The following is a 127,004-nucleotide window of genomic DNA, read 5'->3' as shown; positions in this document are numbered from 1 at the left end:
TGACATCATATAGTCAAATGCCTTTTTGAAATCAAGATTTTCAAGACTCTGACCGACCCCTGATCTCAGGTTCTCCCAAAGGAGGAGATAGGAGATTAGCCTGACTTCCTTTAAGTAAAGCCTGTGCTGGGTCCTGATGACCACTGCATTTTCTTCTTCATTTTTTAATGACATAAAGCACTCTTTTTCTGCTGTCTCTGTTAGTGTTGTTAAATCTGAAGAATTTTCAGTCCTCAGTGAAAAGTCTCACTTAGAAATGATCAAATTAACCCAGGCTACTTACCTACAACAGTTGACCGTTGGCTGAAAACAGCTCAAAACACTTAAATGAGAACTTCCCTCGACCACGAGAAATTTGCTTTCTGAATGAATGAAGGTTTTCTACAGGAAGGTAAATTTCCGTCCTGCTCTTCTGACTCATTATAAATGTGGAATGGTAAAATTCAAATAATCACCGTCTTCTTGTAATATTGAGTCAAACATTCACTTGTTAAAACTGTAACAGCATTGTGCCTTAATAAAAGCTTAGCTGTATAGTTTAAGTCCTAGAAAAAAAAAGCTGGGCTGACTATGGTTTTCAAAGTTTTGTAAGATTATTGAGAACACAAAAAGCCAGTACAAGAGGGAGCATAATGAAATCCAGCAGGAATAATTTGTAATTAGAAAACCCCACGCAATTCTTCAGCCAAGGATAATGGTGAACCATCTAGAAAACACATGCGTCCCATGCTGGGCACTGAGGAGGCTAATCAGACACACTCCACTGACACTTTTCACAACACCGAGGGGCTCCTAATTGCTGGTGGGTGCAGACAACCTTCTTGCTGCTCCTCTCAGGAGATCATGACGATTAAGAGCAGGCCTGGAGCCAAAGAGCCTGGGGTGGAATCCCAGCCCTTCGCCTACTCACTCTGTGACCTTAGGCAAGTTACTTGCCCTCTCTGTGCCTCAACTCCTCATCTTTAAAATCAGGATTGAGAATCACTACCTTTCAGGGTGGTGATTGCGAAGACTGAACCAGCTGCTATGTGAAGTCAGCCTGACCTAAAATATATCTCTCCTATTCCTCAGTTGCTACTGGGGTGCTCAGAGGCAGTGCCAAAGGAGGATCCCCATCCCCTTCCCCATCCTGCCGCCTCTCTCGGCCCCTGCCAGAAGACGCAGCCTGCACGGAGGGGCGCCATGCCCACAGTGGCCCTGCCCCGAGGCCCAATGTTCCCCCTACCCCCGACTCTGGACCACGGCCTGGCCCTGGCCCAGTTGGCCTGCTGGTGATCTGCCCTGGCTAAGCAGGGGTGGCTTGGCTCCAACAAGGGCTAAACGTTCCTCATTTTGTCTCCTGCTTCAGCTTAACCATCTGGGGTGGGCTGCGGGGTAGGAGGAGTGGCGAAGTGGGGAGAAGAAATGCACTTCTTCCTCCCCGTCTCCCCCTTGGCAGGGTACAAGCTGTGCTCAGTCCAGCACTGTCCTCAGCCCCAGGAAAGCCCCCCACCCCGAGGGTCCCCTGCATGGTATCCCAGGGCACGGAAGCCATCTGCCTCTCTGTCTCTGCAGCGCCTCCGCCATCCCTCCATCTGTCCCTCCCTTTTTATGTCCTTCCCTGGTTCAGCCTGTCCTGCCTGTTGAGTTCAACCGCTCTTCTCAGCACTTGCCACTTGCCTGCCCCTCCCCAGGCTGGGCGCTGGGGGCACAGAGATGACGCAGACCAGGGCTCTGCCCTCTGAGTGCTCATTTTATAGCACCCAGAGCACAGGCTGCAGAGCCCACAGCTTGAGCTGGACTCTCCACTCGGCCCCTTTTAAGTTGTGTGATCTTGGGTCAACTACTTAACCTGAGTGTCCACTTCTTTATTTAACAATTGGGGCCAAAGTACCTTCACTTCAGGGCCACTGTGAGAATTAAATACAACCAAGTATGTAAAGCTCTCAACTTAGTGCACTGGGTACAGCGGGCCCTCAATCAAGTTAGCCTGCCTTCCCTCCCTCCCTCCCTCCCTCCCTCAACCCAGCTGCCTCTTCCAGAGGAGAGGGCCATGATGGAGCCTGTGCGCAGATGTGGAGCCCTTCCCCAGCTGGGGAGCCGAAGACTCCAGGGTCAGATGGGCCCCTGCATGCAGGGCCCAGCCCTGTGCCGGGTGGTGTGGAGCACAGATCAGCCAGAGCTCTGCCTGCCAGGTGCTTTCTTTCAGAAGTAGACTCAGTCCTCTGACCTCTTTTTCTCTCTCCCAGTGGCTAATTAGGGCCGATTGTGGGCTCCTTTTTAGCCTTTCTTTTTCTGAACTTCCAACTGGCTTCTTTTTTCCTTCCCCAGGGCAGGGCTGGAGACACACTGGCAGGGCCAAGCTGAATCCCCGCCACAGCCGGGCCCTGTGCTAAGGAGGGGGGAGAGATGTCTACCGTGGGTGTGCCATGGGGGCTGCCGAGGTACAGAGTGCGGGGTTGCCTCAACAGGGAACAGCTTCTTGACTGCTCGGGCTGCTGTCCATTGTCCCGAGGTTCCTGACCTAAGTCCAGGTACATGTGGGGCAGCCAATTATCAATGTTCTGGCCAGCCTTCAAGGTCTTCCTGCCCACCTGCAGCCTTCCATAAAGTGATGAGCTCATAGAGATCCCCAGGGAAATCAGGCCTTTATTAGGGTTGGGGAAAACGACCGCAACCACACCTGCGGCTGAATGCTTTCTTTACCATTTTGGGATACAGTTGGGGAAGTCTAAGGACATTGAATGTGACCCACTGGGGGACACTAGCACTAAGTCATCCTGGTAAATGGCCAACATGAAGCTGGAAAGGTAGCAGAGGCCCTGGGGCAGCAGGAAACAACTAGGCCTAGGCTGGTGTGGCAACTGATGATCTGTCTGCAAGGAGCGGCGCTCTCTGGGGGCTCCTTCGGGAGCTGGGAGCTCCAGCACTCCAGTGGTGAGAAATGAGTCAGCCATGAGCCCCAGGGCCGAGGATCGGCAGCAAAGGGGGCTGAGAGCCAAGGTGGGACCCAAACATCTTCAGTCACTAAGAAAGAACTGAAACTGCAGTGAAATAAACCTGCTCCAGCTGGTTAGAGAGGAGGAGGGAGGCAGGGGCTGGAGCCAGGAAGGGCTGTCACTTACCAAGAAGCACAGATCAATGGAAAGGGTAGGCAGGTCAGGACAATGTCATATAGGAGCTCTGAGCAGAAGCAGAGAAAGAGACAGGGGTGGGGTGATGGGTAAGGGGGGCAGTGGAGTCATCAGGAAGGTTTCCTAGAAGAAGAAGGTCACTATGAAGGTCAGGAAATCTGATGTCAGAAAAGTTTGGGAGGGGCTTCCCTGGTGGCACAGTGGTTGAGAGTCCGCCTGCTGATGCAGGGGACACGGGTTCGTGCCCCAGTCCGGGAGGATCCAACATGCCGTGGAGCGGCTGGGCCCGTGAGCCATGGCCACTGAGCCTGCGCGTCCGGAGCCTGTGCTCCGCAACGGGAGAGGCCACAGCAGTGAGAGGCCCACGTACCGCAAAAAAAAAAAAAAAAAAAGTTTGGGAGGTAAACTGGAGGTGGGCTCACCAACAATCTTGAGTGTCAGAGCCTGTGCTGTGGTTACCTCTGCATTCCAGGTGGGTGCTGGGGGAGTGATGCTGGAGCCGCTCAGACCAAGGTGTCCTCCCTGCTCCAGCTCCAGCTGGTGGAGGCTGCCACGTGTTCTCATCACGCCTTCTTACCTGGAGCCGGAGCCGGCTGCCTGATGGATCCTCTGCTAATGGCCTCCAGGTGTGTCCTTGGGCCCCTGGGGGGAGACATCATGGAGGACACAACCCCTCTTACCCAGTTCCCACTCCTCTGGTCACCTTCAGCCACAGAACCTGGGCTGGCCTGGGGCAGGCCGTGGTGCACTGGTGCACTCTCACCCCAGGTGGGAGGGGTATCAAAGGTCAGACTGCCTCCTTCTCTGATTGGCTACCGATTTCTGAGCCCCCCTCTTCATTGTCACTTCTGGCTCCTTGGTGCCTTCAGTGCACGGGACCCAGGGGTAACGTGAAAGTGGTCCTATGGAATAAGATGGCTGCATGGGCTGCATCTCTCTGGGGAGAGGGGTTGGCCTGGTGCCTCCTTGTGAGACTAAGTGTGTCTGTGCCTATGGGTCTCCATGACTATGGGCCTGTTTCTGCACATCTGTAACTCTCTTTGCATGTCTGTCTTTGTAACCATTTGTCTCTATGTCTGAGGCTGTGTCTGTGTGTTTCTCTGTGTATTTCACAGCAAAGATTTCCTTGAGTGAAATAAATTCCATCAACGTTTATTGTCTAATAAATGGAAGTCCAATATCGTCCTTCCTGCTTCACCTCCCTAAGGCCTTAAATTTTCATTCCAGAGTTATTTCCAGCCTAAATGGGGTGTGGGGGAAAACCTGATCCATGCTCTTCTGGGGGTTATTTGGACTCAGGAAGGTAAGAGGCTCATGACTGATGAACTGCAAAGCAGCAAGGGTGCCAGAAATCACTCCCCTGTGGCTTGGAGCAGACCCCAAGCTCCAGACACCTTGTAGTCACTGGGTCTGTCTTCTGGTATTCTGCTGGTCCAGGCTGATGCTTGAGCGAGTCTGTGCTCCTGGACCAGAGCTGATATTGACCACCAGCTTTATCATCACCCTCCTCACCATTACCTCCTTCTTCATCATCACCACTACTATCAACACCACCATTACCACTATCACCCCCTCTGCCATCACCACCACCATTACCATTGCTGTCATCATCCACACAAGTAGTATACCACAGTCACTGTCACCATCAACAACACTGTTCCATTACTAATGTCAGAGGTTTCTAGTTACATTTCAATAACTATTTCTCCTTCTTCCTCAGCAGTAAGGACCACAACATTTTGTTGGAAAAATTGTCCCCCAGTTAAAAGACTATAGTTCCCAGGCACCTTGAAGCTAGTTAGATGTGACCATGCAAGTGAACGTGTTGGATGAAATTACGGGAAGTGCCCATAAAGGGAAGGGGCACCCTTATTTATCTTTTGCCTCCATCTGCTACCTGATGTGATGGCTGGTACCCTAGCAGCTATTTTGTACCACAAGAATGAGGACTACACCCTGGGGAAGGCAATGTGGGAGGCTGGAAGGAGTGTTGGTTTTCTATAACTGTGGAGAAACCATTCAGACTCTGGACTGCTATGTCTGGACTTTCTTTTATGAAAGAAAAGAAAATGAACTTCTACTTCTGTATCATTTAAGAGGTTATTGTTTGGGGCATTCTGATACATACAGCTAAACCTAATCCTAATTAGTACACATCACCTCATATCAGTTTGCATTAAATAGTTCAGGCCAATGATCTGTATATGGAGGATGGGGTGGGGGGTGAGGGAGCTAGGCCATGAGGGGTGGGGCAAAGGGAGAGAAGGAGAAAGGAAGAAAGAGGGAGAGAGGAGGAAGAGAGGGAAGGAGGGAGGGAGGGAGGGAGACTGAGTGAATTCCCAGACACGGGACTGATTCCTACCCTTGGGAAGTAGCCATTCTAAGGCAGACAGTAGCAAGGATAGGCATTCAGCACCATGGACAGATCACGGAACTCAGTAATGAGGGGACAGAGCAGGAAAAGATGAGAAGAGTTTTGTGGTGGTGGTAATGGTTGTTTTCCCTCAAGGTATGTTCATTAACACCCACTCTGCACCAGGCACTGTGCCACGAACGGTTCCAGGACAAATTTCCACCAAGGCCACATTTAGCTCCCCAGACCAGAGCAAGTATATCAACACGGGAAGGCTTGCTAAAGAAGGAAGAACTGAGAAACCAGTTGAGGGGTGGAACAAGAAGACTGCATGACAGGATGGACAGATACTGAAGGATCGGGGACCCTCGAGCAGGGGGTTCCAGGTTGGAAAAGAGTGAGTAGGTCAATTGTTCTGTGAATTAATGGAGAATTCAGCATTGGGTTAGAGTTAAAGAAGTGAGTTCTCAGGACCCTTCGATTCCTCGGGTACTGCATCAAAGATTCCAGTTTCTGGTCTGAGAAATCTATGATACTGTGATTGAGGGGTATGTGGAATCTATGATTAAGATGCTACAATTCTAATTCTAAGGCTCTGAGTCAGTTATCTACTGCTGTGTAACAAACCACCCCCCAAAACTTAATGGCTTAAAACAGCAACCACTTTATCTGTTAACAATTCTGTGAGTCAGCAATTTGGGCTCGGGCCAGCTAGTTCTCTTGGTCTTATCTAGGGTCACTCAGGCAGCTGGAATCAGCTGGAAGATCATCTGGGAGCTGGTTGGTCTAGAAGGCTTCAGCAGGATGGCTCATTGCTGGTCTCTTCCTCTAAGAGGCTTACTTTGGTTTCTATACATGGACATCTCAGGGGAGCAGGAAGAGGGGAGCCCCCAGGCACAATCCCTTTTTAACCCTCTGCTTGCATTACATTTGCTGATGTCTCCATAGCCAAAGGAATTCACATGGCCAAACCAAAGTCAGTGTGGGAAGGGACAGCATAAAAGTGTGGACACAGATAGGCAGGTTTCATTGGGGAACATTAATATAACAACCTACCGCAGGCTCTAAGTGCTTCACCACCATTCATATTACCAACACCACGTCTTATGTTCTAATTCAAACAGACCATGGCTCTATGGCTCTCGGAGTCTGTGGTTCTTAGAATTCAACGTTTTGATTCTAAGATTCTGTAATTTTAGAAGTAGAAGGCTTGGTACAGCTCAAGAGGCTCATGAGGACCCAAGAGGATGCTAGGGAAGTCGAGCAAAGTAAGACTAAGCAGGAACCCACATGCCTCTTCCATTCCCGTCCCTCAGCCCCCAATTTCCTGCTACAGCAGGCAGTGGGATGAAATGGGAATCAGAAATCCTAGATTATAGACCTTGTTCCATCATTAGTCTGAGGTGACCCCAAGCACAGCTCTTAACCTCCTAGTGTTCTCATATAACCAATGGAGATATCAATCCCTGTCTTCCAAATGACACAGAACAGTGGTGAAGCCAGGAGAACTGGGCCCACTAACTTCCATTATCAGGAGCCTGACCCTGACACAGCTTAGGAAGAGGGTTTTGCTCCCAACTTCTCAAATTATATCTGCAGCTGCTGAGACCCTGAGTTTTAAGGAAGCCAAGCTTTAAATATGTTATTGCCCTTTGTCTGTCCTAACCTCTACCTGCAAAAGAAAGGAAGGGGGTTGGGGAGGAGGGGAAAAAAGAATCCAGCTCTGCTCCTTTCCCTTTCCCCCACCCACTCCTGTCCCTGACTTACACTGGAATCCTGGGGCCAGACCCTGCCCGGCCTTGAGCCTCAGTCTGCTCTGCCCGTTAGCTTCCCCAAGAGGATGGAGGCAAAAAGCAGCTCCATGAGAGGAGACCTAGACCTAGACCAGGGCAGCAGCTCATGAAATGCAACAGCTAGAGGGACTAGCGGCAACCCAGAGGCTGAACCACCTTGTAGCACAGGTGAGGAAATAGAAGCCCAGAGAGGGATAGGGACCTGATCAAAGTCCCACAGCCAGCCAGCAGCAGATGAAGACCAGAAGCCAGATGGGGTCGTCCTCTTTTCTAAACTTCAGTTTCCAATTCTAAATTGGGGATAACAAACCCAGCCTGGGGCACCACTTAGAAACTGTAAAGCACAGTGCAAAGGTAGTAAGAAATCGGTATTTTTCCCCATGGCCTGGAAGTCTGGGTGGAGGAGGGTGGGTTGAGGCGCAGGCAGGAGCACTTATGACTTTCAGAGGATTCATCCAACCCATTTATTCTAGCCTTTCCCCAGAGGCCCAGGCCACAGAGTGGAGGAGGAGGGTATTAAATATCGGAGAGTTATTTAAAAGCTGGTTGCCCGCCCCTCAGAAGCAGAGTGTGGCCTCTGCTGACTCAATGGAGAAAATGAATCTTGGGTCTATGGATTTTCCTGTGTCTCATGGCAGTGGGGGGAGGGGGGAATGAGAAACGGGAACAGCAAAGCCTGCAGTGGAGTTTTCCCCTCCCCACCAGCGCAGATGCTACGCAAGAGAACCTGGGGCCTCCCCCGCTACCTAATGACTGAGCTTCATCATGTCAGGCCTGCCGGGCTGCTCCTCCACTTGTCTCAGAGAAAGGGGGGGGCAGAGGGAAAGGGAGGCCAGCGTGAGGGCCGCCAGGATAAAGGGAGCCTGGATCGCAGGCTGCTACAGCATCAGACTTAGGAGGACCCCCAGACTATCCTACCACTGCTTTATAATTGGGGGGGGCAAGTTCAAGGTCACATGTTAAAAAGGTGGGGGCACCAACTTGGGCAAGTCACAGCATTACCTTCCCCTCCATGACCCTCATCCCTAAAAGGCCAAGGGGCACAGGATTCAAAAGCCCTCCGAGATCAGCCCGTGCACACACACACCTTTGAAGAGAGGGAAACAGAGCTGTAAAGGCAGACTTGTCTACAGGCTCCAGTAACATTGAGTTGCCCCTAATGGACAGAATGGAGCTGGAGGCAGATGGGGAAGGGCTACCTGCTGGGTGACCTCAGGGAAGTTGAAAACCTCTCCAGGCTCCCTACCAAGGCTTCGTGGAGCTTATAAAGGGTAGGGCCTTTTCAGGGAGAAAAGGGTATAGGAGGTTTAGGGGAGGGAACAGCTCCTTGAAAGGCTGAGAGGGGCTCTGGGACCTAGTGGGGTAATAAACTCAAGAACTGGGGTCCAGCGTGGCTGACACGGGGGATTCTCAACCTGGCACAGGGCAGACAGGATCATTCTGCCTGGGTGGGGCTGGGGTGATTCATTTGCTGAGTCCTAAGGAAATCCTGAGTGCCTGTGCTCTTTGCCCACAGGCTCCCCTGGGATCTGACCCAGTCACACTCCCTAGAGAGATAACCTAGGATGGGGAGGGCTGCGGCAAAGGAGATGAGCAGGAAACCTGAGCTCCTGTCAGGCGGGTCCCAGTTAGCTGTGCAACCTTGAGGAAAGCACTTGACCTTTCTGGGAGGCCGTCTCCTGGTGTAAAATGTAGATGGAGGATCTTCACCTAGCTTGCTTCACAAGGGTGGATCGAGCCAGAGATTTTTAAATCATTATTTCATTTTGTAAATGTTCCCTGGTGCCTTCTCCATGCTGAAACTCTGAGCTGTGGGCTGACAACACAAGAAATCAGACAGTTCTGAGCCCCAATTGCTGACAGTCAGGGGGCTCAGGAGAGCTCTAGCCCTCTGATCACTCAGTGAAGTTCAAAGGAGAGAGAAGGAAGCCATGAAGGCTTCCTGGAGGGGACAGAACTCAAGCTGAGCCCTGAGGGACAGGAGGCTGGACTGGAGAAATAGAATGAAGGGGAGAGAGCACCTCAGGTGGGGCAAACAGCGAGCAATCCACTCGATGCATCAGAGAATAAACACACAGCCTCAGACACAACTGGACATACATTTATTGAACACCTACTGCATACTGAACACTGACAACCCCAAGACGGAGAGGGCTATTCCTCCAGAGAACAGAGAGCCCCAAATGGCTCACAGACTTGGTTCTGGGGGAACCTGGACAGAGAAAAGGAACACCTGCACAAAGAGGAGGGTGGGGAGAAGGCAGGGTAGAGGCATATATGGAGACAGCACGTGGAGACTCACTCCTTTTACTATCTACCAAGAATTTGAGGTATTGGGAGATGAAGGAACATGGAACAGAGCAAAACAACATGGGAACTAATTAGTCCCAGAAAAGGGCAATGCCTCATCTAGAGTCACAAGGATGCTAGGTGGCCAGACCCTAATGATATGGCTTTTCTTGTTTCAAAATCTTTTCCCTTCACGTTATCACAATAACTCTGAAAGGACCAGGAATGACAGGAATTCAAAAGCCCACCTACTTTGCAGAAGTAGAAGCTGACAGCCCAGAGGTGGAGAGAGGTCCAAGGTGACACCAGACCCACCCTGGCATCTGTTCTTGGCCTCAGGTTCCTGGGGTCAGGATGAAATTTCCCTGTGGTGCTGGCCCCTCTCAGTTGCAGCTACTACCTTCGACAAAGCCCTGGGCAAGGACCCTGGGGCCAGGTTTCTAGGCAAAGCCCTGAGGACCACAGGCTTTGTGGCAAGTCCCTGGCCCTCTGGTCTCACCTCCCCATTTATAAAACACAGTCATTGCCTTGTTCTCTGCCACCTGATGGTCCTATGTTCCCTCTGGTCCTCCTTTCCCCAACTGAGGTGTCTAGCACCTGCACACACACCCCAGCCCCCTACCACCAAAGCTGCCTGCTACTCAGCAGGCATCAGCCCATCAGAAACCAGCCGCCATGGGACCTGGGGAGGGAGATCTGGCCTTGGCAGTTGGTCTGTGATTTCTTAGTGGCTGGAGGCAGAAGGGGCTCCATGCAGCAGGACAGAAAAGCAAAGACCTTTTCATTCATTCATTCATTTACGAACATTTACTGCACAGTCTCCTGTGCTAGTCCCTGTACCGGAAACACAGTAGTGAAGAAGAGCCAGTGTCTCCCGCTGGGGGAGATGTCATGGCTGGGGCTTGGAGCTGACGTGGACCTGGACTGGGGTGAGTGGAAGAGCTGAGGGCTCAGCCTCAGTGGCATCTGTTTGAGCTCTTGTGCCCATATGAGAAAAGACACCACACCCTGTTAATTCCACAGACCGAGGGCAGGCGTGGGCTCAGGGTGTGTTGGCCGACCTCTGGATACATGTGCTTGCACGCATGAGTCTGTAAGCTTGCCCCTCTGAGAACACACCCAGGCACTTGCATGGCCCCAGAGGCAGGAAGGTTCAAATATGTATGTGCTTATGAATGTACGGACACATGCCAGGATGCGCTCAAATCTACGTTTTTACGTGCACGCGTACGAATAAGCCTGCATGTACTTGCAAGAGGCACATCTGAGGCTGCCTGGAACTGTGCACAAGCTTATGCAAGCCTTCCTATGCATGTGTATGCACACCCAAGTGAGCATGAGTGTGTGTGTGTGTGCTTACGCGTGAACACACCTAGGTCTGTTTACGTGCTAAGCTTGCACGTAAACTTGCAATGTGGACAATCGCACATGTACATCTGTACAGACATGGCCAACATACCTGTGCAAGTTACTATTCTCATCTGCCAATACTTGGGAGTGACAATGGGGACAGGGGAGAGAAAGGGGAAGGGGAAGGGGAGGCCACCCCCCCACCCCCAGCATCAACAGCCCTGGGCCTTAACAATGGCCCTTGTCTGAGACCCAGGCCACTGCAGGGTCTACATCTTTTCCTACCTCTTCTCCTTAAGTGGTGTTGATCTGTTGGTTGATCAGTTAAATATAACCTCAGGGAAGGAGTCAACCCAACAATCCCTAATTCAGGTGAAAGAGAATGACTCTTAGGTTGGGGGAAGCCTCTATCCCAACCAGCTCTGCTGATACCAGAAGGGCTTTCGGATCAAGTGTCAGCCTCTCCAGGCTGAATAATTCATGCCAAGGCAAGGAGTGCTCCCTTCTCAGGAGTCTGTCCCTTTAAATCAGGTCTGGAGCTTCCCAGTTCTGGGAAAAAAAAAAAAAAAAAAATCCAGAACAAAACAAACCTATAAACAGCTCAGCCCTGGCCCCTTCTGAGACCCCCACTCCCTGCTGCAAAATCTGCTCCCGGTCTCACAAACCCTCCTAACCCATTCAACACTTACAGGTGAGGTACCCTGGAGGGGAGGAGGGGCAGCTGATGGTATCCAACAACCCTAAGGTCCTGAGACCCAGAACAGCCTAGCGGGGGTACCAAGGTGCTGGGGCAGGGAGGGCACAGCAAAGAGCTGAATCACCACACCCACTGGGTCCCCGGGCCTAGGAGAGTGCTTGGGGGAAGAGTCCAGCCTGGTGAAGGAAATCAGATGGAAGAACTCCCGGCAGAGCAGCCAGTGACTTGGGGGGAGGAGGGGTGGAAGGAGGAGGGGATGTCGCTGACTTCCTCGGGGTGGATGGGGTGGGGTGGAGAAGACATTGATCTCCCGGGACTCGCAGGGTTGTTGACCGAGCCAGGCCTGATGTAACTGGGGTGGCAGAGGAGGGGGCTGAGGCTGGGGATTTCCCTCACTCCTAGCACAGCCCTCTCCTTGATCTCAAGGATAAGGTAGAGGCTGAAAAATGAGGAACTTTCCCAGCCCACCCCTCATCCCTGCCTGCGCTGGTAGGAGGAGCCCTAAAGTCCTTCCCCCAAATTCTCGGCCGGCCGGTGATGCTGACCCACCTGCCTGCTCTCCCTAGCCCGGCCCCACCCCACCCCACACATCCCAGAGAGGGAGGGGGAAGGTACCAGCCTAAGCGCGGGGGCTAGGGAGGAGATGAGGGGGAAATAAGTCAGAACCTCGGAGAGCCAAACTTCTCAGCAGTCCGGGAGCCCAGAGAGGGTAAGAGAAAGAGCAGCAGCCGAAAGCCCTGGTTCTCGGGAGCCTCCCACCCCGCCTCTCCCCAAGGAGGGCGCGGAGACACCGCCGGGGGCGGAGGAGGAGGCCGGGAGGCGGGGAGGGGGGAGGCAAACCCTGCCCACTCGGCTCCGAGCCCAGAACGGCCGCAGAAGTCGGAGGCCGGTGCGCAGGGCGAAGAGGGCACCGGGGGCGGGGGGCTCTGCTCCCCGCCTGACCCCTCTCGCCCCAACCAGGAAAGTGAAGGCTTCTCGGACTATAGAGCCAGCGGAAGGACAGACCACAACCGCCGGGCGCTCCCGATCGAAGACTTGCCCCACCCGCCCCCCTCCCCGCCCCCACGGGGCTCCGAACTCACTGGTGAGCGCGGCGGCCCGGGCGCTGGATGCGGGGGCAGCCGTGATGGCCCCGCGCGCGGGACAGCCGGAGCACAGGGGCCCGCTGCTGCCGGGGCTGCTGCTCCTGGCGGCGGCGCTGAGCCGACCCGCCGCACCCTGTCCCTTCCAGTGCTACTGCTTCGGCGGCCCTAAGCTGATGTTGCGCTGCGCGTCGGGCGCCGAGCTCCGGCAGCCGCCGCGGGACGTGCCACCCGACGCGCGCAATCTCACCATCGTGGGCGCCAACCTGACTGTGCTGCGCGCGGCCGCCTTCGCCGGCGGGGACGCGGACGGGGAGGAGGCGGAGGCGGAGGCGGCGGGTGGCGTGCGCCTGCCGCTCCTGACCGCTCTGCGCCTCACGCACAACAACATCGAGATGGTGGAGGACGGCGCCTTCGACGGGCTGCCCAGCCTGGCGGCGCTCGACCTGAGCCACAACCCGCTGCGCGCCCTGGGCGGCGACGCCTTCCGCGGGCTGCCCGCGCTGCGCTCCCTGCAGCTCAACCACGCGCTGGCGCGGGGCGGCCCCGCGCTGCTGGCCGCGCTGGACGCCGCGCTCGCCCCGCTCGACGAGCTGCGCCTCCTGGGCCTGTCGGGCAACGCGCTTAGCCACCTGCCGTCCGCCGCGCTGCGCCGGCCGCGCCTGGAGCAGCTGGACGCGCGCCTCAACGCGCTGGCCGGCCTGAGCCCCGACGAGCTGCGCGCGCTAGAGCGCGATGGCGGCCTCCCCGCGCCGCGCCTGCTGCTCGCCGACAACCCCCTGCGTTGCGGCTGCGCTGCGCGCCCCCTGCTGGCCTGGATGCGCAACGCCACGGAGCGCGTACCCGACGCGCGGCGCCTGCGCTGCGCCTCCCCGCGGGCGCTATACGACCGGCCTTTCCTGGACCTGGACGAGGCGGGGCTGCGCTGCGCCGAAGGCGACGCCGACGGTCGCGGGGAAGAAGTGGAACTTGCCGGCCCGGAGCTGGAAGCCTCCTACGTCTTCTTCGGGCTGGTTCTGGCGCTCATCGGCCTCATCTTCCTAATGGTGCTCTACCTAAACCGCCGTGGCATCCAGCGCTGGATGCGCAACTTGCGCGAGGCGTGCCGGGACCAGATGGAGGGCTACCACTACCGCTACGAGCAGGACGCAGACCCGCGCCGCGCGCCCGCCTCGGCCGCCCCCGCCGGTTCTGGGGCCACTTCCCCCGGTTCGGGCCTCTGAGCTTCGCTTGTTGGGACTTGGGGGCTACCCCTGATGACCTGTCCCGAGGCCGTGGGTATGAGACACCCGCGAACTTGGGGCTTTGAGACCTACGCCTGACCGATCTGAGACCTTTGGATTATGGCATCTCCCCCACCTGGAGGCCCCAAGCTCTACCCCCCTCCCCAGCCTCTGAGAGCTGTCACTATCAAAGATCCAGAGACACTCTCTTCTGATTCAAGAAACCCCATCCACCCATCCCAAGCTCTGACAGCCTTCCTGAACCACCAGAAGCCCCCTCCCCCTTTCAGCACTCACCCAGAGACCCTGTCCTTCAATCCGAAGGCCCTGGGACTACTTCCACTACCCTGTGCTTTGAACCCAGACCTCTCAGCAGGAAACATCCCCCTAGACTACACTCCAGCTTGCAGCCCTCAGCTCCCTTCGAGGGCTCAGGGACCCTCACATCCCATTCTGGTCTCAGAAGCAGAGCAACCCCACCAGAAGGTTTCTGTGGACTTTGAGCCTTTCTTCTCGTTTGGGAGCTCTTAACTCTCCATCCTGCATAGAACCTACATCCCGGGAGTCTGAGGGTTGGGCACCCTCCCCCAATCTGAGGATGTATTTCATACCACCCACCACCCCAGCTCTTGCTCAGGCCCCTCCCTTCCTTGGCCCAGGCTTGGGGTTCAGCTCTTCTCTATCTCTCCCATCCGAGGGACAGGCACACCCCTTTATAGCCTTAGCGTGGAGCTGATCCTCAGCCTTTCCCACTTTTGGCTCTGATACCCTAATACTCAGTCCTTGTCCCCAATCTCAAACTCTCAGCTCTTCACCCCGATCTGAGTTTCTTCCCCCTGCCCAAGTCTTAGGCTCTCAATTCCTCCTACATCCGTCGCTTGCACTCAGTACCCACACTGCCACTCACTGGCTCAGGGTCCAGTGAGGAATCCATCCCTGGGATATGCCCAGCCCCCTTTCCTCTTAAGGATGAGCTCTCTAGCCCTGCAAAACAGGCGCAGATGTGAAGCACCCCGCAGCCATACTAGCAGATCCCCATGGGAGATCCTGGAGGAGAGAGTCCTGGGGGTGCAAAGTAGATGGTCTGGCCTCACAACCAGGGTCACCTGACCATTGTGCCACAGAGAGGGGTGGGGGAGGGACTCTGAAGGGCTGGGAGCTGCTGGCCACATTCTCTTTCCCACCCATGTGACTCTTCTCCCTTGGAGAGTCCTCTCTGCCACCTCCCCACCGCTGTCCCCCCGTATGCCTTCTGGAAGAGGAAGGGAAAAGCCCTCCGGTCCAGGGTCAGAGCCTCAGCGCCCTGCCTTCTTCATGATCCCAAAGCACAACTGGTGAGTGGGAGGGGGCCGCCTCTCCCTGACTCCCACCCCCTGGGTCAGGCAGAATGGCTGGCCTGTGCTGCCTCTGCACACAGGAAGTCACCCTCCTTCAACATATTGCCTGAGGCCTGCCTTCCCACCCCACCCTGGAAATCTGGATCTCCCTTGGGCAGTTTTCTATAAAGTCTGCAATAATCTCAGATACTCTGCTCTTGTAAACGGTGCCATGTCATTCCTGCTGACCTTGGGTCATTAAAGGGGGTGGGAGGGGACACTTAGAGCAGTTTAGACCTTCCTGAGGTGAAGCAGGGACTCTTGATGTCTTCTCCCGGACTGTGGGAGAAGAAAAGGGCTCTGACTGTACCTAGTAAGCTTGAGGCTAGACACATGGAGGGACTTCCCACTGGGATGGCATTGCTCTCCAAACCAGTTCGCTTTTTATGCTGAGACAGTGTTATCCGCAGCCAGGGTAGGGTCTTGCACTTTCTCTACATCCTTTTACCCTTCGGTTCCTCATCACTGTGGTGGGGTGGAGGGTCATGGGGGAGATGTAGTTGGACTGACAGACACTAGCATCAGATGAGGCTATCAGGGAACAAATCCAGCTGCAGACAATCAGAGGCAGTTAATTCAGACAGAAAAGAGGAGGAATCATTATTTGCTGCTTTGACATCATCCCCTCTGTTGAACTACCTGGTACTCCCTTATGTCCTGTGTCACACCACGCTCTCCTGGCTAGAGGGTTAAGACCTGCACCTTGGATATGTGAGAGGCTGAGAAGAGAGGTGGCCTAGCAGTGGGGGACGTGGATAAAATAGCCCCTTGAGATATGTGGACCAAGTTGACAGGTGGGTTCTGGGCCGGTAGGGCCAGGATAAGAGGCTGTCTCCTACCTCAAGGTCCCCAGGCTGGATTATTTTACATTCAGGGTCTCAGAGCCCTAGAACCACATGGCAGAAGCCTAGGATTCTGGCATTTTAGAATCTTAGCGTTGTGTAATTCTAGAATTTTTTTTTTTTTTTTTTTTTTTGGTACGCGGGCCTCTCACTGTTGTAGCCCCTCCTGTTGCGGAGCACAGGCTCCGGACGCGCAGGCTCAGCGGCCATGGCTCACGGGCCCAGCCGCTCCGCGGCATGTGGGATCTTCCCAGACCGGGGCACGAACCCGTGTCCCCTGCATCGGCAGGCAGACTCTCAACCACTGCGCCACCAGGGAAGCCCTAATTCTAGAATTTGTGTCTTCTAAACATTGAAAGGGACCTCAGAGGTAACGTGGGAAGGCTCGTAAACTGTATAAGTGAGGAGCACCCTCTCTCCAGGAGCTTACTCCCTCCCCTCCTGGGAGCATCCCTTCGGTGCCGGTGCCGGAGAAATCTGCCTGGGACTCCCTGACAGTCCCAACTCTGCGCTGAGGCCAGGAGCACACCTCACCCCAGGACAGCTCTTCACAGAGTGGTTGGCAGTGCACGAGCCTCCTCATCTTCTCCCAGCAAATTCCCTACCCCTTCTCCCGGTCATTCGTCGTGAGAAGGGGTTAAATTCTCTTGAAGCATTCCCATCCATCAGTGACCTTCAAAGGGTGCTTTGACAGTCCCGTAGGGGTAAATGGTGATGTTCTCTCTAACACAGGTTAGAGAACTGTGTCTCTAACAGGTCACCCTGCCCACCACCCCACCCCACCCCCTGCCCCCGCCGCCCAATTCCAAAGACGTAATGTAATGTAGCCTAAGACTACATTAAGTCCTGGCAAATAAAACATGCTGCTAGCTGTGGTACACTGTCAGCAAAAATCTTTGAGGGTTTTAGATGAGAGCTGATGCTAAGCTAAATATCAAACCAATAGTTGTCAAAAATCAACTAATTGAGTACCTAATGTATGCCAATTGACATTTAACCTTAGTGCCATTCACTGACTCCCATTAAATGTTGTCTCTGAGCAGCTTCCCTTCTTGTAGCCTGTCAGTGGCCTTTGGCTTTATGGAACTATCAGCAGGGCCCCAGGGCCCCAGCCTCCTCTGCAAATCCAGCCATTTTCTTAGTCTCTACTAAATACAACTTTGTCAGTCCTAGAAAAGCTAATGACCCAGAGGAGAAATTCTATTCAATCAAGTTCTAGAGAAAAGAAGCCCCAGGAAACCATGAGAACTCAGAGTAAGGGCCCCTGTACCCAGCCTAGGGAAATTTCTTAAAGTCACATTTGAGCAGTGTTTTGAGGGATGAGTAGGAGTTGCAGAACAGAGAAAGATCAGAAGTATCAGCTTGTACAAAGGCCTAGATGCAGGAAGATCTGTTAGTCTGATAATTCAAGAAGACCATTAATGGCTGGGGGTAGCTAGGACGATGTGTGTGGGTAAGATGGTTCTGCGTCCCCTTCATTCTCCACTGGGAGGAACTAGAGGGACTTCTACCCTCAGAGAAGTCAGGGAAGTGGGGAGGTGTGCTATGTGGGCCAGGAGAACTGCGTAGTGCTCTTACTTGTTCCTTCCTTCTGCCCATCCTTTTTGTGCCAGGCCTTATGCTGGGCACAGGAGACAGAGAGAGGAGTCAGCTAAGCCGTGCCCATGGGAAGCCAGAGGGGCAGGGGGGTAAGGGAAGGGGCCACAAAGAGGTCTTGCAGGAAAAGGTGAGATGGAGGGGTCTGGCTGGCCCTCCCCTGACACCCTGATGTCACCCACTCACTGCAGACCCTCTTTCGGCAGTGCCAGGGACTCACTGAATGGTTAACCTCCCCCTCTAATCAGATGCTGTGAATGCTGCTGGAAGTTTGAGGTGGGCAGGTGACTGCAGGGGCCAAGTGCCAGGGGGGAAGCTCCATCCAGGATGTGCCCTTAAAGAGCAGGTGGGCTAGAGAGCAGGTAGAGGAGAGAGAAAACGTGTGTGACTGTCAGAAGTGTGATACACATCAAGGCAGCTCTGCACCGAGAAACACGTCAGACTCCCTGGGCTTCTGTGACCCTGTAAAAACTGAAATTGCCTCTCAAACACAAAGGGGAGCCATGATCACCATCTCCTTGAGAAGCCTTTTACTTCTGTGACCCCTTTCCTACCCAGGCCCCTCAGGTCTGGGGTGGGAATAAGTGAGGGCCCAGCTGGAGTCCAGAGGACTAGGTTTCAGTCTGAGCTCAGCATGACTTGCCACGTCGCCTGGACCCCAGTCAGTCAGAAGCATTGGTTAGGCCCTACTGTGTGCTGTGTGCTGGGGATTCAGCAGTGAACACAGCAGGGCCGGCTCGTGCCTTTCTGGTTCAGTCCGACCCCGACTGTGGACACCCCCTGTCCCTCCCTGGCTCCAGATTCCTTCTGTCAGGCCAGGGCTGGACTTGTGACCTCCAGAGGCACACCCTGCTCTCACTGAAGTCCATCTCCTTCTTCATTAAGTCTCTGCCTGGCAGACTCATGGCCCTAATTTACCGGCATGGCCTTTCCCGGACTGGGAGAAGTTACAGGGGCAGTTAATATTCCTGTGGTAATGAACTTGGCTGCCTTCAGAGTCCCCGCCTTTGCCCCCCACCCCTCCCTCTCCACCTCCACCCTCTTCCCTCAGCCCTGCCTCACAGCGATTTGCCCGGGGATGGCCAGTCCCATGGAGACCCCCTCAACTAACCCTTCAGTGTACTAGTGGGGAAGTTGCGGCCCAGCGAGTGCAGGAGCCCATCCAGGTCACACAGGGTGTCAGGAGCAGAGCAGATCCAGAGCTCAGGGTGCCCCCTGGGGCCATCCCTGCCCTGCTCTGGGTCTGAGTATCTGGCAGTGCTGCCCCATCTCCAAACTCTGTATCTCCACCCCTGTGGTCATTGCCTCCTGCGGCCAGGCCTGTGGTGACCTGGAGATGAGCAAGGAAAGGGTGGAGAGCTCTCTTCAGCCTCCATCAGCAGCTTCCAGGAGGCCTCAGAAACCTGCCCCAGCCTCTTGCAGGCAGACACTCTGATGGGGGCTCCTTCTCAAGGGAAGGGGCATCTCTACCCTCTCCGAGAGGAGAAAGGGGCTTGTTCTGGACCCGCAGGCTCTGAGGTCCCCCTGCATGAAACTCATCCTTCCTGAGCCTCTCCTCTCTGCCGAGCACCTGCTGAGGTGGACCATACCTGGCTCCTGTGCTCAGTAAAGATGGGGTCACTGTGATAATGGAGGCATGGGGGCCCCAAACTAAGGTGACCATCCAAACTAGGAAACTTTGGAGAGTGAAAGGGACCTCTATTAATAATTACACTGGGGGGCTTCCCTGGTAGCGCAGTGGTTGAGAGTCTGCCTGCCGATGCAGGGGACGCGGGTTCATGCCCCGGTCCGGGAAGATCCCACATGCCACAGAGCAGCTGGGCCCGTGAGCCGTGGCCGCTGAGTCTGTGCGTCTGGAACCTGTGCTCCGCAACGGGAGAGGCCACAACAGTGAGAGGCCCGCGTACAGCAAAAATAATAATAATAATAATAATTACACTGGGACAAGAATAAACTAGGACTGTACCAGGCTGTTGGGCCCTGGGCTACAATGACTTTTGACAAGACTTGGAGGGGAAAAGAAAAAGTGCCAGACTGCTGGACTAGCTAGTCTGCCAGCTCTAGATAACTGATACACTCCCTGTCCTTGCCCCTGTCCTCCAGCCATGCTAAACAACTTCCTGAATGCTACTCTCTAGCCGCACCAGACTACTCAGATTTTAGTAACAGAGCCCAGCTAGCTATTCCAGGCCCCATACCTTGCTCACACAGTACCCTCTGCCTGGGATGCCTTACCCCCAACAGAGAGCAGCAGGACAGCTCAATGGTCCCCTCTGCTTTCCTGACCTCACCCTCTTCTTCCTGTCTCTGGACACCCCCAGACCTTCATTTGGACTGATTTGTTTTCTGGCCCATTGTCTGCACCAGACCAGACACTCCCTGCAGGGGCTGGGCCCAGTTCCCTTTTGGGTGCCTGACCCTGGCGCACAGAGATTTCTGAGCACCGCACCCCACAGAAGACCAAAGCGCAGAGGAAGAGGCATCACGCAGGGCTCGTGGCCTCCCTCTGCTGTATGTCTGATGCCCACTCCCTTTAAGTCCCACAACCTCTCACCTTGTTGAACTGAGGCTAAATAGAAGATGCCTGCATGGTCAGCTCCTTGTTACTATTCAATAAAGTGAGAGAACAGAAAGAAAATGCAGCTTTAAAATATGTAATCATGTAAAACATAATTTAGCTTTAGCTTTTAGACTTTGACTTTTTAATACAATTATAGCTTTCTGGCCCTGCATTTGGGATTCTTGTCCAGCGTCCTATCTGGGCAACATCTACCACTGACAGCCTGTCTCAGCCTTGGTTCCTTGACCCAGGGAGCTATAGTGACATCTATTGGCCAATTTGTGAGAGTGGCTGCAGTTTTAACTTTTTTTCCATACATGCGCCATCTGCTGGTGAACATGGGAATGTTCCTTCTTTCATTTAGTCAAATCCATTCAGCAAATATTTTATAAAGTGCCTACTATGCGCCAAGCACTATGCTAGCAAGAAGCTGGCAGTTGTTCTAGGCACTTTACATATATTAACCGATTTTAGCCTGATGACAATTCTATGAAGTAGGTGTTATTATTCCTACTTTACAAATGAACAAACTAAGACAAAGATGAATAATTTGCTCACTGCTAATAAAGGGGTCAAGTTGGGGTTAGAACTCAGAGCCCATGTGCTTGCACCAAGAACAATAAACAAGTAAGATACCTCTTATGAGGGAAATGAACAAAGTGTTGTAAGAGTGATGGGAAAGGTTGTCCTTTGAATGGGGTAGTCAGGCAGGCTCCTCTGAGAAGGTGGCTTACCCTGAACAACGGGAAGGAAGGAGCTCTGCAAACGCCTAGGAAAGATCAATCCAGGCAGAAGAAACAGCGAGTGCAAAGGTTCTGAGACTGAATATTCAAATATTGAGTGGGAGGCCAGTTATGACCATTCTACCCCTAAATACCTCTCCAATCGGTCCTTCTTCTGCTTCCCCACCTGGCCCCAACCTCTACATCTCTTAGCTGGATCCCTGTCCCAGCTTCCTTCTTGATCCCTTTGCCACCAGCCTTTCCCTCCGGTCCATCCTCTGCAATGCTGCCAGAATGATCCTAAAAGTGCATGAAGCTGATCCATCTCACTGCCCTGCTTAAAACCTGTCCCACCGTCTTCTGGATAAAAAGCTCTTTGGACAGATTATCTTTAACCTTCCTCCCCATGGCTATGGTCTGCTCCCATCTCCTGTTAGCTCTTCTGGTTCCCTTCATTCTAGCCAAACCGAAGTCCTTACAATTCCTTGAAGGTCCCAGGTTGTCTTACCACCTGGGGCTTCCCGTGGGCCACCCCTTCTATCTGGAATGCCCATAGCCTCTCCTCACCTGCTTAACTGCTTCTCATCCTTCAAAACTCAGTTGAAGCAATTCCCTTTCTAGGAAGCTTGCCTTATTTCCTATCCCACCCGCCCCTCTTTAGTGCTCCCATGGCACACCATGAGTATGTGTCAGCCCCCATCTCCAATATCCCTCAACATCAAGTCCAAATCTTTTTCGTCACGCCTTACATTCCTGTGAATTCGTGAACTCATTGAAGAAAGGGACTGTCTTATTAATCTTTGTGTCTTCAAGGTCCAGCATAAGCCCCAGCAAATGGTACATGCCCAGTAAATAGTTTGCGGTTTGTGAGCTATAGATTGTTTAGTTTTTTTTTTTTTTTTTTTTTTTGCTTTTTAACGAGATACATATTTGCATAGAGTAAAAACCCACTCTTTTTTGGCATACAGTTTATTTTGACAATCAAGATATGGAACAGTTCCATCACCCCCCCAAATACCTCCTGCTGCCCCTCTGTAGCCAACCCTTCCTCAACTCCAGCCACTGGCAACTAGTGGTCTGTTTTCCATCCCCATAGTTTTGCCTTTTCCAGAATGTCCTATAAATAGATGCATACATATTTATCCTTTTAAGTCTAGCTTCTTTCACTTAGCATGATGCGTTTGAGATTCATCCTTGTTGTTGTACCACTAGTTTGTTCATTTTTATTGCTGAGTAGTATCCCATTGTATGGCTGTACAAGAGTTTATCCATTCACACTAGTTGAAGAGCATTTGGGTTGTTTCCAGTTTTTGAGTTATGAATGCATCCATTATTAACGTTCACAGACAGGTTTTTGTGGGGACATAACTTTTCATTTATTTGGGGAGTGGAACTTCTAAGTCTTACAGTAAGTATCTTTAAACTTATAAGAAACTCTGCCAAACTGTTTTCCAAAGTGTCTGTACCATTTGGTATGCCCACCAGCCATGTGTGTGTTCCAGTTCCTCCACACCCTCGCCAGCACTATTTATTGGGAAGAACAATTGGATAGCCTTTGCACCTTTTTGGAAAATCAGTTGATATATACAGGTCTATTTCTGGATTCTGGAGTTCATTCCATTGATATAGGTGTCTATTCTTTCACCACTACCACACTGTCTTCATTACTGTAGCTTCATCGTAAGTCTTGAGATCAGTTAGTAGGCAACTCCAATGTTGTTCTTCCTTTTAAAAATTGCTTGGCTATTCTAGTTCCTTTACCTTTCCATATAATGTTTAGGATCAGCTTGTCTACACATACAAAAGAAAAGAAAAAATCCCGCAGAGATCTTGATTTGGACTGCACTGAATCTATAGTTTGTAGAGAATTGACATCTTCTAATCCATATCGAATCCATATTCAACATTGAATCTTCCAATCCATGAACATAGTACATGTCTCAATTTGTTTAGGTCTTCTTTGATTTCTTTCATCAGAATTTTGTGCTTTAGAGATGTACATAGAGATTATGCACATATTTTCCTATTTATACCTAAGTATATTTCCATTTTGGTGCTATTGTAGGTGGTATTATCTTTTTATTTGGCATTGTCTTTTAAATTTCAAGATCCAGTTGTTTGATGTTACTCTACAGAAGTATAATTGATTTTTGTATACTGATCATGCATCCTCATTGATCATCCTCTTCTTCTGGTTTTTGTATGTTGAGTTGTTTTAGATTGTATCCTGGACACTGTGAATGTTATGTTGTGTAGACTCTAGGTCCTGTTATAATCCTTATTATTATTATTATTATTGGTACGCGGGCCTCTCACTGTTGTGGCCTCTCCCGTTGCGGAGCACAGGCTCCGGACGCGCAGGCTCAGCGGCCATGGCTCACGGGCCCAGCCACTCCGCGGCATGTGGGCTCCTCCCAGACCGGGGCACGAACCCGTGTCCCCTGCATCGGCAGGCAGACTCTCAACCACTGCGCCACCACAGAAGCCCCCTGTTATAATCCTTGATAGAATATTGATTTTGTAGTTGTTGTTGTCTTTGTTTCAAGAGGTTATCAGCTGATTTAGTTTCAGACCCAATTTGTCTGTTGGGCTGTGGGTGGTTCTAATCGCAGCACAAATCCACAAGAGAAAGGAGAAATAAAAGGGAAACCTACCCCATGCAGGTTACTTCTCCAAATTTTTACTCCCAGGACCATTTGCCTGCTTTTGTTTAATTTTCAGAGTCATTAGGTAGTTGTGTTTTGTATTTTTGTCCAGGGTTTTTATGTAATCAGTAGGAGAGATAGGCTGTAGTGGACTTACTCTGTTTTGGCCAGAATTTGAAACTCCTACACAATTTATTTTGATTTGTTGAAAATTTTAAAAGCTAAGATAAATGAAGTCTCAGAACACCATGAAGACAGTGACAGGAGAAAAGCTCAAAGCTAAGAGGTAACTGCAAAGACCTCTTCCATGTTTAGAGCCTTGTTTAGGTGTCAGGGTACTCCTTCTAAATTGTGGTATCCAGGCCAATAGGATTATTTCTGGTTTTTGGATGAGAAGATTAAGGAAGAGCTGGTGACTTGCCTGCTTGGTCTCAGATCTAATCCCCTGACCTTCTCCTGCTCTGTATTGCAGGGCATTGACCATTGCAAACTACGTTCCCCAAGATTCCTTGAAAATTAACTTTTAATTCGAGTCTGCCATTAGGAGGGCAGAAGGAAAGGAGAAATCAGAGTATTTCCCCCACCCTCTTGCTTTGGGCAGCATCCCAGGAACAGAGGCTTTTCTTCTATGGTCTGGATTCTTCAGCTACTCTCTTCCTCAACAGCCCTATTGGGCTTCCCTGGTCCTTAGCTCCGTAACACCACCTCTTCTCCCTTGTCCTTCCACCCTACAGATGGTAGTGACTTCCTATTGTACCTGGGTTGCCTTACACCCCATTTGCCCTTTCAACTCTTGCAACATTTTCATAACCAGTTTCTTTGATTAAATTCCTGCTACTGATATACTGGCATAGGCTCCGTTTATCTGGACTTGGACTGATACAGTCCACGTGGGAGGGCAGAATCAAAGCTCTAGTTCATGTCTCCTGACTCAAATGTCAGTGTCTGCCCATTACCCTTCTCTGGCTGGGAGCATCGGAGGAAAGAGACCACCCTCTGGCCGACCAGGAGGGCAATGCACTGATCTAAGCTGCACATTATTCTACAGGAATGTAAAAAACAAAATGGTTTCACACATATGACCAATTTTCTAGGAAAGCCGTCTTACATTCAGCAGCATCTTCCTTTCGTGTTAATACGATACACTGTCATTTAGGACTCTGAATCTTCCTCACCTATATCCCCACTCCTCCCATGTGTTCTTTTGGAACAGGCAGTGGGTAAGTCATGGAAAACTGAAGTGACTTCGGGGAGACCCAGCAGAGCAGGAGATGAGAACTGAGTAAGAACCAGGGCTGGGACTGGGACAGGACTCCAGCTGAAGTGGTCAGTGGGGAGAAGATGGGATGGCTTCACCCCAGGAGCAAACCAGGGGTCATGGGACCCAGTGGTGTCTGAGAGGGATCAGAGGTTTGGCAACTTCCCCAGGCCCAAAGGCTGGTAAATGGCAGCGAGGGGAGGAGAAGGGGGTGAGCAGCCAGGTTGGAGTTGGGCCACCACCTGACCCAGCTAGTCCAGGGCAGCAGGGACAGCTTCTGCTGGTCTATGTCCTGCCATGGGCTTATGAGACAGAAATAAAAGCACAGCCAGCATCTGTCATAAAAGACCTTTAATGGTCTCCTATTTATGGTTCTTTTTTTCATTAGAACGGTTAGAACTGTCCTGTTAGAGTTGAATAAACTGTAATAACTTATCTGACATAATAAGGAATGCCACAGGTACAACAGATCAACCTGGCAGGTGACCCAGGAATAAGGGTGTCACAAAAGAATCACTTAACAGAAGGGCCACAGACCTGGAGACCAGTCTCCACCACCTGTCACTCCTCACACCCAGGATCCACACACAGTACCAGGTTAAGTGCCGGCTCCCATTGGAAAGGAAGGTGCAGCCCCCTCCCCCGACATCTGTGGCTAGACCCCAACACTGAGCAGAGACGTCCCAGGAAGACGGCCCATCCAACCATCATCCCCCGAGTGCTCTTGGATCTCCAGGGCAGGCCATGACCACACCCCGAATTTGTGAGCCCCTCTCCATACCCACCTCTCCCGTGACCCTTGCTGTAATCCCTTTGAGTTGGGCAGAGCTGGGCACTATCTCCATCTCACACAAGGGGAAACGGAGGTCAGGTTCCCAAGGGCACACTCGGACTGAACACAGAATAGCATTGGGCGCTCTTTCTCCCATGCCACGTGGCTTGTTGTGCCCCGACTCTCACATTTCCACCTGGATGCCCTGGGTGGGGGCCGGGCAGGATGCTGTGCCCAGGGCTGGTCCAAGTCTCCCTGAAGTGCCCACCTCTTAGTCAGCCCCAGTGAGGGACCTGGGCAGAGGGGCAGATCAGCAGGAAGAGAATCTGGGGGACTGGAGGTAGGGAACCAGCCTCTCTTCAGACACCCGCCTGTTGCCCACACATTCAGTTGACCGCAGAGGTGGGCATGGAATCCTATGAGAATTGCTCGAGGGAAATTTGCTGCTTAAAGGGTCTCTGGAGGAATCGTGCCTTCATAGGAGGGAGTTTTGTCATAAAGTCCTCCCTTGGCATTTCTTTTACTAAAGCTGGCTGTACCTAAAGAGGAACCTAACTCTAGTTTCTCTTCCCACCACGCTGTCCCTCTGCCATCTCATGGGCCTGGGCCGGGGGAGTGGGGTGTCACACTGGGGCACAGACACAAGTCCTGGGGTGGGGCTGGGCCTCTTTGCTTCCTCCATGGTCCCCCACAACGCCTGGGCCAATTTCAGGGCCAAGACCCATCCTCACAGCACCAGGCCCCCGCCCAGATGAAACCCAGGCCGGAGCTTCAGTGGGGGTGGGCTACAAAACCAAGTGTGTGCGTGTGCGTGTGAATAAGCAAATGCTTGGGCCTGGGTCTGCGACCCAAGTTCCAATAGGACGATACTTTGTATTGGAAGGCTAGAGTCATTCCAACAGGAAATGCAAGAATAGAAGCTGGGCTTGCTGGTCTAAGATCAAACCTCAGAATGGTGGTTTGAAGAAGTTTTTCTTCAAAAGAAAGTTTAAAGGTGAAACCTCAATAGGCAAGACAGATAAAAGCAGAGTTGTTCTGGTGGAAGTGGGAATGGCGGGGAGGGCTGGAGACCTATCCTTGACCTCCACCCCCATTCTCCCACCTTAGCAGCCCCTGACAAAGCTCTGTGGCACACCAGGGGTTCCACAGCACCTGGTTTGAAAACCAGTGTGTCAGAGTCTACGGGTCCTGGGTCCTGGGGATCTGTGCTTTGACTTCCCTTTCGGGGTGAAGAGTTGGGAGAGAGTGATGGGGGGAGGATGCTCCCCCTTCAACGGGCCTCTCTTTGAAGCCACTGTGCAGTGAGCCTGCAGGGGAGTGGTAGAGGTGGGGATCCTGCCCCATGGGTAGGCCATTCCAGTCCTGGAAGGAGAACAAAAGAGAGGGAGCTGCCTGGACCAGGAAAGCAAAATGCCAGGCCCAAGGCAGGCTTATGCACGAGTCGGGGGAGTCTGTTTTGGTCCTTGTTGACTTTAAAAACCAGAACAGGTATAGGCCTATGTCCATGAGACCCTATAAGAGTCCAAGATCGGGGCCTAATGCCTTCCTCTGGGATGGGTGGAGGATGTCCAGCCCCCAGTCGCTGGCAGGAGGGAAGCTGCCTTTGTGGGCTGCTGAAACCACCGGGGATGCGTCAGCTGGGTCTCAGGTCTCAGCGTAAGAGGCCTGGGTTTTCCCCGGACCCAAATCCCTCCCAAGTTTCACCAAGAAGCGACAACTGGCAGCTCTGGTTGATCCTGGAGGGGGTCTTACACTTTGAAGGGAAGGGGCAGGCAACTTCTATCCCACTTCACCCTTGGGGTTCTCTAGTGGGGTAGTGGGGGGGTCAGCACCCCTGGGCCTGGGGGACGAGGCTCTCCCTAACCTGGGATCAGATCCAATGCTTCCTGGCCTCTGACACCAAGGTGTGCCCCCGCCCCCCCCAATCACTGACACAATCCATGTCCAGTCTCTCTGTCTAGGTTGCTGGGACCACTGCCCGGAGACACAGCATTCCTGAACAGTATCTGAATTTCCCTCTCGGCTGGGTCACCAAAGCCAAACTGGCCTCGTCTCATCCTGGCTGACCTCTGCCTAAGTGACACGGGGGCAAGAGATGAAGATGGCTGGGAGGGCTCAGCCAGTGGCAAACTTCCTGTGTGACCCTGGGCTATCCTCCCGCAGCAGCAGGGCCACAGCCTGGCAGCCATACGCAACTTACAGAGCTGACTTGCATCTCCTCTGGCCTCACAAGTTCCTCGAGCTGGGCGGGAGAGGGATGGCTGTCTCATTTTACAGTTAGGGAAACCAGTCCCAAGAGGCTGAATGAGTTGCTCAAGCTCCTCAGCTGGGTGGTAACAGCCAACACGGAGAGGCATCGTGGACTCGCAGGCCAGGGTGCTCTTCACGGCACCACGTGGGACCAGCTTGTCAGCAACTCCCCCAGCTGAACCAAGACCCCAAGTGAGCCCACTCTCAGTTTGTCTGGGCTCTGAGACTGAGAAGGCCCGTGGAGTCCAGCCAAAGAACTCTGTCCTTATCTTCACGGGGACTGAACTCTTCTCTAGGTTGGAAGGCTGAGGAAGTCCAGCTGGCCATCTGCCTGCAGACTTTCACCCCGAGCCGTGCTCTCCCTTCCTGCCCAGACTGCTATCTACATGCCACCCGCATGGCCCACTGCAAAGTCTCAGTGTGGAGAGGCAGGGTCAGCACAGGCTCCAAATGTGTGGACAGAGAGAGCCAGTACTGTGGGCTGGTGCCTGGAGCCCAGTGGGGCTCCCCCAACCCCAGTTTCACTCCAAGGGTTCCCCTGGACAGGCTGACTCCAGATGGAGAGGGGTCCTGCAGAGAAGAACTCAGTCATGCTTAGGGACTGCAGGAGAAGCGGGGTCTGGAACCAACCAGAAACTTGGCAAGATGATCTGTATGTTCTTTCTCTCAGGAAGAAGCCTGAGCGTCCCACTGGGCTGCAGTGCACGTCTGTGCAGGAGGGCACCCAGCCCAGGTGCAAGTGGGGCTAAACTCCAGCCTGTGACCACTAAAGAAGCTGTGCATTCCAATGTGGGTGGAATCCACCTGGAAGGGACACCATTTCTAATTCACATCAAGGCACTATACAGACTAGCAGTGATCATGGAACCCTGAATGCAATGGCCCCCTCGCTACTTCCCATAAAACTTTCCCTTGACCATGCGCTTCCTGAGGACAGGGGCTGGGACTGACCCAACTCTGTGTCTCCAGTGCTCAGCGCCAAGCGGAGAAGTTGTCAACCAAGGATGGTTAAGCCAAATTCAAATGAACTTGACCATTGCCCTTCTGCAACCCTGGGCCCAAAGAGTAAATAAAAGGCTAAATGGGCCCATGATGCTTCTTGCAGCTGGAGAAATTTCAGTTCAACACTGGGATAAACCCGATATGGTGAGTGTGACTTTGAGGCGGAAGGAGGTCAAGAAATCAGCCTGAAAAAGCTTTTGTGTGACCAGGTTAGGGATGGGGGAAGAGGTCTATTTGTAGGCAAGTGATCACCCCCAAATCCTAAAGGGTCTTATATCAACCCCAAAGGTTCCAGAAGACCACCCTGAAGAGCATATGCTTGCCATGCATTGTTCCAACAGCTCATTAACTCTCCAGCTGCCCAAATGAGGTACAGACTGCCCAGCAGGTTCTGGGAGGGGCTGGGTGCAGCTGGGACCCCAGAACTGGCCATGGGTGTGTGACTGCCCCAAGCTGACTTGGTTCTGACCTGGAGTAGGGGTCCCTAGGGTTGAGTCTTCATGAGATTCAGAAGGGAAGGGCTGGGGTACAGCGCCAGGCACGTGAACTGGGTAATTTCACCATGGAAAGTGGTTGCTCGGTCCACCCCAGGAGGGGCTGGACTGAAAAGGGTTGAGATGCAACTTGTACAATAAAATTTCGCCATCTCCCTTTTCACAAGTATGGGACAGGGATAGAAAGGAGCAAGAGATCCCCTTGCCCTGCGAATCAATATATTTGCTTGGGTATAAGGTAAACTTCAGGACATCCAAAGGGGGTGTGAAGTACTGGAGGGCTTATCACAAGCTCTTCCCCCACCCACCTCAGCAAATACAAGCTCTGTCCTTCTGTAACACTCGGGCCCTAGGGCCAAGCAGCTCATGCTAGCTATGGCCACAGCTTGACATCACAGAACCCCTCAGGAGCCCAAGAAGGGCCTTTCTCAGGCCTGGAGTGGGTGTGGGGTGGTGGTGCTAGGTGCTCTCCATGGCCCTGCCACCTCTGGGGTCCAATGAATCCTCGCTGGTAGCAGACAGATCAGAGTCAGTGGCTCTGGCTCCACCCACCAGACCAGAAGCTCTAATGTTCATGAATTCTTGGAGGCAGAGCTGGGAGGGCCCTTTGTGATCATCTGGTCAAACCCCTTGGTTTTCTAGGTGAAGAACTGAGGCCCAGAGATGGAAAGGAACTTGCCCAAGGTCACACAGTAAATGAGCAGTAAAGGTCAGACAAAAACAGATACCTTTTAACACTTTCTGCCTCATTGTCTGCCTGCCCTGTTGCCCTGGAAATGCCCCATGTCCCAATCACACCAACACTAGCCAATGGGTACTGGGTACCCATGACACTGGGAACTACTGGGGCGGTCATCAACTTCCCAAGGAAACAAAGGAGTCCCCCCCTTCCTTTTAGGTGAGGGCATCCTGATGGACCCTGCCACCTTCTGGGGAAGGATCCTCTTTGACTGTGGGCACAGTGACCTCAGGTGCTCTCTCCTAGCCTGCAGGGGCAGCCCAGCCCGGCCCTGGAGAACTGCAAGGGCAGGAGGACACTGGTAGCCCTCACTTCCCACACCAGTAATCACTTCAGGGGTCACTGATCACTCTTAGGTCTACAAAGGAAGGGAGCTGGGCAGACTCTCATCTTCCCACCCCGCCCCCATCTCTCAGAGTCACCCTTCAGGAAACCTCCTCGGGACCTTGGTGCTTTCTGAAGACCCCTCCCTTCTCTCTCTCTTTCTCTGTGCATATTTGTAGATAGGACACACACACAAGATACAAGGCAGTTAGGATATTACATCCTGACGATACTGAAATAGACTTGGGCTACTTCACACAACTTGCCTTAGACTAGGTAACTGCTGGTAAGAAAGTCAGTCCAGCTACTTTGCTCCATTCCTGGGGTCCACAAATCTTCACCAATGTCACTGTCAGTCACAGAGGGACATGGGGGGGGATGGGGGAGGAAGGGGAGAGGTGTTTGGTGGGTCCAAACTGCGAAAAGAACTGCATGGAGAATCTATCCACCGGTCTGCCCCTCCCAGCCAGAGGTTGGCCTTCGAGTCGCTCATGTTTTAGCTGCCAGAACTGTGTTAATCACCTGGGAAGGTGGACATCCTCTCACGTGTCTTGAGCCCCCATCCCCGCCCCTCCAAGCCCTCATGCCCCATCTTCCCCTTTCTGCTCCCCATCCCAAGTCAAATTCCAAGACCAGAGCCATGTTGGCCTTTCTGGGGGTCAACAGGAAAAGAGCGGGGGATGGAGAGGTGACTGCAGTGAGAGTGGTGAGGGTGGTGCACGTGGCCCTGTTGGCATGGTGACGGGGCCAATCCTGAGGCCAGAGGTTCACCACCGTGACCTGAAAGACCACTGGGGCCCCCGGTAGAAGCTGGAAGAACAAAGGGGAGGGGGAACCAGGGCAGGAAGAAGACAAACAAGCATCCTAGTGTGTGAGAGCGGACCTGGAGCTGCCCGGAGGGAGGGCCGGCCCCAGTCTATCTGTCGTTGGGCTGTGGAGAGCCGGTACCGTCCTCCTCTTCCTCTTTGTCATCCTTCATGCCTTTCAGTCTCTGGCGAGCAAAGTCCTCAAACACAATGTCGTCGTCGCTGGTGGGAAAGACAAGGAAAACGGGTGTGTTTGCAGGGCAGGGAGAGTAGGTTTATCCAGGGGCTGGAGAGCCTGCACAGCCAGGTGGGACCCAGAGGCTGGCCTCTGGGACTGGCCTTGGATAGAAAGGCCTGCCAGGCTGGCACATCTGGATGCCCATCAATGACAGTGGGACCAGCCAGTTGTGGAAATACCAGAGGGAGGCATGAATTTGCCTAAGGGCTGGAAATTGACCTGGTTCTTGAGGAGTTGGGGTCAAGGGACACATAAAATTGGGAGGGGGGATCAGTGTGGCTGGGTTAGGGCCAGAGGAGGAAGTTATTCCCACAAAGAGGCCAGGCCACCAGCAGTTTCACAGCATATTCTATTCTGAATCCCCCAAGAACAGGCCCAAGAAGCCCCATTCAACCACCCGAAGAAAGCACTCCTGTTTTCTGCACAGGAAGCAGTGGGCCTGGCTTGGAAGAGAAAACCCCTTTTCTCCAGGGAAGTGTCGGCTCACATTCTACCCTGAGGGATCTTGGATAAGACAGGGTCTGTGGGGGGCAGGGAGGGGGGGTAGGCCAATCTAAATAGGGGGGCAGAGAAAATGTGGGTGGGGAAAGAGGGTGCCTGAGGGGGTTTCAGGGCTAAGGGCTGCTTCTAAGAACAGTAAGTTCCCTTCTACTATAAGACATGTCCACATAGGCCCACCCAAGGCCCCAGCCCCACAGAATTGAGCCAGCCACATGGGGTGTCTTCATGGGGTGACTTAAAACCCCATATCCCAAATATCTCCTGGGGGACAAAGGAAGTGTAGATTTGGAGCTGGAGCGAGAAAGCTGCTTGGCCCTGGAGGTATTTCCTGATGTTCGCCCAGGTCCTCCCCCTCTGGCCACTGTCCGGTGACACGACAGCCTTCGACCGCAGGGGAATCCACATTGGTCCTCGGGAGTCAGAAGCAACAAGATCCCCAGAAACTTCCCCTCCCTACGGCCTGATTCCACTGGTTGGGTGAAGGCCAGGCAAGAGAGCCCCAGCCCAGGGCCACAAACCAGCCCTGTGACAGCCGAGCAGGTGCTGTGGATGGACGAACGGACTGACGGACTGACGGACGTGCAAGGACGAGGGAGGAAGACAGACCCCACCAAGGCAGGAGGAAGAGGAACAGGCACCGAGGGTCCTTCAAGTCACATGCAGGCAAGCGGGTTGCTGAAGAGGCGAGCAGAGGCAGCTCTCAGCAGACGGGTTAGACCAGCTGCTCCTCAGGGGGTTAATTAGCATAAATGCAAATAACCAGGTAGCCCCGCCCACCTCCCAAGGCCCGCCCCCCCAATATGTCTGCAGGCAGGGTTTGGCTTACGTGGTGTCAAGTTCTATGAGATTGGTATCTACTGGAGCCTCGTTCTCTGGAACTAAACACAGGGCAGACGAGCGCCCATGGGTTATTGGTGAGTGGGCAAGTGGGCAGGTGGGCACAGGTCCCCACCCTGGGACAACTAAGCTAAGATGGGGAGGGAAAGGAGGAAGGGGAGTGGAGAAGGGGGGGCTGGTCCCTGGTCTTGGTAACACCTCGAATAACCTTAAATGCGGGGAGGAGGGTCCAGGGAGGGCCAGGGAGGCCCACAGCAGGCCCAGGAGAACAGAATAATCTCTGGACCCTGCTCCTTTTGGCACTTCTCCAGCACGACTTAGATTCATTTGTCGCATGCAGGACTGTCACTAACTCTAATACAACCATTTATTCACATTTTCACATCTCTGAACTTGGGGTATGTTTACAGTCAATGGCATTTCAAAGTTTAATTGTGGGAACACTTTTCTTTCTTTGTGGTACATACTACAATGTTTGTTTCAACCGAAACAGTCTTAGGTTTAATCCAGTATCACTTGGAAAAATTATGGGGGTGGTGTGTCCAGGGATCATCTTATCCATGCAGCCCCTTCCGCTATGCCTGGATGCCAGACAAGGGCTCCAAGCATGGCCTGTGCAGCTCCCACCACCACCCCCAGCCCAGAGAGAACAGAGCCAGACCTCTCTATCTCCTGAGGAGTCAGATGCAAATAGGAGTGTGGGCCTCACAAAAAATCCCGTGAGCTGGGGAAAAGGCGTGACCCTGGGCTGAAGGCTGACCCAGAGGTAGGTGGGGTGATACGGATACCCCATCCCAGTGACCCACAGATTCTGCTCACCTTCCCGATGTGGGGGTTCCTCTTTGGGCTTGGGGTGCATTAGGGTGAAGGGCAGCTCCACAGCCACGTCACTGAAAGAGACCCAGACCAGTTGAGCCTTGAATCCAGTCCCAGGCTGTGAGTCTCAATGCCCTGTCACTTTGAGGACTGGGGAGGGTTTTACGGTAGCTGTGGGCCAAGAGGCAGGAAATCTGGCCCCAAGACCCAGTTCCACCACTCTCTAAGCATCAGTCTATCTGGGAGTTGAACTGGGAGATTTCTTCTCCTGGCTCCAAAAAACATGGAAACTTCCCCTTTCCTGAGAAGGATCCCTGGATTCCCACGAGCTGGGAGGAGGCACAGGGGTGGGAAAAGGGTTGCCCAGGGCAGTGAGTGTGCATCTTACTCGCTGAGTGGCTCCAGAGGTGCCCTGAGTCCCTGCTGGCCTCAAATGGCCACAGCCAGCCCAGCCTCCCCTGACACTGCCCTTCCCAACTTCCTGGTTGGAACTCCTCCCACCCTCACTCTGTCTTATCTCCCAACATCTCCAGGGGGCTCCTGTGAAAGTGCTCAGGTGGCCCTAGCTCCCTGCAATCTAGATGATGCACTGCTGAGGTCGGCTTAATCAAATTCAAGCTAGATGGGACCCAGGCCCCAGCACCATCTACATTGTGCACAGAGCCTTGAAGCTGTGTGGGGATGGAAGGATGGGAGCGGTGCTGCTACTGGCTAACGTTTCTGACTGGGCCTTCTCTCCCCTTAGCCCTGATGGACAGAATAATAACAAGAGCAGACACTCACATGGTACTGACTCTGTGCCAAGGAGGAGTACTTTTTTTTTTTCCCGCCTTGCTGCTCAGCTTGCAGGATCTTAGTTCCTTGACCAGGGATCAAACCTGTGCTCCCTGCAGTGGAAGCGCAGAGTCCTAACCACTGGACTGCCAGGGCATTCCGCCAAGGAGTAGTCTAGAGTCACTCATTTAACCTTCACAACAACAATGTACAGGCTGGGAAATTGAGACCAAGGAGAAAACGCAGCATATCCAAGGCTGTACAGCTCTTAAAAGAAAGTGACAGGGCTTCCCTGGTGGTACAGTGGTTAAGAATCCACCTGCCAATGCAGGGGACATGGTTCAAGCCTGGTCTGGGAAGGTCCCACATGCTGCGGAACAACTAAGCCCGTGCGCCACAACTACTGAGCCTGTGCTCTAGAGCCCGTGAGCCACAACTACTGAGCCCAAGTGCCACAACTACTGAAGCCTGCATGCCTAGAGCCCGTGCTCTGCAACAAGAGAAGCCAGCCAATGAGAAGCCCGCGCACTGCAACGAAGAGTGGCCCCCGCTCGCCGCAACTAGAGAAAAGCCCGCGCGCAGCAACAAAGACCCAACGCAGCCAAAAATTAAATTAATTAATTAAATAAAGAAATTTAAAAAAAAAAAAGAAAGTTACAGACTGAGGATTCTGACTCCCTAATTCACACCCTTAACCCTGTGTGATAACATCTCAGAATTGAGAAGGTGATTCCACCCACCCTTTTTCTCCACTCCAGACAAAAGCAGCCCTGAAAGCTCCTCCACTCCACTTAGGTGGTATCACCCTACAAGGCCCTGTCAACTGTGAGCGCCTACAGGCACATCATCTTAGTGACTTTGCTGCCACGGGCCGGTTGAGAGGAGGATGGGGCAGGGGACGGAGGGGTCAAGGGTATAAACTACGCAACCAGAAAGGACTGTTCCATCAGCCCCACCACTCACTGAGGAACACTTCACATCTTTTTTTTTTTTTGGTACACGGGCCTCTCACTGTTGTGGCCTCTCCCGTTGCAGAGCACAGGCTCCGGACGCGCAGGCTCAGCGGCCATGGCTCACGGGCCCAGCCGCTCCGCGGTATGTGGGATCTTCCCGGACCGGGGCACGAACCCGTGTCCCCTGCATCGGCAGGCGGACTCTCAACCACTGCGCCACCAGGGAAGCCCCAACACTTCACATCTTTAAGTCTCACTGAGCTTATCTGGAAAACGGGGCTAACTATACCTACCTTCTAGAGCCACTTCCAGGAGGTGACGTAGGTAAAAGGCTTGGTTAAACTGTGAAGCTTGTGCCTGCCAGAATTATTACTTCCCCTCAATAGGAACATGGGGGTTTCATAAGGCTATTGAAACAAGTTGGCTTTTTTGTTTTTGTTTTTTTTGCTTTTTGCTTTTTGCTTCCAAAGGGGATTGCTTCTCCAGGTTCACTTGGAAAAGTGAGCTATCAGAATGGAAGCTGGTGGAAGACTGACGGCCAACCTTCACTAAAGCCATCCAGAATACAGATGGAAGAATCTGGACCTTAACCTTCCACCAGGCTATGAGCAGTCAAGGGCAGGGGGTGTATCTGATTCCTCTCTGGGAGCTCAGTCCCCCTCACAAGGCTGGGCTCAAGTATGGGTTCAGGAAATTCGTACTGAATTACATTGAATTGAATTTCACCTCTCCAAATGGACTCAGTTTTCTTGGATGAGCAATAGTGGCATCTTGTGACAGGAGGAAGCAAAGCACTGAGTTTGGGGCACAGGCATTTTTGGAATGCACGTGGATCCAGCTGGCTCCAGGAAGCCTTGTCTACAAAGGCAGATCTCAGGACCTCTCCCTGACGACACTCAGCCAGCAGGTAGTTCTCATTAGTGCAGAAGTTTGAAAGCCACAAAGCCTGCATTTCTCCAAAACATCCTGTAAAACAGACTGATTGGGGGCCACTCCCCAGATAAATGGAGCCAACTTTGCTGTCCGCAAAGGTCCTTGTCACTTGGGTAGGGTGGAAGAGCAGGGCGAGGTTTGAAAGGAGAAACTGCACCTCCCCAGTCCCTCTGGAGAGGGTCCTAGTCCCGGCACAGGCCTGAGCCTGGCAATCAAAAGTGACTGCTAAGATTCCTTCCAACCCAGCGCCCGTGATTCTGGACAATCAGGACAATGGTCTCTGGGCCCTTCAGGCAGGTGAGTTGATCAGGTTGAAGGAAGGGACTTTACCTGGATGCAAGATCTCCCAACAGGCTGTGGGTGGGTCAGAGGAGGCGGGAGAAGTGGTCAGGAGAGAGTTCAGAGAGGAAGAAAACAGAAAGCACGTTCATTTGCCACCTCTGTTCCCCTTTGGGGTAGATTAGATCCTGGGACACACTCTACCCACCCCAGTTGTAACTGCTCGTTCAGGGACATACGGAGGTGTGAGCCCTGCGTGGGGAACTGGAACCCAGGCCCGGCTAAGCCAAACTCCCTGTGAGGGGAGCCCCGGGGTCATTATCTGTAAAGGAGACATAAAAGTTAACCCCTGTGCTGCCTGCCCTGGGGAGGCTGGGGCTACCCAATGGCAGAAGGAAGCACTTTAGGATTGCCCAAGGGTTCCTCGAGAAGGAGCCTGAGGCAGACTGTGGGTCCTGCAAGAGTCACAGGACACGGGATTTGAGATCTGTGATTCTGAGATGTCCTATAATATATGGTCCGTATTACACACTGTCACCTGCACAAGGCATTATTCTAAGAATAAAGGAGACTCGATGTCTAATGCTATTAGCTTTCCAATCTTTTCATAGAAATTTATGAATTAAAAAAAATCCCTCTGACAAATTAGAAATCCTAATTCTAGGTTTATAACAACATGTAGGCCCAACATATGGAGAAAAGTGGGAGTCCTTTCTGAGCTTCCACCAGACAATGCTCCAGGTAAGGGAATACGTTTGGTCTACCGCCATGACCCCAGCAGCCAGCCCGTGACCTGGGATGAAGGGAGGAGATTTCAGGAAATGTGTGAGGAATTGTCTGGGCCTCTGTTTCCCCATCTGTACAATGGGAGAGTCGGAGCATCCCCAATCCAACTCTGGAATTCTGAGCTCCTTGAGCCATTTCCCCAGCAGATCAGCCTGGGTATGAGTCGGGGTGGGTGCTGTGCCCTGAGATGTGATGACGGACATGGCACCCTTGTAGACCCCACAGCACAGACTCTGAGGAAGCTTCCCCCCACCTCCCACGTGCCCAGACTAGCGATGGGGAAGAGGAGGAGGAAAAAGAGGAAGAAGAGGAGAAGGGGGGAGGAGAGAAAGAGGGGAGGGGCAAGAGAGGGGCCAAAGGCCTCTGAAGTAGAAGAGGGAAAGGGGAAGGAACAGGATTCAGCTAAAAGGTCCAGCAAACAGGCAGAATGGGGCAGTGGGTGTGGCCATCAGGGACCTCCCTGCTGCACTTCGGGGTCTGGGTCTGGGCTGGGCTGTAGCACTTACCCTCCCCGAGACACCACCAGCTTCACCTTCACTTTGTAGGAAACAATGATGCCCAGGATCTCCCGGTTGGCTCCTTCCCTCAACCTGCAAGGCGACACAGGGAAGTCGGTTCACAGGGCTTGCTGGTGGGCAAGACCCGGCAGGACGGGGTGCGGTGTGGGCAGCGGCCATCGGTCCCTTTCCTGGCCACTCAGCCACCAGGTACAGGCAGAGCCCAGTGCGTGAGAAAGGCGAGGTCTGCTCTCAGGGAGCGGGACCTCAGAGCCCTGGCTTCCGAGTCTGGCTTTGAGCCCCTGCTTCCCTCCAGGGGCCTGAGGCCCAGCAGTGCTGTGCGGAGCGGCTCTTCCTGCTCTCACGTGGGTTCCCTTTGTCTCACTCCTGAGCCAGAGAGGAGAGGGCAGTTGGCGGGGGAGAGGAGGGGAGTGGGTACCAGGGAAGACCCTGCAGGAAGTGATGCTTTAATTAGGTCTCGAAAGCAGGTAGGATTTGAGCCAGGGAAGAAGACAGCAAACGCTCCAAGGGGAGATGGTAGCATAGGAAGGGGCGGGTGAGACAGCGTTTGGGCTGGAGCGGCGGGCAGCGGTGCTGCAGAGGTGGGTCAAACTCCCAGGAAGGGCCAGACCTCAGCGGGCAGGGCAAGACGGGTCCCCACACCCCCAGGTCTCCACTAGAGGAGGGTGGTCTCAGGGAGTCAGTGGTGACCGTGGGACAGGAGTGACCCTATGTTATGGCCCTGGGATCTCTGCCCTCCGGGGACACCCCCACATGTGGTTTAGCCCAGATCACCACCCTCAAATCTCCAGACTCCCCAGGCCTGTCCTGATTCACCCTCTCCTGCTAGGACCCTTCCAGAAGCCACTCCCTTCCTTCCTTCCTTCCAGCCTTGCTCTGCCTCAGGGTCACACTCTATCCAACAGAAGACATGACGTCAGAAGCTCCTGCCTCTTGCACGAAGCCTTTCCAGGTTGCCCTCCCCTAGGCAAGCCAGCAGAGCGCAGCACTGACTACGAGAGGCTGGTCGAGTGGTCCATCTTGCTCTCTGGGGCACCCCTGGATAAGGGTGGATTGGGGGACAGCTTCTCTGGCAGTTCAAGCTCATGAGGACAGGCCCTGGACAACGCTTGGGGAGAGGGTAGCCTGAGCCCACGCTGGCACTGGTGGGACCAAGGTGGGTGTGGACCCGTTTTGGGGAAGGGTAGGGGAGCCAGGGGAGGGGGGACATCCAAGAGCCTGGGACTAGGGAGGGTAGGTCCTCACAGGGTGCTGGAGGCCAGGTTCGTGTCCTCATGTTTGAGCTTCCCGTCCAGGGCGAGGCCCCGCTTCTCTCGGTTGTTGGCCAGGAAGGGGGTCAGCGTGTAGACCTTGCAGAACGTCGAGCTGGGCGCCACTGTGTCACTGGGAAGAAGGGGGACCGATGTGGAGATGCCCCCCAGAGCCAACCCCAGCCCAGCCAGGTCACAGAGCCTGGCCCTGCTCCAAGTCCCCCTCCGCCACGAAGGGGCCACATGGGCCAGGCCCAGCTCTGGCAGGGAGACCACTGCCACCCAAAAGGGGCACATCTCTGCTCCACATGCAAACAGCAATGACTCTGGGGTGATCCAACAACTTCATTCTTGGTTCGTAAGCAGGTGCAAGGTTTTAAAGATTCAAGGTACTGCTCGGCCCTGTGCTGTTTGGCTAGGATAATTTTTTAGTGGAGACAGCATGGACTTTTTCTTTCCCTAACACATTATTATGAAAGAATTTCAAACATACAGGAAAACTGAAAGAATTGTGCAGTGAACACCCATATACCCACCCCCTGGGGTCTATAATGAAGACCTTATTTGCCTTATCTCATCTCCACCCATCACGTGTAAGGCGTTTGGATTGTTCAGTCTTGACCTGCTTTTGCTCCATCCGCCATCCCCCTTCTCAACAATGAGCGAGCTGGGGTGTAGCAAGCCTCAGAGTCAGAAGAGCCCCAGCTCTGCCGCCGGCCAGCCCTGTGAGGCTGAGCAGGTCACCTCTCTGGCCGCATTTCCTTCCCTACGTACTGGGGTCAGCAGCAACCCCAACTCAGAGGGCTTTGTGCGATCTAGGTTTCCAGTACAGTGCAATTATTCTCTTCCCTCCATAACCCCGGTCCTCTTAGATTCACTAGCTCTTATTTTGTCATTCTAGTTTTAGTGGGTCTTTTCCCTGACTGTAGCATGCATTTCCTTATAGCTAAACCAAGCGGATGGTTTCTAAAAGGCTGTTCAGGGTCATTTACACTGAGCGGCAAGGAAATCTGAGGCCAGGCCCTCTGCCAGGTGGAGAAGAGCCACCTGGACCTGTGACCAGACCTAGGGCTTCTCTTTTCCCCACCGGATCCCACACGTCCAAAGCTGGCCTTGTGCTCACTTACTCAGCCTCTTCCATGGCCACGGGGCACTTGTACTGCGCTGTGTTGAAAAGGCAGATGTCTGCATACTGGCGCACTGGGGAGGAAGAGGGAGACAATGTGGGGTGAGCCAGGGGTCCCAGGCTCCCCGAGTTGGGGATGTTCAGCCCCAGACAACAGCCAGTCCACCAGAAGCTTCTGCAGGAGATGGACCCATCCTCTACATGGCAGCTCAAACATGCCCACTCCTTCCATAAACAAAAATCTCCCCCTGAAAGACAGCCCTGGCCAGAACCCAGGGAACCTAAGAGAAGAGGGGGCTTCCACAGTAAACTCATTACCCCGCCAATAAGCAGCCTGTGTTGCCAGCCTCAAAAGCCTTGCCCTTTGGCTTAGCAGGCCTTGGGCTTCTCTGTGGGCCGGTAGTTATGTACAAGGCTGTTAGTGAGGGGGGAGCCTTCAGCTGCCCCAACCCCTGGGAGGAGTCCCCTTGCCACCCCCTAGGCCGGCCCTCTGCCCGAGTACCCGAGATCTTAATCTTCTTCACTGTCTTGTTGGTGTTGTTGGTGACGTGGACGTTGACACTGATGGGTTCTCCGTGGTAGTAGATCTGGGAGGTGTAAGAAGGGAGAGGGATGGATGGGAAGCCTCCAAAGCTTTAGATGACGGGGAGGGAGAAGAGGCCCCACACACATCTCCTGGGGTTCCCCAGGCCTTGGCCACTCTGACATTGGCCCCAAGTTCATCAGCCACTTCCCACTGATGCCTCTGGGCATGTTAAACTTAAGTTCATTTGTGGGACCTTGAAAGATAATTAAGTTAGAAGGTGATACTCCTGTGTTCCACTCCGGGGTTGGCCACCAGAAGTAACGATGACAGTAATAATAACGGTAATGAGGGTGAGAGTGGTGTGACCTTGAACAGGTTATCTAAGCCTCAGTTTCCCCCTCTGTACAATGGAGGGACTGGAGTAGGTGATATATCAAGTCCCTGCCGGCTCTGGCTGCCTGGAATTTAGACCCAGGAGGGTCTGGAAGAAGCAGGAGGAAGGTGGGGAAGGGCTGATGCACTCACTGAGGGAACCTGCTCTGAATCCTCATTGAAGAGCCTCAACTTGCATCTTGGCCCAAGCACTTGCCTTCAGCTGCTCCCGCAAAGGGAGAGGAGGTGCTCACACTTCAAAGGGGGACAGGGGTGCAGGGAGATGGCCAGGACCCAGGACCCTTCAGGAGGTACGCTGACTTCTGAAGTCTATCGCACACTTCGAGCTCATGCCCCACCTCTGCCACGCCTTTAGTCCCCAAGAGGCTTCTCCAAATCCTCCAGCGGAGGTCTCAGATTCCCTGAGCCCTGTGATCCTTGGGCTGGAGGCAGAAGCTCCCAGCCGAGGAGGCCCGGAGGGCATGAGAGAGCTGGGATCTGAGGCTCCAGCCCTGGGGGAGCGGCCCCCCCCCCCCCCCCCGCCAAGCCGGAGCTTCCTACCTCCTTATCCAGGGAGGCCTCCAGATGCAAGGGCTTATCCGACATGAGGAACTGCCTGGTGGTCTCGGCTGTGGGCTGCGGGCCGGGCCTCTCCGGGGCGTATTGCACCTTCCGGATGATCAGGCGCACAGAATTCCTAGTGGAGATGGGTAGAGCAAAGGATGACCAGAGTCACCTGCCTCCATCCTCTTTCCTTGCGACCCTCACATCCTTCTCTTGCTGAAGAGACTGGTTCCCATGACCTCGGACTCCAGTCCAAACTGCAGAGTTTGGCATAGGGCCTTGTCACCATCTGGTGCCACTCCAACCTCCTCCATCTTGTCCCCAGCCTCCTCCACTTCTTCACTATCATTCTCGATGGTCTATCTAGTCCTATTTCTGAAGCTCTGCTTATACTGGGTCCCAGCCTATAACACTCTCTTCCAGCTTCTGCCCTCATTTGCTTCCTTCCTCAAGGCCCAGCCAAACACCTGCTCGACCAGGAAACTCCCGAGATCCGCCCACTCTGATCTTCTCCTGGTCTGAACTCCCTCTCACCACATCAGAGGCCGAACCGTCCCATGGCAGCACTTCATCTGGATCTGTGTGCTGGTGGCCAGCGGGACGCTAAGAAAGGGACCGTTGTTTCACTTCCTGCATCTCTTATGTCACCTAATAGTGTGAGTTCTTTAAGGACAGAAGTTTTTGTCTACGTTGTTCACTACTGTATTCTCAGTATTTATGACAGTGCCTGCTGCCATATAATAAATACCTGCTAAGTATCTATTAAATAAAAATATACACAGGGAAAAAGGGGCCCATGAAGAAATGGGGCTCAGAGAGGTAAAGGAGTTCAGTGAGGAGGTGTGGATTCAGGCAGGGGGAGTAAAGAGGATAAAGACTCAGTGAGAGGATGGAGGCCCAGAGATGGGATGGGGCTCAATGAAGGTGATGGGCTCAGGGAGGAAACAAGGACACGAAGATTTGGTGAGGGGATGGGACTCAGCCAGGCAGTCTCCTGTCAGGTGTGCTAGGTATCCCGGCATCCCTCTTTCTCAGCTAAGCCACCTCCATTCCCTGAGCTGGATAGCCGGGGCTAAAGTCCTAGCTCTCCCCATGCTAACTATATGACCTTGAGTAAATTAACCTCCGTGCCTCAGTCTCCTCATCTGTAAAATGGTGACAACAGCAGGACCCACTTCTTAGGGTTGCTGTGAGGACTGAATTAGTTCATACATGTCCATCACTTTGAACTGTGTCTGGTGTCTAATAAGCTCTTGATAAGTGATAGTTGCTATATCATTATTAGTAACTCCAGCGTGGACTTAAAATGTCCCATTGGTGGTAGGTGCTGGCTCTCAATGCTGTCTCCTCTTCCCTGCTCTGGTTAGGCCACCTACCACAACCTACAACCCCCTTCCTTTCTTCTGATCTCAGGGCTTAAGAAGAAAAGGGGGACAGAGAAGCAAGGGAGAAGGATCCCATCTCCACACACACATAAGCTGCCAGGCTGGAGTTAGAGATGTGCAATGCATCCTGCGACCACTAGGTGGCAGACTCAGCCCGCTCCCTAAGAGGCTGCAGCGCCCTCAGGAAGCAGGGTGCATCAGAGCCGGGGGCTGAGGCCAGCCTCGCCGGGAGCCAGAGCAGAGCCCGACCCCAGGAGGGGCAGGTGTGAGCGCGGGGCTGGGCAGCTCACCCCAGAAGTCAGGGCCAGCAATTTCTGGCTGCTAGCTTGGGCTCTCTGTCTGCCCAGGGCTGTGTCTCTCCAGGAAAAGGTTTCCCCTCTCCGACATACGGCTGACCTCCTCCCTCTGCCCTGGGTGGGTTCACGTTCTCCCCCTCCCTGCCTTGTTTGGAAGCCTCCATTGACACCCCCCTAACCCGCCGCCACAACCTCCTGCTGATGGCCTCCCAGGAGAACTGGGAGATGGGGGTCCAAGCTGGCGGGAAACATCTTGTTCACTGTTTAAAACAATCTGATTTTCGTTTTTCGTTTTTTTTCCAAAACAAAATTAAAGGACACGCCGTCTGGAGAGGAAGAGATTAGAGGCAGGGAGATAAGGGAAGCGGGTACAGTGGTGCAAAGGAAAAAGCGCTGAGGCCTGAGCCAAGGCAACTGAGCCACCTCCCCCAGGAAGCCCTCACAACCTGCAAGCCTTCCCGAGTGCCCTTTGCAGAGTTCCCAAGGCTGGAGCGTGAGGCCCCTCCTCGCACACTTCCAGGCATTGTGACTTCTGTCTTCTTCGGACTTTGCCCATCCTGTCTCCCTACCCCTGCCAGCAGGCAGCCCACGCCCAGGCAGGCGGAAGCTGCGCCCTTCTCACCGCTTGTGGATCTTCTCCTCCAGGTTCTCAGCGCAGAAGGCTTTCACTTCATAGTCCACACCGCAGGCCTGTGGGGAGGGGTCACTGACCGCAGAGCCTTGGAGAGGACCGGCTCCCCTGAGCACAGCCTGCCCACCCTCTCATGTAACAAGGCCGCTGGATGGGAGCACCACGTTCCCACGGCCTGACCCCCCTCGTCTGACTCGGAGCCCTGCGCTCAGCCAGCCGCGGGGCTGCCTCCCCCATCCGACCTTCCCGCTGAGCTGCTCCCTGACCGGGCTCCTCTCCAGACTCCTGCCTGTCTGGGGGGCTGTCCTCATCACTCAGCGAGGCAGCCGCCCAGAAACAACAACAGGCACCTCTGAGCCCTGTTTAGAGAGCTCCCCCTGACCTCCGGTGCACAGACCCTGCACTGGGCGTGTCCCTGCAGCGTCTCACTCCACCCTCTAGACCGCACGACGAGGCACATCCTACCACCTCCATTTCGCAGATGAGGAAACGGGCTCAGAGATCTGAGGCCTGGGCCACTCATGGTGTCACTCCTCTCTGAGCCTCAGTTTCCCCACCTGTGAAACAGTGATGACTGCACCTCCACACAAGGTTGTGAGGCCAGCTGGTTTTCCGGAGAACGTTCTGCAGACGACACTGAGGCCAGCGAGACTGACCCTGGGCACATAACTGAGTGATACCGTATCTGCTGCCCTGCCTGAAAAGACTGCTCATCTGAGGTGGGATCAGCCTGGCCTAGAGGCAAGGAGGCTTCTACACGGAGGGTTCCAGCACCCTCCCCAGAGAGAAAGCCAGGGAACTGGAGACGCAGTGTCCTGGACCCAGAGAGATGCTCCCTTGGGGGTGACCCACCTTCCCTGTGTCTTCAGGCCCCGGCTGCAACGTCACAGAACACGGGAGGTTCGGAGCGATCTGTTAAGAGGACGGACAGACCTGTCACATTCACCACTGACCTCTCTGTGTCTCCCATCCCAGGCACCCATACACACATTCATCAGACCAGGGGACCCTGAGGACAGGCCATGTCCCTCCCATCAGACTAGGGAATTCAGGGGACAGACCATGTTTCCCCCATCAGACCATGCCAAGCCACGCCCCATGTTAGACCAGAGCCCCTTCAGTTACGCCAAGGATTTCAGTGTTTGTCTTTATCTAAGGGTTTAACCCAGCACAGTCCCCACAGAACAAGAGGTGAAAAGGTCTTTCCACGATGTCCACTGTGGTAGGCAGAATAATGGCCCCCCAAAGATGTCCACATCCCCATCTCCAAAACCTGTGATAACGTTACCTTAAATGGCAAAAGGAACTCTACAGTGTGATTCACTTAAGGATCCTGAGATGGGGAGATTACCCTGGATTAACCAGATGGGCCTTATCACAGGGTCCTTAACAGTGAAAGCAGGAAGCAGAAAAGACAGCGTCAGAGTGATGGGATTCGCGAAAGACTGGACCAGCCATTGCTGGCTTTGAAGATGGAGGAGGGGCAGGCTAGGGACCAAAGAGTGTGAGTGGTTTCCAGAAGCAGGAGAAGACAAGGAAACAGTTTCCCTCCTGGAGCCTCCAGAAAGAATGCAGCCCTGCTGACACCTGGTTTTAGCCCCGTGAGACCTGATTTTGGTTTCGGACCTCCAGAACTGTAAGATAACACATTCGTGTTTTAAGTAGCAGGTTTAATTACTACCAGGTTTGCGATGATTCCTTAGAGCAGCCACAAGAAGCTAACACATCTATGACAGAGAGGATGGCTCTGCGTCCTCTCCCCTTCTCTGACCCTCACAGAAAGCCGGGGGATTTCACTGAATCACAGAATCAGAGTCTGAGAAACAGTTAATTTGAAAATCCAGAATCTTGGGGTCTTGGAGTGGAAAGATGGCCGAGCAGGGAAATCCACTACTTGCCATCCTCGTTTGTGAGCTGGGTTGAAGCAGGGCTAGTGGGCAGCCGGTCTGAGGGAGGAGACAGCCTTGCGGTGACCCAGGGGCCAGAAAGGGCTCCTTCTTTCTCTGCAGCAGCCCCCCTCGACCCCCCTTTCTCCCACCAATGACCCGGACTCAGGAGGGTCTGGGGAGTAGCGCAGAGGTAAGGGTGATGCCCCTGGCAGTGGCCAGAGACACTTACCAGGCAACGTAAGTGCCAATGCCCTGGTCCCAGCGTACACTGGGAAACTGGGTGGCCCGGCGCTGCTGCCCCAGCTGCCCCCATATGCCTGCCCAGAGGGCTTGCTAGACGTGATGTTTCTGGAGTGGGGCCCCAGGGGCTGGCAGTCCCTGACCTCAAAGGTGAACGGGTAGGCGTGCTCGCCCAGCTTCTTGATGAGGCGCTCCTGCAGCCGAGTCAGGGGTTTCTTGTCCTCAGGGGCTGGCGGGAAGGACTGCACGTTGGCCACAAACAGGTCCTTGCGAAAGGTCAGGCCCAGGACATCCAGGTCCTCCCGGCCGTAGCGGAAGGCGCAGGTCAGTGTCACATAGACTGTGGGAGCAGGGGGCACTAAGGAGGGGCCTGGGAGGGCAGCAAACACTCCCCCCAGAGCGTGAGCCGCAGCCCTGGGACTGGCCCCACTGGAGGCACAGGTCTGTCCCAGAGCTCCTGCGGGGAGGGCTGCGCTGCCCTTGGGATGGGGTGTCAGGTGCCTGGCCCCTGGGAGGAAGTGGGGCTGACTGCTGGATCGGTTCTGTTCTTCTCCACCCCCACTGCAGCCCAGGGCCTGTGTGGAGAGGGTCTGACAGGGTTGATAGGGGCTGGGAAGGAGCACAGTGGGAAAGAGTAGTGGGAGGGGAAACAAGTGCTGGGTGGTGTCCGGAAGGCTCAGAGTCTTGTCCCACTCACCCCCCCACCCCGCCTCCTGTCCTCCTGCTGACCTTAGACAATTCCTTGACCTCCCCAGGAATCAATCTTCTCTTCTGTACAATGAGACCCTAACTCCTGCTCTGTTTGCATCCCCAGCCTTGCAACAGTCATGATGGATTGATGTAAAAGGGCTCAGGGCATTAGAAGGTTCTCCCAAAATGGGCGCGGGCAGGGCCGCCCCAGGCCGGGGGAGGCCAAGGCACCTGCTCTGACGTTGACTAGAGCTGTCGAGGGAAGTACCAGCAGGGAGGGGCAGGGACAGGCTTGTTGCCTCTCGTACTGCTGACATTCTGCCTGCGAGTCAGGAAGGCCCTCGGCTGGAGGTCATGGAGGAAAAGGAGGCCCCTTGACAGGCTGGGGGTAAGGGCCACAGCTCACCTCTCCTCTCCTTGAGATATTCAGGATCCACCAGGACCACACCATCTGGAGGAAGGACAGAAGGTGAGTAGACTTGACCATTTCAACTTCTGAGCCCCAAACACCAAGTTCAATTGAAACTCAACCATTTTTCTGTCCAAAAGCATCATGAGCGAAATGGGGAGGCCAGCGCCCGGTCGATGGTACCACCATGTCCCCCCTTACACACCCACCCAGGCTGGCCTGACAGACCCAGCTCACAACTTTGGGCAGATTATTTAACTTCTGTTTCTTCATCTGTTAGTCAGAATAAGAAGATGGGTCCAAAACCCCAGTATCAGGTATACTCTGGAATTCAGAAGGTTTGAATTGTAGGAACACCATATGGTCCATCGTCCACAGGTTCTCTAATGTCTTCTGCCAGGTCTGGGCGGCACCCCTTGTCAATCATTGATACCTCTGCAGGGAGACGCAAATATTTTCACCAGGAGGGTCACTAAGGTATCGGTGGCCTCCCATCAGTTCAGGTCAGGTTTGCCACTGATGGAATTTTGTGTCAAACTCATGAACAGTTTGGGGCTTGCAGAGGTTTGGGATTTGGGATTAACAGATGCTGTAGTACCTACGTCACAGGGCTCCTGTGAGGACGAGATGAGTCAGTATGTGTAAAGTGTTAGACAGTGCCTGACACGTGTGACACCATGGAGAATGTCCCGAGGCCTGGTCTTGGGAGTACAGAGTCCAGCTGAAGACGAAGGATGTTTTCTCTGCCCAGACCCCAGGAGGCCAAAAAGACTGGCTCAGGGGTCACCCCGTCACCTGCCCTCCCCAGTCTAACCCACAGCCCCCCTCACCCCACACTGACCCCCAGAGCTGACCCCTCAGAGGCCACATTAGGAAGTGAGTGCCCGGAGGGTTCCTGGTCTTCTCCCAGTGCTGGGCAGGTCCAAGGGACGACTGGTCAGGGGGTGCCCACCCCGTGCCCAGAGCCTGACGTGCATCTTCCCTCCTTTTACCGTGGGCTTTCCTCTGGGCCTGGGCACCAGGGGCTGAGTGGAAACTCAATGCAGAGGACATCCCAGCAAGGGCACTCCCCGAACCAGGGGTGTCAGGGAAGGCTCCCTGGGGGAGGGGGAGGGGGAACCAGGTCTTAAGGGCAAGTAAAGGTCATCATTTAGGTGACCAAGGGACAGCCCAAGGTGGGCAGTGGGAAGAGCACGGCTCTGAGGCTTGGGAGAGCAGACCCCAGAGGCGTAGGAGGAAGGAGGGCCGGGCCTGACCTTAAACGTCCTGTCTGTGAGGTCAGGGGGCTCGGACTTGCCCCTGAGTTTGCAGGGTAACCAGGGGTAGAGTTAAACATCGGGAAGACACGATCAGCTCAACGTTGTGAGGGAAAAAGGTTTTCTCGCTGTGGGTCATTTGAGCAACTCTGGACGATGCCCCAGCACGCTCTGGGATCTGCAGGGCCTGGCATGAAGCAGGTGCTCTATGAACACTTGTCAAACAGTTCTCAGGGTGCCTGTGTGTGTTAGGGGAGCCAGATCCCTTGTGTCCCTCTCCCCAGTCCCCGTGACCCCGCTGCTATCCTTAAAGGCCAAGGGGTGTGAACAGCCCTGGCCTCAGGCAGCCTGCAGGAAACTCTGCCTTGGAGCAGGCCACAGGCGAACACAGGGAGGCTTGCTCCCTGCCTCCAAGGTCAGGGAGGAGATGGAGATGGCAGAGGGGGCAGTGAGCTTCAGAGGACACCAGACAGGGCTGGGGAGGAGAAGTGGGGCGGGGCCATAGTGCTCCAGGCCAGGAAGGGAGGGGCCTGGAACAGAGCTGGACTCTGCAGCCCACAGCCTGCTCAGGGACGCCAGGGACTCCCCAGGTCTCCTTCCGTAACGTCACAAAGGCCTTCCTCTCAGCGAGCTGAAACCTGCCACTCTGCTCCCTCTGCCCCCACCTGGGCTCTGGAACCACAAGTCACTCCTGTCCCCTGGGCCCCAGCAAAGCCCGCAGGGATGTGATGACAGGCCACGTTCTCTGTGAATTTTTCCCCAAGCAACACATCCTACTTTCTTCACCTGGACTTGGCCTCATGCAGTTTCCAGGGCCCATCCTCCCAAACCGTCACCTTCTTTGGCCTCACTCGGGTTTGTTCACGTCCCTCGTTAATCATTTAACCTCTCTGGGCCTCGTCCACATTTGTAAAATAGGGGTCATCCTGGGCCTCCCTCCCTCAGACAGTGTGGGAAGAGGCAATGAGACTGAGGTTCTTTAAGGAGAGCTTTGGTTCTTAGAATCCTAACTGGGGGCGATTCTGCCCCACAAGGGGATATTCGCAAGGTCTAACACCATTTTTGATTGTCGTCCTGGGATGGGGGGACTGCTGGTGTCTAAAGGGCAGAGACCAGGAATGCTGCTAAGTACCCTTCAGCAGAGAGGATGGCCCCCGCCAGCAAAGAATGATCCAATCCGAAATGTCAAGAGTGCTGAGGTTGAGAAGCCCTGAACAAGAAAAAGTCCTTGCAAGGGGCCTTCAGCCACAGCCCAACCTCCGGTAAGAACCCCACGTCAGCGAGGACAGCCTCCGTTTCACAAGCCCCTAGGTTTTCCTGTCACCTCCCACCCTTTGCCATTAGGAGGGAGCAGAACAAAGGTTCTGCGAAGCCAGACTGCCTGGGTTTGTTTGAATCCAGGCTCCTCGATCTACTCGCTCTGTGACCTGGAGGAAGTCACTTAACCTCCCCGTGCCTCGTTCTCCTCGGTAAAGCAGGGATGATAATAGGAGCAGTTACCCTCGGTGTTGGGTACCTAATAAGGCTTACGATAAGTGGTGGCTGTTGTCATCCTCCTGGTGTCATCAGGACACCGGCCCTGCTTCTTACCTCAATCCTTCCCACAATTTCCTCTCACAGGTCCCTCAGTTGAAGAGGAAAGTAGCTGCTTGGTAAGCTTTTGCTGACTGAACGCACGTCCTGTTCTTGGTACCAGGCCACTCTGGAGACCTGAAGGCTATTCCTGGGCAGCTTCAACGCGCTCTTCTCTGGAAGGAGCCAGGCCAGCCCTGCCTCCCCCCTCCCCTCCCTCTCTGGCCTCCAGGGACTCACCCACGGGGTCCACGAGGTCGATGTGGTCCACAAAGTCCCGCTTTCCCAGGTAGACGGTGAGCTGGGGAGGAGAGGCACAGAGGGTGTTAGCAGCTGTGGGCCCCCGCCCTGGAGGAAACCCTGGGAGCTGCCCCTGAAACCCCTGGACCCAACCCTAGCCCTCATCAAAATCCTAACTGGACTTGGACCTGAGCCCCAGTCCTAATCCTAACAAGCCCTTGTATAATTTTTAAAGCACCCGTTCATCCCAAAGCCCTGTGAAGAAGTTGTTATTGTTCCCATTTTGCAGATGAGGACACTGAGGCCTGCAGGGATCTTCCTGCCAAGCACCACTGAGGGTGGAGAGGGGGTAGCAAAGGAGTCTGCTGGGAGGGGGTGCTGGGTGCATCTTTGAAAGGACGGGGGGACCCAGAGCAGGGCCAGCAGCGCCGAGAGGGTGCTCTGAACACTGAGCTCTGTGCCCTTCACTGCTCCCGGCCTCTGTGCAGCCTGCAGTGATCCACTCGAAGGACTTGTTTTCCGAGGCAGTGAGCGCCCCACTCGTTAACCAGTCTTCAGGGAAGAACCCCAGAGCTAGAATCCAGAGTGTCATCCTGGATGCTTCCTACTCCTCCCCAATCCCTAAACACTGACGAGTCTCCCTCCACCAGATTTCTCCATCCTCACAGCCAGCATTGGCTGAACTACACACCAGCCCCTTGACGGTCTGCTGCCTGGAGCCTCCTCTACTTTGGACCTTTCTCCCCTCCTTAGCCACACTGGTCATCCTAAAATGCAAATCTAACCATGGTAGTCTGGTCTGAAAACCCTCTGATGGTTCCTCAGTGCCCAGAGGTAAAATGACAAATGAGTTTCATTCCAAATGCCAACTCTGATTGATTGGTAAGGGCTGCCTGGGGCCCTGGGTTGAGAAGAATCCAAGATGGAATATGGGCTCAGCAGGAAAGGGTGAACAGTGATTGGTGATGTCTGCCTCGGACTCAGAAGGGAGACATGGGTGATTGGTGATGTCTGCTGTGGGCTCAGAAGGGAGACGTGGGTGCACGTGGTGCTATCTGCCAGCCCAGGCCAGGAGTCCGAGCTCCTAAGCCCGGCCACCTCCCCCTCTCAGCTCCTGCTCCCTCTGCCTCCCTCTTGGCACCCAGACTCCCTACAACTTATGTTCACGCCTTGCATGCCCTTGTCCACCCTGCCTTGCCTGGGAATGCATCTTTCCCCACAGAAGCCATCCCTGACCACCCAGGCTGGGTCTGCAGCTATACTTACCACTTTATATTGAAATTACCAGTTTCTGTATCTACCTCCCTCATCTGGCCCTGAGGGGCACGGGCTGTGCCTTAATTATCTCAGTACACCCTACCCTGATTCCCACTGGCTCAGCCTATACCTGACATGGAATGATGTCAGTAATATGTGCTGAACTGAGAGGAAAGCAGGATGGAGCCTGGGGCCATATTAAGAAAGAGAACAGGGCAGGCACTGGGAGCTGCCCCGGATAACAGGGTTCCGTAGAGAGGCTCCAGGGGCCGCTCATGCCGGAGGACTCACCACCCCTGAGGCCCTTGGCACTTGTTCTAATTATTGCACTCACAGTGCAGCCTCTCCGTGATGGGTCACACCAGGGCAGGGGTTCCCTAAAGTCCAGGAGAGTCGTCCTGCCCTCCTGAGACGGCAAGTTTGCTGACAGGGCCCCTCTCCTTGTAGTCGAGGGCTCCTAAGGACAGGGCTGTGTCTCTCCCTCAGACAGGGTGTGCAGGTCCTTCGCGGCAGTAAAGATGCCGGAAGAGGGGATGAGAGTTTGAGGACAGAGAGGAGACAGGGTGCGGCTGCTACAGACTCACCTTTCCATTGGGGCTCGCCTTCTTGAACACCCTGGGGAGAGAAAGAGCGGGAAGGCCAGGTTAGCATATCCCGCCCAGGGGAAGGTTCCTGCAGGCCGTCCCTCGGCAGGACCAGAACAAGGGCTCTGGAGTGACTTGCAGGCACCGACCAAGCGCTGGGAGCCGGAACAGTGCCTGGCATGATCAGATCTCACTCTCTTCCACTGCCATCCCCACCTGAGTCGCCATGCTTGCCTTTATAGGTCCCCTGGGCTCCCTCGACAGCCCCCTCGGTCTGTTCCTCACCCAGCAGGCAGAGGGAGTCTTCCAAGATAGGTCAGACCTGGCCGCTCATTTGCTCAAAGTCCTCCCAGCTCACGCAGAGGCACGGCCTTGTGTGTGTGGTTTGCCCTCCCCCTTTACCTCCCAGCTTCACCTCCCCCTACTCTCCCCCATCCTCCAGCCGCAAGCCTGCTGGCCTTTCCTCCAACACACCAGGGTGGTCCCTGCCTCAACAGTCCCTTCCCTGGGACATTCTCCCCACACAGATACGCTTGCCCAGCCCCGCGCTTTATACGATGAAGCTTCACCCTGTGCCTACCCAGTGTTCCACATCCTCTCACTGTACTTTCCCGTTTTCCACAGCACTCACCACTTCCTAACCCACTACATAACTGACTCTCGGATTACAGTTATGCCCGTCTACTCTGCTAAGGGCAGGGATCTTTGTCTCTCTCATCTGCTGATGCGTCCCAAGCACCTAGAACGGCACATCTAGTAGGTGTTTAATAAACCTGTGTTAATGAATGGTAGGCAGCCAGCACTTAATAAATATTAGTTGAGAGGGTGAATGAATGAATTAGTGAAGGAATCAACTGAGGAACTGAGGCCAGGAAGGGAGGGGATGTGCCCACGGCCACACAGCAGAGCACGGATGCGGGGTCGGGCAGAGGCATGGTCCCTGACTCCCGTAAAGTGCTCCCTCTGCCTCCCAGAGCACACCCTCCCCCAGCAGCTCTTCCTGCTGTCTCCCTGCAGCTGGTCTGGGAGCCTGAGGCCCCTCACCTATCCCCCATCATCCAGCCCCAGAACCGCTCAGAGCAATGTTGGGAGGGAGAGAAGAAAGGTAGAGACGGAGACCCAGAGGCAGAGAAGGTATTGGAGGAGGGAGGGGAGGGAGGGAGGGAAGGGAGGGGGATGCTGGCTCTGGAGATGTGACAGTAAAGGATGGAATGAGAGATGATAAAACAAACAAACAAGAAAGGGAGAGAGAGACAGTCACAAGGAGAGATGGAGCAGGCACAGAGCAACAGAGCAGACCTGCATGCGCTGAGAGCGATGCAGGCAGCCCAAATCCTGGAGGGGCAGGAGGTCCAGCAGGCATCCAGGGCAAGGCGGGGTGAGGCCCACAGTGTCCCAGCGACAGCAGGTCCTCCCAGAAGGGGAGTGGGGTGGTGGCTCTGTGCTGCCTCCGTAGCCCCCCCCATCACTCCCCCCCCTTACTTTTGGGGCCCAAGGGACCACTGATGGGTCTGAGCTTGGTTGGCAAATAAGAGCCTAGCACATCCCTCCCCCACCTCCCCTAGGAGTTCTGGGTTTTTCTCCTCCTCATAAATATTTATCAGTGTTTGGAGTGTGAAGATGCCACAGTCAGCTGGGGTATAATAATTGCTAAAGTGAGAAAAAAATACAGATCACACAGTTTGAACTAGCAGTTCCCAAGCTAAGGCCAGACCTGCAGAGGAGACCAGAGAAGTGACAGGCCACAGAGATCCCAGGTGCTTCCAGAAGCCTCAGTCCACCCCTCAGGAGCCCTGGGTCGGATGGAAAGGAGAGGCCACAAATGCCTGAGGCCATCCCAGTGACCCCTGAGAGGGACCAGCAGCACCCTGGCCACAGGAAGCTGGTGCAGGGGGCCAGCTGGGAGTAGTGATAGAGAGAGAAGGGAGGGAGGGAAGGAAGGAAGAAGCAATTAACATTTTTATAAAGTAGGAACTAGCATTTGCTGAGTGCCCCATTAATTATTTCTCATAAAAGCACTGTGAAATGAGCATTATAACCCTCATTTTACAGACAACGAACTCGAGATTCAAAGAGACGTAGTAATTTTCCCAGAAACATACAGCAAGCAAGGGGCTAATAAGTCAGGATTCAGACCCAGTTCTGTCTGCCTCCAGAGGCTGGTTATTTTCTGTCCAACCCTGCTGCCTTCCTAAAGCAGGTGTTTTTATCAACGTCAGGAATAACAGAAAAAGGGGAAATGAGGACAGGAGTTGGGGGGAGAAATGAAAGGGTGAGGAAGGAGCGACCAGGAGAGTAAGCGTGACGAGGGGCAGGAAGCACGGCCAGCCCAGCAGTGGGAGATGGCCCGCTGCTAACTCAACCAGCCACCGGGCCACCTCCTCAGGAAGCTGGACGCTGATGGCTTCCTCAGACAACAACAACAGCTGCGGGCGCCCCCCAGGCTTGTACGCCCTCAGCATGTCTCAGTATTTTTCCCAGAACACTGTTGTTGATCCTTCCACAATCCCATTTCAGAGATGAGAAAACTGAGGCTCAAAGAGGTGAATTATGGCTGCCTGTCTCCAGAGCCTATGTCCTTTCCACTCTGTCCCACAGCCAAACGGTCCCTGAAACAACTCCACTGGCTTCCTGACCACAATGCTGTCAGAGAAAAGGCCCCTGCAGGGGTGCTTCCAGTTCACTGGGACCCCCACCTGGTGCAGGACCTCAGAGATGGCTTCTGCCTGTCCACTTTGAAGGGCAAGCACAAACACACAAAACTGAGGTAAAAGCCAAACTTCCAGACTGTGGGATGGCTGGGTTTTGTTCATCCCCAAGTCCCGTTTGTACCCCATAAGCCCGACCCTCAGAGCCAAAGCTGGGTCCCACGCAAGAAATACTGGTGGTGTTCTAGCTGATTAAGACTCTCTGGAGATAAGGAACAGAAACCCACCTAGCAGAGCTCAAGAAAAGGAGAGGGTATGATAAGGAGGCAAAAATCTCACGGGAAGGATACGCAGGCAGGACGCACGGGGGCTGGAGCCGGGAACGGGGAAGCCATCAGCCTCTCAGGCGGCTGCTCTCGTTCTCCACCTCTCTCCCTGGGGCTGCATGTTCTCCCGGCTGCACTGCTCTGTGTGCGGCTGCTACATTGCCTCTGTGGACCAACTCTCTGCTTACTCAGGGCTTTTCTGCCCCTCCATCATTTTGGCTTGCATGTGGCTCTCACTCCGACCCTACTTCTACTCTGCCTCTGCTCAGCTTCTCACGGTTAACTGGTTGAATGGCCCAATTCCAAATCCCCAGGAGAGGAATTTCATTGGTCAGTTTTGGTCAGGTGTCCGATGCCTGGGCCAATCAACTAGGCTTAGGGTGTGTCATGTGGTCCATCAGGCATGGGCAGAGGAGGGTCTGTAGAGCAGTGTTTTTCAACCCAGGGGTCACAACCCATTAGTTGACAATGAAATCAACTTACAGAGTTGCCACCAGCACTTTGTTGTTGTTGTTTTTTAATGCAATAGAATAAAAGATACAAGCATCAGGTGCAGATGGCAAAGGTATAGTAGATACTACTATATTTTACCAATATTCTATTGCCCTCTAAGGCTGGGCATATGGGTGGATCAAATTTCTCCAGTCCTATGAAGTTAGTCGTGCCCATGCAGCTTGCTCTGGCCAAGGGAACATGCGTAGAAGGGCCATATGTCACTTCCGGGCAGAAGCATTTAAGGGCTGGTGCATGATTCCCCATGCTGTTTATATTAGCCTTCTATGGAGGCTATAACAAAGGGTCACAAACTTAGTGGCTTAAAACAACATAAATGTATTATCTGGCAGTTCTGTAGTTCAGAAGTTCAAAATGTACCTCACTAGGTTAAAATCAAGATGTTAGCAGGGCTGCGTTCCTTTCCAGAGGCTCTAGGGGTAAATCTGTTTCCTTGCCCTTTCCACCCACATTTCATGTCTCAAGGCCTCTTCCTCCATCTTCAAAGCCAGCAACAGCAGGTTGGGTTCTTATCACATTGCATCGCTCTGACCTCCTCTTCTGCCTCCCTCTTCCACTTTTAAAGACCCTTATGAATACATGTAGCTCCCTATTTTAAGATCAACTGATTGCCATGTGATATAACATATTCAAAGGTTCCAAGGATTAGGACGTAGACATTGTTGGGGGGCCATTCTTCTGCCTACCACAGCCTATTTCCTCTATCACTGAAACCAGCAATGATCTGGATGGGAAAGCCTTCAGAGACCGAAATCCCAGGGCTCTCCTGCTAGATGATAGACATGTAGCATGACAGAGAAAAAAAGCTCTTGAGCCACTGAGATTTGGGGGTTGTTTGTTACTGCAGCAAACCAGCTTCTCCTGGCTAATAGGAAAAGTAAATATTATTTAGTAAAACGTTTGTTTCAGATGAACTGAGTTACAATGTAAAATGAATACCACGCTGCACATTTTTAACTGTTTAAAATCCACTGCTCTAGAGAACATGCCTAAAACAAACATGCTGTATCAGTGTCTGTGCAGCCTGCTGGATCCTATTTTCTGATTCTGCCGCTTTTCTGTGTGCCACCAGTCCTCCCAATGTCCCTTCGTGCCTATAGGGAGAGGCCTATATCGTGAGGGACCCAGAACAAAGTACCTTCCTAGATAGATTATCCAACAACCAAGAGTTTATAAGTTTGTATAGTACAGCCAAACAATGGAATAATACTACATAGCATTGAAATTATGCTTGCATCTTTCATAACACAGGGAAATGCCTATGATAGAATATTAAGCAGAATAAATCAGGAATCAAAACAGTATTTTTGGCATGAGCTCAACTTTATACTCAATAAATACCCAAAAGAAAGAAGGAGAAGACAAGGTTGTTAATACGGCAATACTCCTCAAACTGATCTATGAATTCAATGCAACCCCTATCAAAAATCGCAGCTGGATTTTTTGCATTAATTGACAGGCTGATCATAAAATTCATATGGAAATGTAATAGCCAAAACAATCTTGAAAAAAAAAAAAGGAACAAAGTTGGAGGACTCAGACTTCCCAAATTCAAAACTTACTACAGGGACTTCCCTGGTGGCACAGTGGTTAAAAATCTGCCTGCCAATGCAGGGGACATGGGTTCGATCCCTGGTCCGGGAAGATCCCACATGCCGCGTAGCAACTAAGCCCGTGCGCCACAACTACTGCACCTGCACACTAGAGCCCGCGAGCCACAACTAGAGCCCGTGTGCCACAACTACTGAGCCTGTGCTCTAGAGCCTGTGAGCCACAACTACTGAAGCCCACGTGCCTAGAGCCCGTGCTCCGCAACAAGAGAAGCCACCGCAATGAGAAGCCCACGCGCCGCAACGAACAGTAGCCCCCATTTGCCACAACTAGAGAAAGCCCACGCGCAGCAACAAAGATCCCACGCAGCCAAAAATAAACAAGTAAATAAAATTTAAAAGAAAAAGAAGAACAATAGCAAGTGTTATCAAGGGTGTGGAGAAACAAGAACCCTCGTACATTGCTGGTGGTAATGTAGAGCAGTGCAGTCGCTTTGGCAAACAGTCTGCCTGTCCCTCTAAACATCAAACATAGAGTTAACATATGACCCAGCAATTCCATTCCTAGGTAGATACCCAAGAGAACTGAAAATGATGTCCACACAAATACTTGTACATAAATGTTCATAGTGGCATTATTCATAACAGTCACAAAAAGTAAAAAAGAAGTCCATCAATTGATGAATTTATTTTTTTAAATGTGGCATATACATTCGATGGAATATTATTCAACCATAAAAAGGGATGAAGCACTGATTCATGCTACAACATGGATGAACCTCGAAAGTATTGTATTAAGTGAAAGAAGCCAGACACAAAAAGCCATATATTGTGTGATTCCACCTATACGAAATGTCCAGAATAGGCAACTACATAGAAACAGAAAGAAGATCAGTGGTTGCCCGGGGCTGGTGGGAGGGGGAAATGGGAAGTGATTGCTAATGGGGTGATGAAAATATTCTGGAATTAGATAGTGGTGACGGTTATACAACCTTGTGAAAATAACTGCTAACATTATGGTATGTAAATATCTCAGTTTTAAAAACTAAAACTGAAAACAACCCCAAAAAATGAATGAAAGGAAAGGAAATGTGCCTAAATGTTAACAGGGGTTGAAGGAAACTCCGTCCACCCACCCACTCATTCCTTTATATCCCTTATTTTTCCATGTTGTACAATGAGCACAAATTACTTCATAAAGATGCCAGGGCTTCCCTAACAAGGTATGTCTCAAGTCTTAGTGAAAAAAATATTGTAAGCACAGTAGAGAAAATATGGCTCCTGTCATTTGGATCCTTTGATGCTAGAATCTCTGATTCTGCGATTTTACAAGCCAGAGTCCACATCTGTGATTCCTCAGAACCTTCCCCAAGCCTGCTGTGTCAACTGCCAGAACTGCATGCTGTGTCTTCTGCTCAGCACTCTCCTTCTCCAGGAAGCTTTCCCTGACTCCCCCCAGGTCTGGATTAGACGCCCCCCAACTCCCACACCCAGTGTGTCTCCGTCACAACATTTACCACACTCTGTAAAAGTCTGTTTGCTCACCCTCTGCTTCTCTTTCATAACTTATATGAGAGTAGAGATCTTATTTGTATTTTTGACACTGGATCCCTGGGGCACAGCACGGTGCCTGGGCCACAGTAGGTGCTCAGTAAATAAAAACAGGTGGAATGCTGTTGAATGAATGCCCTAAGAGAGAATTAGTCAATAGTGAGGATGGATGACGTTTAAAAAGATGGTGGGGATGGTCCTTTGCTCTGGGTGAGTGGACTCCAGGGATTTCTTCTTCTATCTATGCTTCTCTTCGGCTGTCAGGATCAATAGGCACCGGGCTTAGAAAATACTTCATAGGGGCAGGGTCCCAGCCACCATCAGGCTGAGCCAGGTATACAACTGGTACACCCCTACGGGCCTCTGCTCAGCTTTGACCAATGACTCTCCCATTTATCATTCACTTACCCGGTAAACATTCACACACTCCTACCACTGCCAGGCTCTGCAGGCACTAAGATGTCCCTGCTGACAAAAAGCCACGGTATAGTCAAGTGAGATAAACCCACCAATCACGTCGGCCACCGTGCATTAAGCTTTCCCTGTAATCCAGGTGCTGTGCTAAGAACTTCACACACATTAAGATAGTATATTATGCCATCTAAACATTCCCATTTTTCAAAGGGGAAACCTGAGCTTCAGAGACCATGAATAACTTAATCAATGTCTCAAAGCCAGCATCAGAAAACTCATACAGGAGAGGAAGCCCATGAACGGGCTGCCTATGGGAAATCATTTAGCCAAACATGTCTTACTCAGCATCAGAAAACTCATCTTGTAGAGATTATCCACGAACGTAGATTCACTACCAGTGAACTGAGAGAGTGCTGGCAACAATTCAATCCTTTGCGAGCATCAGAAAATTCATGTTAGATAAAAATGCTATGAATACAGTGAATGTGGGGAGACCTTCAGATGTTAAGCTCAATCAACAACAGAAAACTCATCCAGGAGAGAAATCAGGTGCCAGTTACTACTCTAAGTGTGTCATAAATGTTAACTCATTTGTTCCTCCAACAACATATGAGGAGGTACGACTATCCCACTTTCGCAGATGAGGAAACTGAGGCACAGAGAGTCTAAGTCATTTGCCCAAGGTCACACAGCTAGTAAGGTGCTCAGCTTGATATTGGAACCCAGGCAGTCTAGCTGCAGGGATGACACTTTTCACCACTCACAATACTACCTTATAGGTAGGATTGTGTGGTTGTGTCTGAGGGGGTCAGGAAAGGCTTCAAGGGAGGAAGCAGCAACGAGGGGGATCTTGAAGAACACACAGAGGTGCGGAAGAGGTGACAGCACTGCAGGTGGGGGCCTCACAACTGAGTCCACTGTGCATTTGAGAGACACTAGGCAATCTGCAGTATGTCCCAAGTGCCTGGGAGGAGCACCAGGGAGGAGGACGGACCAGAGAAGGGTCCAATCGCTTCCCTGATAGTCACGGAGCACCTCCATGCCCCAGGCCCTGGGCTAGGTATAAAGGGTCTCGAATGCCAGACTAAGGACCTCAGACCATATCCAGAAGGCAACGGGGAGCCATAGGCACTTAGGGGGAAGGAGAATGGCCAGGACTGTACCTTGGACACAGAGATGCTGTCACCCCATACATTTCCCCCATCCCTGCGCCTGATAGCAGTCATAGCTCAGCTAGGTAGGGTGGGGACCTGCAAGGGGGCATTCACCCTCAGGTACACCCGCCCTACATTCTGACCCACTTTCCTGGGTGTGAGAACAGCCATGAGGGAGCCGGGAGGTGTGAGGAGCAGGTAGCTGTGGCAGCAAGGAGGTTTCTAGAGCCCTTATCACACCCTCCCTGGTAGCAGAGTTATTTGGGTGCAGGCTTGTCTGCTCTACCAGAACTGAGCCGCCCTCCCTGTGTCAGAACATTGCCTGCCTGTTTATCCACCATTAGTGCACCTGCTTCTCAGGACAGCCCAGGACAGGGGGAGGAGGCAAGAAGACAGGAGATGTCACCCCTGTTTCACAGATCTGGGGAGCATGAGGGATCACAGTGTAGCCTGCTTTATTTCCCAGACGGAGAAATCAATGGAAGAGAAGAATCTTGCACCCGGCCAAGAAACTAAGGCCCAGAGAGACTCTGGGGTGTGTCCAGTCACAGACTGGGAGGAGAGCCCCAGGCTTCTGGTGCTCCTGTCACACCCCTGCTCAGAATCGTGCATGGCTTCCTTGGGCACAGGCCTGAGGGGTGAGGGGTGGTGGATGGGGGTCTGGCCAAGTCAAGCTCCCGGGCTCCAGACTTCTCACAGGCGTCTAGGCAGACAGCAATTGCTCCAGCCTCTTGTCCACATTCATGTGTTCACTTTTCTAGCCATGATCCATATATGTGAAGATTTCCAGGGGGTGCAGAGTGAGGGAGGAGGGGAGCCACCAGGTGGCCACGGACAGAGGGGAGAGTTTCTTAAAGGAGCCTGGCCCATTTTCTAGTAACCCATGAAAGTGGAGATCTGAAATCGAAAGCTAATAATTTCACCAAGCAGGCTGGCAGCTGGATCCCAAAGAGCCCACAAACTGCACCTGAATGCTCTCCAGCCTTCTCGAGGGTTGAAAGGCAGGAAGGGAAGGGTGCTGGCAGAGGAAACAGTGCAGACGCTGAAGCACGCAGACCCCGCCTGAGTCCTGTGTGACCTTGAGTTTTGCTTCCTCTCTGAGGCATACTTTCCATCATCTGGAAAGTGGGGTTGATATCTACCCCATAGGTGAAGGCATATATAAAGCCTTGGTACCTAGTAGGGAATGATAAAGGGAAGCGGACATCATTGGGACTGTAATTATTATTGCTATTATCCTCATTCCCTGAGCCAACACTCTGCCTTCCCTCCAGCGCCCAGGGGAGAGTTCTTGCCCAGCTGTCCCTCAGGTGGGAGGGGATGGTTATATTAACTCCACTGGAGACAAACAAGTTTTTTAGCTGTCTCTCTCTCAGTCTTGGGTAGAAAACAGCAGTTTATGATATTCTCTTCTTAGTTTAGACCCTCACATTCCAGAAATCTCCAGGGACATGCCCTGTTATTCCCTCTTTCTGTAATAGCCTTTCTATCAGTTCTCCCACTGCAATCCCTCCCATCCTTCCTTCCTAATGTCACCTCATCCAAGAAGCCTTCCCTGACTGCTTCAGCTTAAAGTGTCCTTGCCCTGACCCCTTCCTCCTTCCCTCTCTCCATCCATCTTTGCTACTCCCCTCCTTGCTTTTCTTCCTTTTTTTCCCATCTCTGGGCCTGACACTGTTCTTACCTCCAGAAGATACAGGCCCCTGTGCCCTGTCACCAGGACACCTGCACTCTGGAGCAGGGAGAGAGAGATACTCCACAAATAAACAAAACCCTCCCTCAGAAGCACAGCAGGAGGGTGGGATGATGCCATGTATGATGTGCCCAGCTCAGCTTCAGGCACACAATAGCCACCCACACATGCACTTCTCCCTTCCTCGCCTCTATTCTGCCCCATGTCCCCTCAGCATCCACACGAGCCTGCACATCTCTGCTCCCCAGTGGATGGCGTGGAGTGAAATACTGACAAGCTCCAGAGAGCAGGAACCCTGTCTTCCTTCAGTCATCTTCCTTGGTATATAGTGGGTGCTTAGTAAATATTTCGAAAGAATGAATAAATGCATAAACAAGGGCCAAACCCTGAGCTTGAAGATGGGGAAAAATAGGACTTGGGCCAAGAGACGATTCAGAGGCGGGCCGCCTGGCCGCCAGGATAAAACATGGGTGTGTGACGCGGCAGCCATGGTTTTCCCAGTGGGAAGACTTTATTTAAAGTTCTACTTGCTTGTGTGTGTGTGTGTGTGTGTGTGTGTGTGTGTCTGTGTGTGTGTATGGTTTTTTTGTTTTTGTTTTTGCCAATTTGCACATATAAACTTTTAGGGATACAGAAGAACATATAATAAAATAAGATATTGATTCAGAAGTGTTACTTTTTTCTCCATTGCCACATTTCATGAAATATCAGAACAGATCAGTAGGGCAGTGCATCTCCAACTTTGCTTCAACCACTCTGGGGGCCAGTCAGGGGCTGAGAGCCCTCTGTGGTCAGGAGCTCTGTCCAGATTGAAAGGTATGGCCTAGGATAGTGGCTCTTTCTTGAGAAAGAATTTTGGGGAGAAAAACCCACGTCTTATATTTAGCTAGATACAGTGCCCATGATGGGCTGGAGCTGGCTTGTACAGGCTCATAGAGCCGATTGTCACACTTGTAGGAATGTTGTGAGCTAGTTGTTAAACACAGCCATTGCCAATGGCTCTCTACTGGGGGTGAAGTGGCTGTCTCAGCCCCCTGGGGGACATTTGGCAATGTTTAGAGACATCTGGGTGATCACGACTTGGGGGAGGGGTGCTACTGGCATCTAGTGAGTGGAGGTCACGGGTGCTGCCTGCACAATGTGTAGGCCGGCCCCTTCCCTGCTCCCAACAAAAAACCTCGAGCCCAAATGTTAACAGTGCTGATGGTGAGAAATCCTGATCCAAAATTACAATTAAATAAATTATCTTAAAAACAAAGGGAGGGGGACTTCCCTGGTGGCACAGCAGTTAAGAATCCGCCTGCCAATGCAGGGGACACAGGTTCAAGCCCTGGTCCAGGAAGATCCCACATGCCACGGAGCAACTAAGCCCATGCGCCGCAACTACTGAGGCTGTGCTCTAGAGCCTGCGAGCCACAACTACTGAGCCCTCGTGCCACAACTACTGAAGCCCACACGCCTAGAACTTGTGCTACGCAACAAGAGAAGCCACCGCAACAAAGAGTAGCCATCACTCTCCGCAACTAGAGGAAGCCCTCATGCAGCAAAAAAGACCCAACGTAGCCAAAAATAAATAAATAAATAAATTTTTTTAAAAAGTAAAAAAAAACAACAAAGGGAGGGCTTCCCTGGTGGCGCAGTGGTTAAAAATCCACCTGACAATGCAGGGGACACGGGTTCGAGCCCTGGTCCAGGAAGATCCCACATGCTGCGGAGCAACTAAGCCCATGCACCACAACTACTGAGCCCGCACTCTAGAGCCCACGAGCCACAACTACTGAGCCCTGCGCCACAACTACTGAAGCCCGTGTGCCTACAGCCCGTGCTCCACAACAAAAGAAGCCACCGCAATGAGAAGCCCACACACCGCAATGAAGAGTAGCCCCCACTCGCCACAACTAGAGAAAGCCCGCGCGCAGCAACGAAGACCCAATACAGTCAAAAATAAAATGAATAAATAAATTTATTTTAAAAAAACTATCAACACTCATTAAAAAAAATAAAGGGAATAAATACTCAAAACTTATCACTTACTATTTTTTTACTAAATTTCTCTATAAAGATGGTGCCCTACTGTGCATCTCTTCCCAACTCCATGTTCAATGACATGACATTAGTAGGGTGAAATCCTTGGTGGAAGAATTTACACCACAGAAATCGGCAAATACTAAAACCCCAGCCCCCCTTTTTTTTCTGGATAGCCAGCTGTTACCAGTGGACCATTGGATGTGACCCTAAATAGAGAAGGGAAATTCGGAAGCCTGGTGGATGCTTCTAAGTTTCCAGCCCAGGCAAATGGCTCAGCACCAGCCTGCTGTATGCAGTCACAAACTCTACACACCACACACACACACACACACACACACACCCCATGCATACACACAGAGACACATACCCACAAACACACACAACACACATACCCTACACGCCCTACACATGTACCTACAGGCACACCACACACCACACATGTACAAAACACACCACATACCACACCACACACATCGTGCACACTTGCACCACACACATACCACGTATGCTTCACACCACATATATACCACTTACACTTATACACACCACATACACAGACCACACACACAAATACTAAGCACACTCCATGCGCACACCTGCATCACACACCCCACACACATCTCACCTACAACTCCCCCGACGTACACCATACACACACCACGTAAACACACGTGCTCCCACAGCAGCCCTCTAGCCAGCAGAAGACTAACTGAAATCATGAGAATAAGAGAATGCCAATCCGGGACTTCCCTGGCAGTCCAGTGGTTAAGACTCCGCGCTTCCACTGCAGGGGGCACGGGTTCAATCCCTGGTTGGGGAACTAAGATCCTGCATGCCACACGGTGCAGCCAAAACAAAAAGAGAATGCCAATCTGCCTGACCACCTTCTTTTGATGTCTGAGCACCTCTGCCATAACTTACAGTCTCCTCAACCCAAAGACCATCCTTCCCACACACCCCCACACCCAGCTTGCCACCCCCCAGGAGCACCATCCTGTGACCCCATCCCAGGCCCGCTCCTCTTAGCCACTGGAGCCCTGACTCAGTGGTCCCCCATCCCTGCCCTGTGCCCAGCTGTCTGTAGGCTCCAGAGCAGAGCCCGGTTGCCTGTGGCCTCCAGGGCCTGGCCTCCACCCCTTCCCAGGACCCATGACAAGCAATTCCCTTGGTGACCCCACCCACCTGGCCCCTTTAACTGCCACCAGATGCTGGTAAGCCAAACCCCCATCTCCAGTCAGACCCTCTCTGACCCATACCCACTAGCCTTGGGACATGTGTACTCGGATGTCCCCAGACTCCTCACACAAGTCCCAAACAGACTTCCTGTCTGCCCGCACCTGTTCCTCGCCTACACTCTCTGCCCCTGCCCACCCCAGAGGTCAGCACACAGGAAATGCTCCAGGCACATCTCATGGATAAAGGAATAAATTATGTAAGTCCTATAAAGAAAGGAAAAAACAAACTTCCTTATGAGGCAGATAGGAAGTCTTACCCCATTTTACAGATGAGAGCCCTGAGTCTCGGTGAAATTAAGGGACCAGCCCAGGAGCAGTAGCTGAGGCAAGGCGGGGCACTGTGTGGGAAGGAGGGAGGCCGTGGAAGACCCAGTGCTGGGGGCTGCAGGCAGCAGCAGTTAGGCCAGGGCAGGCCGTGCAGAATCAGCTCTCCCCAGCCCCAAGTCAGGGGGTTAGTTACAAACAAAAGGAAAAGGCGTTCCTGATACATGTCCTGTTTCCTCTCCTCCTTTGGGCTTCTCAGGCCTTGGAGGGCGGAGGTCTCTGGGCTGGCAGTAGTTGGCCTGTGCACGGACGGGCAGAAGGTGAGCGTCTCCAGGGGCCCTTTCCACTCCAGCAGTTTGGCCTGCGTGGAGACAGCCTCCCGAGTGACCCTCAAGTTACCCTTCCCAGCCTGGAGGAGCAACCCCTGATCCCCAGTGGGTACTCATCACAGCCAGGTGCCTCCTTCCATCAGACTGTTCCATTAAGGCATCTCGACTGGGAAGCCTTTCCTGTCACCCTTACTCGCTACAGGAGCCCCTCTAAAGCCCCCCCTTCTTCCCTTCTGCCCTGCCCCACAGCAGCCTAGCCCCTTACTCTGCCCAGCTCTCTGTGGCTATTGCCTGTAGACCAGAGCGCCCCATGAATCAGGCCAGGGAGGCAGGGAGCAAAGGCAGAGGCCACCAAATGGGGCTTCTTAAGTGAGAGAAGGAGATGAGCCTCCCCCATCAAACAGGGAGACAGGGGGCCTTCCTGAGGGCAGAGGTCGTATCTCCTCTATCAGATAAGAATTCCCTGAGGGAAGTGGCCATGACTCCTCCATCAGATAGGAGGCTGCTGCAGACAAAGTTCGTGCTTCCTTCCTCAGACAAGGAGCTACTAGAGGACAAGAGGGCTGTGTCCCCTCCATTGGATCAGAAGTCCCAGGAAACAGGAGCCACATCCCCCCTCCCTGCCCCCAACCAGCAGACCGGAGTCTCTCTCCTGGAGAACAGGATCATGGCCCCTCCATCAGACCACGAGCTCCCAGAGGGCAAATTCCTGTCTGCTGCCTCCTCAGCAGTTCCCAAAACAGACTTCAGTTCCGTCTGAGACTCGAAGGACTTCCCCCTGGGGCGGAACTAGGGGAAGTCTTGCCCACAACCTCCTTTGCACAAGGTCCCATGCCAACTTCCCATTCATGCCCACAACTGAACAGAAGCTGCTTTGCCATCCTTAAGACAGGCATGTGTCTGGGCAAAGGCCAGCAGCTGTCTATTTCAGCCAGGAATGTTGACCTGTTGAGAGAGAGCAATGGGGATGACTGGGAGATCCCTGACAAGAGGATGCCCAGGACAGGCCGTGCACCCAGCTCTGGCCTGGAAGTGACCAGGTGTGTGGGCTAGATGGGTCTCAGCTCCTGACTCTGTCATTAAATGGGCAAACCTCTTCCCCGTGTGGCCACTAACACCCCCCGCCCATCTCCAGACTTTGTCAGCACCCACTGCTGGTTAAAGTGGCCGGAGGCAACAGGGAGGAGGGACGGCAGGGCCCTTCCCAGGTCCCACCTTGAGGACATCACTGGCCTTCCCCAGGGGCCGCCCCTGAGCCTGGTTCAAGCTGCCTCCACGATGGTCTTCCCTATATGAGCCAGCTCCAGGGAGCTGCTATTAGTTAGCATTGATCCACAAAGTGCTTTGCCGACACTTTTTATGAGCTCAGCCTCCCCCGGGGCCCTGGGGGCTAGTCGCACGAGGCAGAAACCGTGCAGGAAGCCCAGGCCCCTGGACAGAGCCAGGGGGCAGCTGAGTCCCGAGATCAAGACCCAGACAAACCCAAGACCAGCACTCAGTAAATGTTACCTGAATGCATAGTCACCGAAAGGCAACCTGACCGGATTTGGTAACTAAATCTGGGTGTATTTCCTTATTAAGAAATAATAATAATAATTATTATTATAACTGATGTTTATTAAGTGTCAGGCACTATTCTAAACACTGTATTTAACTCATTTGATCCTCACAAGAACCCTGTAAGGTAGATACTCTTATATCGCCACTCTATGTATGAGGAAACACAGAGAAATTAAGTAACTTGCTCAAAGTCACAGAGTAGAAATAAGAAACGTAAGCAGTTCAAACCAAACGCTTGATAAATTAGAAAGTAAAAATATAGGAACAACGCTTCTGGGTTTTAAAAGAATGAGATAGTGTTGAAAGATACAATTTATCCTAAGTGTGTTCCAAACCAAATACTTTCATTATTGGACATCCTGTGGTATAGTTCCAATGTAAAAGGTTCTCTGAAAGAGGAATATTACAAACGTACAATACGTGCTTGTCAGTCATCTCAAAATCATAGTTTTCTTCGGAAACTTTGAGTGGTTTTATTAAACTTTAGAAAATAAAACCCCAAAAACCACAATAACAATTATTTTAAGATTTATCATTTATTTGTCATATGCTAAGTATTTGCCCTACTCCTCCTGTTTAATCTTGAGAACAACTGAAGGGGAAAAAAGAGGCATTATTCCCTCGGGGGCTTTCCTGAGCCCCCAGGCTGAGGGTACCTATCTCATACACCGCCTTGGCGGGCGTAATCCAGCGGGGGTTTGCCCCCCAGGATGGGAGCTGCTCCAGGGCAGGAACTGTGCTCCGGCTCAGACAGGGTGCAACATAAAGGAGTTAAGGGCTGGGGTGAGGCAGGCCTGCTGTTTCATCAGCCTGCACTTCAGCCCTCTAGAGTGTTAAGTGAGGCCCCGGCACACAGTCAGAACTCTGTAAGTGAAAATACTAACGGGCACCACCATCCCCACAAGAAACAGACTCGCTGGGTGGCCCTGGGCAGGTCCCCAATGAACAGGGTTCAGCTGGTTCACCAGCTCTCCGTGAGGGTCACGTCACCTCGTACGGGCCTGGGCCGCTGAGAGGAGGTGATGGGTATGAGGAGTTCCTGGGAGGCCAGAGTGCTGGGCAGAGACCAAGGCCTGTTATCAGGACAAGGCTGAATTATCGAGCATTTTTAAGAAATGCATTTCCATTACTTCCAAAAACATACAGGCTTGCAGATGAGGCGAGCACAGTGAAGCCAGCCAAGTGCAGCTGCTTCGGTGAGACAGCCAGCAGGGAAGGGCATTCCAGGGCATCTCTGAACCGCTCCCCAGAGCACAGCCTGGGGCTTGGCAGTCTACCTTCCACCTGCTCCTCACACGGATTTGGGGGCGGGGGTGGGGTGTGAGAAACCTGCCGGGAGGCACAGCGCTGGGCCTTAGCTACCAAACTGTCTGAAGTGACAACTCAGTACCAGCTCCACCTGCCGCAACCTAGACGCTCAGGCCATCTTTCCTCGAACCTCAGGGAGACCATGCAAACGGTGAAGGAAACGGAAAAGAGCAACTGGGAACGGGGTCCAGATCTCTACCCTGGCACTGAACGGCTGCTCACCTCGCCTGTCCTCACCTGGAGAGTGGGATCATATGACCACCTCCAGGCTGTGGAGGGGAATGAATGGGCTGATGTCTGCCTAGGCCTGGAACATAATCCAAGTTCAATATACGGTAGGATTAGGGCACTGAGAGGCACCGGAAGTGTCAGGATGAACAAGGCTATACAGGACTCTGGAGACATGCGGGAGACAAATAATCACAGGTGAGAGCACACAGCGAGGAGCGGGAGGCCAAATGCCCCAACGTTTACTTGGCCGTCTCTGTGTATCTAGCGGGCCTGAGGCACTGGGATGTGGGCCTCCTGGGGGTCCCTGGAGGGTGGTGGATGAGCTTATGGGATACACTCTCCAGGGCCTAGACAGCCTCTCCCGAAACACTCTCCCTGTCCCCTGGCTCAGGTTTCACCCTCATCAGGAAACCTCATTACCAACGTGTCCCCCTTGGTGTCCTGATTACGCGCAGGAGGTCCCGGGCAGCGGGCATGGGCATTTGCATCACGGAAAGTGAAGGGTCCTTGTACCTGGATGACTGCCCGCCTGCTTTGAGTGGGGTCTCTGAATCTGACTGAGTCCATCATGGGGGTCTGCTCGATTCTAAGGGCTGGACTGCCAAGTGGGGACCTTGCCCAGGCCAGGAGGCCAGCTCCCCCAGGCCTTTATCATCCTGCCTCTGTTCTACCACAACCACTGGGACCTTGAGAAGCAGAGGGGTCTGAGGTGAATGCACTGCCCACATATGGCTGGGGAGGCAGATGCACAGACCAACCGCTATCCTGCCAAAGACACCGAGAGAGGGTTATAAAGAGGATAACTCGGGGGCGGGAGCAGCTCCATTCTTCCCAGATGGACAACGGGCTGCTGAGGAAGTGACACAGAGCAGGCGACATCTGAGCTGGGACTTGAAGGGCGATTAAGTTTGCCAGGTAGTCAAGGTGCAGAAGAGAGAACATCAAAGTGACGTGCATAAGCATGGACTCACACATTCCTATATAGCAGAGTATACGCTGCAAAGTCACTCTCTCACTTGATTCTCTCAAATCCGGTAATGGTGCTATTACCTCCCCCCTCCCTCCCCCCCCACACACGCAAATAAGAAAAGTGGGGTACAGTGAAGGCAGATGATGGGCCAAAGGGCACATGGTGACTGATTTCCGGGCGGGCCATGTATGCTGGCTGAGACGACTCTCTTCTCACGGACGGGACGGTATTCCTCTCTGGCAGCAAAACCTCTCACTTCCAGCCCCTGCTGGCCTGTGACACCCTCCTCCCATCCCCAGCACACATACACACTCCTCCAGACCCCAGGGCCTCTCAGGAGGGACAGAGGGACACAGCCGCACGGCCGGGGCTGGGCTGAGGAGGCCAAGGAAGAGCTGACCATTCTCCAAGGCCCAGCTTAGAGGCCCGGCCTCACCCTCTCCCACTCATCCTGAGCGCTGATAACCTCCACCTCTCCCACTGTAAATCTCTCCTGGCCTCTCCTCCCCGCCTCTCGCCTCTTGAAGCAGCTGCCGCCAGCCTCTCCCTCTCCTCCCTCCACCCCTCGCCCTCCCCAGGGAGCAGTGAGCTCAGCCTTTCCCATCAGCCGTCCCTGGGAATGATGGGAAATGCTCAGCTGGCCAGGAACTAACAGGAGGCCTACCCCCAAGAGGGAGGAGGAGAAGGGGGGCTTTTCCGAGGGCTGCTGGGGGCATGCTGGGCTCAATTCTGCTGCTTCCTATGAATTCCGTGCTAAGGGCATGGTCTGCCTGACCATATGACACGCTCTAGATAAGGTGGGATCCAACTGCTAGAGCTAGAATAGGCTTCTTTTTATGGATGGGGAGACAAAGGCCCAGAGAGAGGACAAAAACAAAATGTGCCGAGGGACTGACTGCCACGTCCCAGGTACTGTTTGAGCCTTTCACGTTTCTTGTCTCATTTAATCCTCTCAATCACCCTGCAAGGAGTGTGTGACAGGCTGAATCACAACCCCCTGAGATGCTCACATCCTAATCCCTGGAACGGTGAATCTGTTATCTTACGTGGTAAAAGGAACTTTGCAGATGCAATGTTAGTTAAGGATCTGGAGATGGGGAGATAACCCTGCATTATCTGGGTGGACCCAGTGCAATCACGAAGGTCCTTATAAGCAGGAGGCAGGAGGGTCAGAGAGAGAAAAGGCAATGTGAGGATGACGGAAGCACTGAGAGAGAAATTGGAAGATGCTGTGCTGACGGCCTTAAGATGGAGGATGGGGCCAGGAGCCAAGAAATGCAGGCAACTTCCAGAAGCTAGAAAAGGCAAAGGAATGGATTCTTCCTTAGAGCCTCCAGAAGGAATGCAGCCCTGCCAACCTGTGTTAGGACTCTGACATCCAGAACTATAAGAGAATTTATTGTGTGTTGTATTTGGCCACTAAATTTGTGGTAATTTGTTACAGGAGCAATAGGAGACTAATAAAGTAGGTATTCCCATTCCCATTTTGCAGATGAGGAAAGTGAGGCTCCGAGAAGGCACGTGATGTTCTCAGGTTCTGCACACTCCCCTCCACACCACACTGGCTTACTGGGAATCTCCACGAGCTCTTAAGGCTGGGAGCCCCTTGGCCAGAGCTTCAAGGCTGGGGGAGAGTCTGAGGGGGAGGAAGAGGTCTGCTGCTTGTAGGACTGAGGTCGAGGACAGAGAAGGGATCTGGGGAAGGTAAAGTCCTGCTTGAAAGGGGCTGTACTGTGGCTGGGGGCTTCTGGAGCCAGTGTCTGAGTCCTACTCTGCCCCAAACTGGGAAGCAGGGATGCATGTGACACAGAGAAAGGGCACTGGCTGTACAGCTGGGCTCAGGGGGCTGAGTGTTTTTGGGATTAACGGAGATGAGGGCTTCCCTGGTGGCGCAGTAGTTGAGAGTCTGCCTGCCGATGCAGGGGACACGGGTTCGTGCCCCGGTCCGGGAAGATCCCACATGCCGCGGAGTGGCTGGGCCCGTGAGCCATGGCCGCTGAGCCTGCACATCCGGAGCCTGTGCTCCGTAACGGGAGAGGCCACAACAGTGAGAGGCCCGCGTACCGCAAAAAAAAAAAAAAAAAAAAAAAAGATTAACGGAGATGAGATGAAATCCCCCCATTCTCTCTCTCTGATCCTGATAAAATCCCTGGGAGGAAGGCTCCTTATCCTTCTTCCTGCATTACTGGTGCGAAAAATGAAGTCCCAGGCGTTAGTGACTGGCCCAAGTTCTCACAGCTGGTAAGAGTGGAATCTGGGTATTCCTAATGATCGATATAATGAAAAGCATCAAATCATAATGAACGGCTTTGAATGCTACGTGCCTGACACTGTGTTAACTGTCGCTGGTATTTTCTCAGTCATTCTAGACAGAACTGATCAAGTCCTTTCTCTGCCTCAAGCTCTTTAACTGCTGCCCACAAGCCCTTCGCAATCTGGCTCCTACTCACCCCTCCAACCTCCCCTCCACCACAGTCTCCTGCACCTCCATATCTTCCAGCCACACTGACCTTGGTCAGTTCCCTGGAGCCATCAAACTCTTTCCCACTTTGGAATCTCCCACAGGGTTCTGCCCCCACTGGCCCCCACGCCAGCCCCAGGCCACTTGTGGTGCAGAAACCACGGGTCCTGGACATTCCTGCTCCTACTTGGAGGTTAAGAGAGAGGGAGCAGGGTCAGGGGTCAGCCCTAGATGGCAGGCCTGGGAGGCTGGAGCTGAGAGGGCCTGGGTAAGCTGGTCATTTTCTACACAGTAAAGACAACAGCAGCCTGGAGGTGTGGTGGCAGAACTCCCCAGGGGACGGGCCCTCCCAGATGCACAGACCCTAGGACACTGGAGCTGAAGGGGCCTTGAAGAATATCGGGTCCCACACCTCAGGGCACACATGGTGATACTGAGGCCCAGAAAGTTCTGGACTTGCCCCCAGCTCCACAGTGTGTCACTATGGGAGCCAATTTGGGGTAGTAGGTAAGGCTTTGGGGTCTGCCACTCACTAGCTGGGTGACCTTGGGTAAGGGGAGAGTTGTTCCGATCCTTACCTCTAAAATGGGAATAATAGTGCCTTTCTCCAGGAATGCATGAGAAGCACCCGGTACAGTGAAGCCGGCGATAAATGAAAGTTGTTCTCACCATTCAGAGAGCAGCGGCTGGACTCAGGACGCCCATGGGGGAGTTCACCCCCTCTCTGTGACATAGCTGGTGGGTTTAATTTAACCTGGGGAAGCACCCGGAGAGGTGAGCACTCAGCTGTCGCCAAAGCCACCGCTTCTGGGCCCCCAAGCTGGTCAGTCCTTGATCATCTCTAGGAAAGGGCTTGTCGGCCTCATTTGCCTTACAATTAAAGAAAGGATTTCCCCAAGGGAGCTAGCCTGGGCTAGAGGGACTCCTGATCAAAACCTGGGCTCCCACTTCCACATCAACAGAGGGAAACAGGAATCCACCCTTAGCGCGGAGCACTTCCTGCAGGTGGCACTGTGCTGGGGCTTCCGTGCACTCATCTCACTTGAACGTCACCACCGCCCACCCAGAGGGGATTAGGAGGCCCGTTTATTGAAGACAAGTCCAAGGTTTCCAGAGGGTGAAGAACTTGCCTGTGGCACCAGCTGGCAAAGCCATGTTCCTATCTGCTCCAGAAGGCCTCTGGGCAAGGGTCCGTTCCTATTCCAAATTATTGCGGTCTAAAGCCTTTTTGAAGGGAAGGAACCCAGACTGGACGCTGAGGCCCCAACGCAGCCTCCTGACCTGCCTGCGGCCACTGTGACCCAGTTCCTCCCTCCAGGCCCTCTCACCTCACCTCACCTCAGCCTTCCCAGAGATCTGTTATTAATAACTATGAAGGGGCTTCCCTGGTGGTGCAGTGGTTAAGAATCTGCCAATGCAGGGGTAACAGGTTCGAGCCCTGGTCTGGGAAGATCCCACATGCTGCGGAGCAACTAAGCCCGTGCGCCACAACTACTGAGCCTGCGCTCTAGAGCCCGCGTGCCACAACTACTGAGCCCACATGCCTAGAGCCCATGCTCTGCCACAAGAGAAGCCACCACAATGAGAAGCCCGCGCACAGCAACGAAGAGTAGCCCCTGCTCACCGCAACTAGAGAAAGCCCGCACACAACAACAAAGACCCAACACAGCCAAAAATAAAATAAATAAATTTATAAAAAAATAAATAACTATGAAAATACCACCCGTAGTGCTGTTGCCTCTATCTGGACAATGCTGTCCAGCCCCACACCAAGTTCACATCGTCAGAAAGCCTTTGGTGACCCCCAACTAGGGCAGATCCCTCCATTAGGCACCATCAGAGCGCTTCTCACAGTGTGCATCTCTTGCCATCTGTGTCCCTGTTCCAGACCAGAAGCCCCATTAAGCCAAGGACAGTGTCTGTTTGCTGTCATGGCATCCCCAGAGGTGTGCCCAGTGCTGGCACACGGCCTCTGGAAGCCTGGGCCAAGCCCCACTCCAGCTACTGAACCCACTCATCACATTTAATCTTCAGGATCCCTCTAGGAGGTGGGGATTATCGCCCCCCTACACAGATGAGGACAGTGAGACTCAAGGAGAAGGCAACTTCCCCAGGGATACCCAGCTAACCAGGAACACGCTGGGATCAGCACCCAGGACCAGCTATAATAATCTGTGCATCCAAGTGCAAAGTGAAAACGTGGGGCCCCTTGTTCAGATTTCAAGACAGAGACAGACACACATTAAACCAGATCCTTCTGAACTTGGGGCCCTGAGTGACTGCACAGGTTACGAACCCCTGAAGCCAGCCCCCTGGGCACCCATGTGCTCTGACTCCAGGCCCAAAGCCAGGCTTCTCCCACTGAGAAGCCCTTGAGCATCGGTCCCCTCAGGCAGTGGTTTTCACACTTAAGCCCAGGTCAGAATCACCTGGGAGCCACCCCCAGAATTCCCACTCAGTAGGTGAGAGGTGGGCCTGGGAATTTGCATTTCTAACTGCTGCATTTCTATGCTGACACTGGTGCTGTGGGCTGAGACACACAACCACTGCCCTAAGGAATGCCTATTTAACAGGGGCATTCTGAACCCAGGGCCTCCAGGATGGAGAGATTTCAAGTGGGCTATCAGGGCTGAGGGTGCCCAGCATTCTTCAGGCCTCAGTCCAAAAGGCCAGCTCTGCTAAGAAGAAAAGGAGGGTAGGGGAGGCCAGGGAGAAAAAGCAAGGGGGAAAAAGGACAACTTTACAAGTTACCTTGTTAATTTTTGTAACAATCTTGAGAGGTAGCTTCTATTATCTTTACTGTAAAGGAAAACATAGCATAAAGAAATCAATGATTTGCCCAGGATCACAGCCAGGAAATTACGGAGACCACAACTGAACCTGGTTCTATCTTATGTGTTGTCACCAAAGCCTGCTTCAACTAGCTGGCCCTGATAGGTTCTAATCCCACGACCTGCTCGGCCCAGGGGAGCAGAGCCATAGCCTTGGGTTGGATTCACATAGTCCCAAACCCTGAAAAGCTCTGACAAGCCTTGGCAAACCTCCAGGGCCCTCCCCACACCGCCTGCTTGCCCTCCAAGGCCAGGCCTGCAGCACAAAGACCTGGGACCCAACTGAAGGGGCTAACTGCTGGCATCATTCCAGCAGGCCAGGGTGCCCACCCCCAGACTGGAGGTTCCTCCCATATCCTGGCCCTTCTCTACAGCCTCCCCTCCAGCCACTTACTCACACATACCCTAAGCCCCAGATCACACCCCATCTGTTTCAGGCTTTGCACAGGCTGTTCCTCCTTCCTGGAATGCCCTTCCTATGCTGCCTATTTGTCCAACTCTTTTCCATCCTTCAAAACCCCAGGTCAGCTCTACCTCCTCTGCGAAGTCCTCCCTCAGCACCTTGTCTGTCCTCACTGCTCCATCATGCCAACCTCTGCTTCCCTAGCTGCTCTCCAACCATTCATTCTACAAATATTTACTGAGCATCTGCCCTGCTGCAGGCACAGAGCAGGTGATGGGGAGGCAAAGCCCAGACCGAGCTCCATCAGGCCAGGGTATGGGTCTGCTTCACCCTACAAGCCTCTGCCAGGAGGGCAGACAGAGAGGGGAGCCAGGGAGGGTCCCCAGGAAGTGATGAGACCTCAGCTGGATATCTGAGAAGGTGGGGATGTGAGGAGGAGGAGTACAAATTCTACATTCCAGGGCCCTGCCAAGTTGTGGGGAGCATCCCCCCAATGCCTTTGGCAAAGCAACACAAAATTACTACCAAATGAACACAAGACACGCTATGTGTCTCTGTGCCAAGGGGCCGTGTTGGCTGTAGGCTCCCCAGGAAACCGAGGCCCAGAGGGGGAAAGGGATGAACCCCAAGCAGGAGGCAGCCCTGGAGTGGGCCCTTGGCCTCCTCTCCGAGGAGATTTAAACAGTGGAGGAAGGAGGAGACAGTGTGCCCCTACCCTGAAGTACATGCCCTGTGGACCCCTCCTGTGGGTGGAAGGCATTAAGAGCACACTCTGGAAAGCCACAGCCCGCAGAAGCCCCAGGCGGGAGAGGATGGCTGCTGTCTGCCCTGGGAGGGGAGAGGCTGGAGTGGAGCCAGGCTGGCAGAGGAAACATCTTGAGAGGCAGGAGGGAGGCAGGGAGGAGGAATGAGAAAGGAGGAAACAGCCAGACACGCAAACACCTCCGCCTCCTCTTTCCAACGAAAACAGAATCCCCAGCAGACTGAGACCTGTGGGGAAGGAGACAGGGAATGAAGCCGGGGCCTCAGAGGGGCGGGTGGCTGGGAAGGAGCCCAGGGCTGGAGCCTCTGGAAGCTGGGTAGCCCTGCCAGGCATGGGGGTGGTGGGGAGGCCCCATCCATCACCGGGGCCTGCCCAGCTCTGTCCCACGGGGCCCAAGGCTCAGGGAGGAAGGGGATGTGGACTCCATATGGTCACTCCTACAGCTCCTCCAAGACCCACTCAGGTACCAACTCTTCCCTAAGCCGCTGGGCCCAACCTCTGGGCTGGGCTGGGCTCCATCACCAGAGTTAGCACAAACTCAGAAAACACTGCAGCAAAACTGATCGGATGGGGGAGTCCAGGCCTAGCCCTTAGAAAGCCCACAGGCCGGTGGGAAACCCAAGGAATTCAAAGGAGGCAGCACGGGCACTGAGGTGGCTCTGGACTCCCCGACAACCAGGGACTGGCAGGCACTTGGGGCCGGTCCACAAAGCCTTATGGGAGGCCTTTTCCTCTGATAGTGAAACAGGAGGGAAGGGGGCAGGTCACAACCTCTGAAAGAATGACATGGCCCAAGGACACTGATTAGAACCAAATGGGTCCAAGATGGCAGACAAGTCAACTTCCACTAGACCTTGAGCCTCAGGACACGCTCACTGTAACACATCAGCAAGCTAAATGACACACCCACAGGCGCCATGACAGTTCCAAGACCAACCACAAGGATCAAAAAGTGGGCGTGGCCCAATTCCTGGAAATCCCCGCCCCTCCCCCAAATAGCTGGAATACCCCTCCCACTCATTAGCCTATGCAATTACCCACCCCTGTAAAAACTGACAACCCCATACCCTGGGGCTGCTCTCACCTTCTGAGATGGCCCAGCTCTGTCTGTGGAGTGTGTTTCTCTCTAAATAAATCCACTTCTTACCTATCACTTTGTCTCTCACTGAATTCTTTCTGAGATGAGACATCAAGAACCTGAGCTTCATTACGTCCTGAAACCAGGTGTGTGATCTCAGTTGGAAGACTGTGGATTTTGGCCAGGTTCGAGTCCCGGCACGAGGTTTCGAGTCCCAATCTGAGGTGCACAGTTTCAACAGGACACGCTGCTGGGATAGGAGTCAGGATTGAGGAAGAGGGAGGCGTCTTCTCCTGGGGGCATCCCCACCCCCATTACACACACACACACACACACACACACACACACACACACACACACACTCAGCTCCGGGGGCTGAGCGGCTTCCAGGGATCTGGGCTCTGGGACTTGGACAAATCCCTTGATGTCTCCTGGTTTCTCCACTCCCTCACCTGTACAGTGGGGTTCTCCTGTGCCCACCTTCCTCCCAGGGGAGGCATGACAGGAAGGACAGACCTCCAAGTAGGTGAGAACAGAGTCCTCTGGTATGACTTACGCACACAGGAGAGAATCTCACCGCCACTCCCATGCCCACCCTATCCCTGCCCCGCGGGCACCCTCTTTCCTCAGGCCTCCATCACGGTACAGAACCTGGGAGACAAGCTGCAGTCAGGAGAGAAGGCAGCCAGCCCTGGCACCCAAAGGGGAGAGTGGCCCCAGAGCAGATCCACTTCCTGTCTGGGGGCCTCTTCTCTCCTTGCTCTCTCCCGACTGGAGGAAAAACCCCCTCCCCACACACATCCTTGCCAGCACTGCGATGACCTGTGTCTGAGCTTACCCTCATATGATTGGCTCTAAGCTGCCGCAATACAGGGGTCCTTCTTTCATTCTTTTTTTTTATCACAGCGAACCAGTCTGCCTCAGATGAAACCTCCACTCGCTAGAGGACACCAGTCAAGGGACTCTCCCTCCCTCAGCCTGTTTCCTCTTCTAAAAAGAGGGGACCACAATATAGCCTACCCCAAAGGATTGTTCTGAGGGATAAATGTGCATGGTGCTGGCCACCCAGGAATACATATTAGCTCTATAATAGTCAACAAATAGTTATCAAGTGCCTATCGTGTGTCAGATGCTGTTGGCCACCAGGGACACATGGCGACCAGAGCAGATCCATGCGATGGCCCCTGCCTGTCTGAAGTTTCCCTTCCAGCGGGGAAGACAGCAGGATCTTGCATTGCCCAACTCTGGCGGGTGCATGGCACAGACCACAGTGCCCACTGGCACCACCATGTCCCCTGCACGCGTGCAACACAACAGCCCTGCGACAGTGAGCAAACAGTATACAGTGACTCTCAGGCTACAGGCTGTCAAGGGCAGTGCTCCCCGAGCACAGGATGGGTGACTGACCAGCCTGAGAAAGTCAAGGCTTCCCCAGGAAGTGACACCTGAGCTAGGAGCTGAAGAAGAGGTAGTAATGTGACTCTGAAGGGGGCTGGGATGGGGATGCTGCATTGAAGCAAAATGAAACAAAACCTGCAGTGGGAAGGCTCTGGGGGAGGAAGGTGCTGAGGGAGATGGTAGGCGAGGCCGGCAGGGGCTGGTCACCAGGCAGCCTTGGTCAGGAGTCGGATTTCACTGTCACTGTGATGAGATCTTACTGTCGCCGTGATGAGATGGTGGCAGGGTTACAGTGGGGAATGGACGAGATGTAGCTGTACTTTATATATATATATATTTTTAATTCATTTATTTAATCTTTGGCTGCGTTGGGTCTTCGTTGCTGCGCGCGGGTTTTTCTCTAGTTGTGGTGAGCGGGGGCTGCTCTTTGTTGCGGTGCGCGGGCTTCTCATTGCGGTGGCTTCTCTTGTTGCGGAGCACGGGCTCTAGGTGCGCGGGCTTCAGTAGATGTGGCACACGGGCTTCAGTAGTCGTGGCCCACAGGCTTAGTTGCTCCGTGGCATGTGGGATCTTCCCGGATGAGGGCTCGAACCCGTGTCCCCTGCATTGGCAGGCGGACCCTTCACCACTGCGCCACCAGGGAAGCCCTGTAACTGTACTTTAATACGATCACTTTGGCCGCTGGCTGGAGAATGGGTGGGCAGAGAGGCTACAGCGGACACAGGGAGACCAGTTAGGGGCAGGATGAACAACAAGGCTGCCTGGGGTTCAGATCCAGGATGTGCCATTTATTTGCTAGAAGAGAAATCATGACGGCACCCGCCTTCCTGGGTTGTTGTGAGGATTAAATGAGCAACGTCTTGTGTGTAAAGAGCCTGGGACGATACCGGGCCGTGGAGAGAGCGGTGTGCTCAGCTGATACTACTCACCCAGGTGAGAAATGAAGGTGGTCCAGGTTAGAGAGGCAGCCGTGAGAGAGAAAGAGAGGGACGAGTCCAGATGCCAGGGATGATACCACCAGGGCCAGCTGCTGCAGCCCCATGCCAGCTGCAACCACAGGAGAGGCCCTGAGCCAGAACTGCCCAGCTGACCTCTTCCCACATTCCTGACCCATGGAACCGGGAGATAAGGAGATGAATGTTTGTTGTTTTGAGCAACTAAGTTATGGGTGATTGGTTAGGCACCAAAAGGTAACCGGAACAGCTCATATTGAGGGTTACCTGGAGGGAAGCTCCTCTCCTCCACAGGGGAAGAAGGGGCCCCTGAGGGGCAAGAAAGGAGCGGGGGGAGGGGGCGGGGGGGTGTACGAGCCTGGGACCTCTGTGACCTCTGCGACCTCTGCGACCTCTGGGATTCTGCCCTCCAGAAGTGATCAGATGGCTTCAAAGCTAATCATTCCAGCATTATTTACAATAGCAAAAAACTGGAAATAATGTAAATGCCAAATAAGGGGACGGTTCAATAATCGGCAGAGCAGTCACACGAGGAACCCTTACATGTCCTTGACAAACACGGATACTAGGATAAGTTAATGACATGGGAAAAAATCAGCTAACCAAATGTCACGAACAGTTTAAGCCCAATTGTGTTTGAATACACAGGCACATGCATGCACACACATCCACACACACACAAAATAGCAAGGAGCGCAAAGACCAAAAAAAAATTTTTTTTAATTTTCTTTCTAAGTGATAAGATTATGGTTGATTGCTATGTTCTCCTATCCAAATGTGAAGGGTTTTGTGTTTTCAAAATAATTATTGAACAATAAATGTCAGTTCTTTCAAATGTCCCCTCAGAACTTTGGTCACGCCCGTCTCCAGGATGACAGCACTAGAATTCAGCCTGGCGAGGGTAAGGTTTGTCACCTACTTTGGCCACAGCTGGTGCCCCGATGCTAGAATGGTGTCTGGGACAAGGCAGGTGCTCATCCAGCATGTGCTGAATGAGGGAATGAATGAATGGCGCATATCAGATGCACTGCGACCCTGTGAATACACGGCAACCTTCCTCATCGGTCCTCATGCAGGGACCAGGTCCCACCCCACTCTGTGTCCCCAGGATTCAGCACAAGGCCTGGCACAGAGCCAAGACCGATGAATGAATGAAGGGCTGAATAAATGAATATCTGGCAAAGAAACCTCCGTGTCTGTGAGAGTGAGATGCCTGTGTATGCGAGAAAGAAGGGGGATGTGAATATATCGGGGTTTTCTGAGAACCCAGAGGGCCTGGCCTGGCCTGACTCTGCCCCTCCCTGCCTCCTCAGGCCCTCCCTCTTCAGCTGCCCCTTTGGTCCCTCCTCCACCACCACTGGGGAGGAGTTCTGCAAGGCCTGACTCAAGCTACTCAAGACGTAGGTTTGTTTTTAAAAGGAGACGAGAGAGAGCAAGCTCCTTCCTGGAAGGACTTTTCTGCCCTTTCGCTCTGTGACAAGCATCTGGGAGGGAAGCCAGCAGGTGGAGACCGAGCTGGGATGGGGGTGGGGGTCGGGCGGTCGGGGGAGCAGGGCAGGGAGATGGGCAGGTGGCTGGAGTGTGACATGGGGAATGCAGGTGTTGGAGGGTGGGAGGAGCGTACAAGAGCTCAGCAAGACTTCGCGAGGGTGTGAATGGGAGTGAAAGTGGCCAGCTGATAGTTGTCACAGTGATAGTTGTCACAGTGATAGTTGTCACAGTGTGTGTGTGCTGGTTGTGTGCTGGTTGTCACAGTGAGAGGGTGGGGCACATGACCGTGCAGAGGTGACAGATTGAGGATGGCAGTGGAAGAGGTGCTCACGTGGAGGGGGTTACAGAGTGGGCAGGGGCAGCAGCTAGAATCCGATTGTTTCAGTCTAGGAGAACTGCAGTCAGACTCAGCCTGAATGATTATGGGTCAGCGGGGAGACTGACAGGGGCCGGCCATGCTCGAATGAGGGAAGAAGCCCAGTCCTTGAAGCCTGGAGCTCAGGCAGGATCCCCCCAACCCCTACTGTCCCAAATGCCAGCCCCCAAAAGACTGCCTACTTTCTTTTTTCTCCCCCCGCTGTGTTGGGTCTTCGTTGCTGCGCACAGGCTTTCTCTAGTTGTGGCGAGCGGGGGCTACTCTTCTTTGCCGTGCGCAGGCTTCTCATTGTGGTGGCTTCTCTTGCTGCAGAGCACGGGCTCTAGGCACGCGGGCTTCAGTAGTTGTGGCTCGCGGGCTCTAGAGCGCAGGCTCAGTAGCTGTGGCTCGTGGGATCTAGAGCGTAGGCTCAGTAGTTGTGGCGCATGGACTTAGGTGCTCTGCGGCATGTGGGATCCTCCCTGGCCAGGGATCGAACCCGTGTGCCCTGCATTGGCAGGTGGATTCTTAACGACTGCGCCACCAGGGAAGCCCAACTGCCTACTCTTTATAAATTAAATCTCAGCAGATGTGACTCCTCAGGCCCATCCCAAACATAGGCTAGTGAGCTATGTGGCTCAGAGGTCTGGAGGCCAGAAAAGCCTGAGAAGGACCCCAGGGCACAGCCAGCCTGCCCTCTCCCTTGACAGGTTGGGGAACTGAGACCCAGGCACGCCCTCCCTCCAAGCCCAAGGCACCAGCCCACAAACCCAGGGAATTTTCAAAAGGAGGCCTGTCTGATCCCAGGGGAGACGGTGCCTGCTCAGGCAGCTCTGGAGAAGCAGGAGGTGATGAACAATTTTCATTAACAGCTGAAGCTGCAGGGGCAGCAAGGGGAGGGGGGTACCAGGATGTGAGGGACCTCCTGAGAGCTGGCCCTGACTCATGCTCACAGCTGTGTCCCCAGAATGCAGCCCGCGGCCTGGCTCAGCAGAGGTGCTCAGTAAATGAACAAATAAATAAAAATGTGAATGAGCGATAATAACAGTAGCTAACACTTACGCAGTACTTACTTTGTGCCAAGCACTATTCTAAGCCCTTTACAAATATTAACTCGCTTAATCCTCAAGAAAACTTTTAAGATTTCCATCACAAAAGATTTAGGTTCCCATAATAAAAACCTTTACTGTTCCCATTTTACAGATGGGGAAACTGAAACAAAGAGGGGTTGAATAATCTACCCAAGGCCACACAGCTTTGCCCCCTTGGCATTATTGTTCTAGAACCCCTGGTCTTAACCAGGCTCCCAAAGTGCCACCCACTGGACACCTTTACCCTGTCAGAGCTGCTCGCTCCGTTCGTTCTTTCTCCAGTAGCCTCACCCCAACACCTTTATCTCATTTCCAGTACCTCCTCCTCATGATGCTGCCTTCTTTTATTAGCAATTAAAAAAATAATTTATTGAGGTGAAATTCACATAACATAAAATTTACCAGTTTAAAGTGAACAATTAGCATTTATTACATTCACAGTGTTGCGCAAAACCACCACGTCTTTCTAGATCCAAAACAGTTCCATCACTCCACAGTAAAATCCGTCCCTCGGGACTTCTCTGGTGGCGCAGTGGTTAAAGATCCGCCTGCCAATGCAGAGGACACAGGTTCGAGCCCTGGTCTGGGAAGATCCCACATGCCGCGGAGCAACTAAGCCTGTGCACCACAACTACTGAGCCTGCACTCTAGAGCACATGAGCCACAACTACTGAGCCCACGTGCCACAACTACTGAAGCCTGCGTGCCTAATGCCTGAGCTCCGCAACAAGAGAAACAACTGCAATGAGAAGCCTGCACACCACAACGAAGGGTAGCCCCCACTGGATGCAACTAGAGAAAGCCCACGTGTAGCAATGAAGACCCAACGCAACCAAATAAATATATCCACTGATGGGCATTTGGGCCATTTGTTTCCACTTTTTGTCCATTATGAAGAGTCACTTGCTGCCTTTTGATCCTCACCATGACCCTGTGGGTGAGGACTATTGTTCTGTCTCGGTTCCTAGAAGGCATCACCATTCATGGTAGAGACAGTGACTTGGACTGAAGCCCCCTGCCTCCCAGACGAGAGTGTCCTTCCTATGTGTCCCATCAGCTAGTCACTCCTCCCCCCAGGTCACACTTTTCCCGGGCATCAGTTATCACACTCCAGGCTCTGGGCTGGGAGCTGGCAACACGGAGTGGACAGCTCAGGCTGAGCCCCAGTCTCCTGGGGCCTGAAACCAGGAGGCCTGAAGCCTCCAGCCTGAGCTCCTGCCTCACCCAGGTGTTCCAGGATCCAGGCACACCATGTCCAAAACACGTACCCTTTCCTTCCTGGTCTCAGCTTTTCTCTCTGCAAAGACGGAAGATGGCCCCCAGCAGAAGGCTCCAGAGATCTGCACAGTGGGACTGTGGAGGGGAGCAGGGACTGCTGGGCTGGAAGGGCCTTCAGAAAACTCACGGCCCCGCAGTGCGGCAGGGGCGGGGCATCAGGACAGCAGTGAGGGTTCCCCCTGCCAGTCATCTCCCTCTCAGACATAAATGCATTAGAAGAAGCACTTTGCCAGGGGCCCCCCTATGCCCTCCTGCTGCTTAGCCTGGAGCCAAACCTTCTCTGAGCCTTTCTCAGCGCAAAGGCAGGGGCCCAAGGACCTAGAATTCCAGATTCTAGGTTGGGATGAGTAGGCTGACTGTAGAGGCCCCTTCCTGTTGAAGACTACTTTTCCATTGGAGCCATCTCTTTGTGTAAGATGACATGGTTATGACCACTAGAGACCCAGAGAAAGCTGCCCCCTTCCTAGCCCTCCAGGAAACCTCTTTCAGCCAACGTTAGCCTGTAAATGGGACCATCCTGAGGGAGTTTCCAGCATTCAGTGTAGAGACAAACAGTCTCGGCCCAGCCACGAACAGTCATCACTGTCCCCTCACTATCCCTTCACACAACAGGGGCCTGACACATACGTGATGAATGAATGAACGATCAAACAAACACTCCCTCGGTGATTTCCTAATGTCTGTCCTCTCTTTTCTAGTCTATTGTTCTACACAGCTGCCATGTGAACCCTAAGATCCTGCCACTCCTGCAAGCTGTGTGTCCTTGGGCAAATTCCTTAATTTAGATGAGCCTCAATTTCCTCATATGCAAACAGGGACTCTACTGGCAAGGTACCAAGGAGGAGTAAAAGAGAAAGGATACGCCCAGCATCTCAGGGGCAAAGGAGGGGTCCAGGAAAAGATGCTGAAGCAAAGTTCTCTCTTTGGGCCCCCACCCCTCCCAGCCCTAATCCTCTAATCCTTCTCTGTTCCAAAGTCTGGAGGAAAGAGCCTAGCCCCTGGGCCAGCCCCTGGCTGGATGTAAATGTTTACGCCTGAGCCCAGCCTCCCAGGGACAAGTTATTTGCTCTGCTTGTAATTAATTGCAGAAGGCCCAGTTGGGTAATAAACTCTGCCGGGAAACATAAACACTTTGCACAGGGCTCCAAATCCATTGTGAGACCAGCAGAGAGGGTCTGCGAGGATTGGAATGTTCTCCCCAGTCTCCTCCCAGCCAGAGGCAGTGAGGTAACTGAAGGTCAGAACCAGAGGGACCCCTGAAGATCATTTAAAAAAACAGGAGCTGACATGATGGGCTGCTTACCTTGCTCCGGGCACAGCTGAGCACTTGATTATTTGGGACCAACATTATGCCCACTTTAAAGATGAGGAAACTGAACCTGACAGAAGCAGGGTGATTTGTCCCAGCTAGAAAGGGGCCGAGCTGGGAGGGACACCAGGCCTGACCTCAGAGAAGGGGAAAAAAAGGGACAGCCAACAAAAATGTATGCGTGTCCCCTGTGCCAGGCACTGGGACCTGGGGACACAGCTCCTGTGGCCCTCGCGTTCCAGCGGGGAGAGATGGATCTTAAAGGCTGAGCGAAGAGTGATTTGATTACATGAGTGCTGAGTGCTCAGAAGAAAAGAAAACAAAGCCGCTGGTGCAGAGGGTCCCAGCCAGTTATAAGTGGCTACTCAAGCTCTGCAGGGCAGAGACCACACAGTAGGCCTTGGGCAGGAGCACATAGTAGGTTCACAGTGAGTTTCTGGCTAAAACGTAGTGCTCTTTTCTCTGGACCAGTGCAACTTCTCGCCAACCAATTCAAGGCGCATTGAAAGTACTGTGCCAGGGCTGGAGTATAATGATGGACAAACAATACACAAGCCCTGCTGCCAGGGAGCTTGCAGTCCCACTGAGGGCACTCCCAAATGGGTAAAGGATGGAGTGGAAGACAGGTTGATGAGGGTCATGGGGCAGGAGAGAGGGACAATCAGCATTTATCGAGCACCTACTGTGTGCCAGGAACTATGCTAAGCCCTACATTACCTCATTTAAGCCTTACCACAACACTGGGGTGTTGGGGAAGATATTATCACCCCCATTTTCTTTTTTTGGCCGCACCACGCCACTTGCGGGATCTTAGTTCGCCAATCAGGGATCGAATCCGGCCCCCAGTAGTGAAAGTACAGAGTCCCAACCACTGGACCTCCAGGGAATTCCCTGGATAAAACCCCATTTTGAAGATGAGAAAACTGAGGTTCAGAGAGACTATATATACACACATATATATAATGTATATGTATGTATGTGTATATATATATATATATATATATATATATATATATATATATATATATATATAAAAGGAATTCCCTGGAGGTCCAGTGGTTAGGACTCCACGCTTTCACTGCCGAGGCCAAAAAAACCAAACAAAAAAACCCAAAAGATAGATTAGGTATAACTGCCTCAAGGTCATAGACATTAATAAGCAATAGAGGTGGGATCTGAAACCCGGCATGACACCAAAGCCACGTTCTTTCCTCATAGCCCCCGCCCTCGTCTCCTCCTCCCTCCCCTCCCTGAAGAGGGCACTGTGGTTTGAAGTTGGGAGGCACAGGAGGCAACCACCACTAAGCCACCCTTGCCCGAAGGTGCAGGAGGAAGCAGCGCACCCTGCCGGCCTGACTTCCTTTCTGAGCAGGAAAGTTCAGCCCAGCCCGCACAGGCAGCTCTTCTCAGATACAAAGCCGGCCAGGCTCCGCACCACCACCACCACCTCCCCTCCACGAGCAGGAAAGGACAGTCCAGACTTCCACCCTGCCCCTCCCCACCAAAGGGCTACTCCGTTGACAATGGCCCCTTCCCGGGGAGCTGTACTTGACGGCTGATAAACATTTTCACCCTCTTAGCTCACCCGACCGCCACCACCCCACCCCAGCAGCCCGCAACCCTAGCGCCTAGCACCAGGCACAGCACAGTGCAGGTGGAGCAGAGTCAGCAGAACCGGCTCCATCCCGACAGAAGGGGTACGCCCTGGACTTCCCTGGCGGCGCAGTGGTTAAGGATCTGCCTGCCAATGCAGGGGACACGGGATCGAGCCCTGGTCTGGGAAGATCCCACATGCCGCGGAGCAGTTAAGTCTGTGCGCCACAACTACTGAGCCTGCGAGCCACAACTACTGAAGCCCACGCGCCTAGAGCCCGTGCTCCACAACAAGAGAAGCCACCACAATAAAAAGCCCGCGCACCGCAACGAAGAGTAGCCCCCGCTCGCCGCAACTAGAGAAAGCCCACGCGCAGCAACAAAGACCCAACATAGCCAAAAATTAATTAATTAATTTCAAAAAAAAAGAAGGGGCGGCCCCCTGCGCCACGTCCATCCAGCTTCCACCACCGTTTACTGAGCTCCCATGACAAGCCTTGGGCTCTCCCAGGCAGTTTCATCAGGTACTGGGTACCTGCAGCACCAGGCAGTGGTACATTTTTTAAACCTTTTCACAGCCTTTAAGGTAGGCTTTATGTCCCTTTCACGGATGAGTAAGATTGAGGGCAGAGACGCCTTTCCAGTCTCTTACTGACACAGCAAGCAGGAACTGTGGGCTTGGCCTGGCCCAGAACTCGCTCCCCTAGATGCCTTTCAGGTCCTGCCTCAGCAGGGAGAGTTCTGACTGATGACCAGGTCCACGATGGGATGAGAACTCCCTGAGGACATGCAGCGCCGTGGCACCAACCTCCTGGCACAAAGGACTCCTGGTTAGAGCAGGGACAGGTCCAGGCTTGGATGGGCCTGAAACTCATGTAGTTTGGAAGCCCTCTTTAAAAAAAAAAAAGAAAAAAAGAGTACAAAAATATCTTCTTCCTTTTGCGCGTTTCACAAACCCCCTGAGCCTGTGAGCCTGTGGACACACTGCTAGGCCTTGGAAACGGCCCTAGAGTGTGAAGGCCTGAAGCTGAAGCGGCACCAGCCTCCAGGTGACTCCGCCTCTGGGCTGGAGGAAGGGCCCAGAGGCGATCTGAGCACAACCCGCCTTCACAAAGGCCCTGCCTCCGGCCCAACAGACAGACGAGGCTCTGGAACATTCCTTCTTCTTGTCACGTGTCCTGCTGCTACTAAACCCTCCCACGTCTCTCTCTTGCCATGGTTTCGGAAGCAGCAGAGCTCACCTGAGCACAGGGCCTGCTCACAGGGTCTGAGTGCCCTCACGGACAGTAGTGCTGGAGCCCACCCCACAGGATCCTTCACGCCTGGCGGGCAGGGTCCACCCCTACCTGCGCCTGGAACCCTGGGCCGGCCTGAGCAGCTCTTCTGAGGCCCCCCTCCCCAAATATTTGAAGGCTATGACGTGGCTGAGCATGTGTTCCCACATCCCACATCCCAATGGGCCCATACAACAGCCCCTGGAGGTATGCAGGGCAAGTTTTATTGTCCCCATTTACAGAAGCAGACAACAAATGACACTAGTTATGCACATACCATTGCTAGACATGCCAAGGAGACTTCCACAAGTGGCATCTCACAGACGCCCTGGCAGGAGGGGCCGTATCCCCACGGAACAGGTGGGGAAACAGAGGCTCCAACTCAGTCTCTGGGCCTGGGCTGAAGAATGGGGCTGCAGCCCTGCTCTCCCACCTCGCGGCCCAGGCCTCCACCGCGTCTGGAGTGGACAGCTCAGAAGGCAGTGGGCAGGCTTGCCGGAACATAGCAGGTGGAGGGGCCAGAGGCCTCCGACTTCCGAGGCAGAGGAGCAACTGGGGGCTCATTATAGGCCCTCCCAGCCAAAGTGGACCTCAATGACTGCCTTCTCTCTGGATGAGTCCGAGGAAGAGCACATGGGCCTTGGAAGCCTGAAATCTGCTTGGAAGCAACAGTCTTAAAGACTCAGGGCCTCGTGTCTTCCCTGCCGAGGAGCAGAGGGCCCCATGCCTGCCTCCCACCTTCCACCTGCTGGGCCTTCCAGACCCTTCACAAGATCACTTCTCCCCCCACAAGCCAGCCGCCCAGCGCTGCTCTTGATCATCCAAGTCCCACTGCTGTCTGTCCCTCATGATTCATTCATCCGTATATCCACTCTATAAACCCTTATGGAGAACACGGTATAGGGTGACCAACGAACTGTCCCCATTCACCCAGGACGGAGGGTTCTCCCAAAATGTGGGACTGAGACAGACCAGGAAAACTGGGATGCTCGACCACCCTAGTGTACTGTGTGCCTGGCCCTGCACTGGGCACTGAGGACACATTGGACACGGTCCCCGCTGCCCCCCTCAGGAAGCTTGCCGTCTGAGAGGAGCTCTCACTCCATGAGGGACCCACTGTCAAAGGCACCTGCGCAGCACCTCACACACATTACCGAGCACAACCTTATGAGGGGCAAACTGTCACCTCCATGGTATACATGACCCGTCCCGAGCCACAGAGCTGTAAGTGACATGCCAAGACTTAGACTCCAATAAGACAAACAAAGGAAAGGGCAGGTTCCAGCATGAATATTAGGACAGAAAAATATGCTAAGACCTGTTTTATTTAATCAGTTTTTGTAGCCCCAGTGTTTGGCATGTCCTAGAGGTCCAGAAAATGTGTGTGGAAGGAAGGGAGGGAGGAGGTATACCCTTATTTAATCATCTCCAGGCTAGAAGTTCTCAACCCCCAGTTCAAAATGTATATATACATTTCCCTTTTCACAGTCAGTTTCAGCTGTTTTCTCTCAGCCAGGGCCAGGAAGCAAGTGAGAAGAAGGAAAAAGTGCTTCTCCTTTGGGTCAGCAGCTCAGGCCTCACTTCCTCCAGAGAACCTTCCCTGACTTACTCCCCAACACAACACCCAATTCTGGCCCCCACTTATTTGAGCACAACAGCTGTGTGTGTGTGTGTGTGTGTGTGTGCGCGCTGCTTGTACTCCTGCTTCAGTGCACTTCTGCAAACATGGACCTCGCCCAGCTCGGCCAGCCCCTATCAGGAACTGGGGATCCAAGAGGTACCAGACACACGCCTGCCCTCTAGCACAGGAAACTGACATGACAGCAGCCAATTCCGATACAACTTGCCATCCTGGAAGCCTGCGAGGCGCCAAGGGAGCATGGAGGAGGGCATCGACTCTGCTGGGGCAGGGAACACAGAGTCAAGGGAAGGCGTCACGCCCAAGCACATGGTACGTGCCTAATGCAGTTCAACCGCATGGCGTTCAGTTGAACCGCACTGAGCTTAGGTTCAACCTTAAAATACAAGGGAGATTTCACCAGGCAGAGGAGGAAGGCATTCCAGACAAAGAGACCGGCTTGAACAGACACAGACGTGTGGAAAGTACAAAGACTGTGGAGGAACATCCAAAAAAGTCAGTGGAGCCAGAATGTTGGCTGTGTGGTGGGGAGAACTGGGAAAGGAGCGTGGGAGGGAAGGGCCTCCAGTGCCACCAGAAGAATGTGAACTGTCTCATAGGAAACAGGGGAAACTGATCAGTATTTTGTTTGTTTGTTTGTTTTTGCGGTACGCGGGCCTCTCACTGTTGTGGCCTCTCCCGTTGCGGAACACAGCCTCCGGACGCGCAGGCTCAGCGGCCATGGCTCACGGGCCCAGCCGCTCCGTGGTATGTGGGATCTTCCCGGACTGGGGCACGAACCTGCGTCCCCCACATCGGCATGCGGACTCTCAACCACTGCACCACCAGGGAAGCCCCTGATCAGTTTTTAAGCTGCAGAAGGACAGGGTCAGATGAGAATTTCAGAGTAAGAGGAGGATTTGGGGAGTTTAGACTGAGCAGCCAGCAGCCAGAAGACTACTGCAGTAAGTCCAGGCCAGAAGTGGGGCCTGGACTGAGCTGGTGGCTGTGGAATAGGGAGAAGAAAAGCACTTTGGTGATGGGGACATGTAACCATCACCATCAGGTTAAATGCCCTCCCCCCCACCCCCACCCCCACCCCCACCCCCACCCCACCCCCGCCGAGGGTTAGGTGAGGGTTTCTTTTCTCCCTGGAGTTTGGGACCTCTCCCACCCCCATCCCAGCTCTACAATCCGACGGAAGCTGATCAGGGTCAGGGCTCAGCCTAAGACTGGGTCGTGGTTTTTTGTTTGAAAGTTCTACTAAAAAATGTTTCTTTCTTTCTTTCTTTTTAGTTTTTTGGCAAAGTTGACTCTGCAAAGTTGCGAACATCAGAGATGGCTGGATTGTTTCAAGTATGCATAGGGAGTCGCTGCTGCTGAAGTGATCGCTCTAAATAATATGAGAAAAGAATATGTGCATATTAACCACTCCATTATGCCGTGTGATCATCTTTGTCCTTTTTAGGATATTAAAATCTGTTGCGAGGGCTTCCCTGCTGGCGCAGTGGTTGAGAGTCCGCCTGCCGATGCAGGGGACACGGGTTTGTGCCCCGGTCCGGGAAGATCCCACATGCCGCCTGGGCCCGTGAGCCATGGCCGCTGAGCCTGCATGTCCGGAGGCTGTGTTCCGCAACAGGAGAGGCCACAACAGTGAGAGGCCCGCGTACCACAAAAAAAAAAAAAAAAATATGTTGCGAAAAAAGAAAGTTCTCCTTACTGAGTTTAAAAATGCTTCCAGGTTTCTTCCACTGCCCTGGAGCTATAGAGTCCTATAATAAAATCAACCTGCTAATGTGCTGAGTGCTTTCATTAGCACAGATACAACACAGAAAGGATGGAAACTTTATGCCCAGAGGCTGAAAAACTCAGCCCACAGACACAAAACTACTGATAGAGGGGAGGTGAGAACCCCAGATGAGCTCCCTCTTTCTACCACGCCACTGCCTGGCCTCTGTGTTCCCAGCCCTTGGAGCTGCAGACGTGTGCCCTCATCCCACCCCCGCCCCATGGCCCCAAGCCTAGAGCTGTTTCTCGTAAGATATGGTTTCCCAGCTCTTTCATGTCCATCACTTTTCTGGGAACAGTCATCAGACCTATGCAAGGTCTTCCCAGCTGGAGGGAAGCCTTTGCTCCTGCTGCCCTCCACCAGGGGAGACCCAGGCAGCTCCTGGTTTCCATGGCGTGGCTGCTGAGCCCGGTGTCTCCTCTTACACCTGCTGCCCCATTTCTCCTGTTCAGGCCCAAACACTCACTGTGATGCCACGTGGCAGAACCTTCACTTTTCACCCTAGATTTTACGTCCTCCAACAGTCCCAGGACACACCTTACTCGCAGCAGATGAAGTGAGTGTCTGACTCTGTGCCTGGCACATAGTGGGTTCTCAAGTATCTGATAAAGGAGGTCAGTCCCCGCTGAGAACATCGGTCACAGGCACCGCCAAGACAAGCGTCACCTCTGGTTCATGTCAAACTCACCTTCCAAAGCTTGCTGCAATGACGCCCCTGCCCCCCGCTTCTGGGGGTGTGCCTGTGACACATCTACTGGGCTTGCTCTGTGCCCCGTATAAATGAATTCCCACTACTCGCCTTCTTATAGCATGTTGGGATGATCTGTTTCCTCTCCCCCAGAAGATACAAGCAGCACGAGGGCTGAGACTTGCCTGTTTCCTCTTCATACCTCAAGTGCCCGGCCCAGGGCCTGCGATGGGGCAGACACTCACAGGTTTGGGAGGGCAGGGAGCTGGATAGAAAGGGCATAAGCCAACCCTGAAAAAGCCTAGCCCAGAGGAACCCCCATGCTTCCTTGTCGTGATGTCCCTGCCACCCCAGAACACAGGACAGCCAGGCCCCGGCCTGTGAGAAAGGCTATTGCCTTAGGTGGGAGACGGGGGGCAGAGCTGCTCCTTAAGTCAGCTTCCCACCAGGAGAGAGACGTCACGGGGGTCAGCCAGCCGGCTTCGGCGACGTGCCTTGAGGTCTGGGCCTGGCACTCGGCAGGTGCTCGAGAAACGTTTGTGGAACTGAGTTGGACAAACTGGAAGATGCTGGTTATCCGTCCCTCTGGCTGCAGAGAGGCCAGCTTCCCTCTGGGGCACTGTGCAGGCAAATGATCTCAGGACATAGCCCGTTTCCTCTAATGAGGCTTCTCCCCTTTGGAGCCCTGCTCCCAGGAGCGTGGGAAGGGAGGCAGTGCGCAGAGGCAACCCCAGTGCCTGCACGAGGGCAGCGCAGGGCATGCAGCTCTCCTCCTGAGATGGTGTGGGCAGCACATACCAGCGCCCTAGGCGGGGGGATGGTCACAATGACCTCTTGGGCCCGGGAACCAAAGCACAGCGGCACCTCCTTCGAGGCCGCTCTGGGGAGGAATGGAAGAAGCCAGCAGGGAGTCCAGCTGCATTATGTAATCAGCTTCCTTGGAGTCAGAGGCCCTGGCGCCGCAGCCCAGCACTGCGGGGAGAGGCTGGGGGAGGGGGAGGCGGCTTTTGTCCCCTCCTTTGCGGCCTCTCCTCCAGACCTCGGCCAACCTCCGCGGCAGGCAGGCGCTGCCTTCCAAGTGCCCCAGCTTCAAGCAGGCACCTCCCAGCAGGGGTTGAGAACCAGGAAGGGCTGTTTGTTGTCTGAGTGTGTGAAACAGCGGCCTGCTGGCTTCCCTGGCAGAAAACCAGGCTCTGGGCTCCGCACCCGGCACCTGGGGGCGGGGGCTAAAGGAGAGAGGCCTGGGACGCTCCATAAAGCCCACCCTTGTCCCCAGCTTCCTGCCCCCCACGCTCTCCCCACTTCCTCCTAGAGAACCCACCATAAGTGCGGGCCCCAAAGGGAAGGTGCCATGGCTGCTCCAGCCCCAACTGCCCCACCCCTCCCCGGGCAGTCTCACTTCCCTTTCCAGCCACCATCTGACCTTCTCCTCCAGCCCAGCACAGCTCCCACACCAACACACCCAGCGGGGCACACGGTCCTGCGCAGGACGGGAGGAGGGAGGGGATGCAGGAGAGAGAGGGCGGAGAGAAAAGCTGAGGTCCACTGCCAGTCCCGAAGAGTAACAATGACTGTTATCAAATCCCTACCCTCTCTGCCCACAGCAGCCACACGCAATAGGGGATATTATTACCCTTAGTTCATAAATGCAAACACTGATGCCCAGAGAGTTTAAGACCCTCGGCCAAGGGCATGGAGCTAGTGCACAACATTGCTGGACAGCAAAGCCGAGTCTGTGTGATTCTGAAATCCAAACTCCAAATCTTGTGGCTTTACCTTCGGGGAACCCCATCCCCACACACCTGGGGATGCTACTTGGGAAATTTCTAGACTGGTGGAAAAGACACTGCAGAGCCTTAAGCGGTCACTCGCCGAGGACACTTGGTTTGGGAACCACAGGACAGTCACGAGGACAGGGCAGGGCTAAGGGCACACCAGAGGCCGAGGGCGTGCCTGCTGCCACCTACAGTCTTCCCTTCTGATTAACCTACGGCAACTCAACCTCAGGCTGGATCAGACCCGAGCACCGTCTGCCGCTTCCAGAAGACAGGGCTGCTAGACGCCAAGCTATCGGGCAGAAACACAGACTGCTGTTCACGCCCCCCTCCCCTGCTAGCTGTTGAACCAAAGCAAAGGGTCCCAGAGACCTCCCAGGCCAATCCCTTTCCCCCACGCTGTTTGACATGTGGAGAAACTGAGGTCCACGGAGGAAAAACAGTTCATCCGTGATGTCACAGGGACAGTGAACCAATGGGGTCCCTGCCTCCCAGACCAGATCCCCGCCCTGATTCATCTCACTTGAGTGCTGTCCCCAGATAACACGCTCTCTCATCCAGCTGTCTCTCTCCCTGCCCTGCCCCCCCCTCCCCATTTCCTGCTTCCCTTTCCCAGCTCTGCTCAGCAGGCCCAGTGTCTGAACTCTCCCTGCACAGAGCAGCCCTCTCCTTCCCACGACTCTTCTGAGCCTCACCACCCCCTTCCCTCCACTCCTCTGGGCCAAGGAGCAATTCTTGGGTGGTTTAATTAGCTGATTATTACTGGACCGCAGCCTGCTGGATCCAGTGCCCAGAACTCTGTCCCCAGTAATTAGGTGGGTTCTGAGTATTTGCCCAGTGGGAAGCCACGGGGGAGTTCTATGCTCTGCCAGCAGGCCAAGGGAGGGCTCTCCAGCTGCATAAAGAGCTCCCTAATCACCGGTGGGTCATTGGAAGCCACGGTCCCCTCCTCAGGTCAGGTCAAGCCACACTGGATATACTATAGCCAGATCCAGATGTCCACCCCAAAGGGGAACTCCCTACTTTCCCATGTCCCCGCCCAGACCCAGGAAAGGCTCAGTAAATGTCTGAGGATGGGCGTGATGAATGGAGCCCAGCCTCTGGGGGCCAGGAAGTGACGGCACCACGGCTGGGCACGTATTTAGGACGTAGAATTTGGACAAGCAGAGAGAAGACAGGATGGCATTCTGGATGGTGGGAGCAGGAAAAACAAAGGCAGAGAGGCTGGAATGAGCCACCAAGCCCCTCGCCAGGTAGCTCTGGTTGTCTGAAAACACATTCTCCTAGCAAAGGTAAAGCGAGTCATCCTGTGACCTCCGCCCTTTGGATCACAGAGAATAATCTAATGCCTGTGGTTCAGGTCACTTTTAGACGTTTCAGAATCAGCAATGGTGTCCCATTGTCCTCACCCACCACACTGCCCATCCCCAAGTATATTTTTTCCCAGTGAAACACCTACATTAGCCTCCTTCACTGAACAAATATTTATGGAGCTCAGTGCCATGCCAGGTCTGCACAGGTGCAAAGGGACAACAGATCCAGGACAGGTGCCCTTGGCCTCACACAGAGGACATCACAAGTGTGCAAATAACCAGGACCCACGAAGAGACGGAGGGATGAGTGCCAACAGAAAGAGAAGAGAGAGAGAATGAATATATGGCAAAAAAAAGTCACAAGGCACTTGGAAATCAGTGAGAGCTTCCCAGAGAAGGAGGCCATGTGTGATCCAGGCCTTGAAGGACAGGAAGGGTGTTGTGAACTAACCGCATATAACACGGCACTTGTTCCAGGGACTTGTCCCCAAGCTGTACCTATTTTAACTCATTTAACCCTCAAAACAACGTATCATGCAGGCACTATTGCTATCCCATTTTACAGATGAGGGAACTGCAGCAGAGAATGGGTTAAATAATCAGCAGAAGTTGCCAGGCTGGTAAGTGGCAGAGCCGGCATTTGAAACCAGGAAACCTGGTTCTTCCTAGAGCCTAACCACTATACTAATCAGCCTCTAATACACGCTAATCAGATCACAGAGGTGACTGTGAGTACCTAAAGGAGAGCACAGCCTGGGCAGAGAAAATGAAATGGTCCAGGACCTGCCTGCCTGCCTGCCGGTTCCTGCAGGTGCTTTGAGAGGCAGAAGGCAGCTCAGGCGAGGACCTGGTCTCACGGGAAAGAACACAGCCCTCAGCCATCCAGCGGTCTCAGTCCCACTGGTGGGTGGCAGAGGCCTGAGCTGCCCAATCCCCCGCTTCTTCCCTCCAGCCCTGAGCAAGCATTAGAGCGTATCTCTGGGACCCTCCTGGGATGGAGCATCCCAGCAGTCCACTCCCCACCCCCTCCCTGGTCCTCTGCCAAAATGCACCCATGCCCACTGACTGCACAGGCTCGGGGAAGGGGGTAAGGCTGCAAAAGGACCAGGAGGACCAGTTGTGGGGCCAGAGGCCCCGGGCCAGCATGCGAGGGAGCCCCTGCCTTGTGCAGGTCCATACTCATTCGGCTTCTGGGCCTCTGAGTACACCCTGGGGAGAGGCTGCACCCTGCACGGCCACTGAACCCCTCCGACCTTGAGTGAGGAGTCCTGCCTCCCGCTGGCCTGACATGGACCACCACACCCTACCTGCTCCAGATCCCTCTCCAGTTACAGAAGGACCCACTGGCTATGGTCTCAGCCAGGCCAGGCCCAGCCCCAGGCAGAGGGAAAGCAGCTCAGTGGCTGCGGTGGCTTCAATCACACAGAACTCCAGGGACCTGTCTGGTCCGGCCCCTGGGGTCTGGCCTCCTGGGAGCCTCATCTAGCAACGGGTCTCTTGGGAAGGAACAAGCAGTTCCTCTCAAATGGGACTAAAGATGGGGCCAGGACCAGGAAGGAGGAGGTGTGTCTCCAGAGAGATGACCCTGCCAGGGCCCCTTGGGAGGGAGGGAGGGAGGGAGGGGGCTGGAACAACAGTGTCCTTTGTTCCCCTCTCAAAAGCAGCCACCCTGCCCTGTCGTACCCCCTCTGATCTATGTCCCCCTACTAGGACTCAAGCCACCCCTGGGGCAGGACCCATCCTGCACACAGGAGGGATGAAGGGTGCCCAGGAACCATAAGGGTGCCCTGGAGACATGCCCCACCCCCAGGAGCCCTGCCTGATGTAGGAGACATGGCTCCCACCTGCAGAAGCCTATCTGATGGGGGAGAAACAGGCTGCAATTGCAGGAAGCCCGTTCTGACAGGGGTGGTAATCTTCTCCCTCACGACTTCCCAGTCTGATGGAAGAGACCCCCCAACAGCCGGTCTAGTGTGGGAGGCATGGCTTCCATCCTTAGGATTCCCTAATGGGAAAGAGCTAATTTCAGCACTCAGGGAGCCCCTGGGCTGACAGCAGAGGCAAGAAGGGAGGAAGGAGTTCAGTCTCATCAACAAATCCCTGCCAGGCATCTCCTGTCAACCAGACCCAGAGCTGGATAATGGACCAGCAAACAGGAAACAGAAAGAGCCCCAAATCACAAGGAGCTCACCACCTGGGGAACAAAGACACCTGAGGTGTGAATACCTGGGTAGAAAGTACCTCGAAACCCACCCACCCCAGCACCCAAAGCCTGCTCGCCAGGGCTGCCACCTCCCTCGGCAGCCTCACCCCTCACACTCCCGCACCTGCACATTGGCCTAGGCTCTTCCTTCTGTCTAGAACACCTAAGCCTTCCTTGTGCCCCAGGACCCAGCTCAGGGGGTCACCTTCTCCAGGAAGCCTTTCTCAAGACCCCCTGCCTGAGTCAGCAGCTCCTCTTTCAGGAGCCAGCACAGACATGCCCCCCTGTGACCAGCTGACGCCTCTGCAATGTTCCCCCCAGTCCCCAGCTGAGCCTCACCCCCCCAGGTCCCCACACCCGGAAACCCCACCACCCCCAGCCCAGGGCCTCATACCCTTCTCCCGAGAGGCTCCCCCCCAGCTCCAGGCACAGAGAAAAGCAAGGTCCTTCTCTTCTCTCCTCTGCCTGCTGTAGCCCAGCTTTGCCCTCGTGACTCCATCAAAACCCCCTCTCACCAAGTCACCAGCCACTGCCTTCTGCCTAAATCCCAGGGGTCTTTCCCAAGCTCATCCTCTGTTGGTCCTTCCCTCCTCTCTCCACCCCCAGGCATGTGCTCTCCAAAGCCTCAAATGCCCCCAGCCATCCTCTCTTCATACGCTCTATCTTCTCCCTCTCCCTGTACCATGTCACCCATAATCCCCAAGTCAAACACCACCTCTAACCCGAAGACTTTCAAATCCCTGCCTCCCATGTCCATCCCTGCCCCAAGATCCGGACCCATCTATGCAGAAGCCTCCCTACATCTTCCTCAACTTCCAGCCTGACTCCCTGTCAAGCTGCCACCCCCTGCAGGCCTCAACAGATGGTCAGCATGGTCGCTGTGGAGGATGGCCTGGCAGAGGCCAGGAGGCAACTCGGGCCGTGCTGACTCCCAGGCTATTGTTCTTCCATTGCCACAGCCCCGAGGTATGGTACACCCATGACTCAGGACCCCTGAACCCATGCCAGTGGGAGGTTTCCACCCTGGGCAAGGAGGCCCAAACTCAGAAGGAAGAGAGCTGGGGAGACGTGTGAAGCCCAGAGGCCAGCCCGGAGTCAAGGATCAGAGAAGATGGGTCAAGCTCAATGCTTCCACTCCCAGCAGCCCCATAAGCACCCCTGGCCAAAGCCACAGGACTTCCCCCGTGTTCCAGCCAAGATGGATCACACAGAGCTTAACCACCAAGAGAGACAACAGCCAAGGTTCGCAGAGAGCTGGTGATTACGTGTCCCCATCACACCCACCCTCCTTCTCTGCCAAAAAAGCAGAGTTCGTAAACATCTGTAGGAAACGAAATGCCACTCCGTCCCATCACCTCTCAGGAAGTCCCTCCTGTTGTTCAACTTTGCTCCTGTATATTGCCAGTTGAATTAGTGGGAACAGCAAGAACCAGAAGGGACGCACAACTTGAGAATGAGGCCACCAGGGAGACGGGGGAGGCCACCTATGAGCCAGACAACCCCGTCCCTCTGGGTGAAAGCACGGAGCAGCAGGACAGACAGGCCTGGGTTCAGAAGCTCGTTGGCTGAATGGCAGTGGACAAATTACTTAATCTCTCCTAGTCTGTCTCCTGGTCTGTAAAACGGGAACAACAGTCCTTACACTAATAGGATCACAGGGAGAACCAAATGGGATCATGCATGTAAAGCTGACACATGCCAGGCATCCAGGCAGCAAGGCTAATGGACTCCAGCTCCTTGTTCATCTTTCTCAGTTCCATCCTTGCCAAAGCCTTAGATCGGATCTTGCCTTCTCTCAGGCTCCTCCTCCGTCTCCTCACCAGTCTCCCTGCATCCAGGCCTGCCCCTCCTTGCCACTGCCAAAGGCATCCCTCCAAAACAAAGATCTGCTCCCATCCCGCCCCTCCCCACAGTCCTCTCTGAGTCACCAGGGACTTTGGGAGAAAATCTCCTCTCCTTAGCTTGACATCCCAGCCTGTTGATAACTGGCCTGTGTTCACTCTCACCCATCACCCCAGCCCAACCCGCAGGCTGCTTCATGCCTCCAAGCCTTGTCACATTCTGTACCCCCGGCCAGGAATGACGTCCCCGGTCCCACCCCCTTGCTCCAATGCCACCTCCTTCCTATGAAAGCTTCCCTCACCATGCCCCCTGCCAAGACTGGGGCGGGGGGGCTCCTCCTTCAGCCTCCCACAGCACATGTCACCCTGCATTATAATCATCTGCTTGGCTCTCAGTCTTTTGGAAACAGAGTAGAGCCATTCACCTCTGAACCGCCAGCCCCGGCACTTGGTCAACATTTGTTGAATGGCTGTATGATTGCTCCTAGAGCACTTGTTAGAGCAGTCATCACACGACCTGTAATTAGTCCTATCTAGGTATTCGTCTCATGCCCTCTTTCCCCCTTGACCCTGGGACTCCCTAGAGGGCAGTGACAGTTTCTGAAAAATTCTCATTGTCACTTTCGCGTGTGGGTTGAAAATCCAGGTGCAGGATGGATGCAACGACTGCTGATCCTTGGAGTACTGGATACTTGCAAGCCTCTTCTTCTAAGACAGAGATAAAGTAGAATCCCATGGTTTACAGAACAAGGCAAGGTACAGCCCATTATTGATTTTGTCTTTCTCTTCCAAATTACTCAGGAAACCTGTCTGGAAGGGAGAGGGAGCCCTCCTGGGACTACAGGGGAGACCGGAAGAGAGAGCAGGGCCACCGTCACATGGACCATAGCCAGGCCTGGGCACCAGGCTTCTGGCAGCACCTCCTCCCCTGCCCAGTATATTCAGAAAACACAGGGAGAGCCCTGAAAACGTTAGGTATTGATAGCTACAGTTTACAGACAGGAACACTATAGGGTCCAGAGAGGTGAGGACCATTGTCCAAGGTCCTCAAGCTCCCCCAGTGAGTTAGAGGCAGAGAAGGGGGAGTCGTGGAAAATGCTTGGCCCCAAAGATTGGGTCTCCAACAGGTGCCTGGCTGTTCATGGTGTCCCCATCCTGCTGACAAGCTATGCCAGCAGGAGAACAATGACACTTTCCCCCAAGTCACAGTGAGGCTAACCAAGGCCCAGGAGGGGCTGAGTCACCCTGATGGTGAAGTAGCACGTGAGGACTGAGAGAGGAAGAAGGGCTCCTGACTCCCTGCGGGGAGAAAAGTCTGACCTCAGAGGTCAGGAGGATCTTGGCAATGGGGGACATGGATGTGGTGGAGGAGAGGGTCACACATGCTCCTGCTGAGGACAGAGGCGTGAGTCACCAGTTCAGCAGTGGGGACTAGCCATCAAGGTGAATGCAGACGCCTCACGACCTTCTGCAGCCTCCACCAGCAGCTGGGCCTCCACACACAGAGCAGGCCATCCCTCTTGGGCCTCAAACCAGGGCCCACGAGGGGCTTGACAGTGCCCAAGGGTGAGCCACAGAGCAATGGCCCAAGTAGACTCCAGCCTCTATCCTGTCTCTGACCCCTCTTGACCTTAAGCAAGTCAGGTAGCCTCTCTAAGCTCTGGTTCCTCCTCTGGAAAACAGGAAGAGGAAAGCTAACCTCCTTGCAGAGCCGTCAGGAGGATGGCTGGGAAGCAGTTTCTAAAACTTAGGAGCACAAGTTATCTCTGAGTCTCAGTTTCTCCTTCTGGAAAATGGAAATAATCTCTGAAAGACTGTTCTCAGGTTGGGGTTTCCCTGGTGGCGCAGTGGCTAAGAATCCACTGCCAATGCAGGGGACACGGGTTCGAGCCCTGGTCCAGGAAGATCCCACATGCCGCAGAGCAACTAAGCCCGCGCGCCACAACTACTGAGCCTGCGCTCTAGAGCCCACGAGCCACAACTACTGAGCCCATGTGCCACAACTACTGAAGCCTGCGCGCCTAGAGCCCGTGCTCTGCAACAAAAGAAGCCACCGCCATGAGAAGCCCACGCACCGCAACAAAGAGTAGCCCCCACTAGCCGCAACTAAAGAAAGCCCGCGCACAGCAACACAGCCCAACACAGCCAAAAATACATAAATACATTTTTTTAATGTGTTTAAAAAAAATTACTTTTCTCAGGTTGTTGAGAGACAGTGTCAGATGGCAGTGAGTGGTACATTGCTTTGTCAGAGGTCCCGAAACATGATGACCATGGGGGCCGTTTCTCTCTAGTCTATTAGCTCCTTTGGGGAAGGAGCAGGTTTTGGACGTCTTTGATCCCCACATTATACCTTGTACACCCCAGGCACTCAAGAAATCATTACTGGAAGCAAGGAGAGAGTAAGGGAGGGTGCAGAGAGGGAAGAGAGGAGGGAGAAGTGGGGCACAAGGACAGAAGGGGGTAAAGAAAGAAAATGAATAAGGGGGTTGCAGAGGAGTGAGAGCAGGTAAGGGAGAAGCTTCTATCGAAACTTAAGGGGAGTTGGCTGAGGGAAGGAGTAGAACTAGGGTGACAAAGCTGAGTGCCTGACGGGGGCTTGCCTTGGGCCCCAGCCCCCTCCCCTTTCTGTCCCAGTTTCCCATTTCAGAGGCATCCCTCTCCCTTTCTGAGCAAGGCAGGCTCCTAAGAGACAGGAGGGCCCTCCCCACCCCCAGCTCAAGCAGATCCCAGCCACCACCGAAGGCCTTGGGGAGGTCAGAGGGAAAGGAAATGTGGATGGAGGCATTTTCCCAGGCTCCAGGGGGCCTCCCGCCCTGTGTGGTGCATGTGTTTCCACTTCTCCACCTGCAGGGACCTGGAGTGTATCAGCGGCCAGGGGCTGTTGGCATGTGACCTGTGGTGTCTGTGTGGGCGTTAGTCTGATGTGTGTCTGTGGAGGTCAGCCTTGGCGTAGCCTGTTGAACACTGTGTTGGTGAGAGACATGCCAACATAAGTGTTCCTGTTGGTAAGGGTAAGAACGTGTGTGTCCCAGTGAGAGTGTTTGTTAAGGTCAGTGCAAGTGATAGTGTATATGCATCAGGGTCGGCCAACACGTGTGCGCCAGCATGAAGGTGTGTTAGCATTGGTATGTGTTGAAGTGTGACCTGTGTATGCCAACATGACTGTCAGCAAGAACGTGTTGATGAGTGTGTACCAGTGAGTGTGTGACAGTGTGTCACTGGATGTGCTGACATGTGGCAGTGAATGTCAGTGTGTATGCCAGCATGAGCGCGCCCATGCATGAGTGTGCCCGTGTGTCCACATGAGCGTGTGCCTTTGTGTGTCAACCTGCCCCCTGCATCCCTGCGCCGACTGGCCAGTGCTGGGTGTCAGCGAGTGAGTGCATGTGAGTGTGTCTCCGCGGCCAGGTCCTCGTCGCTCCGTCCGCGCGCCCCTGGCCCTGCTGGCGACCACACGGGAGACCTCCGGTGGAGGAGAGCCGAGAGCCGCCGCGGAGCAGGCGCCGGCGGTGCCGGGGTGGCTGCGCACGCACAGCCGGGACACGGACTAGACCCCTGCCCGCGCCCTCGCCCGGGTCGCCCCACGCGCCCCGGACCGGCCGCCGCCCGCACTCACCGGGTCCCTTTGTCGCCCATGGTCCGCGGCGGCCTCAGGGAGGTCCGCGGCGTCAGCGCCCAGGCTGGAAAATCCCCGGCCGGCAGGAGGGGTGCGGGCCAGCCGGTTCCCGGCTCCTGCTCCGCCTCCTCCGCGCTCCCGGTCGCCGCCCCCGCCCGGTCCCGCCGCGCCGCACAGCTCCCGCCTCACAGCGCCCGCCTCACAGCGACCGCCGCGGCCGGGGCGGGGAGCCGGGGAGCTGGGGAGCCGAGCAGCCGAGCTGGGAGGGCGCGCGGGGGCCCGTGTGCGCGTGTGTGCGCGCCGCCGAGCCAGCCGCTGGGCAGGGCCCGGACGCGTCAGGGCCCTGAGGTCGGCATTAGGGGTTCACAAGGATGCTGTCCGGCTTGTGTGTGTGTGTGTGTGTGTGTGCGTGCGTGTGTGTGTACGTGAGGGCGCACGCTGGGGTGGGTATACGTGCGCGTGTGTGCACGCGAGGGTGCGGGTGCGTGTGCACCGCTGCGTGCTCTACCGATTGGGGGTGCGTTTGCCTGGATGGAGCGGGGTGCACGTCTTTGTGCGGTGTGCGTGTGTGCAGGCGCGCTCCCCTGCGCACGCCGGGGGGCGGCCTTTGCGTGTGAGGGATCGTGGACGCCGAAGGTGTGCCCGCGACCCCGGGGCCGAGCTCCGGGCGGAGCCCCTGGTGGGGGTCGGTGGGAACTTCTGGTGCCTGCGGTGGCTTTCGCCCTATGCCCCACCCTATCCCCACCCCACCTCCCCGCCCTTCTGGAGAGATAACACCCTACAACCCCACAGGGACAGGAAGAAGGGGCGGAGGGGGCCAGAGAAAGCAGTGTCAACGCTGGGGAACTGATGAGGGTGGGAGGGGGACCGGAGGCGAGCAAGGGTAGCTTTGGTGACTGCCACGGAAGAGGAAGCATTGAAAAGAGGAGATAAGGAAGGGGGCATAGAGCTGGCGGCGCTGTGGCCTGGGAGTCTGGCCGGTTGAGTTGTATAATGGAAAAGCCTCCTCCTAGCTTCATGGTCTGTTGTGGGTGACCCTGGAAACCAGCCCTCTCAGAACCAGTCTACAAACATGTAAAGTGGGATATTAACACCAGCGTGCAGAATTGTTCCTAGGTGTTTGCTGGCCTACCCTGAGCGCCTGACACACAGTAGGTGTCCAGTGAATGTTAGCCCATACTTCTGCAGGCTTCTGGGTGTCCTGTAAAATCCTGGCTGGGACCCTGAGATCCCCTCCTGCTTTGCAGGTGGTGGGAGAGTGTGAGGTCTTTCCCACCCCCTCACTGCTGGGATTTGACTAATTGGCCCTGATAGGGCCCTAATATTGGTGTATTAATGGGAGGAAAGGAAACTATCATTTACTCTGATGTGATTGTGAGTCTGTAAACATCTCCTGTAATTATGCTCAGAAGCAGTTACCTATGCTGGTTTTACATAATTGGGAAAGGATATCCCAGTATAATTACTATAATTATGTCCAGATCAGTGGATGGTTGAGAAGAGGAAGTGTTGATGGGCAGGCAGGGTGGTCCAGGGTCTGGGCAATGTTAGGAATTAGGAGAGTTGGGTTAGGGCCCAGAACCTTCCTCCTGGCCTTGGCCTCTGGGCTTCACCCTCACTCCCACAGGGGAAGGAGAGGAAGCTACCTGCTGTTTCTGCTGAGGTCAGGGACTTGAGAGGAGCACACCAGAGTCCTGCATGATGACAGGAGGCTTACCAAGTGAGCCAGAGAAGACCCTAACCAGGATGGAGAGGCCAGGTCTGGCCACTCTCTGCATCCATTTCCCCACCTAGAAAACACGGGGCTCAACCCTCCCACATGATCTCCAGTGCCTCTCCTCATGATGATGCCCAAAGCACCTGGATTTTAAAATTCAGGCAAGTTCTGCATTTGACTCAATAAGTCTTTGTGTTTAGTTTACTATAAAACATAATGCTAAAAATTACTTCCAAGTAAAACAAACAGTCCAGGAAGATGCATCGGACGGTTTCAGGGTAACCCCTGTTCCCACATAGCTCTTTCCAGCCCCGTTTGGAAAGCGTGGCTCTAACATTCTAGGGCCACTGAACAGATTGGTGAACTATGGAATCAACACGCAGCGTTTCAAGTACGTCCCCACTGCCCCCCCCAACTAGACTATAAACTTCATGAGGGGGTGTATGGTGTGCCTGGCACTACTTGATGCTCACAATTCTATGAGATAAATGCTCTTTTCCCTTTTTTTTTTTTTAATAAATGAGCAAACTGATAGTTGGAGAAAATAAGTAGTTTGCCCAAATCCATTGCCTCCTCTGGACTTTGGCCTCTGATTCCTCCTCCTCCAGCCCTCCCCAAAGGGAAGCTAATATGTGGTAGAGCCAGAGTGTGGCCCTTGATTCGCTCTTCACTCATTAACTGTTTGTGGAATGTGCCATGCATGCATGGTTCTAGGAACTTACAAATCATGGTCAATAGGACAAACGGAGCTGTCATTTCAGCGAGGGACCTCACTGGGAGAAGAGGGGTTTACCTGTCAGGCTCTTTGGACAACACAGTTATGTATTCCTAGTAGAATTAAAATTAATAAAAATGTAAAAGTAGTAATGTTGAGGAGACCTCTATAAATATAAAAAGTCTAATTTCAGGCAGTGATAAGTGTTACGAAGGAAATAAAAGTGATGGAACAAAGAGTGATGGGGGCAAGTGCACCTAGAAAGAGGCTCTTCAAGGAGACACCTCTGGGCAGAGACCTTGCAGGCGAGGACTCAGCAATGTGCGGTGTGCGGGGAGAGCCAGGGGAAGAGCCACCCAGGCAGAGGGGGCGGCAAGGACAGAAGCTGGGCCTTCCTGAAGCACAGGAGCAAGGAAGGACAGAGTGCCTGGGTTTGGGTGAACAGGGAAGGAGTGGTGCAGACCGTGCAGGCTTGTGGCTAGGGCTGAGGAGTTTGGGGAGCCCGTGGACGACTTAGGAAATGAGTAATGGTACCCGCTTTACATTTTTAGAGGTCACTGGCTTTTGGATGAAGATGTTTTGGAGCGAGACAGGAGCAGAGGCGGGGCATCCTGTTATTGGAGTAGGTCAGAGAGAACGGATGGTGGTTGGACTAAGGTGATGGCAGCAGAAATGAAGAGAAGTAAAGGGGTGGGACTTCCCTGGTGGTCCAGTGGTTAGGATTCCACACTTCCACTGCGGGAGGCCCAGGTTCGATCCCTGGTCGGGGAACTAAGATCCCACAAGCCATGTAGCATGGCCAAAAAAAAAAAAGAGAGAAGTAAAGGGGTTCATCTATATTTGGAGGTAGAGCCGACAGCACGTGCTGAGGGACGGACTGTAGACAGTGGAGGATCCAGGATTACCCTGAGTTTTGGGGCAGGTCTGTTTGTTCCACCCTCCATGTAGCCCACCTCCCCACACATTTCTCCAAGGGTTGAGAAGACTGGAGACCTCTTCTTTCCTGTCTTAACTTATTTGCGATACATCCTCACCTGAAAACCAGAGTGATTTTTCTAAAAGGCAAATAGATTCTATTACTGAGGCTCATAGGAGATGCTCATCTCCAGCCATGTCTCAACTTGGGCCAGTCACATGCCTGCAATTTACAATAATTTTTTATCAAGGAGAGAGGGAGGGAGGGAGAGAGAAGGAAAGGGAAGGGAAGGCAAGAGAGAAAGTGTTGGTATTATTCCTGCTTTATAGATGAGAAAACAAAGACACTGGGAGGAAAGTGCCTAAGCCAAAGACAGAAAAATAAAAGAGCTGCAGCTCGCTCCTAAAGCCTCTGCTTGGCTGGTCAGGTAGTTGACTGTCAGACTGAAGTGTGAGTGGGTGGGTGGGTGGGTGGATGGGTTTTCAGCAAAAGATGTGAGGCTGACTAGTACACACCTTTGAGATCTTAAAGGTGAATAAACTAAGGAGCTTCCCTACCTCTGCCCCAACCAGAAATCTGGGTGTCATCCTTGACTCCTCCTTTGACCCCCTCATTCCATATCAATCCAGTTGCCTGCTTCTACCTCTAAGTGTCTTCCAGGAAGCTGGAGAGGTAGGTAGGAGCCAGACCATGCTGAGCCTGGAGGGTCGTGTTAAGGAATTTAGTCTTTATCCAAAGATCAATAAAGAAGCTTTGAAAGATTTTAAACAGAGTGGTGACATGCTCAGACATACGTTTTGAGAAGTGGCTCTGGCCGTTGTATGAAATATGGACTGGACGTGGGCCTGAGGGGATGTGGAGGGGGAGACCAATTAGGAGGCCGTGTCAGCAGTTTAGGGAGGGATGATGACTACATTCCAGGGAGAAGATACTCAACAGCTGCAAAGCCAGGGAGGAAGGAAAGGCCATGACACTTTGGAAGGATTCAGATGGATCTGTGGCCAAAGCACAGAGAGGGGAGGGGAGGAGCTGGAAAGGAGGATGAGGGCCATATCCTGGGGAAGAACACTCACAGATGGGTCAGCTCCCCAGTATGGCAGAGGCTGTTTTACATTTGTCTAACAAGTGTAAACTAACAAATCTCCAGTTTGTCTAACAAGATTTCTTTATGGTGGACTTACTGGCATTTAACTACTTGGACAATTTAAGGTTCTTATTTGTAATCAACAGAAACCAATTCTGGCTGACTTAATCATACAAAGAACGTACGGGCAAGATAGTCACGTAGCTGCTACTGCTGAACGATGGATACCACAACTCATACCCCCACTACTGCCAGAACCAAACCTAGCCCTATTGCTGCCCCAGAAACAAGATATGGCCACTGTCACCTCTGTCACCAGAATGGATTCTTTGCTGGCCCTACATCTTTCAGTCAAAGTCCCCTATGCATCTGATTGGCTGAGCCTAGTCATGTGCCCTTGCACTAGGTCATGTGATCCTACCTGTGCTGCAAGGACACTGAGAATCTGTGTGGTTGGCATTTGTGATTCCATACTGCAAGGCAGGCTTTAACTTACTCCAAGACTCAAAGGGTGGAGGATTCCCCAAACATGAGTAAGGAGTTTAAAGGCTGAGTAGCAAGAAAAAAAAAAGACAAATATACCCTTTACTGTGAAATGCAGTAGAAGGGAACTTCCTCAACTTAATAAAGAGAAACTATAAAAAGACTACAGCTAACGTGACACTTAAAGTTAAAGTACTGAATGATTTCCCTATAAGATCAGGAATAAGGCCAGGCTTTCAGTCCTCACCACTTATTTTATTTATTTATTTTAATAAATTTATTTATTTGTTTGTTTTGTTTTTTGGCTGTGTTGGGTCATTGTTGCTGTGCGCGGGCTTTCTCTAGTTGCGGTGAGTGGGAGCTACTCTTCACTGAGGTGCATGGGCTTCTCATTGTGGTGGCTTCTCTTGTTGCGGAGCACGGGCTCTAGGCACACAGGCTTCAGTAGTTGTGGCACGTGGGCTCAGTAGTTGTGGCTTGCGGGCTCTTGAGTGCAGGTTCAGTAGCTGTGGCACACGGGCTTAGGTGCTCCAAGGCATGTGGGATCTTCCTGGGCCAGGGATCAAACCTGTGTCCCCTGCAATGGCAGGTGGATTCTTAACCACTGTGCCACCAGGGAAGCCCTACCACTTATATTTAATTTGATACAAATTGCAATAAGAAATAAAAAGAAATAAAAGGCACAAAGATTGGAAAGAAATAAGTGGAACTGTCTATATTTGCAGATGACATGATTGTTAACACAGAAAATACTAAGGAATGTACAAACAACTACTAGAATTAATAAATGAAGTCAATATATAAAAATCAGTTGTGTTTCCATATATAATACTAGCAGGAAAGAACTGAAAATGAAATTAAAAATTCTGTTTACAAGAGCATCGAAAAACATAAAATCCTTGGGAATAAATTTAACGAAAGACATGCATGACCTTTGCTTTACACACTGAAAATTACAAAACATTGAGAGAAATCAAAGAAGATCTAGATAAATGAAGGCATATACCAAATTCATGGTTTAGAAGTCTCAGTATTAGGCTGTTATTTTCCAAAAAAATCAATCTATAGGGCTTCCCTTGTGGCTCAGTGGTTAAGAATCCACCTGCCAATGCAGCGGACATGGGTTCAAGCCCTGGTCCGGGAAGATCCCACATGCCTTGGATCCCACATGCCTCTTAGCTGCCATGGAGCAACTAAGCCCGTGCGCCACAACTACAGAGCCTGCTCTCTAGAGCCCACGAGCCACAACTGCTGAGCCCACAAGCCACAACTACTGAAGCTCACATGCCTAGAGCCCGGGCTCCACAACAAGAGAAGCCACCACAATGAGAAGCCTGCGCACAGCAACGAAGACCTAACGCAGCCAAAAATAAATTAACTAATTAATTTTAAAAAATCAATCTGTAAATTCAATACAATCCCAATCAAAATCCCAATAAGGTTTTTCTTTAGTAGACCTTTATATGAGAAATTTATGTGGAAAAAGCTAAATCAATCTTGGGGTAAAAAAGAGACAGGGCTTCCCTGGTGGCGCAGTGGTTGAGAGTCCGCCTGCCGGTGCAGGGGACGCGGGTTCGTGTCCCAGTCTGGGAAGATCCCACATGCCGCAGAGCGGCTGGGCCCGTGAACCATGGCCGCTGAGCCTGCGCGTCCGGAGCCTGTGCTCCGCAACGGGAGAGGCCACAACAGTGAGAGGCCCACGTACCGAAAAAAAAAAAAAAAAAAAAAGTACAATGAGGTATCACCTCACACCAGTTAGAATGGGCATCATCAGAAAACCTACAAACAACAAATGCTGGAGAGGGTGTGGAGAAAACAGAACCCTCCTGCATTGTTGGTGGGAATGTAAATTGATACAGCCCCTATGGAGAACCGTATGGAGGTTCCTTAAAAAACTAAAAATAGAATTACCATATGATCCAGCAATCCCACTACTGGACATATACCCAGAGAAAACCATAATTCAAAAAGACACATGCACCCCAATGTTCATTGCAGCACTATTTACAATAGCCAGGTCATGGAAGCAACCTAAATGCCCATCAACAGATGAATGGATTAAGAAGATGTGGTACATATATACAATGGAATATTACTCAGCCATAAAAAGGAACGAAACTGGGTCATTTTTTGAGATGTGGATGAATCTAGAGACTGTCATACAGAGTGAAGTAAGTCAGAAAGAGAAAAACTAATATCATACATTAACACATATATGTGGAACCTAGAAAAATGGTACAGATGAACCGGTTTGCAGGGCAAAAATTGAGACACAGATGTAGAGCACAATCGTATGGACAGCAAGGGGAGATAGTGGGGGTGGGGGTGGGGGTGTGATGAATTGGGCGATTGGTATTGACATATATACACTGATGTGTATAAAATGGTTGACTAATAAGAACCTGCTGTATAAAAAATAAAATAAAATTCAAATAACAAAAAGAAAGAAAGAAAGAAAACAGGAAAGAGTTCTGGGACATGAAAAATATGATTGCCGAAATAAAAAATATGATTTGAAAGTCTAGAAACTAGTGCCAGAAAGTAAGGAAGTGCTTAAATATATAGGATGGGGGTGTGTCAAAGGGACATAGACGCCAACCTGAAAGAGCTCTCAATAGCCAAAGCTGGGACAATTTTAGTAACAAAATAATGGAGTATTAGAGTATAACCCAAAGTGAGTCCATGCTGATCTAAATAAGTGATTGAATAAATAAATACATGGGGAGAAGGGACAAATCTTACTTGCAGAAGAATTGCAAATATCATATGTAGATACTCTCCCCTCCAGATGGAGCTTAATTGGCTCTCCGCCCGTAAATGTGTGCTGGACTTAGTGACTCACTGCCGAAGAAGAAAGTATGGAAAGGGAAAAAATAGTAATTTCACACTGGACACATCTGACAAACTGCTTTAATCAAGTGATCAAGGGTACCATCACCAGCTGATGTCATGTAATGAGAGGGGCACCTCACCTTTGTGATATTCTCCCCCAAGCACCTCATCCCTGTCTAATTATGAGAAAAAAATCCAAACTGAGGGACATTCTACAAAATATCTGACAAATACTCTTCACCACTTTCAAAAGAAAAAAGACAAAAACAAGGAAAGACTGAGAAACTGCCCCAGAGGAGACTCAGGAGACAGGATAACTACAATGTAGTATGCTGGATTGGGTCCTGGAACAGAAAAAGGATACTAGTGCAAAAACTGTTGACATTCTAATAAGAGCTAATAAAAATTTTGGGAAACAAGGGCAAAAATAAACAAATGGAACTACATCAAACTAAAAAGTTTTTGCACAGTGAAGGAAACTATCAACAAAGCCAAAAGTCAGCCTACAAATGAGAGAAGACATCTGCAAATGACATACTCAGTAAGGGGTTAATGTCCAAAATACACAAAGAATGCATAGAACTCAACATCAAAAAAAAAAAAAAAAACCCCAATTGAGAAATGAGTAGAGGATCTGAATAGATATTTTTCCAAAGAAGACACACAGATGGCCAACAGGCAGACACATGAAAGGATGCTCAACATCACTGATCATCAGGGAAATGCAAACCAAAACCACGCGATATCACCTCACACCTGTCAGAATGGCTATTACCAAAAGACACAAATAACAAGTTTTGGTGAGGATGTGGAGAAAAGGGAATCTTCTGTGCACTGTTGGTGGGAATGTAAATTGGTGCAGCCACTGTGGAAAACAGTATGGAGACTACCCCCAAAATTAAAAATAGAATTACCGTATGATCCAGCAATTCCACTCCTGGGTATTTATCCAAAGAAAATGACACTACTACTTTGAAAAGATATACACACCCTTATGTTCATTGCAGTTTTATTTACAATAACCAAGATATGGCAGCAATCCAAGTGTCCATCAGTAGATGAATGGATAAAGAAGATGTCATACACACACACACACACACACACATACACACACACAATGGAATATCACTCAGCCATAAAAATGAATGAAACCTTGCAATCTGGGACAGCATGGATGGACCTAGAGGGTATTATGCTAAGTGAAATAAGTCAGACAGACAAAGAGAATTACTGTATGATTTCACTTGTATGCAGAATCTGAAAAGCAAAACAAATGAACAAACAAAACTAAACAGAAACAGAGTCATAGATACAGAGAACAAACACGTTGTTGCCAGAGGGGATGGGCGAAGAGAAACAAGTGAGGGAGACTAAGGGGTACAAACTTCCAGTTACACAATAAATGAGTCAAGGGTATGAAATGTATGGCGTTGTGAATATAGTCAAGAATTTTGTAATGGTGCCAGACAGTAACTAGACTTATCGTGCTGATCATTTCAAAATGTACAGAAATACTGAATCACTATGTTGTATAACAGGAACTAACATAGTGTTGTAGGCCAATTATACTTCAAAAACAAACAAACAAAATCATAGAAAAAGAGATCAGATTTGTGGTTACCACACGCAGAGGGTTGAGGGAGGGAGAATTAGATGAAGGTAGTCAAAAGGTACAAACCTTCGGTTATAAGATAAATAAGTACTAGGGACAGGATGTACAACACGATAAATATAGTTAACACTGCTGTATGTTTTATATGAAAGTTAAGAGAGTAAATCCTGAGAATTCTTATCACAAGGAAAAAAAATTTTTTCCACTTCTTTAATTTTGTATCTGTATGAGATGATGGGTGTTCACTAAACTCATTGCAGTAATCATTTCATGATGTATATAAGTCAAATCATTATGCTGAACACCTTAAACTTATGCAGTGCTGCATGTCAATTATATTTCAATAAAACTGGAAGGAAAACAATTTTTTAAAGCAAAGGATAATACCACGGTCATAAGTTTTATATTTCTATTTTACTAAGGATAATTTTGTCTTTTGTCAGGTTTCTTCCAACTATTAAGTACATTGTATCCTAGATTATTCAAGGGCAAAAGATGCTGCTTTTCCCTCCACCTGGAAATCTTGGAATGTTCTTGTTTTTAATCATTATTTGAGAATTTTCATTCTGTGTAAATTAATCCAATGACAAATTTGCGGTGTCAGAAATTTGATTTGCAATTGGAATTGTATTTTATTTCAGTTAATGAAAATAAATTAATTTTTCTATATTCTTTATTTTTTTAATTAATTAATTTATTTATTTTTGGCTGCCTTGGGTCTTCGTTGCTGCGCATGGGCTTCCTGTAGTTGTGGCGAGTGGGGGCTACGCTTTGTTGCGGTGCCCAGGCTTCTTATTGCAGTGGCTTTTCTTGTTGCGGAGCATGGGCTCTAGGCGCGTGGGCTTCAGTAGTTGTGGCTCGCAGACTCTAGAGAACAGGCTTAGTAGTTGCGGCACGTGGACTTCGTTGCTCCGCGGCATGCGGGATCCTCCTGGACAAGGGCTAGAACCCGTGTCCCCTGAATTGGCAGGCAGATTCTTAACCACTGTGCCACCAGGGAAGCCCCTTGATATATTCTTTAAAAAACTAAAGTCTCTTCGAGCCCTGGTCCAGGAAGATCCCACATGCCATGGAGCAACTAAGCCCGCGCGCCACAACTACTGAGCCTGTGCTCTAGAGTCTGCGAGCCACAACTACTGAAGCCCACAAGCCACAACTACTGAAGCCCACGTGCCTAGAGCCTGTGCACCTAGAGCCTGTGCTCCACAACAGAAGCCACCGCAATGAGAAGGCTGCGCACCACAACGAAGAGTAGCCCCTGCTCGCCGCAACTAGAGAAAGCCCGTGTGCAGCAACGAAGACTCAACACAGCCAAAAATAAAAATAAATTAACAAAAAAAAGAATATAGAGACAAAAAAGATTTTTTTAAAATAAGTAGGGAAAATTGAATCATAAAAGATCATTTCAAGAGGCCTGATATTTTTCTAATGAGAATAACAGAAAACAGAAGAAAGAAGCAAGAAAATAATCAGAGAAATAATAGAAGGGAAATTCTCAGAGCCACCAAAACAGCAAACAAAAAAGAAATCAAAAAACCTCCAAACCACCCTCAGATTAAAAATGCCTACTGATGGGAATTCCCTGACGGTCCAGTGGTTAAGACTCTGGTTAGGTGCTTTCACTGCCAGGGCCCGGGTTCTCAATCCCTGATCAGGGAACTAAGATCCCTCAAGCCAAAAAATAAATAAATAAAAGTGTCCATTGAATGCTGAGCAGAGCCAAAAGGGGGGAAAATGCATAACTAAGGGCTCACGAGGTTTCAGAAAGCCTAACAGCTTCTGGAACTTAAAAACAAACAGGTTATCTGTAAGGGGAGAGAATAAAGACAAACCTGGCACTGGGCTTCTCTGAAGCTAGAAACTGTGAAATGGCCTGCAAAGTTCTGAGGGAAATGTTTTTGAACCGGACTAAGGAAAAGACAAGAGTAGGGGCAAAATAGACTTGTACCTCCCATGCATTCACGCTGAAAAACATTATACTTGAGCTTGTAGTCCAGGAAAACAAAAAAGTAAGATGTCATGTGCTGCTTTGGATTCTCAAAGTATAGTTCCAGAAGCAGCATCTGGCCACTTGTTAAATATGCAAATTCTCAGGACCTGCCCCTGACCTATTGAATCAGAAATTCTGGAGGTGGGGCCTAGCGATCTGTGTTTTAACAAGTCCTCTGGGTGATTCTGGTACACACTCAAGTTTGAGAACCACTAGAGTGGTGGATGGTGCTCTCAAATCCCCCCCAATGGCCTAGTGTACCCATTGCCCCTGCTGTGAGTTGCTGCACAAAATTCCTCCTTATCTCAAGGGGGAATGAACTCCAGCATCTCCAGCCAAGAATACTTCCCTGCTTAGCTTTCTTCCACTGCTTTATCCTGGTGACAGTGGTTAACTGAGAGAGAGGTGTCACTTTCACCAGAATCCTTGTCTCAGGCTCTGCTTCTGGGGAGCCTGAGCTAACACACTTAGTATCGATAAAAATAGAACTAATGCAGACACACGTTGAAAGGAAATCCCAGAGTGATAACTGTTTGCCTAGAAGTATTTGCTTTAAATTAGAACGGGAAAACAGAAGGTTCTGATAACAACGTCTTAAAAAGGTCTTCAAGAATTGAGTTCCAGTCAATAGATAATACAATTAAGGAGCTAGAGCTCTTGGGACTTCCCTGGTGGCACAGTGGTTAAGAATCCACCTGCCAATGCCGGGGACACGGATTCGATCCCTGGTCTGGGAAGATCCCGCATGCCGCGGAGCAACTAAGCCCGTGAGCCACAACTACTGAGCCTGCGCTTTAGAGACCACAAGCCACAGCTACTGAAGCCTACGCACCTTGAGCCCGTGCTCCGCAACAAGAGAAGCCATCGCAATGAGAAGCCCATGCACTGCAATGAAGAGTAGCCCCTGCTCAACACAGCTAGAAAAAGCCCACGCGCAGCAACGAAAACCCAACGCAGCCAAAAAAAAGGTATAAAAATATCATAAAAAAAAAAGAAGCTAGAAGCTCTTAGTCATATGGTAAAGAAGGCACAAGTTTCTTCTCTCCCAAACTAACAGGAAAAGTGCCAAGAAACTCCAGGAAAAACACATAACTGTACCAGAAAATTGTGATTCACATGTGAAGGAAATTAAAATGTGGCATGATTTTAAGCAATTGATGATATGTAAGGAAAGGGAAGTATTTGAGCTTAACATATGAAACAATCTATTTGGAGGCCTTGCTTTACTTTTATTATGGAAAAATTCAAACATAGGCAAAAGTCGAAAAAAATAGCAAAAGGAACCATGTACCCATCACTCACCTTCAACAACTATCAAGTTTGGCTTCATCTCAAATATCCAGTCAGTTTTCAAATTTCCCTAAATGTCTCATAGTTTTTCCTTTTTGATGGTTGGCTTGTTTGAATCAGGATCCTGACAAGGTCTCTTTATTACATTTAGTTTCCATGTCTCCTAAATCTTTCCCAGGCTGCAGGGGAATGCTCCACTTTGGACAGAAACAATCTAGGGATTTGACACTTTCTTCTCTACTGATCCAGTCACCAGCTCAAACCTGCAGGGATTGTTTTGTTTCTGCTTTAAAGGCTAAATCCCTTGTTTTAATCACTATTGTTTCCTGGGCAGTTTTCAAGTTCAGGCTACTTCAAGCTCTCTCAAATCTTCAGTTTCTTTAGAGTCAAAAGAATCTCCCATTTCTTTCAGCCTTAAAGGACCTTTTCTTGGTGGTCCCATCCCTATAGAAATTTGAGATCTCCCATTCCAGCATAAACACTGAGGCAGGTGTCTAGCCTAGAAATCTGGACTTCTGTGTTTACCAAAGTTTATTAGGAGTGCCCCTGGTTATACACACTGTGAATACTTGAGTGCCAGATGTGATTAAAGATATCCAAACAATGCTCTAATTTATAAGTGAACTTCTCAGAAAATCCAGAAAGTTCAGGTTTGGAGCCAAAAGGTGTTTGGAGCTGCTGCCATGGATCCCGGGTTTTGTTATAAACAGCCCACTTGACCATGAAGATGAAGGAGGGGCCTGTCCTGGGGCACACAGACTGCCATTATGGGATCTTCTGTCTCTGGCCCAAACCCGGGTCGTAGGTTCTGGACTTTACCCTTTCCCTCCTCTTTATCAGGGTGGTTGGTTATAGGAGGGGCAAGAAAAATAGGCAGGGCTGGAACACAAGATGAAGGGAGCTTTGACCTTAGTTTCCCAAGACCTCACAGCTACTCAGTTGCCAGGCCAGAGTGTGAACCCAGGTCAGTCTGGCTGCATATTTTAACCTCTTCTTTCTCCCCACTCCCATGGAAACTGGAAGCCAACAGGAGATGTCCTCATGGGACCTGGGGCGTCCTCAAGGGGCCCAGAGGGAATCAGAATGGCCAAGATTCCTGCAGTTAAACAGTTGACTCAGACAAATATCAACAGACACTCCTGGAAACGTGAAGCCAACTAACAAAAGTGGTCCTTTTGACAGGTGAGAGAAATCGGGGAATTATCACAGTCAACTTCTTCACCGTTGCCCTAGAAGTCTGGGGGACGCAAACATTAACCTGCTAATTTGGAGGGTAGGGGTAGTGGATGTCTTGAACATGCCAGAACCTGAGTCCCTGCCCACAAGGAGATTTTCTGGGTGCTCTCTCCCCAGGAATGATGAGACCTGCCGACAGCTACAATTTTCACCATGTTCTTTTTTTTTCTTTTTTTAAAATTTATTGTTTTTGGCTGCATTGGGTGTTCGTTGCTGCGCATGGGCTTTCTCTAGTTATGGTGAGTGGGGGCTACTCTTCACTGCGGTGGCTTCTCTTGTCGCAGAGCAGCGGCTCTAGGCACACGGGCTTCAGTAGTTGTGGTGTGCGGGCTCAGTAGTTGTAGCACGCGGGCTCAGTAGTTGTGGTGAATGGGCTTAGTTGCTCCACAGCATGTGGGATCTTCCCGGACCGGGGCTCGAACCTGTGTTCCCTGCATCGGCAGGTGGATTCTTAACCACCGCGCCACCAGGGAAGCCCGACATTTTTCTTTAATTGAGGTATAGTTGTTTTACAATATTGTGTTAGTTTCTACTGTACAGCAAGTTCTCATTAGTTATCCATTTTATATAAGGTACTGTATATATGTCAATCCCAATCTCCCACTTTCCCCCTTGGTGTCCATATGTTTGCTCTCTACGTCCGTGTCTCTACTTTGCTTTGCAAACTGGTTCATCTGTACCATTTTTCTAGATTCCATATATATATGTTAATACACAATATCTGTTTTACTCCTTCTGACTTACTTCACTCTGTATGACAGTCTCCAGGTCCATCCATGTCTCTACAAATGACCCAATTTCTTTCCTTTTTATGGCTAATATTCCATTCTATATATGTACCACATCTTCTTTATCCATTCATCTGTCGATGGGCATTTAGGTTGCTTCCATGACCTGGCTATTGTAAATAGTGCTGCAATGAACATTGGGGTGCGTGTGTCTTTTTGAATTATGGTTTTCTCTGGGTATATGCCCAGTAGTGGGATTGCTAGGTCATATGGTAATCCTATTTTTAGTTTTTTAAGGAACCTCCATACTGTTCTCCATAGTGGCTATATCAATTTACATTCCCACCAACAGTGTAGGAGGGTCCTCTGTTCTCCACACCCTCTCCAGCATTTATTGTTTGTAGGTTTTTTGATGATGGACATTCTGACCGGTGTGAGGTCATACCTCCTTGTAGTTTTGATTTACATTTCACTAATAATTAGTGATATTGAGCATCTTTTCATGTGCTTCTTGGCCATCTGTATATCTTTTTTGGAGAAATGTCTATTTAGGTCTTCTGCCCATTTTTTGATTGGGTTGTTTGTTTTTTTGACACTGAGCTGCATGAGCTGTTTGTATATTTTGGAGATTAATTGTTTGTCTGTTGATTCATTTGCAAATATTAGTAGACATATTTTTAAAAGCCTTCCTGGGTAAAGCAGGGGAAGCAGAGAAGAGAACAACCAGCATTAGTACAGCATTGCTGTATCTGCTGAGGAAAGGCTTTCGCTTTCTGGAGGGGGTGTGGGACTGGCGAGGACATTGTACTGTGTCCAAGCCTCTCCAAGAATCCACAGCCCTGAGGTCGGGAAGGAGGCCGACTCTAGAACGGCTGTCAGGAGTGTATCTTCAGGCTTCCAGGAATGGGTTCATTCACTCACTCAACACGTATTTATTGAGCGTCTACTATGTGCCGAGCCTTGTTTGAAGCACTGGGGATACAGCAATGAACAAAAGTTTAAAAATTCCTGTCCTGGGCTTCCCTGGTGGCGCAGTGGTTGAGAGTCCGCCTGCCGACGCAGGGGACACGGGTTCGTGCCCTGGTCCGGGAAGATCCCACGTGCCGCGGAGCGGCTGGGCCCGTGAGCCATGGCCGCCGAGCCTGCACGTCCGGAACCTGTGCTCCGCAACGGGAGAGGCCACAACAGGGAGAGGCCCGCGTACCGCAAAAAAAAAAAAAAAAAATTCCTGTCTTGTCATGGAGCTTATTCTAGCCATGAGAGCAGAAAAATAAATTAATAAGTGAGCTATAAATGCATTTACCCCTTAACCCAGTAATCCCACTTATGGGACTTTAGCCTAGAGCTTCATCTATACAATAAAATGATGCAGGCACAAGTTTATTCACGGCAGAGATATTTGTAATAGCAAAAGACTGGACACAACTTTGAATCTTGAACCATGTAAATATATTATCCACTCAAATCAAAATAAACATTTTAAAACTTCAATATAGGTATTATAAGATGATGATAGATGTGTTATGGAGAAAAATTAAGTAGGGAAGGGACTAGGTAATGTTGGGAGGGGGTGCTGCTGTTTTAAATTGATTGTCAGGAAAGGCCTAACAGAGAAGATAACATTTGAGTAAAAACCTAAAGGAGAGACTTCCCTGGTGGTCCAGTGGTTAAGAATCTGCCTTCTAATGCAGCAGACACTGGTTCGATCCCTGGTCGGGGAACTAAGATCCCACATGCCGCAGGGCAACTTAGCCCACGTGCCACATCTAGAGAGAAGCCTGCGTGCCGCAAAAAAAAAAAACCCCACGTGCTGCAACTAAGACCCGACGCAGCCAAATAAATAATTAAAATAAATAAATGTTTTTTTAAAAAACCTAAAGGAGATGAGGATGTATTGAGGAAGTGTTCCAGGCAAAGGCCACAGCAGGTACAAAGGCCCTGAGGTGGGAGCCGGTCTGGCATCCAAGGAACAGCAAGGAGGCCAGCTGGGCTGGAGCAGAGTGAGCCAGGGGCAGAGGGTGAATCAGCATTGCCACCCCAGGTGCTCCGAGTCTGGGGGGCTGTGTCTATGGCGGACTCTCAGGCCTGGGAGACTCCTTTCTCACGCTGGCATCCCCAGTTCATTCAAACATTCCCCTGAGAGACACCTGGTCACCCCTGGATCTTCTCTGCTGGTGAATGTTTGTCCTAAAGTGGGATGCCCAGATCTGTGCTGGCGAGTGGCCTCAATGCCCTCCATGCTTGTCTTCAGGCCACCTGCCCTCTCAGCTGTGCTGCTTGCTCTCGACCACTCCTTCTTGGGAATTCTCTTCCCCCCCGGCCCTCCCGACGATGTCAACCCCTACCTACCTCTCTGACCATCTCTTCTAAGTCTCCCTCACTGCCTCTAGACAGAGAGGCTCCCAGGTTCTGTCCTCACCCGACTCTCTCTCTTAAAACTCTGGCTACCCCACACCCCACCAGGGCTTCTGCTCACATTTGTGCCCAGAGCCACGGTTCTTCTGCTCCTTGGACATTTGCCCCAAATGTCTCCAGAGTCTTGGACTCTGCATATGTCCAGAGCTGGACTCACCACCCGCTGATCACCTCATGTCCCCAGACCAGTCAGGCTGGCCTCTGGATGCCCTCTCCTGACAATGCTGACCATGCTCCCTGCCCGCACCTTCCACACCTGCCCACCTGGGCAGGGACCAGCTCGGCCTGAGGGCTGGCACCGCCCCAGCACCTAGTACAGCGCCTGACACACAGTGAGCGCTCAATAAATGAACTTTATCAAATGAGCGGGCAGTCTCACCCACTGCCTCTAGGTTCTGAACCTGCCCCCTCTCCCACGGACCCCTGCCAGGCCCAGTGGGCCCACTCCCAGGGTCCCCAAGCTGCGAGTTAGGGAGTCCCCGTGAACCTGCCCTCAAAGCAGTCCCAGAGCCCAGATGCGCCTCCTTGGCAGTTTCAAACCCCAAGAGGCCACCAGCCCTTTACACTTGGCAACTAGAGACTCAGTGTTGTTCTTTGGGTTTCAGTGACTTCTGCTTTCTTGGGGACGGAGTGTAAATAGGCCAGGGAGACTCTTGGGGGGAGTGGTTTGAGCCTGAGGAGGAGGGAGAAGCACACCAGGAGATGAAGGGCCCCGCCAGCACCCGAGGCGCTTTAGTGGCACGTATGAGTGCCGCCTCCTGCTGTGAGATCTGAGATGAGATCGTAAGCCTCATGAGCAAGGATTTCCTCTGCCTGTTCCTTTATGTCTGATACCCTAAAGCAGGAGCTCAACAGAGGGCGATCCCTTCACCCCACCCCTAGGTTGCCAGATAAAATACATGCTGCCCAGGTAAATCTGAGGTTCGGACAGATAATAATTTTTCAGTGTGTCCCTATTCATTATGTCCTCTAGGACACACTTATACTAAAAAATTATTTGTTGTTTATCTGAAATGCAGATTCAAATTTAACTGGCTGTCCTCTATTCTTCTCAGTTGAACCTGGCAACCCTCCCCCCAGGGGACAGTTGGTAATGTCAGGAGACATTGTGGGTTGTCACAGCTGCAGGGAGAAGGGTGCTACCAGCATTTAGTGGGCAGTGACCTGGCGTGCTGCTCAACACCCCACAGTGCACAGGACAGTCCCTCACAGCCCAGAATTATCCACACCAAAATGGCAGAACTGCCAAGGCTGAGAAACTGGCCCTCTGGGACCCAGAGCAGACAGCACTCTTCACCCCCTGCCCACATGCTTTCCTTCCCTCAGGCCATTAAGAGATGTGGAGAGAGACTCATGGACCTGCCACAGATGTTAACCAATGCCAAGTTATAAAGTTATGGGAAAAATAGAATACAAAATTGTGTACCTTCTCAACATAGCTCAAGGGTAAACTATGAGGAAAAAAATACAATGGAGGGAAAATGGCTAAAATGTCAAAGTGGTTACCTTAGGCAATCGAGATGTTTCTTCCTCTCTGCTTCATTTTTCTTTTCCCCCACGTTTCCTGAGAATATGTTTGTAACATATTTGTCACCTTTTATTTCTGGCCGCGCCGCACAGCTGGTGGGATTCCAAATTTTTTTTTTTTTTTTTTTTACTGAAGACTTTCATGTATTAGCTTGTTTGCTTTACCTCACATTCATGTAAGAACAGTTTTTCTTCCACTTTTACAGGTGAGGAAACTGAGATCTAAAAAATTACATGTTTTGCCTAATGTCACAAAACTGATGAGACATGAGAGAATTAATTCAAGTTTTCTAATTCCTAGTTCAAGACATTATTTGCTATACCACATGGTTTATCATTTAAGCAAACAAATGTGCTTTTTAAAATTGAAGTATAGGTAACTTACAGTGTTGTATTAGTTTCTAGTGTACAGCAAAGTGTTTCAGTTTTATCTATCTATATTCTTTTTCATATTCTTTTCCATTCTAGTTTATTACAAGACATTGAATATAGTTCCTATGCTGTGCAGTAGGACCTTATTATCTATTTTAGATAATAGATATAGTATCTATATTTTTATATAGTAGTTTATTTATTTATTTATTAAACATCTTTATTGGAGTATAATTGCTTTACAATGGTGTGTTAGTTTCTGCTGTATAACAAAGTGAATCAGTTATACATATACATATATCCCCAAATCTCTTCCTTCTTGCATCTCCCTCCCTCCCACCCTCCCTATCCCATCCCTCTAGGCGGTCACAAAGCACTGAGCTGATCTCCCTGTGCTATGCAGCTGCTTCCCACTAGCTATCTACCTTACGTTTGGTAGTGTATATATGTCCATGCCACTCTCTCACTTTGTCCCAGCTTACCCTTCCCCTTCCCCATATCCTCAAGTCCATTCTCTAGTAGGTCTGTGTCTTTATCCCTGTTTTACCCCTAGGTTCTTCATGACATTTTTTTTTCTTAAATTCCAAATATATGTGTTAGCGTACGGTATTTGTCTTTCTCTTTCTGACTTACTTCACTCTGTATGACAGACTCTAGGTCCATCCACCTCACTGCAAATAACTCAATTTCGTTTCTTTTTATGGCTGAGTAATATTCCATTGTATATATGTGCCACATCTTCTTTATCCATCATCTGTCGATGGACACTTAGGTTGTTTCCATCTCTGGGCTATTGTAAATAGAGCTGCAATGAACATTTTGGTACATGACTCTTTTTGAATTATGGTTTTCTCAGGGTATATGTGCAGTAGTGGGATTGCTGGGTCATATGGTAGTTCTATTTGTAGTTTTTTAAGGAACCTCCATACTGTTCTCCATAGTGGCTGTATCAATTTATATTCCCACCAGCAGTGCAAGAGGGTTCCCTTTTCTCCACACCCTCTCCAGCGTTTACTGTTTGTAGATTTTTTGACGATGGCCATTCTGACTGGTGGGAGGTGATACCTCATTGTAGTTTTGATTTGCATTTCTCTAATGATTAGTGATGTTGAGCATCCTTTCACGTGTTTGTTGGCAATCTGTATATCTTCTTTGGAGAAATGTCTATTTAGGTCTTCTGCCCATTTTTGGATTGGGTTGCCAAAATATTTTTAAATTTTTTTAAATAAATTTATTTATTTTATTTTTTAAATTTTTGGCTGCATTGGGTCTTTGTTGCTGCGTGTGGGCTTCCTCTAGTTGCGTTGAGCAGGGGCTACTCTTCATTGAGGTGTGCAGGCTTCTCACTGCAGTGGCTTCTCTTGTTGTGGAGCATGGGCTCTAGACGCACAGGCTCAGTAGTTGTGGCTCACAGGCTCTAGAGCACAGGCTCAGTAGCTGTGTTGCATGGGCTTAGTTGCTCCACAGCATGTGGGATCTTCCCGGACCAAGGATTGAACCCATGTCCCCTGCTTTGGCAGGCAGATTCTTAACCATTCTGCCACCAGGGAAGTCCCTCAAAATATTTTTAACTTTTAAACCTTAAAATTAATTATACAACTAATGCATGAATACATTCTCCTTGGATTAAAAAAAAAGTTGGAAACAGTACAGTGAGGCCTGTCTCCTCCGACCAGCACCTCTAGTCTGGCCTCAGCGCCCCGCAGAGGTAACGGCTGCCAAGAGCTGACGTCGAGCTGGGGTAGGGACACAGCTCTACCTCTGGCTTTGAACTGACCTGGAAAATGGGGTCGTGCCAGCGTAGGGCAAATACAAGATAAAGCCAGGTTGTTTTAAAGTTAGCTGTAGCAGGACTTCCCTGGGTGGTGCAATGGTTAAGACTCCGTGCTCCCAATGCAGGGGGCCTGGGTTCGATCCCTAGTTGGGGAACTAGATCCCACATGCATGCCGCAACTAAGAGTTCGCATGCTGCAACTAAGGAGCCCACGTGCCGCAACTAAGACCCAGTGCAACCAAAATAAATAAATAAATATTTTTTAAAAATAATAAAGTTAGCTGTATCATCTTACTCTGCCACCAACAAGGTGTTACAGGACCGGCGTGAGCCAACACTTGACACCAGACTTGAAAATGCTGGCCAATCTGACGGATGAAAAGTATAACCACCTTGTTTTAATTTGCATGTCCCTTATTACAACTGTTTTTTTCCCAGCTTTACTGAGATATAATTGAAATATGACGTTGTGTAAGTTTAAGGTATTCCACATGATGATGTGGCAACTGTATATATTGCAAAATGATTACCACAATAAGATTAGTTAACACATCACCCCTCACGTAGTTAACTTTTATGTGTGTGTGTGTTGAGAACTTTTAAGATCTACTTTCTTAGCAACTTTCAAGTATACAATACAGAATTGTTAACTATAGTCACCATACTATACATTACCCCCCCGCACTTCTTTATCTTCTAACTGGAAGTTTGTACCCTCTGACCAACCTCTCCCCATTTCTCCCACCCCCCTAGCTTCTGGCAGCCACCTTTCTGTGAGTTTGGGTTTTTGTTTTATAGATTTCACATATAAGTAAGAGGACACAGAATTGGTCTTTCTCTGTTTGGCTTATTTCACTTAGCATAATGCCCTCAAAGTTCATTTATGTTGTCACAAATGGCAGAATTTCCTTCTTTTTTTATGACTGAATAATTTATATATATATACATATCTTCTTTATCCATTCATCCATCGATAGACACTGAGGTTATTTCTTTATCTTGGCTTGTAAATAATGCTGCAATGAACCTGGGCATACAGATATCACTTTGAGAGAGTGTTTTCCTTTCCTTCAGATATATACCCAGAAGTGGATTGCTGAATCGTATGGTAGTTCTATTTTTAATTATTTGAGAAACCTCCAAACTGTTTTCCGGAGTGGCTGTACCAATTTACATTCCCACCAGCTTTACACAAGCCTTCCCTTTTCTCCACATCCTCCCTAACACTCATTAATTGTTGTCTTTTTGGTGATAGCCATTTGACAGGTGTGCGGTGATATCTCATTGTGGTTTTGATTTGCATTTCCCTAATGATTAGTGATGTTGAGCATATTTCCATATATCTATTTGCCATTTGTACATCATTTTTGGAAAAATGTTATGACTGAGATTGAATATCTTCAGGTGTTCACTTTTTTTCATTTATTTATTTATTTATTTTTATTTTTGGTTGTGTTGGGTCTTCGTTGCTGCACGCGGGCTTTCTCTAGTTGCGTTGCGGGGCATGGGTTTCTCATTGTGGTGGCTTCTCTTGTTGCGGAGCACGCGCTCTAGGCACGCAGGCTTCAGTAGTTGTGGCACATGGGCTCAGTAGTTGTGGCTTGTGGGCTCTAGAGCGCAGGCTCAGTAGTTGTGGCGCACGGGCTTAGTTGCTCCGCGGCATGTGGGATCTTCTTGGACCAGGGCTTGAACCCGTGTCCCTTACATTGGCAGGCAGATTCTTAACCACTGTGCCACCAGAGAAGCCCCAGGTGTTCACTTTTATTTTTAGTTAAAATTTTAATTGATATACATGCATATCATACAACATTCAAAAAGGGTAGTCAGTGAAAAGTCAGCTTCCTACCCACGTCTGAAGCCCAGCTCTGCAGCCCCCTAGTTTCTGGCACTTCCTTCCAGAGATATTCAATCCACATATAAGTACTTACACATATAGCCTTTCTTTTTAGTTTTTATACAAATTGTAACATTTTCCACACTCTTCTGCACTTTGCTCTTTTTTTTTTGGAAAGTGGGTCCTCCCACTGTACATAGAGCCATGTCATTCTTGTTCGTGATTTCATCATATCCCATCTGATGGATATATTATAATTTGTTTAAACAGTTTCCTAATGTTTGACAGTTTGGTGGCTCCCAACCTTTTCTTACAATGACTTTCTTGTGCATATATAATTTCTCACATATGGGAATATATTTGTTTATAATTCCCTAGAAATGCAATTGCTGGGTCAAAGGACAAGTGTATTTAACGAGTTTCAGGTTGTAACCAAATTGCCTTCCATATCAATGTACTGATTATGCCATTTTATGGTTGTAAGGAAACTAACTTACATTTTAATTCAGAGAAAAATATAGCACAGTCATTATCTTTGATGATAAGAAGCCAGGATTTATAAAACATCTACTATGTGTCAGGAACTTTACACACAGGGCCAAAAGCACTCATGACACCTTTGAGGCACAGCAAATTAAGCTTTTTGTTTAAAGCACCCACAAAGTAGGTTCCAGAGCCAGAAATCAAACCTATCCAGCTCCCTACCCTGGGCCTGGGCCTGGGCCTTGTCACCAGGCAGGAGGCTGACACGCTGGTATGAGGAACTAGATTCCAGCATAACTCATGGCGATGTCACATGACAGGTGACTGGCGGTCTGACCCAAGCACCTCTGGAAACACAGGCCGGGGTGGGGCTGGGCTGGGGGAAACAGCTTCACACAAGGCCTAAGGGTTGAAGGAATAGATTTTGCTGGTGAAAAGTAGAAAAGGGTGGCCCATGCTGACTCTGGAGCCAGGCTGTCTGGATTTGAATCTAACTTCTGCCACCTCCTACTTGTGTGACCTGTCTCCTCATCTGTAAAATATAGACTCTAATTCATGAAGTTGTTGTGGAAATTCAATGCATTAGAGCACGCTAAAAAAAAAAAAAAAAAAACCCACGTGGCACTTTGCAAGTATTCAATAAGCATTAGCCATTTATTAGCAAATAACTAAATTATTTTTAAACGTATTTTAATTGGTAAATTTTTTCTTTATGTTGTTTAAAAATTGTAGTTGGCAGACTGATAATGATGGGATCCATTTGGCTGGTGACAGGAGGTACTGTCATAACAGCCCAATCCAGGCACCACAGACAAAGGTTTAATCAGAGCAAATCCAGGTCCAACACAGCAGCTGGCAGTTCTCAACAGTTTATGTATTTTGCCAAATAA

The 127,004-nt window shown here is 52.0% G+C and overlaps 2 protein-coding genes across 4 annotated transcripts; one reads left to right on the top strand and one right to left on the bottom strand.

The window, feature by feature from the left end:
* Positions 1 to 12,718: 12,718 nt before the first annotated feature.
* TPBGL (trophoblast glycoprotein like) lies at positions 12,719 to 13,900 on the top strand (the record flags this gene model as incomplete). Its single annotated transcript, XM_082844418.1, has 1 exon — positions 12,719 to 13,900. The coding sequence occupies exon 1, from the start codon at positions 12,722 to 12,724 to the stop codon at positions 13,898 to 13,900; it is 1,179 nt and encodes a 392-aa protein (XP_082700544.1). The 5' UTR covers positions 12,719 to 12,721.
* A 17,237-nt stretch (positions 13,901 to 31,137) lies between these two features.
* Positions 31,138 to 103,212, bottom strand: ARRB1 (arrestin beta 1; the record flags this gene model as incomplete). Of its 3 annotated transcripts, XM_082844540.1 has the most annotated exons (16): positions 31,138 to 31,508; positions 32,852 to 32,903; positions 33,682 to 33,752; positions 36,669 to 36,692; positions 37,910 to 37,993; positions 39,167 to 39,304; positions 40,299 to 40,371; positions 40,800 to 40,884; positions 41,757 to 41,892; positions 44,063 to 44,130; positions 44,924 to 44,983; positions 46,344 to 46,540; positions 47,297 to 47,341; positions 50,368 to 50,428; positions 52,209 to 52,239; positions 103,107 to 103,212. In XM_082844540.1, 16 exons carry the CDS (start codon positions 103,124 to 103,126, stop codon positions 31,397 to 31,399), a joined length of 1,257 nt encoding a protein of 418 aa, XP_082700666.1. In that variant the 3' UTR covers positions 31,138 to 31,396. The 3 variants fall into 3 exon arrangements, with proteins under 3 accessions (XP_082700666.1, XP_082700667.1, XP_082700665.1); XM_082844541.1 differs by lacking the exon at positions 36,669 to 36,692; XM_082844539.1 differs by lacking the exons at positions 36,669 to 36,692; positions 103,107 to 103,212 and adding an exon at positions 55,196 to 55,251.
* Positions 103,213 to 127,004: the final 23,792 nt, after the last annotated feature.

Source organism: Leucopleurus acutus, assembly GCF_964270905.1.
Source record: "Leucopleurus acutus genome assembly, chromosome: 8".
NCBI lineage: Eukaryota > Metazoa > Chordata > Mammalia > Artiodactyla > Delphinidae > Leucopleurus > Leucopleurus acutus.
The sequence above is the reverse complement of the archived record's forward strand: the minus strand, read 5'-3'. Positions and strand labels throughout refer to the sequence as shown.